At 56.5% G+C, this 120531-nt stretch overlaps 2 protein-coding genes across 7 annotated transcripts in view; one reads left to right on the top strand and one right to left on the bottom strand.

Annotated features, from left to right (window-relative positions):
- Positions 1 to 2110: 2110 nt before the first annotated feature.
- PTPRE (protein tyrosine phosphatase receptor type E) lies at positions 2111 to 106098 on the bottom strand. 6 transcript variants are annotated; one of them, XR_004972077.1, is made up of 21 exons: positions 65778 to 66193; positions 33747 to 33865; positions 30222 to 30318; positions 29694 to 29767; positions 27307 to 27443; positions 23555 to 23645; positions 21542 to 21618; positions 20673 to 20709; positions 19278 to 19375; positions 15371 to 15490; positions 13733 to 13896; positions 12897 to 13032; positions 12419 to 12568; positions 12020 to 12113; positions 11014 to 11090; positions 10028 to 10162; positions 7739 to 7864; positions 6737 to 6903; positions 5218 to 5353; positions 4537 to 4996; positions 2111 to 4391 (listed from the first exon to the last, which is right to left on the bottom strand). XR_004972077.1 is itself a non-coding variant. In XM_036335676.1 (21 exons), the coding sequence occupies exons 3-21, from the start codon at positions 33856 to 33858 to the stop codon at positions 4922 to 4924; spliced, it is 2103 nt and encodes a 700-aa protein (XP_036191569.1). In that variant the 5' UTR covers positions 33859 to 33865; positions 69534 to 69556; positions 105887 to 106098; the 3' UTR covers positions 2111 to 4921. The 6 variants fall into 6 exon arrangements, 5 of the variants coding, with proteins under 5 accessions (XP_036191569.1, XP_036191568.1, XP_036191567.1 ...); XM_036335676.1 differs by lacking the exon at positions 65778 to 66193 and adding exons at positions 69534 to 69556; positions 105887 to 106098 and having other exon boundaries at positions 2111 to 4996; XM_036335675.1 differs by having other exon boundaries at positions 2111 to 4996; positions 13733 to 13893; positions 65778 to 66196.
- An 8132-nt stretch (positions 106099 to 114230) lies between these two features.
- CLRN3 (clarin 3) overlaps positions 114231 to 120531 on the top strand; it is a 9799-nt gene continuing 3498 nt past the window's right edge. The window contains exons 1-2 of the mRNA XM_036335671.1: positions 114231 to 114459; positions 120066 to 120245. Coding sequence (XP_036191564.1) covers positions 114231 to 114459; positions 120066 to 120245 — 409 coding nt within the window. The remainder of the gene's footprint in view (positions 114460 to 120065; positions 120246 to 120531) is intronic.

Raw genomic sequence — 120531 nt, 5'->3', positions numbered from 1 at the left:
AATAAAGAAAAAGAAAAAAGGACAGTCTTGGGCCTCAGAAAGGTGCTTGACTGGAAAGTGAGTCATAAATGTGAATTCAGGGAGGGCAAATTCAAGAAAATGAACAATAACGACTTCTTTGATTAGGTTGTTCATGAAGTTCACATATAGAAAAATTTCAATTAGCTGTGTGCCGTGGGAATGGAATATGCTGATTAAGGAAAAAAACAGTAATTAACAAAACTCAAAAAATTAAACATGGAACTGCTACTTGACCCAGTGATCCCACTTGTAGGAATCTATCCTAAGAAACCCGAAACACCACTCAGAAAGAATATATGCACCCGTATGTTCACAGCAGTGTTATTTACAATAGCTAAGATCTGGAAACAGCCCAGGTGCCCATCAGCAGATGAGTGGGTAATAAAGCTGGTACATTTACGCCCTGGAATACTGCGCAGCTGTAAAAAGGATCTCTTACCCTACCCTTTGAGACACAATGGAGGGACCTGGAGAGTATGATGCCAAGTGAAATAAGCCAGTCAGAGAAAGACAAGTGTCACGTGATCTCACTCATGTGGAATCTGAAGAACAAAATAAACCAATGAGCACAACAGATCCAGAGGCGTAGCAGCAGGGAACAGAGTGCGAATCTCAGGGAAGGTGGGGGTGGGTGGGAAGAGGTTAACCAAAGCACTAGGATGCATAAACGCATGGCCCATGGACGCAGTAGTGTGGTGACAGCCTGGGGCAAGGCGCGGGGGTGGAATGGGGGATGACAATGCGGAAGAAGGACATCTGTAATACTTTCAACAATAAAGACAAATTAAAAAACAACCCTTTCGGGTTTAATTCTGACCACAAATCCCACGGAAATAAATGAGCCCACTTTCCCCCCTTCGTAAGCACAGTGTTTCCGGAGCGCAGCCAGCGTTGTGGGTCTGGATGGGAAGCACCCACTGTGCATCCTTCACGTCACACTGGGGTGGGGGGGGCGGGTAACCATCAACCAGGCTGAGGCTGGGAGCAGGCTGCCGGCAGTGCGCCCCGCTTGCTGTGGGTCTGGACCGTCGGCCTCCGGTTCCAGGTGAGGAGCCCCCTGCCCCGAACTTCTCAGGAAATGGAACGTCTCCCCGCTTCCCCTCAAGACTCTGGCACCGTCTTTGCTCAAAGGACCAGCCCGCTCTTGCCTTTAGGCCAGACCCCCCAGCACACACACACTCGCACACATACACATGCACATGGACACGCGTGTGCACACACACCCTCCCGAGGTGGTGGCTCACTGCTTGTAATCGGCTGGTCCCTGAATGACTGATGTGGCCTGAGGCCCCACACCTCAGGGCGTGTCTGTGCCTCTTCCTCCAGGTGGACAGAGCCCAGGGAAGGCTGCCCCCCCCCCCAGAGCAGGAGCGGGGGCCACTGCCCTAGGGGACCCTGTCACAGACAGGTGCAGGCAGACCCCGAGGAAGACCCAGGCACACCAGGGCCCAGGAGAGCCAACAGCACTTCGCTGCAGGTGAGTTTCACTGCAGGTGGCTTTGGAGAGGGGACTAACAGGTTTCAAATCATCTTAGCAAACATAAGGCTCATGAAATTTATTAAATACAGAGAATAAAAGCATATGCTTGGATCCCAAGTGGGTCTAGAATGCAGAAAGGAAGCTTAGGGAGGGAGGGAGGGAGGGAGGGAGCCGGGCACAGCCAGAGCCATGGGAACGGCAGAGGGCGGCTGGTGGGGTTTTAGATTTTAGGAGGAAAAGCAACATCCAGGACTTTTGAGTCCACCTGGCTGTGGACTTGACGCATCTGTCGTCACCCTTGTCGACCGAGACATCACTGCTCAGAGCTCAGATTCCTGCCTGGACGCCAGCAAAAGTGCTGGCTCCCTGATGGCGAGTTATGACGTGTTTCCTGCCTGCACCTCAGGCCTGAGGACCAGCTGAACGCTGGGGCCAAGCCCTGGCCACCGTCCCCCCACACCCACCGTGCCCCCACACTCCCCACGCCCACTGTGCCCCCACACCCCCCACACCCACCACGCCCGCCCCGCCCCCCATGCCGGAGGGGTTACTCCTAGCTAAGTCACAGAAGCCCCAACATCAGTGGTCTAGAAAGAACGAGACGCAGGCTGGAAGTCAAAGCAAAGGTTTATCCTTGCGTCGGAATGTTTCCCACCTTGCAATCTGCAGGTACAAAGACGTCAGCAACATTCAGTGGCATCAAAATCAGAACAAGAGCAAATGATAAATGTAATAAAAGGAGGCAAGATGGGTGAAACCGGGGTACATACATAGAAAGGTCGCACATGAATGAAACACGACGTAGTTACACACAAGTATCAGTAACCAGACATTAAAAACAACAACACGCGGGCATGTCTCCGGGTGCTGAAACGGATGCCAGGCTCATTGTGAAAGTTTTTAAAAACACATAAAAAATACCCTTTAGAGCCCGGCCTGCATTCCTCATGAGCGCACGGAGAGTGAGTGAGTCACACGGTGACCAAGCACACAGGTCAGAACCGGAGCCTTCCGATCGGATTTGGCATTGAATTCAACTGCGTGCAACATAGGGAAACGCTAGGGGAACCAGGTCGGGTGGCGCCCCTGTGCACAGGGGCCTTCTGTGGCTGAGGGGGAAGAGCTCCCACGTGGCTGCAGATAGGCGATGAGTCCCGAGGGCTCCCCCAGACCCCTGCCCGGGGCCAGCTGGCTGCATTACAGGCCCCCAGGGAAGGCAAGCACGGGCTGCCCCCACCTGGGGAGGGTCTGTGCCCAAGGGACAGTGGCTTCTGCTTTGTTTCTGGGACTGGAAGGACCAAAGGGGCACCCGGACACCTTCGGTGCACACCCGGAGGGCGCAAGGGGCCAGAGGGCACACCCCTGGGGCACTTTCCTGAGGGCGCCCTGAGGGGGTCTCCGTCTCCTCCAGGAGGTGCCAGGGAGCCCATTGGAGGGCGTGGAGGATGCTGAGGAAGGCTCCTCGATTTGGACCCAAATCCGCACCCTTCCACGTGGGCCCCTCAAATAAGTGACAAGCAGCCGGCATCACAGGCAGCCGGCATCACAGGCAGCCGGCATCACAGGCAGCCGGCATCACAGGCAGCCGGCATCACAGGCAGCCGGCTCTAGTTCTAGGATGGGTGGCGAGCGAAGCCCCTGCCTCTTCCCCTTCGGTCAAAGGCAGGCTCTGGGCTCGGGATTTAACAATGAGAACCAATGGAGCCAACCAGCCTGCCTGGCAGCGCTCCCTGCGTCTCCCTCCGGGGCCCAAGTGCGGGGTCCGGGTGCCCAGAGGGCGAGGACGGCAGGCGGCATCAGTGCCGTGGGCACAGCCCAGGGCTGCGGCCTGCTGGCGGACGGCAGCCCTCCCAGGGTTGTGCTTCCGTCTTCCCAGCGGGGCACCTGTGCTGGCCCTTGGGCGGGGCTCCGGGGAGAGGCAGGACCCTGGTGACCTGTGAGTCTGTGCTTAGAGCCCGGCCCCGCCTGTGTACAGCCTGCGCACTGCCCCGGACACAGCTGTGGGCCTGGCTCAGGCAATGAACTCAGGAGAAACAGTGCCATCCGCTCGCAGAGGAAACGTCAAACGAGGCGTGGATATGTCTTTTAAAAAGCAACGGACGTACCAAAAATGCACAGGTGAGCCGCTTTCCGTCAGTGAGACCAGGTGTTTGAGGTTGTGCTCATCTGCTAGGCACGAACGGCCATTGAAAGACCACTGCTACCAAATCAAACCTGCCTACCTTCATACCTCCCCCCCCCCCTTCTATTTTACCCCATGAGCCGGTCCTGTCCGGCAGGGGGTCATGATCATCCATGTCCAAGGTCTCCGTAGTATTTCCATCCAAAAATAAGCTAGCCTTTCTCTTCTCCAATTAAACACTGCGGAGCGGGACTTTTAAAAAACGGTATAAATCTAGATTTTAGGGTTTCTTTTCTTACAAACAGTCTTAGTTTTTACAAGGGGTTTTTAAGTACCAAAACGCTTCTCAGAAAGTTTAAAGCATCGTTACCTGTGGTCGTGCTGCTCTTTCTACCAAGCGCGCGCTCCTGCATCCCCTGGGTGCGGGGCTTGGGGCTTGACCTGAACTTTTTTGGGGGGGAAGTGGTTTGAGGTGGGGCCCCTGGGAGGCCCGCCGCCCACGCTGGCAGCTGCGGCCAATGGGACCAGAGCGAGAAAGGCATTCATCTGCGTCAAACACGCAGAGGGACGGACAGCAGGGGGCGCTGTGGGGGTGCAGCTCCGAAGGCTGCATTGGCTGCATCCAAAGCCAGGGGCGAACCGGACCACCTGGGTCTTCTGTCATCGGGCCCCGGTGGCACGGGCACGGCCCTGGACACGGCTTGTGTTCCTCTCACTGTACAGTCGCTAACTGCAGACCTGGATTCAGGCTGCGCGGCCTTCTTGGATCTTTAAATTGTAAAAGGGAAACCACGTGGGTGGGACCGAGGACTTTACAAAGCACACTCTTTATCGCGTAGCTTCAGAACAGTTTGTCCTCAAAAAAATGCTGCGGCTCAGGCCGACAAATCAGCCTTCAGAAAGCGATTCCCACCTGATTTCTGAGTCCCCGACTGTTCTCTCGTGAACGCTGTGCTTAGCATCTTGTACACTTGGCACATTACAATTTATAACATTTAGAGGTGCTGAGTGTGAGGAATTAAATGATATGAATCTAATGAGAAATTAAAACATTTACTGGTATTAGCGAAATATATACTTTATGGGACAGTATCTGACCTGAATACATTATTCCAGTTTTTAAAAGGGGGCCTTCACGACATAGTAACTTCATAGCCGGCGGCCTTGAAAGCATCACAAGATATATACAAAGACATTAGAAAGGGTAATTAATGTCAACTATGAAATAAATTAACATGATTTTTTTTTTACAAAATATACTGACCATTAAATTAAAAAATATCTTAAGGCAGGAGTTTTCATTTGAAATTAGCATAATCAGAAAATATATCAATAAAATCTTGTACCACTTTGTAGCAGAATTCATACTGTTCCTGAAAGAGAAAACCAAGAAGACATTAACACGATATTTTTTAAAATACTGGAATAATCAGGAGAAGCATTCAGGAAGACACAGGGGAGCCCAGGCATGAAAACCCTGCAGACCCTCATGCCCACCGGCTCCCGTTACAGGTCAGCTTCCCCGGAACCCGCTTCCCCGCCTAGAACAGGCCAGCGAGTCCCGGCCGCCCCGCGGCCCCCGGCCGCTCCTCACCTGCGTTTGCACCATGTGCGGCCTCTGGAGGCGGAGGCTCTTCACCGCCTGGAACACGTCCAGCAGCCCCTCCGCCTTCACGCGCTCCAGGATGTTGCTGAGGGCGATGAACGTACCGGTGCGCCCCGCGCCCGCGCTGCGGGGAGAGAGGGTTCAGGCAGGGGCCCCGCCGCTTGGGGGGGGGGAGGGAGGAATGGGACAGCGCCCACCCCACGCATCGCTGCTGCAGCCAGTGGGGAGAATGTGAGTGTGGCCTTTTTTTAAAAAAAAAATACACCGAGTGGCCAGATTATGATGACCGCCCCATCAGTACAATGAAGTGAATTAGTTATGCAAATCATAATAATAAAACCTTGGGAGTATTTGCTTAGGAAGTTTTCAATATTCAGTATTTTGGGAAGTGTCAATGAAGTACCGATGGGGTGGGCATCATAATCTGGCCACTCAGTGTATTTGTACTGATTTCAGAGAGGAAGGGAGAGACGGAGACGGAAACATCAGCGATGAGAGAGAATCATGGATGGGCTGCCTCCTGCACGCCCCCTACTGGGGATCGAGCCCACAACCTGGGCCTGTGCTCTTGATGGCACTCGAACCTGGGACCCTTCAGTCCGCAGGCCGGCGGTCCATCCGAACCGGCCAGGGCAGGGAGGCCTTCTAATGGCCACTGAGATGTGGCTCGGCTTTCCGCCAGGAGGAGCAGCTGGGAGCTGGCACAGCGCCCGCCTCATGAAGGCAGGCGGACCGACATTTCCCAGCGACGGCAGACGGACACCTCCTGGGCGGGTCAGGACTGTCCCGTGTTTCAGCTGCGGTCACCACTGCCCGTCTTCCTGGGGGAGACCGTGGCTCTCAGAGCGGGGCCGGGAACAGCAGCAGCGCCCTCCCGGGAACTTGTTAGAAATGCGAGCCCTCCCTGTTCAGGCCCGAGGAGGGGTGAGGTGGGCTGACCCGGCCCCTACCCCCCCGCAGGCACCTGTCCGCGTCTGCCCCGTGGGCCGCGTCACCTGCGTATCTCTGGTGCCCGATTTGTTCTGAACTCAGTCCGGGCTTCGGAGGCAACACACGCAGGAACACATTTCTAGTTTGACCTCTACGGGCACCTGGGACCCCCAGACAGGGGCGTGTGCTCCCCCTGCGGCCAGGCCAGGAGCGGCCCAGGTGCAGAGCCCTCGGTGGTGCTGGCATCTGGGCACGGGCTCCCCTTCCAGCACCCAGATGGCAGGGTGTGGAGGCGGGCCAGCACCGGACGCAGAGCGCCTTGAAGTTCCGGAGCGGCTCTCTCTGGGCTGTGCTTGGGGGTCTCTTTGATGGCTTAGGAGGCACGAGAAATGTGTGTTTGAATCGGTTCCTAACCCCTCCCACCAAATGCATCCCGCACGTCTGATGAGGTGGCATTTATGTAAAGCGATGTGTGCGCACGCGCGAGAGAAGGTGAGGCTGCAGCCTGGAGACATTCCGCGCTGGGAGCCGCGGCGGGGCGGGGCGGGGCGGGGCGCGGCCAGCAGGGGGCGCTCACCTGCAGTGCACGGTGATGGGGTGGTTGCCTGTCTGCTGCTGCTGCTTCTGCACGGCCGCGATGAGGTCGATCATGCCCTTGCCCTCGGCGGGGATGCCCACCTCCGGCCAGCCGTGGAAGTGGAACTGGCGGACCGAGCGCGTCTGCTCCTCCTGGCGGGCCAGGGGCTGTGGGGAGGGCATCTCAGTGGTGCTGGCCAGCGCCCCTCGCTGCCCAGGGGGAGGCCCCAGGCCACCTGCCCTCGGGGACTCAGGCACCACTGGCCGCCCTGAGGGTTCGGTGGGGCTGTGTCCACTGTGGTCACCCGAGGGCAGGCTGGCCGTGGGAAGCAGGACGTGCATGGGGTGTCGCTGGAGCCCCCTGGCAGCTGTGCCTGAGAGGCCAGGCCATCTCTCTCTCCAGAAGCCAGGGCCGGAGTGACCGTCAGGGCAGGGGTGAGCATTTTGTGGTCTAGTTTCTGGGTCGTGCCTGGGTGGAGGGAGCCAGTCTCCCCGGGAGCCTCTCTGCGGTCCTGGCCGCTTTGTGCTCAGAACCAGGTCCCACAGATGAGCCGCTCACTACGGCCGCCCCCAGAACTCGCCCTTGGCCAGGACCAGAGCCCAGGACCCTGTGGGACCAGGTCGGTCAGGGGCTCTGAAAAGGCACCTGCACGGAGCCTCGCGAGGCCTCTGGGGGTCACCCGTCCCCTTTATTTCTCCTGCCCCCAGTCACCATCCTTTCTCCTGAGTGGGGGTGGGCGCCCCGTCCCCCTTGTCCCTCAGCAAGGAGGCAGGTGACCTTGGAAGTCTGAATGTTATAGAGCTGCCCTGGATAACCTGGCCCCGTTCATCACTTGGGGCTCTGACCTCCATGTACCTCCACGTGGGGCTCTGACCTCCACATGGGGCTCTGACCTCCATGTGCCTCCACGTGGGGCTCCGGAAAGGGTGGGAGGAGCCAAGACAGGTGGACCCCGAGGGCTGGTGGTGCTGGGCCACCGTGCACAGGGCCAGGGCGCAGTACCTGATTGCAGGTGACCAGGAAGTCACGGACACTGATGGCTTCGGAAAGGGCATCGCTCTTTATTTCGATGGTTATGTCACCGTGAGTCACGGAGCCCTCTGTCGGCCAATACTGGTAGCATTTGTCCTTGGGGGAGAAAATAGGATTTAAGTCTCCTAATGAATGGTGTGCTGCCAGGCATTTTAACTACATGATGCAGGATTGCTCTCAAATGGTTTAAAATATTCTTTCAAATTTTTATAATAATTTGAGAAAGCAGAGGATATGCCTGGAAACAAGATCACAACAAAAAGAGAAAAGTGTTTCTGTTGAACATGTTTTGTCTGGACAAGAAAATGGCATGAATCTGAACTTGAATGCCCACCAATGCCCGCTGGGCAAGGGAACAGAACAGACGTGAACCTTGGACACAGGACAGAAGGGACCTGCCGGGAAGGAGAGATTATTCGATACATGACGCTTGAAAAACGGGTTTTCCGTGAAGCTGGATTCCTGCTCACAGCCAAGAAGGGCTGCTAGGAATGCAGCCCCATCCGCGGGAGTGGGCGGTGAGCATATAACCCGCACGGCCCATGTGGCTGCCTTCATATAAACAAACCCACCAAAATGCGCCACCCCCAGTGCTCACGGCCGGGGAAGGGGCACACGGCATGCGGATGGCTGGCTGGTGAAGAGGAACACAATGAAAGGAGGATGAATGAAGCACAGCTTCAGCCGCCAGCACAGAAAAATATCAAAGCAGAATTCAGAGCAGAAACAGCAAGTCCCTGATGAACACGTGCTGAAATGATACCCTTGACAGACAGCAAGAAGCCAGCAAAGCTGACCGGCCTTGTCTTTAGACGCACACACACGTATGACAGGAAAGTGTTTTTAGAGCAAAGATGCTTCCACTGGATGGCTTTAATAAAAAGACAGACAATAGTAAGTGTTGGCAAGGATGGGGAGCACCAGGAAGCCTCACACACGGCTGGAGGGAAGTAAAATGAGGCGGATGCTCCCCAAAAGGGCGGACGCTCTCCCTCCTCCTCAGAGGGCGGTGCAATACAGAGTTAGGACACGGCCCGGCTGTTCCCCCCGGGAATCTGCCCGAGAGAAATGAACACGGGCGCCCAGGTGAAAACCTGGACGTGAATGCTCGTAACGTGACTCCTAAGAGCCCAAGAGCGGAAACAGCTCAAGCGTCCATCGACGGAGGAACGGACAAAGCAGGCGGTCCACCGCACAATCAACAGCACCTGCCAGTCAAAGGGGCGGAGAGCTTCTCCGGCCACCGCAGGCCGAACCTCGAAAGCATGATGCGACGGGAGGGGACTCAAGCACGAAAGGGGCGCGGTGAGGTTCCATTTACGTGAGACGTCCAGGGCGGGCCAAGCCAGAGAGTCAGGGAGCAGATCTGCGGTGGCAGGGGCTACGGAGAGGGCGGGGTGGGGGTGATGGTTCGTGGGCTCGGGGTTGCCCTCTGGGGTGATGAAAATGATCTGCATTAGTGGCGAGGTTGCACAGGTCTGTGCGTAGACTAAAGCCCGCTGAACGGAAGCCTTTCACAAGATGAATTGTACGGTATGTGAACTGTGTCTCAATAAAGCCGGTTTTTAAACAGCAAAGACATCGAAACACAAATTCGGGGTAGTGGCTACACCTTGGGGGGATGCCTGGGTAGATGCACGTTATTGGCAAAAGTTTGGGTTTTCAGCTGGGTGGTGGGTTCAGGAGGCCTTATTATGTTATTAAATAAACACTAATCCAAGAAGGCCATGGATGCGACTCTGGGAAAACGAAAATACACCTCGTTCAGCTTGAGCAGGACAATGCCAAGTGGCACAGGCGTCAGCACCTACAGCGCTATGACTTGCTAAAAGTGAATACGTGTCTTTTTCTCCAATAAGTTGGGATCAAATTTGTATTTGTGGCAAACGCCAAATGGTGCAACTTCAAGGCAGGTTAAATAAAATCTAAGAACGAAAGCTGATGGGTGATTATAGTTACCCACCCCCCCAAAGGAAGGAAGGACGGAAGGAAGGAAGGGAGGAAGGGAGGAAGGGAGGAAAGGAGGAAGGGAGGGAGGGAGGGAGGGAGGGAGGGAGGGAGGGAGGGAGGGAGGGAGGAAGGGTGAAATGAGACCTTTTGCAGCGCCAACCTCTCTCAGTAGCTATGGCTGGACCTCCCCACCTGAGAGCAGGTGGGACGTTTGCAATGAAGCACCTGCCACATGGGGTGGGCAGGACCCCTGTGTGCAAGCCGCCTGGGACCCGGGGGGGGGGGGGGGGGGGCGGGGCCGCGCCTGACCTGCTCTCGCTCCTGCACCTCCGTCAGCATCACGATGGTGTGGCACCGCCACTCCCACACCATCCTCCAGAAGTCCTCCACCGTGTGCGCCAGGGGCCCCTGCGTGGCGATGAAGTAGTCCTTCTGTCGGTAGCCCTGGCGATGGGAGCAGAGGGGACAGTGGCAGGCGGACTTCCTCCCTGGGCTCCACCGCAGGACCAGCCGGGAGTCCGCACAGCAGGGGCCAGAGGAGGGGGAGCACACCCGGGCTCCCAGGCCCAGGCCCCTGGCCAGCCCCAGGGCAGGACGCCCGCTCCCTCTGCAGAATGGTCCTCTGAATGGCGACCACGCCCCGCCACCCACGGCTTTAATGGAAAGGACAGAAGGTAGGAAGAGCTGGGAAGGATGGGGAGCCCTGGAGCCCTGGCACCTGCTGGCGGGAATGGAGGATGAGGCGGCGGAAAGGCGACCGAGCCCTGCCACGCGCTGGGGCCCCCTGGGAGGCACCTGGGGGCTTTGACCCGACACGCTGCCAGGTGCTACGGTTAAGTCAGCATCGCGGTTGTGCAAAGAACCGGGCGTAGCGTTAGAGGAAGTGGCTCACATCCCAGTTCCTCCACGCGGCCCGAGGGGCCTTCGGCACAGTTTTCCCTTCTGCAAGCAGACATCCCGGCCAGACTGGGCGCGAGCTGCCCGCCCACCGCGCTGTCCTGCACGAATGAGTCTGAGAAACCGCAGGAGTGGGTCCGGAGGCACCAGGACAACCGGTGGTACCACAGGCGGGAAAGAGAAATGGCTCCTCATTTACAGCAGAACGAGAAAACGCTGGGCTGTGGGGCAGGGAGCCTATCTCCTCTCCCCCAGCTCGTTATTCACTCTTTCTAACGAGGAATTCCCCTGAAGGGTGTGGGTTTGGGGAGGCAGGCCCAGCCTCTCTGATGGTGACGGCGGGTTCCTCTTGGGTCTGAGGAGGGGTCTCCCCCCGCAGCGCAGAGGGCGGCACTTACGTCGATGAAGGATGCGTTGATGTAGTCCGTGTACTCCTGGCCCCTTTTCATGGACAGGATCACGCGGTTGAAGTCATCTGCAGGGCGGCAAGTCCGTGGTGAGGGAGACGCCGTCCCGCCCGCCCACCCGCTCCCCACGGAAAACTCACTAACAAAGTGGCTGCAAGCCGACCCCTCGGAGGGTTGACTATAGAGCAGGTGGGTGAACGAGGCCCCGGGAGGGGGTGTCATCAGGAAAACAACCCAGCGATGGGTTTCACGTGTCATGAACGGAGAGAATTCATATCAAACTATGAGCATGACAGACACTGCGTTTCAGGGGTGAAAGGCAGGTGGGCAGGTGGGCAGCCCAGAGAAGCCGGCGGGGACGTCCCGGCCACAAGGACTGGAGTCCGAGGCCGGGCAATCTGAGCCCGGACAGTCGCCAGGCACTTTCTGCGCAGGGTGGCCTCTAGCAAGTCTGTCTGCACCTGCTGGTGTCCGGGCCGGGTCCCCGGGGAGGTGTCTGAAGGACGGACACTCCCTCTGCTCAAGGCAGCCCGGCCTCTAGGTCCCTCTGATCACCGAGGTCCATTCCTCGGCCCGCCCTCACCCAAGACTGGGCAGACCAGCGTCTGGCCCTTCCCCTGGAAGGTCTCCGCTGAGCTCCTCAGGTCTGCGGCCTGGCCTGGGGGCCAGCACTCCTGCTCTGGGTAACGGGGTGCCAGGCCTCGCCCAGGCTGGGGGAAGACTCATGGAATGCAGAGCCTGGAGGCCTGAGTCATGCCCCTCCGCTGCTGGGAAGTCCTCCCCCGCCCCACCCCCAGCTCTGCACCCACATCTGTCCCAGGCACACAGGCCTGTCAGTGGGCGTTCTCTTCCTGGTGGGGGTGGGGAGCCCTAGGCCCAGAGAGGGCCTCGCCCTGGACCCTGGGTAACAGAGGTGGGTGGTCGTGAACCCTCAGGGCCTGAAGCCTCAGGGACCGCCCGCCCCGCCCCGCCCCGCCCAGGGGGCCCGGTTGCGTACACGGGATGATCTGGATGACTCGGGCCTTCTTCATGTTCGCCGGCAGGTTGCCTGTCCGCATGTTCTCCTTCATGATCCGGACGTTCGTCAATTTCTGCAGCCGCAAAGGACCCAGACGCGGTTACACGCCGGTGCTCCCGGCCCACCCTCCGTTTCCTGCCACAGGGCACCAGGGCCGCCTCCATCTCCAGACCCCCCGGGCCTCGGGCAGTGAATGTAGGCGGGACACTCTCCCCCCCCCCCCCCCCCCCCGGCCGCTGCCCTGCTCTGAGAGCCCCACAGTAGTCCTCCCGCAAGTCACGGAGGGCCAGCCCTCCCTCCCTACCCCTCGCCTTCTCTGGGGTCATCGGGGAGGCAGCTTCCTGGACGCCGCCCCCTCCTTGGAGCCGGGGCGCTCACCCTGAACTCCTCCTCCAGCCCGATCTTGTCGAAGTGGGTGGCGGTGCCCTGCAGCGTCTGCAGGTGCTTCTCCAGGGAGGCCACGTCCAGCTCCGTGTCGCCGTAGAGGTAGTACTCCAGCAGGGCCTGGTAGATGAACGTGTACTGCACCTGCGGACCAACGGGCGGCCTGGAGTCCCCCGCAGCCCCCGCCCGAGCGAGGGGCTCGGCCGCTCCGGCCACAGGAGGAGGTTGGGACAAAAGTGAGGTTAATGGCTGTTGACAGTGACCACTTAGAGCCTTGAGTAAAGATCACGTTACTGAGCACGGTGCCCCCAGGCGCTGTCCCCCACTGGGGGGGCAGGGAGAGTGTCCCGCATACATTACAAGCCAGGGCCGCAGAGGCGGCTGGGCGGCTTTGTAAAGCTCAGACCAGGACCTGGGGTGGGGTGGGGAGGGCTGGGGAGGGGAGGGCAGGGCCAGGACAGGCGGGACTCACGTCCGTCTGCACCATCTGAGGGCGCTGATTGCGGATTCTCGCCACGAACTCGAAGACGTCCACCTTCTGCTCCGCGTACATCATGTCCATCATGGCATCGATGACGATGAAGGTGCCCGTCCGGCCCACGCCCGCGCTGCGGGGACAAAGGAAGAGGCCGCACCGTGAGCCACGATCCCCCCGAAGCAAATGACAGGGCCTCAGAACACGCCTGCCCACCAGGACAGAGGGACACGCCCGCCTGCCTTGGGAGGCTGGCACCTCATCACTTCACCCAACCTCCTCTGGGTTACAGAAGAGCACGTCTACGGCGAGGCCGCCAGAGGGCGCCGTAATCCTAGTAAAATTTATCTAGAAACTGTCCAGGGCTTATCAGAGAGAGCTGCTGGGACAGCCTTGCCCGAGGTTGTTCAGATAAATTTTCCTGTTACCAAGTGTTGTCTTCTCGTCACAACTGGTGTAACTGGCTTTTAAAAAACTGTCACGCTGTGCCCGGCCGGCGCGGCTCAGGGGTTGAGCGCCGACCTATGAACCAGGAGGTCACGGTTCGATTCCCGGTCAGGGCACAGGTCTGGGTTGCAGGCTCCATCCCCACTCCCACTATCAGGCCTGGCCTCTCGGCTTGTCGGTGGTAGATACTGGGGTCCCCCTCACGTGCCATGGGGGACAGGGCTGTGCTACCACGGAATGCACGAGGTGGGGGCCCTGGGCTGCTGCCCTGTGCCTGCGCTGGTATTCACATCGCCCGCCTGCCCCTGTGCGCCCCCCCCCCGCCCCCCCGTAACCGGTGCTCGCTGGCTGAGTCCCCCCACGAGCTGCCCCGGGTCCTGACGCACCTGCAGTGTACCACGATGGGCCCAGCGTGTGCGGGGTTGAGCGTCTTCACCTTCTTCAGGAACTTGAGCATCCCAATGGGGGTGAAGGGCACCCCGAAGTCGGGCCAGCTGGTGAAGTGCAGTTGGCACAGGAGCCGCGGGGCCCTGCAGCCATCGGAGAGCTGCTGTGGGGACAGGGGGACGTGCGTGGGACAGCCACCCCCCATCCCTGGAGTTGGTCCAGGACTCAGGGCCCCGAGGCCAGCAGGGGGCTGCCTCTGCCTGGGGCCTGGGGAAGTGCCCCCAGCGCAGCCCTCCGCTCCCCAGGGCCTCAGGGGAGGAAACAGTGATGCTGTGGGCCTGGGAGGAGGCTCCTGTGCTGCTCAGGCTCCCCCATGGATGCTGTGACCCAGGGCCTAGGGGCTTGCCCGGACCACAGTGTATCTGTGTGTGTGCACGTGCATGTGCGCATGAATGTGTGTGCACGTGTATCTGTATGTGCGTGTGTGTGTGTATCTGTGTCTATGTAGCGAGTGTGTGTCTGGGGGGATGTGTATCTGTGTGTGTGTCTGGGGGGGTGTGTATCTGTGTGTGTGTCTGGGGGTGTGTGTATTTGTGTGTGTGTCAGGTGTGTGTGTGTGAGTGTGTATTTGTGTGTATCTGTGTGTGTGTCTGGGGGTGTATGTATCTGTGTGTGTGTGTGTCAGGTGTGTGTGTGAGTGTGTGTATTTGTGTGTATGTGTCTGGGGTATGTGTATTTGTATGTGTGTGTCAGGTGTGTGTATGTGAGTGTGTATTTGTGGGTATATGTCTCGGGGATGTGTATTTGTATGTGTGTGTCAGGTGTGTGTATGTGAGTCTGTGTATGTGTATCTGTGTGTGTGTCTGGGAGGGGGGCATAGGGGGCAGCAAGAATGACAAAGCTCACCTTCCCTTTCTGTGCTGTGGCTTCTAGAAGCTCAGACTCCTATGTTGTGACCTAAGTGTGTGCACCACCCGCCCACCTTCATTCCCGCTATCACGGCTGTGCCTACATCTCTAGCTACTTCCTCTGCCCTGCACACATGCAGGAGTCTTTGCTGAGACGCCTTAGGACCTGTCCGGGCACAACTAGCAGGAGTCAGTGTGAAAACGAATGAGGAAGTTTCAGCTTCATTTTGAAACCGTTAAACTCCCGCTGCGGGACCCCAGTGAGTGAAAGGGCACCGTGACTAAGGCCCCCCACCCTCCGCCAGACCCACTTCCTCCCACCAGAATGGCCCTGGGAGCCAGGAGCGCCCAGCACTGGCTGGTCCTGGTCCTTGGTCCACTCCCATGCTCAGCCCACTGACCCCCATCTGTCCCTGTCCTGTCCCCACTGGGCAAGTCCTCCGGCCTCAGACACACTCAGCAGGAGCCACTGCAATGCTAGTGAATGGGAGGCAGAGCTGGGAGGGAGCAGAGCTGGGGGCGGGGACAGAGCTGGGGGTGTGGCAGAGCAGAGCTGGGGGCGGGAGCAGAGCTGGGGGTGGGGGCAGAGCTGGGGGCAGGGACAGAACTGGGGTGGGGGCAGCGCTGGGGGCGGGGGCAGGGGGGGTGGGTGAAGCTCTGTCTGTTATGAGTCGCAGGCCCCATGTGCTCTGGACACCCCCGGGGAGAGCCGCCTGCCCTCCCGCTTACCGACTGGATGCAGAACTTGCGGACGGTGTAGTCCACCAGCACCACGCAGTCCTCCACGCACACGCGGATGTGTCCGTAGGTCCAGCAGCCCTGGTCCGGCCAGTACTGAAAGCACTTCTCCTGCAGGGATTGAAAGCCACAGGCCGGTGGGCACCTTCACCGGCTCCCAGAGTCTAAACACCTCAAACCCCTGCGCTGGCAGTGGCCCCGCCCACTCTGGCCTCTGACCTGCTCCCAGGTGTGGCTGCCCGGCCAGCACCTTCCATGTCACCACTTTCCTGGGCATGCGTCTCTCCTCCCCGCCAGCCCTGCCCCCGGGACCTAGGAGAACAGACTGGCAGCTTCCTGCAGCGGGAAGGAGCAGGGCAGGCCCTGGCTGGGCGGCTCAGTGGGTTGGAGCACCGTCCTGACAAACCAAGGTTGTGAGTTTGATCCAGGGTCAGGGCGCACACAGGCAATCAATGAATAAACAAGTGGAACAACAAATGATCTCTCTCTCTCTCTTTCTCTGCTTTCCTCTCTCTCTCTCTCTCTCTCTCTCTCTCTCTCTCAAATCAATAAGTAAAATTTTTAAAAAGAACACGGGAAAGTGTCTGCTTATAGACGGGGAAACTGAGGCCAGGCAGCTGCTCAGAGCAGCCCTGAGCCTGTAACTGGGCTTTGCTGACGCCCATGCCTGGACGCATTCATCCATTCACCAGGCCACCGTCTACTGAACCCTCTCGCTGAGCCCGCGCCCTGCAGGGCCCAGACCTGCCACAGGGGCCCCCAGGCCTCGGGCCCGCACCCAACCCCTGGGACTGTGCCCCCAAACTGTTCCCACGTGCAGCACGGGGCCCTGCCCAGCTCCGCTGGCTGAGGAATGCGGCCTGCAGCGGAGGGGAGGGGCTGGTCACTTCATGCCCGTTCCCTGAGGACAGGGCTGATGGCCACCCAGGGCCTGGCCACGTGGCTAGAGGCCCAGGCCCTCCCTCCCTCCCTCCCAGCTACAAAGGCCCCGCACAGCTCCCAGAGGAGGCAGCCTGGACACCAGCACCCCCCCAGCGGTCAGGCCTGAGCAGGACCCACGAGGGGCGCAGGTCCGGCAGCACCACCTCCGGAGTCACCGCCTCCTGAGCAGGGACAGCCAGTCCCGGAAACGGCCCGGGGGTGGCCAGCGGGGGCCTCATGAGGATTCATCACCTCTCAGGCCCCTGGTGTTTACCAGAGCCCGTGTCTGTGTTATGACACCCACGGGACAACGTCCCTCCCACATCCGGCCCAGGGTGTCCCCGAAGCAGCCGGGAGAAGCCAGCCCCCAAGGCCCTGGATTGGGCCCGGCTCAGCCTCCTGGGCCCCTGGGACCCGCTGAGCTTCTTGCCGGGAGAGGCCGTCCCTGGGCCCTTGGACAGCGCCTGCCCCCAGGCTCCTGTGAGGTCCGCACCCAGGGCCTCCTAAGCCCCCCCACGCCAGCCCTCCCTCCGGGCGGCTCAGAAGGTGGCAGCAGCTGTTTCGCAGCCCTGGGCCGGGGCGTGGACGCGGGGCCACCGCAGAAGTGGAAGCCGAGAGAAAAAGGGAACTCGGTTGAGAAATGAGTTGATGTGCAGCGGGGACGTGGGCACCCAGAGACACGGAGACACCCAGCAGGAGGCTCAGGGTGACGCAGAGAGGAAACGACCGCCTGCGGGCGGTGGGGGCTGCTCTCAGGACCCCCCACCCCCACCCCAGCTCCTAAACTAGCCCCACACCCAGCAAGCTGGTCCAGGGGGACGCCAGGCTCCTGCCACAGCATCTGCTCAGAGCAGGGGGGGGCGTGGGGGGGCACCTAAGTGTCCCTGGGAGTCCCAGCCTCCTGCAGTCACTCCAGGACTCACACAGAGAAAGGTGGCCGTGCCCAGCCCGGTCCCCACTCCTAAAAAACACCCCCCACCACCACCCCAACCGGAACCGTGGCCGGAAGCTATCTCCTGTGGATCAGAGACAGGGCCCCTGGCTGCAGTGACTCTGGGCCAGCCCTGCCTGTCCCTGGCCCCCCGCCCCCAGTGCCAGCTGAGTGCCATCTCAAAGGGCAGCCCTCCCCCCTAACCCCACCCCCCCCCCGCCCCCCCGGGGCCTTAGCCAAGCTGCCTGGGCTCCTAGCCCCCTGCAGTGAGTGAGGTGATGGAGGAAAGGCAGGGCAGAGGTCAGCTCCTCAGGCCCCAGACCTGGATCTGCGCCTTCCTTTCCACTGCTTCCGCCACTTTTGCCGCGGCCCTCAGGCTAGAATATGCTAGAAGGTTTCCCCACCTCCACCAAGTCTCCCTCCAGCTCCCAATGCCGCCTCCAATCTGGAAGTGAGTTCACTTCCTACAAGACAAGCCCCTGTCGGCCGCCGGCCCTTGTGCCCCAAGCCGGGCTCCTGGACGCGCTTCTAGCCGCCCTGCCCGGCCCGGCGTGGCCACTGGGGGGGGGGCGGGGGCGGGGGGGGGCTCCTGGTTTCCCAAGCATGCTGCCCGCTATGGCTGCTTCTCTGGCTGGAGTGGTAAAATTCCCTCCAGCACCAGCACCATCCCCCAGGTGAGCTGTGCTGGTGTCCTGGCCTCGCCCCCAGGGCTGTTCCACTTCACACCCCCCCCCACTTTCTGCCAGGAACTAATCAGCTGGCTCCCCCACAGGGTCTGCAACCACCCACCCGCTGGCTACAGAGAAGGCTGGGAGCCATGACGCTGGCCTGCATTTCTGCGCCCTGGTATGTGGGATGTACAGGCCCAGCCTGGCCAGGCCCTCGGGCACCACTGTCCCCTTCACGCCCCATTATGCTTTATGCCACCTCCTGACTGGCTCCATTTGTTGCTGTTTGGTGCCAGCCCTCCCGGTGGAATAGGCTGCAGGAGGCCGACTTGCAGCCGGGTCACTGCACACGGCCCTGCGCCTGGCGGCGTGTCCGGGAGGCATGAGCTGGCATTTGCCACATGTAAGGAAGGAATCTGTTTAAATTAATTGTCATCGTTATTATCATTTTTTTGGTTAGTCCTCACCTGAGGATATCTTTCCATTGCTAGTTAGAGAGAGTGGGAGGGAGAGGGAGAGACACAGAGAGAGAAACAGCCATGTGAGGGAGACACACCGATCGGCTGCTTCCCACACACACCCAAGCAGGGCAGGGGCTGAGCCTCCAAGCGAGGTCCGTGCCCTTGACTAGACTGAACCCGGGGCTCTTCCGTCTGCAGACCGGTGCTCTCGCCACTGAGCCACACTGGCTAGGGCTCATTTCACTTAAGTCTTTAAAGAGGCGTTGAGTTCTTACAACGCACATTACTTTTTGAATTAGAAACAGCTAATGACGTGTGTCAGAATAATAACTCGGCATTCATTCACTATGTCTTGCCCTCGCCAGTTTGGCTCACATCGATGTTTCTCTCTGTCTCTCCCTCTCCCTTCCAATCTCTCTCTAAAAATCAATGGGAAAATATCCCTGGGTGAGGATTAACAACAACAACAAATACATATCTTGATCTTCAAATGCGTTTTTCTAGTCTGGCTAATAAGCAGGAAGTTGCTTTTGCTTTAGTGTGAGGCCCACACATGACATAATAAAAATCAAAATGCTACAACCCACGGCCCCCATCAGGGAGTCAGAGCTGCCCTGCCAGCGGGGAGGACCCTGGCGGAAAAAAGAAAACCCTCCCCTCTAGCATCGTCGTCTGGGACAGCGAGGAACGGGCCACGGACTGACCCCGCCGGCTCGGCTCGGGGAGGCCAGCCTGCAGGACCCCCCAAACTCGGAAAATAATAAAGATGCTGTGAGCCAGGGGGCGCTTTTTAAATTTCCTTCTGCAGTGAGAAGGGAGAGAAACAGGAAGAGGAAGTGGTACCCCCCCCACGCCCCCCTCCCACCCCCGCCAACAGCAGCAAAAAGAACGTATTCCTCATCAGAGGCCAGGCTCACCTCTTTCCTTTCTTTCAGGTTCGTCAACATGACGATGGTCGCAGACTTCTGCTCCCAGATCATCCTCCAGAAGTCATTCACTGTTTCCTGCTTAGGGCCTGCGTGTGGAGGAGGATCCCGAAGTCAGGCAACACAGAGGTCCGGTGGGCCCCAGCCCCAGGCACTGCCTGGGCCCTGGACGGCTGCTCCCCCGATTCTCTGAGGCACAAAAGGGCTGGTGGGTCCAGTTCACACCCGACAGAATTCCAGACCCCGTGGGGCTGGGGGGGCCAGCAGGTCCCCGCCTGCCCATTCCATCCGGCCACACTCCCGCTCCCCTCTGCAGCTGGGAACTCCTCAGGGGCGGAATCCCTGGACCCGGGCAGGTGACAGTCACAGGCAGTCGCCTATCAAAGTGAGAGCTGGTCTGCAGCTACGGGTCCAAGGGGTTTGCGGCCACTCAGTGTTTTAGTTTCAGTATCGCACCCGGACGTGGTGTGTGAGTGTGAGTGAGAGTGTGAGTGTGTGTGTGAGTGTGAGTGTGAGTGTGTGAGTGTGAGTGTGAGTGTGTGAGTGTGTGTGTGAGTGTGAGTGTGAGTGTGAGTGTGAGAGTGTGAGTGTGTGAGTGTGTGTATGTGTGAGTGTGAGTGTGAGTGTGAGTGTGTGAGTGTGTGTAGTGTTGAGTGTGTGTTGTGAGTGTGTGTGTGAGTGTTAGGTGTGAGTGTGTGAGTGTGAGTGTGTGAGTGTGTGTGTGTGTGAGTGTGAGTGTGTGTGATGTGTGTGGGTGTGAGTGTGTGTGAGTGTGAGTGTGTGTGAGTGTGTGTGTGAGTGTGTGTGAGTGTGTGTGTGAGTGTGTGTGAGTGTGTGTGTGTGAGTGTGAGTGTGGGTGCAGGTGAGTGTGAGTGTGTGTGAGTGTGAGTGTGAGTGTGTGTGAGTGTGAGTGTGTGTGAGTGTGTGTGAGTGTGAGTGTGTGAGTGTGAGTGTGTGTGAGTGTGTGTGAGTGTGAGTGTGTGAGTGTGTGTGTGAGTGTGTGTGAGTGTGTGTGTGTGAGTGTGAGTGTGTGTGAGTGTGAGTGTGAGTGTGTGTGAGTGTGAGTGTGAGTGTGTGTGTGAGTGTGAGTGTGTGTGAGTGTGTGTGAGTGTGTGAGTGTGAGTGTGTGTGAGTGTGAGTGTGTGAGTGTGTTTGAGTGTGAGTGTGTGTGTGAGTGTGTGAGTGTGAGTGTGTGAGTGTGTTTGAGTGTGAGTGTGTGTGTGAGTGTGTGAGTGTGAGTGTGTGTGAGTGTGTGTGTGTTTGAGTGTGAGTGTGAGTGTGTGTGTGAGTGTGTGTGAGTGTGAGTGTGTGTGTGTGTGAGTGTGTGTGAGTGTGAGTGTGAGTGTGAGTGTGTGTGTGATGAGAGAGTAACAATAACATGCTTACCTTGAGCTGCTATGAATTTATTCTTCTCCTTGTAACCCTAGAAACATAAAATCAGATTTATAATGTCTCCAAATTACCTTTGCATGTCCCTCTCTAGTCTTTATTTTCTGGGAATACCTTTCAAGACACACACATGGGTAGACACAGATATATATATTTAATTGGTTTATGCATATAAATTCTCTTATATTGTATTCTTATGACAATTTTATAACTTATATTAAATGATCTTTTAAGGTTCAATTAAAATAGATTCATAGGGGTGTCAGGATGGCCGAGTGGTCTAAGGCGCCAGACTCAAGGGACTCCCTTACCTAAAATAGATTCATAATAATCCATTGTGTGTGGCTTTACCATCATTTATTTAACCAGTCCCATAAACAAAGCCTTAATGAACACCCTTGGTATCTATGTTTTTTTCTGATTCTTTTGTTCTTTTTTTTTTTTGTTTTGTTAATTCTCACCCAAGGATATTTTTCCATTGATTTTTAGAGAGAGTGGAAGAGTGGGAAAGACAGAGAGAAACGTTGATGTGAGAGAAACACATCAATTGGTTGCCTCCTGCACGAACCCTGACCAGGCCCCAGGCCAGAGAGAAGCCTGCAACCAAGGTACATGCCCTTGACCGGAATCAAACCTGGGACCCTTTGGTCTGCAGGCCGACACTCTATCCACTGAGCCACACCGGCCGGGCCGGGACCTGTTTCTGAAAAATGAAGCACAGATGCTAATTCAAAAGGTGTGGATGCTCCCACGCTCTGTGCTGAGGCCACACTGCCTGGAGGTTGTGACAGTTTATGCTCCCAGACCGGTGACTCAGAGCCCCAGGTGGTCATGCTGGGCTGGGGACAGCGACATGGAGGACTCACGTCTATGTATGAAGCATTAATGTAGTCCGAACAGGGCGCTCCATCCACCTGGCTCAAAATCACCCGGGAATGATCATCTGTTTTAAAAAAACACATGCTATCAGGAGAAGGAAATCACATCTGCCATCTACCATATCAGACCCAGCAGAGTCCTCCCAGCTACAGTCTCAGGCCCTACAGAGTCCTCCCAGCTACCGTATCAGACCCTGCAGAGTCCTCCCAGCTACAGTATCAGACCCTGCAGAGTCCTCCCAGCTACTGTATCAGACCCCGCAGAGTCCTCCCAGCTACAGTATCAGACCCCGCAGAGTCCTCCCAGCTACAGTATCAGGCCCTACAGAGTCCTCCCAGCTACCGTATCAGACACTGCAGAGTTCTCCCAGCTACAGTATCAGACCCCGCAGAGTCCTCCCAGCTATAGTATTAGACTGCAGAGTCCTCCCAGCTACAGTATCAGACTGCAGAGTCCTCCCAGCTACAGTATCAGACTGCAGAGTCCTCCCAGCTACCGTATCAGACTCTGAGAGTCCTCCCAGCTACAGTATCAGACTGCAGAGTCCTCCCAGCTACAGTATCAGACCCCGCAGAGTCCTCCCAGCTACAGTATCAGACCCTGCAGAGTCCTCCCAGCTACAGTATCAGACTGCAGAGTCCTCCCAGCTACAGTATCAGACCCTGCAGAGTCCTCCCAGCTACGGTATCAGACTATGAGAGTCCTCCCTGCTACAGTATCAGACTCTGAGAGTCCTCCCAGCTACAGTATCAGACTCTGAGAGTCCTCCCAGCTACAGTATCAGACTACAGAGTCCTCCCAGCTCCAGTATCAGACTATGAGAGTCCTCCCTGCTACAGTGTCAGACTCTGCAAAGGACAGACCCGGGCCCCCCTGGTGACCACAGAGGGACAGATGTGGGAAAGAACCTCAGTGGCCAGCGTGGGCCTGTCCACCACACAGAAACAGGACGGCAGAATGTGCAGATCCGACCATGTGACAGCCGTGTTCTCTGGGCCCCAGTATTGGCACATGCAGGTGTACTTAGGAGAACTTCTGGGGTGACCCTACCAGGCTTTCCGAGGAGAGGACGACTGCATCTCTGGACAAGTGGGTATTTGGATCTGGGGTTTGGAACCACAGACCCCAATCTCGTCCTTCAGGTCTGCCCCAGAGAGGAAGGTAAGCAAGACCCGCACAGACCTGGGCTGGACGGGCCACCTGCCTGGGGGGTTCCGGCCACGGTGCAAGCAGTGTCCAGAGGGGCTGACCAGGAGTGTTCTGCGTGAGTGGAGTGTGTATGTGGGGTATGTGTGCGGGGGGGGGGGGGGGGTGGGGGTGGCTGTGGGAGCTTGTCTTGGCAGCGAGGCTGGTTGTGAAGGTCACCCAGGGGCATGGCCCAGCCACTGATGCCTCTGGACAGATGTGTTACCCCCCTGCCCTGCACCTCCTGGAGCCCACACTCTGTAGCCGGTGGCGGTCCCTAGCTGTCGGGTTAAAACCGGGTTTACCGGGAGCCTTCCCACCACACTGCCAGAGCCCAGTGTGTTTCTCGTTGGTCCTTTCGGCCCTTGGTCCAGGGGACTTGCTGCTGGTGGCCAAGAGCTGAGTGCAACAGCGGAAGGTGCACAGGGCCTCCCGCCGCCGTGGCTGGGGCTCCGGATCTGATCCAGCAGGAGGGGCCCTGCCCACCAGTGCAGGCGGCCCCCTCCAGGCCCCTGGGCAGCCCAGGTCTCACTCAGCGCAGGCTCCGCGGCCAGACCCTCGCCCGCGCAGGCTGCCTTGCCGGGCGGCACACGCACAGGTGCCCGGAGGCCCGGTGCCCGGAGGCCAGGTGCCCGGAGGCCAGGTGCCCGGAGGCCAGGTGCGAGCTCCCAGCAGCTGCGCTGTCACGGGCTCTGATCTCCCAGCACCGGGATCGTCACCGTCACTCAGAGTGACACGCACCGTCACCGCGAGCTGCAGGGGATTTGGAGTTTAGTCAGAACGCCGCCGACCATGCAAAAACAGGAAAATCTTACTGGGAAGGATGTTGGGGTATCTGTTCTTGTCTCTGTTTTCTTCTTTATTGGCCTGTTCAAACGTTCCTTGCATGTGTCCGGACGGCAGCGACTGGAAGGAAACACAGCGGTGACACTCAATGTGACGAATCCTAGCACTGAGTTCTGTCAGCTTCCCTGGGAGACAGGTCTCTGATCCCACCACTGCCTGTCACCTCATCAATTGCAGCAGATCACCATCGGCTCATCAACTGTAACAAGTCACTGCTGGTTCATCGATTGTGACAGATCACTATCGGCTCCACGTAGCGCTAAAGCGATGGCTTAGTCGTTGGGAACTGGGGGCCAGCACCTGCCACTTCCTGACCAATATTCTGTAAACCTAAAACTGCTCTACATAAGTCTATTCAACTAAATTAAAAAGAAGGGAAAAAAGCCTGAGAAGCCTCCGCCTTCCTCGGAAGGTGAGGCGGCTGCAGGGGCGGGTGGGGAAGGCAGGAGGGGCCTGGGCGGCCAGGATGCTCCTGGCTGACACCCAGCACGTGGCCTGGCATCTGCCCAGATGGAGACAGAGTGACGCTGCAGCTCCATGGGCGGCACCGAGCGTCTCTGGGGCGAGAGAAACGACCTGCTCCGGCACCTACCACCAAGCCAGGTTCCCGCTGGGGAAAGGCCCGCCGCCGCCCGCCTGCACTGAGCTGCCCCGCACCCTGCCTGCCCTCAACCCGCCCGGGCCTCCCCTCGCCAGCGGCTCGGGTGGCACAGGGGAGCCGGGAGAGCAGTGGAGGCTGTGCCGGAGCCGGTCAGCCCGCAGCGCCAGGCGTGAGCCGTGCACATAGCGCTTGCTCCATAGCACCTTGTGAGTCATTGTCCGATTGTGTCATTGGCAGAAGAGGGTTTGTTTGTTTGTCTGAGGGGAGATTTCGTTTCTATGAATGAGCGCCTGAGCCAGTGTGCGCGCACAGTGCTGGGCAGGTGCCAGCAAGTTGAGGAAACAGACAAGGAGCCAGGGGTGGGCTCCCAGCGAGCCCAGGCGATGGGGCGGGCTGGTGTCCCGTGCGGGGACCTTTCCAGGGGCACCTCCTGTGCCTCTACAACAGGACGGCCGGGTCAGGCCCAGCCCCCGCCGGGACAGAGGCGCTGGGAAGAGCGTCTGGAGGGGGCTTCCTGGCCCGGAGGGCACTCACCTGCAGGGGCAGGGGCTGCAGGCCCAGAAGGCCCCCCAGACACCTCGTGTGCACACTGGGCCCTGCTGGGCACGCCTCGCTCTTTCACAGGTGATGTACAAACACCCCATGGGGGCCGGTGGTGCCCGCATTTCCCAGATGAGGAAACCGAGGCAGAGATGACCTCCAGGCTGGTCAGAGGCAGACCTGGGCAGGTCTCAGGTGGGCTGCCGGCTTCCTCCATGCCCCCCTCAGCCCACTGGACCGGTCCCAGCACCCACCCCTCTTTATCCACAGCTCAGGTCAGCTCCGCAATACACACGCGCCCAAACTCACTGGGATCCCCTCCTCTGAGACCAACTGTCTCCCTTTCAGTTTTTGGGAGAGAAGCTCAGGGCAGTGGAGGAGAACAGAGCAAGAAGAGGGGCAGAGCCAAGAGTGTGGCCCCGCGGCTCTGAGCGGAGGGATGAGGCACGGACGGGCTGAGGGCCGTCCCTCACTCGAGAGGAGAGCACCCTGGGTCAAGCAGCCTGGCCAGGGTCCCTGAGCCAGGACCAGGATCCACGCCACTGGACTCAAGCCCAGCGCTCTCCCCTCTGCCCTCTGCCTACCTGCCCTTCGCTGGGCAGAGGGACCCCCCTGGGAAGGCTGCCGATGGCAGGGCGGGGCGGGGTCCAGGAGAGTGAGGCAAAATTGAAAGGTGCAAAATTGAAAGGGGCTCCCCCAAGCCTCAAGATTCAAAATAATATGCAAATGCAATATCTAAAAAACAAACAAAAAAAAACCCCAAAATAAATGCAAAGAATCCATAATGATAAAATGAAAATTTTAAGTAAGGACACGATCAGTGGATCAGTCACAGCCCCGTGGGAGCCTGGAGCAACAGGGAACATTGTTGCTTACAAGTGTCTGTTCCGTTCTGCCTCCATCATGGCCTTCACTTTGTTATTTGTAAAGCTGCATTAAAATGTTACTTTTGCTGAGTGTTTTTGTTTTGGTGGCTCCTTCACTTCTGCCCCTGGGGCAGGGGCCTCACCTGCCTGACCTGATTCCTGTCCCTGCTCCTCCGCAGTGGCACGTACCTGAGGTGGGGGCAGGGCCTGTGGGGCGTGACTCAGAGCCCCACACCAGTCACGACAGGGAGAAACAGAGCCAGGGGGACGGACAGGGAGGGAGGGATCGGCTTGGTCACTAGGAACTCGGAGAGTTATTTTGAGAATGCAGAACTAACTTCTCTAATCGGTCTGAGAGTTTGCAACACAATACTCCTTGGAGCTATTTTCCAATATGACCCAATTTCTCCAAAAAGGGGACACACGAGGAAACAATGAAAAGGAAGCAAGATAAGTGCAGATGAGACTTGGGCTAAAAAATAGGGAAAGTACATCGAAATGTGTCATCACCTTCCCACACCCTCATGTGGCTTCTGTGTGGACAGTCGCGAGTCGGCAGTGGGAGTCGCGTCATCTTTCGATGAAACAATTGCACAACGTTCCACTGTGCACGCAGTCCCTGTCTCAGCCTCACGTGGGAGCTGGAGGTCACCCAGGCCCCCTGCGCACCCCTCCACGCGGATGGAGCTGGCGTCGCGGACACTGACTGATGCGCCAGGGCCAGGGCCCGGCAGCCAGGGCCCAGGCAAGGCAGCCGCCCTGCGAGGAACCCATCCCATTTCACACTCTACACGCCGCCTGTGGCCACGTGCACGTGGAAGATGCAGAACGTAAAACTCAAGGGATAAACACTGAAGAGCAAAATCCAACACCCGCGAGTGTCTCTCTTTTTGCCCATCCTACATTCATCTACCAACCTACCTACCTACCTACCTACCTATCATCTACCTACCTACCTATCTAGCCAGCTGTCTATTTGGTTCTCATTCATAGGACACTAAATACAAATTTAACACCCAGCCAGCGTAGCTCAGTGGTTGAGCATCAACCTATGAACCAGGAAGTCACAGCGCATGCCCAGGTTGCGGGCTCCACCCCAGTGTGGGGCGTGCAGGAGGCAGCCGATCCATGATTCTCTCTCATCATGGATGCTTCTCTCTCTCTCTCTCCCTCTCCCTTCCTCTCTGAAATCAATAAAAAATATTTTTTAAAAAAAGCTGTTGGGGCAGAGCTGTCCTCGAGGTGGTCCCACAGGTTTCACTGGCTTGTGACGCTGGCTCAAGCCACAGTTCCCACCGCTATTAGATGCCCGGGCACCCCGAGTCCATGGCTTTCTTTTTTAAAACAATTGCATTTATTGGGGTGACACTGGTTAATACCCCTGGCTTTCATTGGGAAACGATTACAGTGTGGCCTCTCGGGCCTGGTCCTCCACAGCATCGCGACCACAGCGTCCCTGTCTCTTGGTTTTGGAGCGTGGCACCCGAGCATTTGGGCCAGAAGACTTCACGCACCCCTCCCTATACGTCTCGTGTCATCAATGAGGAACGGGCGTCGGGAGGGGGGGGGCACGGAAAAGGAGAGGGGTGCCCCGCCAGTCTTGGGGGACGGTGTCCTGATGGAGGCAGGAGATCTGGGCCTGCGGGATGTTAACGGTAAGCCTGACGGTTTCCCAGTCCTGACCGCGGGGCCAGGCGGAGGGCCCTCCACTCACGTGGAACTCCTCGCGGAACATCTTGCAGTCGTCGGCCGAGCGGGCCCGGATCTCCTCCTCCAGCCGCCCCACCGGGATGGGGAAGTACTTCTTGGGCCCCGATGGGGACCTGCTGAGAAGCATCACTCTTTGCTGCTCTGTGGGATCAAAAGAAACACGGGCCGTTCAGCGGGACTCGGGGTGGGGGGTGGGGGGGTGATTCATCAACCAGACTGACCGACAGCATTCCTGAGCAGCCCCAGCTGGAGGGACCATATTCCTCTCAGACCTCGTGGCCCGGGCCCAGCGGGCCTGAGCAGCTGAAGGCAGAGGTCCGAGTCCTATAGGACACCTGCACCCCTTATGAGGGACAGGGTCCCCTTGACCTGCTCTCAGAAACCATAGATGCCTTCTCTTCCCAGCGCGCCCCCTCCCACTCCTCACCCCCCCCCCCCCCCCATCCATCTCGCCTTCCCTCCAGCCCCTGCCCCTTCCACGAAAGATACGGGCAGCCTCCCCCTGCAGCCTCCAGGCCAGGGAAGAGAGGAGAGTGGAAGCAAGCTCAGCACAGGCTGGGAATCAGCAGGCTATGCCCATCCTCAGTCCTGTTGGTAACACACAGTCCTGCTGGGTCAAACCCCCAGAGCTCCAAGTTTTTTGTTTGTTTGTTTTAATATATGTTTATTGATCTCAGAGAGGAAGGGAAAGGGAGAGAGAGAAACGTCAATGATGAAAGAGACTCATTGATCGGCTACCTCCTACACACCCCCTACTGGGGATCGAGCCCACAACACAGGCATGGGCCCATGACCAGAATTCGAACCTGGAACACTTCAGTCTGCCGATGCTCTATCCACTGAGCCAAACTGGCCGGGGCAGGTTTTGTGTTTTTTGGAGGGAGGTGGGGGCTAGGCAAGGGGCATTGAAAAGGAGACGGGCGCCGGCCGGCATGGCTCAGTGGTTGAGCATCAACCTAGGAACCAGGAGGTCACGGTTTGATTCCCCGTCAGGACACAGGCCTGGGTTTTGGCTGGATCCCCAGTGTGGGGCGTGCGGGAGGCAGCCGATCAGTGATTCTCTCATCACTGATGTTTCTCTCTCCCTCTCCCTTCCTCTCTGAGATCGATAAAATTGTATTTTAAAATAAGAAAGAGGAGAGGGGTGATGAACGAAGGGCACCCACAATTCGGAGTGAGACAGCAAGAACTCATTAGAGGCCACCTTTTTCTGGGGGGGCCGTCTGGACAGGGTCACCCTGGCTACCTCGCTGTCTCCCTGGCTCAGGGCCTGTCCCTACCTGCCTGCCTGCAGGGCAGCTGCTCTGAGCCCAGCCAAAGCCTGCCCCAGGCTGTTCCCAACACCCAGGCTGCGGAAGGAGCCTGCCCCCCACACCCTCCTCCCTCCCACACCGTCCTCCCTCCCACACCCTCCTCCCACCCACACCCTCCTCCCTCCCACACCCTCCTCCCTCCCACACCCTCCTCCTTCCCACACTGTCCTCCCTGGGGGGGGGGGGGGGGAAGGTGGCGCGGAGGCCAGGTTATCACCCCCCAGGGTCACTCCCCGGGCACTAGCCCTGCTCCCTGGCCAGGTCCTGGCTGCGGACGCTCCTGTTGTTACCTGGGGGCTGGGGGGAGGAGGGGGCACTTTCGCAATCCCCTGTGAAGCCTGACAGGCAGCGCGTTGGCTCCCCAAACCACGGAACTTCCGCAGCCGCTGAGCGAAGGCGCCCAGGTCACCCACGTGAGGCCTCACGCCTTTCTCGGCACCTCGAGGTGTGGCCAGACTAGCGACGTGCCTCTGGGCAGCATTTACCGTGAGGAACCCAACTGAGGCCGAGGGAGGTGGGACACGCCCCCGAACCCCATCCTTCCTGTTAGACACCCCCTGCTGTCCCCCCAGCGTGCTGCCAGGAGCCCTCGGAGCGGAGCGCTCAGCTCGGAGCCGGAGCCGCCCCTGGGCAGGGCTGGGGGACGCCCTGAAACAGGAGTGCAGACCGGGAGGGCGGCGTGGGGACAGTGTCTCCGGAGCCGCAGCCCACACCTTCCGAAGGTTTGCTTCCCACCGGAGGAGAGGCGAGATGTGCCATCCGCGCCCCAGAGGAGAGGAGAGCAGAGATGTGCCATCCGCGGTGGGCAGGGGCGGCCAGGTGCCCTGGAGCGAGCGCGCTGCGGGGAGGGAGCCCCGGGCTCGGCGTGTTGGGGCATCGGACCCCGAACCCCGGCTTCTCCGCGTATCGCAACCACAGCCCCCGGCGTGTGGGCGCATCAGACCCCCCTGGGCGTGTCGGGGCATCGGATCCTGGTGGAAGGGACGCCCGCATGTGGGCGCAGGGGACCCCGCACATCAGACCCACGGGGCGCGCAGGGGACCCCGCACATCAGACCCCGCGGGGCGCGGCGGCGTACCTTGCTCCTCCAGGATCCCGTTGGGCATCTTCCTGTCGCCGGCGCTGACGGTGGCCTTCCGGTGCTTCCTGAACCTGGGAGACAGACGGTTAGGTTTCCGCCGGGGCCGGGGCAGCGCCCAGCCCGCAGCCCGAGGCGCACCCACCAGGTGAGCCGGGAGAAGCTGCTCCGGGAGCTCATGGCCCCGCTGTCCCTCTGCCCGCCGCCCTCTGCCTCCGGGCCCCACGCCCCGTCTCTGCGCAGCCCCGGGCGCTCATTTCCTCCTGCGCGCCGAGGGGGCGGCCCCGCGGGGGAGGGACACGGGGAGGGACATGGGGAGGGACACGGGGGGAAGGACAGAGGAGGGCGGGACACGGGGGAGGAGGGACTCGGGAGGGCGGGACATGGGGGAGGAGGAGGGAGGAGGGACGGGGTGGGGTTGGGGGAGGGACACGGGGGCGGGGGAGGGACATGGGAGGGAGGGGGGGAGGAGGAGGGACGGGGGAGGAGGGAGAAGGGACGGGGTGGGGCGGGGAGGGACACTCCTACCGGAGGAAGTAGACGGCCAGGAGCAGCAGGGGCAGCAGGAGCAGCAGGGGCAGCAGCAGCCAGGCCAGCAGCGGCTGGGCGCCTGGGGCCTGAGGCTCTGTGAGGGGGGGGGGGGCGCCCGTCAGGACCCGGACTCGGATGAGGACTCCCCCGAGGGGGGCGGGGGAGTCCCAACCCCAGACCGCGCCCACAGGTTACAGCCTCCCACCAGCCTTCTTCCCAGACACACGGCCTCGCTTTACAGTTTGCAAAGTTGCCTCCCATCAGCCAGACCCCGAACGACCATTTACAAATAGGCTCCTAGGCTCCCCCTGCCTCCCATCAGCCCTTCCTCCCAGACACCCCAGCCCCACCTACGGTTGGCCAGTAGCACCCCCCCTCCCCGCCCCCCAGTGCCAGAACCACACTCTACAGTCTGTAATGCGGTCCATCCCCATCCCATGGACGGTCTTCCCGGCCGAAACCGCGCGCTTTACAGCTTATAAACCCTCCTCCGTGAGCCCTTCTTCCTGCGCACAGCCCCCCACTCCACACATGCGGCAGCCCACTCCCTGTCCGCGAAGGCCCCCCTTCACATGTGCAGCAGCCACTCCCTGTCCACGCAGCACGAAGGCCCTCCCTCCCTTCACACGTGGCAGTGTTGACACTAAGGAGAAGTGACTCATTCGAGGTCCCCTGGTGAGGGCGGTGAAGGCACCACGCCCCACAGACCCACATGTGGCCGTTTTTGGGGGATCCAGGGCGCCTGCCTGTCCCCCTAATGGGGAGGTAGAGAAGGGTGATGGTGCCACCACCCGCTGCTCTGGCCCAGGTCGCACTGAGGGGCTCCAGGGCGTCCGATGGGACTTCAGGGCCCGGGGTCAGAGCCTGCAGCCACCCCGTGACCCCACCCCCCAGAGCCCCGAGCTCCAGGTCCCCTGCCCTGGGGAAAGCTGGCCTCCAGGCATGACCCTCCTCTTCCTTGTCTGTCCTTCCATCCACCAGCTTCACCTTCCCCAACTAGAAGGTCCCGCCTCTGGACCCAGCACAGCCGGGACCTACCTCATAAGCCCCAATTCCAAGAGAGTCTCAGAACTGGCTGCCAGCTTCAGTCCCCACCTGCTCCCCAATGTTCTGACGTAGCTCCTGCCTTCCCAGCCGGCCATGTGGTTGGTCCCTCCTCACCGAAATGTCCCTGCTCTCCAAGAACACATCAAAGGCCCCCTCCCCCAGGAAGCCCACCGGGCTTCCCTCGTGTAGGTCCCGAGGGGCTCTGATGCCTCCAGGCACAGACCCCCTTCTCCCGCAGCGGACAGACCTGGGGGGGATGGCGTTCCCCTCCAAGGCAACCTGGGCTGCTACCACTCTGAGTTCACAGAAGCACCAAGCACGACCCTGAGCCCAGGAGGGCTCCCCAGCCCTGCAGCCGCCCCTCACCCTGCACCCCTCCCTGTGCAGGCTGAAGGTCCTGACCTGCGTCTCAGCCCCTGGGTTGTAAGCTCCTGGGCGCAGGCCATCCAACCCGCTCCTGCCCCGGCCCCGGGGTGGCCAAGGCCTCTATTTCTCATGACAAAACCGTGCCGCCGGAGTGACTGTTAGATGCGGCCCCTCTCAGAGGACAGCTGGTCTGTGAGGACGCGGCCCAGCCACCATCCACCTGGCCCTCCTAGGACACGTCCTCGTTCCAGGCTGTGCCAATGCCGCCCCCTTCTGGCCATGCCATGCTGCAGCCTCAGGCTCAGGCCGAGGGGCGGAGCTGGCCCAGCCCTGGCGAGGAGCTGAGGAGGCGGCCGCTCGCTGGGGACTGGGCTCCATCTCCGCCCAGCGCCGCACCCCCAGGGCTCTGGCAGGGCCCCTCCCCTCGCTGCCGCACAAGTGCCCACCTCTCACCGCCCAGGGCCAGGCTGCCCGGCTCAGCTTCTTCCTGGGCAGTGACCCAGGGGCGGGTTCAGGATCCAAGGGCGGTGGCCCTGGCTGAGGATGAGCCTGCCCCGACGCTTCAGGGGGCACCTGGACCCCAGACAGCCCACCCCGGGCTCGGGCAGGGGCTCCGGGTCCAGCCTGCACCCTCACGCTGCCGAGTGAAGGCTGGTTTACAGACGCGGCTACCCACAGCTCGTCCTCCACGACGACGGGGCTGACCAGGGCCCGGGAGGGGGCTGCGTCCCCCTCGGGGTGTCTGCTGTGTGCCAGGCAGCCTCTTTGGGGCAGAGGTAGCAGGGGCACCGGTGGGCGGGCCCGGCCGCTTCTCAGCCCCGCCCCCAGGGGCCCAGCGGAGAGTGGCCAAGGGTCCACTTCTTCCAATTTTGCAAAAGAAGAAAAATCTACATTTTCCTGTAAAGTTATCTGATTCTTAAACATTGGAAATGATTCAACCCAAATACAACTTGGAAAAACAAACGGGCCAGGAAAAACCTCGGAGGCCAGGCTGTCCCTGCAGGACTTGCTCCCGAGAGGGAGGCTGAGAGGAAATGCCGAAGCCAGTGTCTGCTTCATTTCCTACGGGTGTGGCTCAGACGGGGTGGGGGGCGGGCTGGATGGTCACCTCGGAGCAGCCGTCTCCCCAAACTCAGGTGTGTGTGGTGCTCATGCACATTTTGTGCACATGCGCATCTGCAACGTGTAGGTCTTACACAGAATCTGGTCCTGGGAATGGAAAGTTAGGGTCCTGAGCCCGGCTGGTGTGGCTCAGTGGTTGAGCATCGACCCATGAACCAGGCGGTCACTGTTGCATTCTCGGTCAGGGCACGTGCTGGGGCTGCTGGCCCGATCCCCAGTAGGGGGCGTGCAGGAGGCAGCTGATGGATGATTCTCATCACTGATGTTTGTCTCTCTCCCTCTCTCTCTCTGAAAGCAATAAAAATATATTTTTTAAAAATAGGCGAGAGAACAGAATAATGAACCCGTGGGCCGCCCAGCCTTCTCTTCAGGACAAGGCTGAGCATGCTCATCTGTAGCCCCGCCCACCTCCTCTCCGCCCCGCCCACCTCCTCTCCGCCCCGCCCCCCCCCAGCGCCTCCTCCCGACTTACTCTTTTTCAAGTCACTCCTAGACATCCTATCATGTGTAAATACTTTAACATGAGTCTCTAAAAGGTAAGGGTTCTTATTTTTAAAAACAATCCTAACCGGTATACCCATATCTCATCTAAAACTATTAACAAGTCTTTCTTCATCCCACTGTTGTGTCCCTGTTTAAGGACGGGGTGTTTGCTCTGGCTGGGGCTGGTCTGAATGGGCCCCCACAGGGGGTCCCTGCCTCCCTTTGCTGAGCCCTCGCGCCCTCAGCAGGGGCTTCTATTTGCTGCCTCCTGAGCCCTGGGCTGGGCTCCAGGCAATGAATGAACCACCGGCTGTCCCAGGCAGCCTGCCTTTCTAGGCGTCCTGGCCCAAAGCACCTCACCCCTCACCCCTCACACAAGCCAGCCCGCCTCCCTCCTCCCCTCTCAGCCAGGCTGGCCCCTGGAGGGCCCTGTGAGCTCCTGGCTGGCGGGCGGCTGTGGGGTGGGGATGGGGGGGCGGCCGGGAAGGGGCGGAGGGCGCTTACCTGAGGTTGTGGAGGTCCAGTTGCTGTCGGCTGGGGTGCTCTCGTTGACCGTGAAAGCCTTGGCGAGCCGCAGGCTAAAACCCGCCAGCAGGAGCGGGCAGAAGGGCTCCATGGTGAACCTGGAAGAGGCAGGGACCGGCTCAGGCGACGCCCCTCCCCCAGGTGGACACGGGTGGGCTGGGAGGGGTGGCAGTGGGTGCTTCGGCAGCACTGATGCCTCAGTCTGAGCTGGGGGGAGGGGGCCCTGAACCACAGGGGCGCAGTCTGTTCTGCACGTGGGCAGGAATTTCTCCCTCGGACGAGCCAGGTTGGCAACCCCGGGAACCCTCCCAGGCCCTCAGGGTCCTGCTGTCCGGATTAATTTCCTTTTGTGTCTGTGTGTCTGTGTGTCTGCTCAGGGGGAGAGGGAGGCAACGAGGACGTGGAGGGGCCCAGGAAGAAGAAACTCCCCAAACACCACAAGATCCAGGGCTCTGAGAGGCCGCTTCCCAGACCCCAAAGAGGCCTGTCCCCATTCCTTCTCGTGTCCTCATGACAATCGTCTGCTGACAGCTAGGCACACGGCGCTGTGCCCGCCGTGACATGGTCTAGTAGTTCTAGTTTGCATAGGTCGGCCCAGGGAAGACCGGCCCCTTAGGAAGAATCACCGGCGCAGAAAGGAGTGGGGGAGACAGCCCGTGTCTCAGCTGGGGGCCAGGCCACCTGCACCGGGTCCTCTCTGCTGTCCCCCGGCCACACCACAGCCTGCACCCCAGCTCTTAGTCTGAGAGCAGGCCTTGCTGTCTCCCTCCAGAGCTGTGCAAACAGGCCCCCAGGCCCCCACCTTCCCCCCACTTCAGAGCCCGAGTAATCATTTGAAAGCCCAGCCCAGTCCTCTCACTGCATTAAAAAAATCTGCTAAGCCCTAACCGGTTTGGCTCAGTGGATAGAGCGTCGGCCTGTGGACTAAAAGGTCCCAGGTTCGATTCCGGTCAAGGGCATGTACCTTGGTTGCGGGCACCTCCCCAGTAGGAGGTGTGCAGGAGGCAGCTGATCGATGTTTCTCTCTCATCGATGTTTCTGACTCTCTATCCCTCTCCCTTCCTCTCTGTAAAAAATCAATAAAATATATTTTAAAAAATATGCTATTGAATATGGCTAATATATATATATTATTGATTTCAGAGAGGAAGGGAGAAGTAGAGGGATAGAAACATCCATGATGAGAGAGAATCATGGATCGGCTGTCTCCTACACGCCCTCTACTGGGGATCAAGCCCGCAACCCAGGCATGTGTCCTGACAGGGAATCAAACCGTGACCTCCTGGTTCATAGGTCGACGCTCAACCACTGAGCCACGCCGGCCGGCCGGGCTACAATACTTTTAATATGTTTGAGTAAATTACAGAGGAATTGAGTAGGTAGGGAGTATTCATTGGCTTAACACAACTCATAGATGCAGAATTCCTAGTTACGTGCATTCATTTGAAAAGACCCCTCCCCTAATGTTGACCCATCGAAGAGGAGGCCAACACTCTTGACACAAAGGTCATCATCTTATCAGGCACCTAACACCGAGTGATTTTCCTGGGACGGCCAGCAGAGGGCACTACACCTCGCAGAATTCAAGCCCGGCCTACCATCCAAGTCCCTTTCCTGGAGCATTGCCAGACCAACCAACCTGTCAGGCCCTGGACGTTCACCCACAAAGGGCGCTCACCAGCCACCTGATAAGCACAGATAGGAATCAGGACAAAAATAGCGCGTGGGGTAGCAGTGAGCTCTACCGTGAATGCTCACCATTTTATTGAATCAGTTTACCGGACCCTTACAACCCCTACGTGCGGCTGGGGCATAAAATACATCGGCTCTCCGGAACCCAGAAGACCAAAACAGTTTATTTGCAGCAAATCGGACGTTCCTTTTGCTCCCAGCAAAAGCCAGGCAGCTCCCGTTCTGATTAGAATTGCCTTTTTATTCCATTCGGCAAATTTTAAAATAAACTTATTCTTACTGATTTCAGAGAGGAAGGGAGAAGGAGAGAGAGATAGAAACCTCAATGATGAGAGAGAATCATGGATCGGCTGCCTCCTGCACGCCCCACACTGAGGATGGAGCCCTCAACCCGAGCCTGTGCCCTGACCGGGACTCGAACCCTGACCTCCTGGTTCATAGGTTGATGCTCAACCACTGAACCACACCAGCCAGGCCCATCTGATGCCTTTTTAATACTCGTTGGTGGGCAGCTACCCTGGGGCTGGTCGTGGCCTGGTTCCAGGTGTCCTGGGGGCCCAGTGACTCCCCATCTCTGGCGTGGACGCCCACCCGGGCGGGCTCACTGCAGGCGCCCTGTCTGCTGGACAGTGACGGCCCGAGTGCCGCAGAGAAGCCTGCAGCCCGACAAGCGCCCGGCCCTCCCACTCTGTCCCCAGCGGCGAGCAGCCGAGGTTGGACCCGAGGACACGGCATCGGCTGCTCTCCCTCCCGCCCAGACATGTAAGTGACACACGTCACACCAGGTGGCTTTGAGACAACGCAAACTGAGGCCCACACAGCCCCCCGGCCAGGCCAGTGAGGGGCCCAGGGACAAGGACAGACAGGACCGGTCTTATTTCTGCTTCTGTGGAGTTTGCCATCAGGAGCCGGAGAGCCCTGTAGGTCACTAACCACAGGACGGTCTCATAGGGCGGACAGGGGGACGCACATCCCAGGGGGCCACTGTGACCCGAGGGGACATGGAGCAGGAAGGGCGCCCGGGAGGGGCAGAGGCAGGAGGGGGAAAAGCCCAGGTGAGGTGACCGGGCCTGGGTGTGGCAGGAGGGCATGAGGGCTTGCAGGACGACAGGCCGATCACAGGGTCTCCAGGTCTCCCAGGGTGGGGGCTCCTGCTTGGGAATGAAGGGACCAGAAGCTGACGGCGGGAACCCTTGCTGGGGTCCGACCCAGCAGGTCCAGGGGTCCCCAAAGGTGTGGACGGAGTCAGTGAAGAAGGAATGACACGGAGACAGCGTTCAGTTGATCAGCAGCCTAGCCAGGATCCCTAGCCAGGATCTCCAGCCAAGTTCTGTTCAGGATCTCCAGCCAGGTTCTGTGTCCATGTTCTCTCGCTAGGTTCTCCAGCCAGGTTCGGTTGCCAGGTTCTGTCCAGGATCTTTTGCCATGTTCTCTCCAGCGAAGTTCTTCTGTTGCTAGGTTCTGTGTAGGTTCTGTGTCTAGGTTCTGTGTAGGTTCTGAAGAGCTGTTGTCTTGTTGCATCTGTATTTATACCAGTTGATTCCAATCCTATCAATCTCTATTCCAAAGGTTAGGGCGTTTCTTATCTCCATTCCAGGGAGTAAAGATTATGTAGCTTAAGCATGATTGTTCGTAGTTAAAGTGATTAACTACCCGCCTGGCACTTAGTTAAGGGGTTTTAGTCCCTCCCTAACTTCGGGGGAAAATTCTTACCTGGGGAAACAACCTTTCTCAGAGAGGTGACCTTGGTTAAAACACATAGTGCCAAGAAGGTGAGCAAACATATTAAGAACAGTATGCTATATATGCCAGGTCCCTTGAAACAGCAAGGATGGACCAGCTCCCGGCAAACCCTGCCTTCCTGGCCCCTAAGCTTAGCAGGTCACTTGGCCACGTGGGGAGCCAGGGGCCCGGAGCCCAGCACGCTGCCCTCCCGCTGGGCTCGGGGGTGGTGCAGCCGCGTGTGGGGCAGAGGCAGGGCCAGGCAGACATCGTGCTCCTGCTCCCAGGCCTCTCCTGGGGCTGCCGGCCACACTGACCTTCGGAGGTGGCGGAGAGGAAGGGCGGTGGCCACTGCAGGGGGCAGGTGCGGGTGAAGTTCCTCTGTGGCTGCTCCTGTGTCCAGAGAGGCCACCTGCCGTGCCGACACCCGCATCCCTACCTGCCCGCAGGTGAGCGCTGTGCCTGGCTTCCCTGCGTCTGGAAAGGTGGCTAAGAACGTCCCTGCTCCTTTCTGGAAGGGTCTGAGGATAATGTACGTGACGGGCTGGCTGTGAGCCTACAGTGTCCCTGGGAATTCAAGGCTTCCTGGCCTCGAAGCCACCTGTGACGTGTGTCACCTACACGTCTGAGCGGGAGGGAGAGCAGCCCGATGCCGGGTCCTCGGGACCGACCTCCCGGCGCCGAGGGCTGCCCTTTGCGTGGCCACCACTGCCCGTCCACTCTCTCCTCCGGGTACGCACTTGGGTTGCTGCTGTTTTTTCATTATGAGCAAAGCTTCTATGAACTTGGGTCACAGTCTTTCTGTGGACAAATGTTCCTCATTTTCCAGGGGCGAATGCCTACAAGTGGACGTGCTTGGGCTTGAGGAGGAGGCAGGTGTGTGATTTTTTTTTTTTTTTTTTTAAATCCTCACTCAAGGATATTTTTTCCAGTGATTTTTAGAGACACATTGATTGGTTGCCTCCCGCAAGCCCCCCTACAGGGCTGGAAGCCTGCAACCGAGGTCCATGCCCTTGACCGGAATCGAACCTGGGACCCTGCAGTCCACAGGCTGACGCTCTGTCCACTGAGCCAAACCGGCTAGGATGCTTATGATTTTTAAAAGGCTTTAAATTAGTTTGAAAGAGAAACCAAGATGGCGGCATAGGTTAATGCCGGAGATCGCTGCCTCAAACAACCACTTCAGAGATATAACTAAAGGACAGAACGGACATCACCCAGAACCACGGGAAGGCTGGCTGAGTGGAAATTCTACAACTAGGAGGACAGAGAATATCATACCCAGACTCAGAGGAGGCGCAGTGCTGAAGTGAAATACTCAGGTGCGGAGTGTGCGCGCGGAGCGGGCTGGCGGCGGAGGGCGCGGTTGTTGTTTTCAATCGGGAGGGAGTTTCAGACTCTGAGCTCCAGATCCGGGCGAGTCTCTGGGGACCGAGACTCAAACGGGAGAAACGGGACTGTCTGGCTTCGGTCGGAACTCGAAGGCAGCTTTCTCTCCGAGGTTTGCAGCCATTGCTGGGGCTCTGAGAGGCAGAGCCCCTGGGGAAGGAACTGAGATTCGCCATAACTGCTCGTTCCGCCCGCCCTGTAGATCCCCGGGGACCCGCCCCGCCCAAGCCCTGCACAGAACCATTTGCCGGATAGCCTCAGGCAAACGCTAGATTAGCACCGCCCTAGAGATCCAGCACAGAAGCCCTCCCACTACAGACACAGCAGACTCTCATAGCCAGTTAGCCTGGAGGTCAAATCACCCCGGTATTGCCGACATCAATCAAGGCTTAAAGGCAACAAGACTGCGGACAAAGACCACTAGGGGGTGCACCAAGGAAGCATAAAAAAATGCGGAGACAAAGAAACAGGACAAAACTGTCAATGGAGGATATTGAGTTCAGAACCACACTTTTAAGGTCTCTTAAGAACTGTCTAGAAGCTGCCGATAAACTTAGTAAGGCCCTCGAAAAGACTGGTGAGACCGCCGATAAATGTAGTGAGATCCTCAAGAAATCTAATGAGACCCTCGATGTTGTGATAAAGAACCAACTAGAAATTAAGCATACACTGACTGAAATAAACAATATTATACAGACACCCAACAGCAGACCAGAGGAGCGCAAGAATCAAGTCAAAGATTCGAAATGCGAAGAAGCAAAAAACACCCAACTGGAAAAGCAAAATGAAAAAAGAATCCGAAAATACGAAGATAGTGTAAGGAGCCTCTGGGACAGCTTCAAGCGCACCAACATCAGAATTATAGGGGTGCCAGAGGATGAGAGAGAGCAAGATATTGAAAACCTATTTAAAGAAATAATGACAGAAAACTTCCCCCACCTGGTGAAAGAAATAGACCTACAGGTCCAGGAAGCGCAAAGAACCCCAAACAAAAGGAATCCAAAGAGGACCACACCAAGACACATCATAATTAAAATGCCAAGAGCAAAAGACAAAGAGAGAATCTTAAAAGCAGCAAGAGAAAGAAACCCAGTTACCTACAAGGGAATACCCATACGACTGTCAGCTGATTTCTCAACAGAAACTTTGCAGGCCAGAAGGGAATGGCAAGAAATATTCAAAGTGATGAATACCAAGAACCTACAACCAAGATTACTTTATCCAGCAAAGCTATCATTCAGAACGGAAGGTCAGATAAAGAGCTTCACAGATAAGGAAAAGCTAAAGGAGTTCATCACCACCAAACCAGTATTATATGAAATGCTGAAAGGTATCCTTTAAGAAGAGGAAGAAGAAAAAAAAAGGTAAAGATACAAATTATGAACAACAAATATGCATCTATCAACAAGTGAATCTAAGAATCAAGTGAATAAATAATCTGGTGATCATAATAGAATCAGGGACATAGAAAGGGAATGGACTGACTATTCTTGGGGGGGGAAAGGGGTGTGGGAGATGCGGGAAGAGACTGGACAAAAATCGTGCACCTATGGAAGAGGACAGTGGGTGGGGAGTGAGGGCGGAGGGTGGGGCGGGAGCTGGGAGGAGGGGAGTTATGGGGGGGAAAAAAAGAGGAACAAATGTAATAATCTGAACAATAAAGATTTAATTAAAAAAAACAAAACAAAAAAAAAAATAAAATAAATAAATAAATAAATAAATTAGTTTGAAATAGTTACAAAAGGGGAGAGGCCACGTACAGACTGGAGACGAGGCTTCTCTTGGGACACCCGGGTGCAGCCTGCGTGCCTGCATGGCCGTGGATCGGCCCCTTGGCTGGAACCTGGGCTTGCCGAGTGCCAGGTGGCCCCATGCTGCCCGTTGCCGGCCGGGCCGCCCCTCCTGCCTCCTTTATCACACGGCCTGGCCCGTGGCTGCCCCTCCCCGGGTGGACAGGCCTCCGCCACCAGCACCCGCACGCACAACTCAACAAACGAATCTGAAACTGGGTGGGGCTGGTGGTGCTCCGGACTGAGAGCGAAGTTTCAGTGATTCCCAGGGAAACAATTCCTTGTCAGCCCCCCGCTACCCACGGTTGGGGAGGCTTTTAATTTGGTTCCCTCTCCCCGAATATGCTTCGGATGCACCGCTTTTAATCTTCTTTTATTAAAAATAAATCCACCTTCCCGCCCAGGCCTCTGGGGTAAACAGCTAATTAGGGCAGAAGCCGGGCCAGCCCAGCCGGGAGGGGCAGGGGGTGTCACTGTCCCTCAAGAAGGAACGAGCTGCCCCCCCCCCCCCCGGAAAACATTAACTGGGCCAAACAATGAGCATGAATTATTTATAACCAACCTCTGGTTATTTGGAAGAAATTTACCTCCAAACTGCAACGGAGAAAAGAACTCTCCGGTTTCAGGCCCTCCCTCCCCAGACACCCCAGCCACGGTGGGTACACACCCCACTCCTGCCGGGAGGGGTCGCGGGGGCCAGGGTCCCTTCTGAAGACCTGGCCCCCTTGGTGCCTGAAGCAGGGTCACATGTGGATTTAATCTAAGTAAGTCCATGGTAGCTTCATTCATTCATTCATTCATTCACGGGCACTTCCTGCATAACGTGAACAAAACAACAGGACCCTGGTCCTCCCTTCACGCACTTCCTCTGACCACGGGGGACCCTGCTTATAGGACTGCTCGTCTCAACAGGCTCCACCCTGTAATGTTCACTTCTGTCTAAGCCCTTCCTCCCACCAGCCCCCCGTGGCACTCAGAAATAGGATCCCCCCATTTCTAAATGACCCCACAGGTTTCCTAGGAGAGATCCTACCCATTATTTGGCCACAAAAAGTCAGCTCTACAGGCAACTCCGTGATTCCTCTACGCACAGTTTTGCGGGGAGAACATTCTCTTTGCCCCGTTTGACCCGCTAACCCAGTGGTTGGCAAACTGCAGCTCGCGAGCCACATGCGGCTCTTTGGCCCCTTGGTGTGGCTCTCCCACGAAATACCGACTTCTGCGCATGGGCCACGAAGTTTCAATAGCACTGTATGTGCGCGCCCGCACGTGGTATTTTGTGGAAGAGCCATACTCAAGGGGCCAAAGAGCCGCATGTGGCTCGTGAGCCGTAGTTTGCCAACCACTGCGCTAAACAATCAGCTTCCGCCTGGTGCCACTAAACCCCTGCAGTGGCAGTTCCGGGGCCGCGGTGCTCCTGGCTGATGCCGTCGGTAAACGACAATCCGCACCACCCAATTACAGGAAGTGATGGCAGCGGCGCACCAGAGAGTCCCCTTTGGGAATATTAACAGACAGACACCCTTTACTAGGAGACGCAGGCCTCGTTCATCAGATGGTTTGGTCTCACACTGGGAAACATCCCGGCACTCATGAATGTTTAAAGAAACACTGATTTGATACGGCCAGGAGCCGGTAACAGAGATTTGTTTTGTTCATTCATTCAGCAAATATTTACGGAGTGACTTCTGGACACAGAGCACGAAGGAGGGCTCGCTTAGTCAAGCGTGGACAGGGGATGCGGCTGCCGTGAAGGGATGTCTGCTCCGACAGGGAGACCAGCCCTCCCTGGTGAGAACGTCTGTGGGTCACAGTGGGGGTGGGGAGCGGCTGGCGTCAAACCACTTGAAAGTTTGTTCCATTCCTTGCTTTCAACACAGATTCTGGGTGCTGGGGATTCCACAGGCAGGAAGTGATGCCTCTTCGTGTCCAGCACATCGTAGGTGCGCAGGACGACCCCTGAGTTGAGCAGAAACCCAGATCACTAGCCTGGCTGTGGGAAGACAGCTGGCTGGGCCTCCTTCCTGAGTGTCCAGGTCTCTGCGTTCCTGCCTGGGGGGAGCTTTTCAGCAAAGCAAGCAGGGAGGGCAGCGTTTGGGCGCCTGGGCTCCCGAGTGATGGTGACCTCAGAGCTGTCCCCAGGGTGCTTACTTACTGTCCTAGAACAGCCCTGGCGACTCCCTGGGAGACTCAGGAGGCAGCCAGCCCGGTGCACGAGACACACGTGTTCACACCTGGACCCCTGCACCTTCGGGGCAAGTGTCTTGCCTCTCAGACGCTTTCCTCCTCTGTGATCTGCGGGCTGTGCCTGCGGGGGGGACACAGGTGGCTCCTATGGCCCAGGCTCTGCTCTGAGCTGGTGGGAGGAGCCGCGACAGCCACATTCCTGATGCTCAGGGCGAGGCCTGTTCCTGGCACGTTGGATGCATCTAGACTTGCTGAGCTCCTCCTTGGGCTGGGAACCAACTGCGGTCCCCTTGGGGGTACAGGGTGTCCCCCGGATGCTCAGAGCCCAACGGGGCAGACAGACACGTGACAACGTGCTGTTAGAAAGAGGACGCCCCGAGTGACAGGAATATCCAAGAAGGGGGTTTCGCGTGATGAAAGTATTGTCATTGCACGGTTTGTTTTATGGGCTCAACTTGGACCCGAATTTGGAAGGCGACGCGGGGCGGGGCGGACTCTTGTCTCACGCATGCGCTGTCGCGGGAAACCCGGGAGCAATGCCAGAGAAGACCAGCAGGTGGCGCAGTCGGGAAGCCATAGGATCGTCCACTCACACCTGCTGGGACTGGGCTCCCAGGCCCTAAACCAGCGTGTTCCTAACTCCCACCTCCTCCAGAGGCGGCCCTCCCACCAGCATCTTCCCAGGGTCCCTGCAGAAACGCGGCTGCTGGCGCCTGCACCCCTCCCTCCCCCGCCAAGTACCGACCCCACCCACCAGGACCAATACTAACCATTTCCTTCTCCCTTGGTAGGTGGAAGCACGAGCTAGGAGCTAGCGTGGAAAGGTGCACCAATCCTCCTGACAGGCACCGTCACGCCCGTGTCCCGGCCTGGAGTTGTATTTTCTAACCTGTGGGTCCATGGTCTCCACCCACGTCAAGAAATTCTGCACCCGATGGACTTTGCTGAAGCGAGAGAGAAACTGGAAAGCAAAGAGCATCTCCCATTCAGCATCGGGCGCGGTGCCCAGGGCAGCCTTCTTCCACACACGTGAAAATGAACCGCTGGGGACTCTAACTCCGAGTGTGCAACGCAACGAGGTGCCAGGGCAGCGGGCGCAGGGGGGGCAGCTAATGGCGCGGCAGACGTCCCGACCATGCCTGCTACCACCTGCCTCCCGCGTAACGGATCAGTTATCAGCTGTTTAATAAACCGACTGCTGACAACCGCTACGCTTTGACATTTGCGTTTCGGGAGCCTAAGCTGGGGAGAAAGAAAAGGAGACTGCAGGGCAGGGAGGAGCGGAGGCCAGGAAGTGGGGGGAAGGGGCCATGCACAGCCCTTCCCTGGCGTGGGGACAACACCCGCTGCCCAGGGAGGGAGCAGGTTTTTAAAAAATATATTTTTATTGATGTCAGAGAGGAAGGGAGAGGGAGAGAGAGATAGAAACATCCCTGGTCTCGAGAATCATTGGGGATTTCAATCCTAGTGGGGATTGAGCCAGCAACCTGCCATGTGCCCTTGACCGGAATCGAACCCAGGACCTCCTGGTTCATAGGTCGACACTCAACCACTGGCCCGCCCACTTCACACATCACACCCTGTGGCCCTCACCCCCCAGGAACCTCTGAGAGCTTTGAAGATCAGAGAGGTTATGTCACCTGCCCAAGGCCACACAGCAGGTAAAATGGCAAAGCCTGGACTCAGACCCGGGGATTATTCTGAAACACGGTCAGACTTTTATCAGGACAAACGGGGCAAACATGGGAGTCGGTCTAAACTGGAAAACATTTCGTTTCAGGACGGAGGGACACAATGTTTGTAAATTCCAAAAAGGTACTGAAAATATTTACTTTGGCCCTTCCTCCTCCCCAGAAGACCTGTGCCGCCTGCGTGGGCACAAACGGTGTCAGCATCTGGCGGCCTGGGAGTCCTCATCGTAATTGGGTTTCCCTGGAAACACCCCGCGTCACAAAGCGAGGGCTTAGTGAGTATCTGTTTGACGCATGAGCGAAACGGCCAGGAGCTCTGCCAGGAAGAGCCTGCCTTCAGCTTTCCCCCCACCGACCAACGCCTCTACACACACCTGCTGCATCTCCTTAAATACCTATCAACACAGTCACAGAACCCGTGGCCTTCGAGAATTCCTAGTTCTAAGAAAAGAAAAGGGAGAAAGGAAGATAAGAAACCTCAAAGGAAATGACCGTCATGACCTGCTAGGAAGTCAGGTGAGAAGAACTCAGGGACTAGACCGTGCGCTTCTGAGATTTTCAGTTCTGTTTAGAAATGTTCGGGGCAGGGAAGGGCTGTGAGGCCGGGAAGCTGCATCCCCTCTGAAGTCCCTGTGGGCCAAGAGCCCCCTGTAGCTGAAACCCGAGGACAGGGAGGGGGAGGGAGCGGCAGGAGAGCCCGTTCCTGGTGAAAGAGCGCTTTGTGGCCTGGGCTCAGCTCCCGGTGTCGGCTTTCTCCATCCCTTCATCTGCCGTGACTGCTGACCTCCCCGCTGGATGGCGGGGCCGTTGAACGCGAAGGAAGGGCAGGTGTCTACCCACTCCGCGCAGGGAAGTTTCAAGTGCAAGCTTCAAAGACGAGCAACCTCCTGTTTCTGCTCGGCTCAGACAGCAGGACACGGAGAGTCTTCCAGTCAAAGGCAGGGAAGTCCCTGCGAGGTGCCGAGCCGCAGTCACGCACATAATCCTTGTGCTCTGGTTAGTTCATTTCATTCTGTTTTTAATGCCCTGATTTTCCCAGGGTTCTCCTAGGTCTGTGACATCGCGACCTGGGAACCTGGGGACGCAGGCTCCAGCTGAGGTCAGAACTCCAGAGAGAAGGTGGGTGGACGAGGTGTGGTCTTGGGAGACCCAACGGTGTAATTGCTGCCCCTAAGGCCTTCGGTGGAAAGCGACGGCCAGCCAACTGCAACAGATGCTGCAGGGGGCTGAGCGGCGCCGCCCCCAGTTCATGTTCACCCGGACCCTCACGAGGTGACCTTCTGCCCACGGGTTGTCGCAGGGGTGGCTGTCAACACGAGGTCCTCGTGGACCAGGCAGGACCCTAAATGCAATGCCTGGTGCCCTTATGAGAAGAGAGGCCACGGGTGATACTGTGACTTAGAATCCCCTAGCCGGTGTGGCTCAGTGGATAGAGTCGGCCCACGGACTGAAGGTCACGGGTTCAATTCCAGTCAAGGGCACGTACCTGGGTTGCAGGCTAGATCCCTGGCCCTGGTCGGGGCGTGTGTGGGAGGCAACCAATTGCTGTGTCTCCCTCATGCTTCTCTCTCTCTAAAAATCAATGGAAAAATACCCTCAGGCGGGGATTAACCAAAACCCATGAAGTATCTATTTGATCTTCTTCCCGTTTCTGGCGCAGAGCACCTACATCCCTTGGCGTTTCCTAAGTGATAAGCGCACTGAAAGCATCCTTTGTTTTACTGTCTGGCCTTTGCCCCCGTTCCTGAAACCCTTGTAACGAGCGGGTGACGGAGTGTTTGTTCCAATGAGGAGACTCCGGGTGGCTCCCGGGTGAGGGCGGGTCACCGTCCCCGGGAAGACCCAGCCCTGATGAGGATCGTGGGACTCTCAGCACCACCCGCTATGGCCTCGAGGAGGGAGGAGGCTGCAAATGGAGTCACTGATCCAACATGACTACGCGGCGAATCCTCCATAAACCCCCAGAGTACAGGGTCCGGAGAGCTCCCAGATCACGTGAGCACTTCCATGAGCCGGCGGGTGGCCCCCCCCAACTCCCCCTGGCGCATGCAGCTCCTCTCCGGGCCGCCCATCTGAGTCCTTCATCGCAGCCTTTTATAAACAGAGGGTTTCTGCGAGTTCTGGGAGCCACGCGAGCAAATTAATGGAACCCGAGGAAGGGTTGTGGGAACCTCAGGTCGACAGCCCATCAGTCAAAGCACAGGTGACCAGCTGCCAGGGAGTGGCATCTGAAGTGGGCGGGCCGTCTTGTGGGGCTGAGACCTGACCTGTGGGGTGTGATGCTCTCGCCAGTGGACAGGGTCAGAGTGGAGTTAACTTGTGGGACACCCAGCCGGGGCCGCGGGGGATGGCTCGCTGGGGAAAATGCCCAGACATACGGCGGCCCGCGTGTTGGAGGTGAAGCGCTCTGTGTAAGTAAAGGAGACCTAAGGAGGAAGACAGACTGACCTTTTCCAAGACCCCATGCAAAGACGCCGATGCCCTGACCTCCCACCTCCAGCCTCCCACATGTGGGAGAATAAACGCCTGTGGTTTGAAGTCACCCAGGCTGTGCGTGTGGTTGGCAGCAGCCACAGGAAACCGATGCAGACGCTGAGCTAAGAGAGCTGTGGCGAAATTTCTAGGAGGCCTCTCGTTCCCTGCCCGCCCGTCTTCCCCTTTGTTGACTACGGGATCCTTCCAGAAGCTTGTAGGACCTCCTCCTCCTCATGTCCCACACCCATCGGTCACCACATCATGCCACAGTCTTCGCTCAGACAACCTTCACTCGCTCTGTCTCTTCACCCAAAGTTCAAGGTCTGCTTCGCCTCATGTTGCTGTGCCCAGTACAGCTCCTGGGACACACCCAGGACTGACTAGTGGCAGCCCCATTGCTCCATCATGCTGGCCTGCCCAGCACCTCCCATCGCCCTGCCTCCCATCACACCCCTCCGAGACCCCTGCTCAGGGTGCCCAGGGGCCCCCAGCAAGTCCTCACAGTCTGGTATTTTCTTACCACCTTCGCAAGCTCTGGAACGTCATTCACTCATTTCTCTAAGAAAATCAAATACATGTATCGTATTTAAAAGGAAACTCTCTCAGTAGTGTAAGGAGAGTTTACCAGCATCACTAGCCACCAAGAGAGATGACCCGGACAAGCAACTCAGTGAAGATGGGGAAAGATGAGTTTTGAAATTCTTGCTAACCACTGGCCCTGTGCAAGGCCCCTGGGCGAAAGCCTGCTTGTTTCCTGTTAAAAAGCGACATGAGCAGGTGTTGAGACAGTAAAGACGCGCTAGGGCCAAGCCGAGGGCCTCGCCGAGGGTGAGGATGCCTGGACGAGGATGAAGAAGGGAGGACTTTCTCTGCGTGATGCACGTTTCTTCACCGCTTCGCTCCGGTGCCGCCAAAACCTGAAGGACTTTTGTGCATCAGAGGACACCACCAAAAAAGCAAAAAGATGTACCGTTGGCGAATATTTTCTCCCACTCAGTGGGCCGTCTTTTCATTTTGTTGATGGTTTCCTTCGCTGTGCAAAAGCTTTTTTGTTGGGTGTCGTCCCATTGGTTTATTTTTCCCTTTTGTTTCCCTTGTCCAAGGAAAAACAGCAGAAAAGATATTGCTGTGAGAAACGGAGACTGGACTGCCTATGTTTTCTTCCAGGATTTTTACGGTTCCGTGATTGAAGTCTTTAGTCCATTTTGAGTTTATTCTGGTGTATGGTGCAAGTAGGCGGTCTACTTTCATTATTTTGCAAGTATCTGCCTAATGTTTCCAATACCATTTACTGAATAGACTGTCTTTACCCCACTGTATGTTCTTGCCTCCTTTGACCATGAAGGTATGTTTTTATTTCTGGGCTCTCCATTCTGTCCCATTGATCTATATGCTTGCTTTTATGCCAGGACCATGCTGTTTTGATGACTACGGCCTTATGGTATAGTTTGATATCAAGTAGCATGATTTCTCCAACGTTGTTCTCCTTACTCAAGATCGCTGAGACTGTTTGGGGTCTTTTGTGGTTCAATATAAATGTTCGGAATAGGTATTTGTTCTAGTTCTATGACATATTCCATTGCCATTTTAATAGGAATCTCACTGAATCTATAGATTGCTGTAGGCAGTGTGGACATTTTAATGGTGTTAATTCTTTCTATCCATGAACATGGTATATGCTTCCACTTACTTGTATTGCCTCAGTTTCTTTCTTCACTATCCTATAATTTTCCAAGCACAGGTCTTTTACATCCTTAAATTTATTCCTAGATACCTTTTTTTGTTGTTGTTGCAATTGTAAGTGGGATTATTTTCTTAGTTTCCTTTTCGGATAGCTCATTATTGGTGTATAAAAATGCCACCGATTTCTGAATATTAATTTTGTATCCTGCTACTTTACTGAATTCACTTATCAGTTCCAGTAGTTTTTGGTGGGGTCTTTAGTGTTCTCTAGATAGAGTATCATGTCATCTGCAAATAATGACAGCTTTACTTCCTCCTTTCCAATGTGGATGCCTTTTATTTCTTCTTCTTGTCTGACTGCTGTGGCTAGAACTTCCAGAACTATGTTGAATAAAGGCAGTGAAAGCAGACATCCCTGTCTTGTTCTTAATTTTAAGGAAAGCACTTTTAGTTTTTGCCCATTGAGTAGGATGTTGGCTGTGGGTTTGTCACATGTGGTTTTTACGATATTGAGGTATGTTCCCTCTATTCTCACTTTGCTGAGAGTTTTTATCATAAATGGGTGTTGAATTTTACCAAAAGCACTTTCTGCATCTACTGATATGATCAAGTGATTTTTATCTTTTGTTTTGTGTATGCGATGTGTCACATTTATTGATTTGTGGAACATTGTACCCCAAATTTATATAGAACTTACACAACTCGGCACCAAAAAAACAAATTGACTCAATTTAAAAAATGGGCAAAAAACCTGAATAGACACTTCTCCAAAGAGGACATACAGATGGCCAACAGATGTTTAAAAACATCACTAATCACCAGAGAAATGCAAATTAAAACCACAATGAGCTATCCCCTCACTCTTAAGTACATACCCAAAAGAAGTGAAATCAGGTATTGAAACAAAAACCTGTGCACGGATGTCCGTAGCAGCATTACTCACCGGAGCCCAAAGGCCGGAAACCACCAAAATGTCTAGCAGCTGATGAATGGCCAGCCCACGAACAAGTGGTCTATACACACAACAGGTCTTGTTCAGCTTCGCAAAGAAGGAAGGATCGACACGTGCTGCAGCACGGACACCTCAAACACATGGCTCAGGGGAAGAGACCAGACCAAGTGCCCATGTGCCGTCTGATTCATTGATGGAGAATATCCAGAGTATGTATGTCAACAGAGACAGTGGCAGCCAGGAGCTCGGGGCGGGGGGCAGGGGTGGACCACTTACTGGGTACAGGGTGTTCCTCTGGGTGATGAAAACGTGAAGACAATAGTTGCACAACACTGTGCCTGTGCGAAGCGCCCCTGAACTGTACTCTGGAGCATGGCTCCTACGATGGGATGTGAATTTCACCGCAACAGCGAGAAAGCATCTCAGGACCACAGACTGTGCTTTAGGACAAAAGGCCCCGCCCCCGCCTGGCAGCCAAGACCCTCGCGACGTAATGTCACGGGAAGCGCTGGCTGGGGGCTGCGTGTCAGCGCTGTGCACTCGGTGCTCAATCAATCCCCACGACAACAAGGGATTGGGACCGCTATCACCCTCACCGCACAGATGAGGAAACTGAGTCACACACCTGGGCAGAGGACACAGCCTCCTCCCATGGACCGGGCAGACGCTCTGGCATGGGGGCCGGTGGGGTGTTGGAAATGGTGCTATAGAAGAATAGTCTAGCAGACACGAGGGGCCCCTACACAGGCTTCCCGTGTCTGCACCTCACCCCTTCTGCAGTAATCACTTCTCTGAGGAAGTCCTTGCCTTAGGTTCTGTGGGCCCCGTTGTGCCGAATTACACGGCGGGTGTACGCTGCAGATCCCGCTATTAGCAGTTACGTGGCACGGTGCAGACCGACCAAGTTGGGTCTCATCCCTTTCGCTCTGAGTTGAAGGCACTGGTGGCCCTCCAGCCCTTAGGCCCCAAGTGGACGGAGTAAAAGGTACTTGACTTTCTAGCAAAGTCATTTTACGCCTAAAAGCTGCTTCCCGGCATTCGTGTGCCGCCTTCTACTCCCCTCCCCCCCTTTTTTACACTATTATTAGGTTGAATGTAACAGGGGGTAGTTTTAAAATACCAACCACAGAGCACACCTTTAACATCGACAGCACCGATATATATTTTTAAATATGTTTGCATTGATGTCAGAGAGGAAGGGAGAGGGAGAGGGAGATAGAAACATCAATGATGAGAGGGACTCATGGATCGGCTGCCTCCTGCACGCCCCCTACTGGGGATCGAGCCTGCAACACAGGCCTGTGCCCTGACAAGTGTCTCATCAAACCGTGACCTCCTGGCTCATGTGTGAACGGGCGGTGCCAATATTTTTTAATGCATCAGAAAACACCTGGGAAAGTTTGTTTTCCCAGAGCATGGCTGACGTTTTAAATTGGTTTCCCAAATGACTGCTCTCCTGCGGAATCAGGAGACCAGAGGGAAGAAGTAATGAGGCCGGGGCCTGGGCACGGGCAGGCACACGCCGAGCGCTTTACAAGAGTCACCTCCTCTCGGCCGCTCCGCCCCAGGAGGACAGTCCACCTCACACAGACGGTCACCGTCCCAGGCCTCAGAGGGAAAGGGATGGGCCAGGACTTGAACCTGGTGTCTGAGCCAAAGCCACGCCACTTTTCAGGAGTGTCTGTAGAGAGACAAACATCACACATGAGGTATACTGTCCACTGCCCTCACTGGTGTGGCTCAGTGGATAGGTCGGCCTGTGGAGTTAAGGGTCCCGGTTTGATTCCTGGTCAGGGCACAGGCCTGGGTTGTGGGCTCTCTCCCCGGTGTGGGGCGTGCAGGAGGCAGCCGATGGATGATTCTCTCTCATCACTGATGTTTCTCTCTCTCTCTCCCTCTCCCTTCCTCTCTGAAATCAGTACAAATACACTGAGTGGCCAGATTATGATGCCCACCCCATCAGTACTTCATTGATACTTCCCAAAATGCTGAATATTGAAAACTTCCTAAGCCAATACTCTCAAGGTTTTATTATTATTATTATTTGCATAACTAAGTCACTTCATTGTACTGATGGGGCGGTCATCATAATCTGGTCACTCAGTGTATATTTTTAAAAAGACATATTGTCCACAAATATTACAAAACGAATTGATGTTATGTCTCCCATTGGTTCAGATCACTTATTCAGAAGCAACAGCCTGACCACCTGCCATGTGTCAGGCAGGGTGCCAAGTGGGGCGCCAAGTGGGGCGCCAGGAGCTGGGAAGACAGCGATGAACAGGCGAGGGCACCACCTCCTGCATCCAGGTTCCTGTATCACTGGCTTCTGCCAACCCGCCCACTGTCACGTCTCCCTCCTCGGCACAGTTTCCCATCCCGGGGGGCCCCTGGAATTCAGGGCGGGCCCGACCCCCACTTCTCCTGAAGCATCCTCTTACCCAGGCGCCCTCTTACCTACGCGGTTCCCTTGGGAGCTCTCAGGTGGCCACCTGTATCCAAGCTTCCTGGAAACACTGTCCCCGCCCAGCTCCTGGGACGGCCGCTCCCCCTGCTCCCCAGCACCGCGAGGTCGCACCACAAACAAACAAGGGGGGACAGTCCGGGAACCGAACATCCAGTCTCGATCCCGCTCAGCTCGCGCTCGGCGGACACACCCGCTCCGGTTTTGGAAGCGTAGCCACTGGGGGCACGGCCTGGACGCCCTCTGGGCAGCGCCGGCTGGCAGCCTGCAGACACCGGGCAGGAGGGACCAGCTTCCTCTGCAAAGGGTGCTGATTCACCGGCAGGAACGGGGATGGACCGCGGGACGCCTCTCCAGCCCCGGGTCCTCGGTCATGTTCTCCAATGGGACTCCTTCCCTCAGAGGCCATCAGGCTGCCTCCTGCTGCTCCGCCAACAGGGGGCTGACTTTCCCAGCTTCTCACAGGCCCTCGTTCTGAGGGCGTTCCCACGCTGTCTCCCCAGGGCCCCGCACCCCACCCCCAGCCCCTGCCCAGGGGGCGCCAGGGCCAGGACACAGAAGGCACGTCCTCAGTTTGCCTCCATCACTAGGTGGCTCCTCAGCGGAGGGGGACCGGGATTCGGGGCCTGATGTACAGACGCGGTGCCGGGGTCCAGCCCCAGCGGGTCCAGGGGTCCCCAAAGGTGTAGATGGAGTCGGCGAAGAAGGAATGACATGGGGACAGCGTTCAGTTGATCAGCAGGCTAGCCAGGATCTCCATCCAGGATCTCCAGCCAAGTTCTGGTCTGGATCTCCAGCGAAGTTCTGGTTAGGATCTCCTGCCAGGGTCTGTGTCCATGTTCTCTTGCTAGGTTCTCCAGCCAGGTTCTGTAGCCATGTTCCCTTGCTAGATTCTCCAGCCAGGTTCTGTCCAGGTTCTCCAGCCAGGTTCAGTTACCAGGTTCTAGTCAGGTTCTCTTGCCAATTTCTGTAGTCAGGTTCAGTGCAGGATCTTTTGCCATGTTCTCTCCAGCGAAGTTCTTCTGTCTGTGTAGGTTCCTTCTTCTGAGTTCTGTCTTCTTCGTTCTGTGTTCTGAGTTCTGACTCTTGCTGTCTTGTTGCATCTGTATTTATACCAGTTGATTCAATCCTATCAATCTCTATTACAAAGGTTAGGGCGTTTCTTATCTTCATTCCAGGGAGTAAAGATTATGTAGCTTAAGCATGATTGTTCGTAGTTAAAGTGATTAATTACCCGCCTGGCACTTAGTTAAGAGGTTTTATTCCCTCCCTAACTTCAGGGGAAAATCCCTACCTGGGGAAACAACCTTTCTCAGAGAGGAGACCTTGGTTAAAACACATAGTGCCAAGAAGGTGAGCAAACATATTAAGAACAGTATGCCATATGTGCCAGGTCCCTTGAAACAGCAAGCATGGACTGGCTCCCGGCAAATTCCCCCTTTTTTATTTTTTAAAAGCAGGCATTAAAAAGAAAAACCCCAAATGCTCTCTTGTATCCATTTTAAGAGTAGGATTGGCGCTTTCCGCTATTACCTGAGTCCTGATCTATCACCCCAGGGAGAGCTTGCCAATCCTGCACTTTCCCTGGGTGGAAAGGCGGCAGTGGGGTTAAGGATAAGGCTCCTTGGGCCTACCTCCTCCCATGCCTTTACATTTACCTTTCCGGCACCTTTCCTTCCTCAGAAAAGCATGGACATACTTCTTGTATAAAACATTCTGTCTGACTGGGCATAACCTTAATTCCTCTGCTAGCAAGTATATGAGTTAAGAGATCAATACAGAGTCTTATTTCTTTAGACTCAGATTGGAACATCTTCTTAATCTAAAGATCAATACAGAGTCTTCTTTCCTTGGACTCAATATGGCACATCTTCTCAATCTAAGTTCTGTACTATCCACCTTCTTACCCTACTTATCCTCTATAGGGGGGTCTTCAGTACCCTGGTGGAGTCCTATCCGTCCCGAGTGTGGGGGTTTTCAATGGGGAGGGGGCTTACCTAGGGGAATCCTGTTCCAGGAGTTCCCAAAGGTGTGGACGGAGTCGGCGAAGACTATCCACCCTCTTCCTACGGTGGAGTCCTATCCGTCCCGAGAGTGGGGCTTACCTAGGGGTCCCTGTTCGGGCGCCAGATGCCGGGGTCCAACCCCAGCGGGTCCAGGGGTCCCCAAAGGTGTGGATGGAGTCGGCGAAGAAGGAATGACACGAAGACAGTGTTCAGTTGATCAGCAGCCTAGCCAGGATCTCTAGCCAGGATCTTCAGCCAAGTTCTGGTCTGGATCTCCAGCGAAGTTCTGGTTTGGATCTCCAGCCAGGTTCTGTGTCCATGTTCTCTTGCTAGGTTCTCCAGGTTCTCCAGCCAGGTTCTGTAGCCATGTTCCCTCGCTAGGATCTCCAGCCAGGTTCTGTCCAGGTTCTCCAGCCAGGTTCAGTCACCAGGTTCTAGTCAGGTTCTCTTGCCAATTTCTGTAGTCAGGTTCAGTCCAGGATCTTTTGCCATGTTCTCTCGCTAGGTTCTGTCTCTAGGTTCTGAGGCCACTTTCTGTCCAGGATCTTTTGCCATGTTCTCTCCAGCGAAGTTCTTCTGTCTAGAGAACGTTCTGTGTAGGTTCTGTGCCTAAGTTCCTTCTCTCTTGGTTCCGTATTCTAAGTTCTGTGTCTTGCTGTCTTATTACATCTGTATTTATACCAGTTGATTCAATCCTATCAATCTCTATTACAAAGGTTAGGGCGTTTCTTATCTCCATTCCAGGGAGTAAAGATTATGTAGCTTAAGCATGATTGTTCGTAGTTAAAGTGATTAATTACCCGCCTGGCACTTAGTTAAGAGGTTTTATTCCCTCCCTAACTTCAGGGGAAAATCCCTACCTGGGGAAACAACCTTTCTCAGAGACCTTGGTTAAAACACATAGTGCCAAGAAGGTGAGCAAACATATTAAGAACAGTATGCCATATATGCCAGGTCCCTTGAAACAGCAAGCATGGACCGGCTCCCGGCAAATTCCCCCTTTTTTATTTTTTAAAAGCAGGCATTAAAAAGAAAAACCCCAAATGCTCTCTTGTATCCATTTTAAGAGTAGGATTGGCGCTTTCCGCTATTACCTGAGTCCTGATCTATCACCCCAGGGAGAGCTTGCCAATCCTGCACTTTCCCGGGGTGGAAAGGCTGCAGTGGGGTTAAGGATATGGCTCCTTGGGCCTCCTCCCATGCCTTTACATTTACCTTTCCTTCCTCAGAAAAGCATGGACATACTTCTTGTATAAAACGTTCTGTCTGACTGGGAGCAACCTTAATTCCTCTTCTAGCAAGCATATGTTAAAAGATTAATACAGAGTCTTATTTCTTTAGACTCAGTATGGCACATCTTCTTAATCTAAAGATCAATACAGAGTCTTCTTTCTTTGGACTCAGTATGGCACATCTTCTCAATCTAAGAATCAATACAGAGTCTTCTTTCTTTGGACTCAGTATGGCACATCTTCTCAATCTAAGTTCTGTACTATCCACCTTCTTACCCTACTTATCCTCTATAGAGGGGTCTGTAGCACCCTGGTGGAGTCCTATCCGTCCCGAGTGTGGGGGTTCTCAATGGGGGGGGAGCTTACCTAGGGGAATCCTGTTCCAGGGGTTCCCAAAGGTGTGGACGGAGTCGGCGAAGACTATCCACCCTCTTCCTGCGGTGGAGTCCTATCCGTCCCGAGTGCGGGGGGGCTTACCTAAGGGGTCCCTGTTCGGGCGCCATATGCCGGGGTCCAACCCCAGCGGGTCCAGGGGTCCCCAAAGGTGTGGACGGAGTCGGCGAAGAAGAGATGACATGGAGACAGCGTTCAGTTGATCAGCAGCCTAGCCAGGATCTCTAGCCAGGATCTCCAGCCAAGTTCTGGTCTGGATCTCCAGCGAAGTTCTGGTTAGGATCTCCAGCCAGATTCTGTGTCCATGTTCTCTTGCTAGGTTCTCCAGCCAGGTTCTGTCCAGGTTCTCCAGCCAGGTTCAGTCACCAGGTTCTAGTCAGGTTCTCTTGCCAATTTCTGTAGTCAGGTTCAGTCCAGGATCTTTTGCCATGTTCTCTCGCTAGGTTCTGTCTCTAGGTTCTGATGCCAGTTTCTGTCCAGGAACTTTTGCCATGTTCTCTCCAGCGAAGTTCTTCTGTCTCTAGAGAATGTTCTGTGTAGGTTCTGTGCCTAGGTTCCATCTCTCTTGGTTCCGTATTCTAAGTTCTGTGTCTTGCTGTCTTGTTGCATCTGTATTTATACCAGTTGACTCAATCCTATCAATCTCTATTACAAAGGTTAGGGCGTTTCTTATCTCCATTCCAGGGAGTAAAGATTATGTAGCTTAAGCATGATTGTTCGTAGTTAAAGTGATTAATTACCCGCCTGGCACTTAGTTAAGAGGTTTTATTCCCTCCCTAACTTCAGGGGAAAATCCCTACCTGGGGAAACAACCTTTCTCAGAGACCTTGGTTAAAACACATAGTGCCAAGAAGGTGAGCAAACATTTTAAGAACAGTATGCCATATATGCCAGGTCCCTTGAAACAGCAAGCATGGACCGGCTCCCGGCAACGCGGGAGCCCCCAGAGGAGAAACGGCAAGAAGACGCCGCGGGACCGGGAGCGGGAGGACTTAAATCCCAGGAAATCCAGGGACAACTTCCGAGCTGCACAGGCGGCGCTCTGCAGGGCGGGGGTGAGATACACACGAAGAGGCTCCACGCTGCCTTCCCAGGACCCTCTCCCCAGCGCAGCCGCCCAGGCAGGAGAACACAGCGCCAGACCAGCCTCCTGGGGCCTTCCGACGCCCACACGGAGCCCTCGCATGTTACAGGCGAATGCGATGACGTGTTCCCTGAACATGCAGGGAACATGCATGTTCCTAACAGCAAAGAGTTAACTTTTAGCGGAAACACAACAAAGCAAACATGTGAACTCCAGATCTATCCGGGGTGTTCTATGGGCCCGAACGCATAGGCCCCTTCCAGCTGGGCTCGGAGTGACGAGGGTGCCAGCTTCTTGCCCCGGGCACCGTCACCGCCCAGACACAGGGTCTCAACGCTGCTGAGCCCGTGGGGCAGTGAGCCAAGGGGCTGGGGGCATCCTTCCGGGAACTCGAGCTGCCCGGCCGTCGTTGAGTGAAGGGCCGGAGCGTGTGGGGCCCCCTCCGGGGGAAAGCCTGACATGTGGGGATACACTGGCTAAAAGAGCCCCTTTTCTCACGCAGGCTCCCGGTTTTCTCAGCAGGAAGCCTGCTGCACCGTCGGTTCCAGAAATAACGGGTAGGGGAGCGGTGTCTGAGTTTACCGCGTAGCAGCATTAGCCACGGACAAGTAATCTGAACATCTGCAAACACACGTTCTCCGGCGGACATGGCCGTGGGGTGTGACGCAGCCTCTGGCCACAGCAGCAGCTCGAGAGAGAATGGAGAAAGGGCCGCAGCGGGAGTCCCCCGTCCGGGTGCCGTGTCGGACGCTCGCCAAGCCAGCCTTGCTGGCAAACGCTTCCCAAAACGCCCGGATAATTTGCAGATGAGGTGAGAGATGCACGTCCAAGATTTTGAGCGTGATCTCTTCGATTCAAGAACATTTAGTTTGCTCAGTGGTTAGAGCGCCGGCCCATGGGCCGAAGGGTCTCGGGTTGGATTCCCAGTCAAGGGCACATACCTCGGTTGCTGGCTCGATCCCTGGCCCCCGTCAGGGTGCGTGTGCGGGAGGCAACCAATTGATCTGTCTCTCTCACATCCATGTTTCTCTCTTTCTCTCCCACCACTCTCTCTCTAAAAAATTAAAGTAAAATAAAAAACAAAAATCAATGGGAAAAAATATCCTCGAGTGAGGATAAAAACACACACAAAACATTTAGTTATTGTATTTTAAGCGAAAGAGAAAGTGCTTACCCATTAAATAGCAACTTAAGAAGAGGAAGACATAAAAGCAGCCTGAGTCACTTGCACAAAACCGCTAACCCACCTCCTGCCTGGATGTTCCCAGCTGGCAGTGTAAGCTCACACGCAAACTCGACAAAGAGCGGACCTGCCGTGCCTCGCCCGCACGTTCGGGGAGGAGCAGCATGAGATATGAGCATTTAAAAGCCCTTGGAAAATGCACTTTTCTCACAACCTAAACCAGCGACGGAAGCAACGTTCCTGAAGTGCCCCTTTGCGTCTGTATTCTGCATCCATGCACACCCCCAGAGCCCCAGAGCACGGCTTTTGGGGGGCCCCTAGGTGACCGACTCGTTCAAACCCCTGTGCACAGCACGGAGTCTCGCGGGCGGGTAAGACGGACATTTCCACGCAGGCTGCCGCGGGAAGGCAACGCATTATTTACGTGGCGTTTCCATCGTCACCACCTTCCCAGGCCCGCAGCTGCCGGCCCTCAGGCGATGCCCTTACACGCCAGAGCCCAGCATCCGGGGCAAAGCGATTGGACAGATCGCTCATTTCTAGCTGAAATGCAGACTCGAACGTAAATTTATGATTCGCAGAGGTGGAGTGACTTTTAAAAAATATATTTTTATTGATTTCAGAGAGGAAGCGAGAGGGAGAGAGAGAGAGAAACATCAATGATGAGAGAGAATCACGGATTGGCTGCCTCCTGCACGCCCCCTACTGGGGATCGAGCCTGCAACCCGGGCCTGTGCCCTTGACCGGAATCGAACCCAGAACCCTTCAGTCCATAGGTTGACGTTCTAGCTACTGAACCAAACCAGCACGGCTGTGACTTTTTTATTTTTAATTTCAAATAAATCTGTGAGAAAGGAGGCATACGATCCAGACCGGCTACTGGGAGCCACGCAAGCGGGTCCCTGGCTATTGCTGCCAGCATCCCCGCGGGGCAATCAGAACCCGGGTGCTCTGGGCCCGCGGGGAGGAGGACGGGGGGAGCCACCCAGCACCCGCAAGGGCAAGGGCAACCCCAACCCTGACTCCCCTGGCTCCGTGTTTCGTCTTCAAATATAAGTGACGGCTAATGTTGCACTTTCTAAAGATGCTTTCAAGGCAAAGCTAAGTTGAAATGTAACCTGAATTGAAGAAAATGTAAGGACACCTATTATTAGTGCTTGTCCCCACTGGGGTTTAAAGATAAAATTCTTTTGGCCGGCCCGAGTGGCTCAGTGGTTGAGTGTCAACCTATGAACCAGGAGGCCAGGGTTCAATTCCCAGTCAGGGCACAGGCCCGGGTTGTGGGTTTGATCCCCAGTAGGGGGTGTGCAGGAGGCAGCTGATCCATGATTCTCTCTCATCGTTGATGTTTCTCTCTCCCTCTCCCTCTCCCTTCCTCTCTGACATCAATAACACACACACACACACACACACACACACACACAGATAAAAGTCTTTTATTCTTGTTTTTCCTACTCCGCAGAAGAGCCATTCTATTTCTGGCAAGGCTGCTGCTTGGGAGTGTGGAAGTCTCATATCAAAAACACCTGTTTCCTTTTTTCCCACGGCGCTTCCTAAAACATAAAGGGAAACGTACCCCAAGTTCTACGCTCAGGCCTGCTCTCCCCGCCCTGCAGCCCGCAGCTGCCTCTCTACCAGTTCTCCGTCTCTCGGGGCAAAGCGGGAGGTCCTCGACAGCGCCTTTAGTTCGCGTTCAGTGGGTCGAACATCGCGGCAGCGTGGACGCGGCTAGCGGTGCAGGCACCACACAGGGGCCCCGGGCAGACAGACTCGGCGTCAAGTGTGTCCGAGGCAGGCGGGCCTGGAGCGCAGCTGGCGGCAACGCCTGCCTTCGTGTGTGTTTAACGCCATCCGTCCCGCACCAGCCCCAGGCTCTGGCGCCCTCGCTGTCCTAGACTCTGAAGTGCGGTGTCCCGGGCACTTGCCTTGTGCTGAGGACGGTGCTGGGAGAGAGGCACTTCCTGTCGTTTCTGCCTCCAGGGAAGAGGCACCAGCAACGTCCCAGAGACGGTCCTGTGTGGCGGGACCTCTGCGCGGCTCCCAGCGGCTCCTGGGCCCGACGATGCCGGTGAGGCATCACCCTCCGGTGAGGATTGAAAAACAAAACTAGACAGTGGGTCACAGCAGCTCCTCCAGGCGCCGCCTCCCTGCTCGGTGACGTCGATGGTCACGTCAGTTGTCTGCAAATCCCTTACTTTTCTCAAGACGTTGCTTCTCATTCATTTCCTGGTGAAGAGGAATTTCTGAAACAATCACCGAAAACCATCTCTGCTGCAGACGGCCGACAAGCTCGCCTGCAACGGGCTCTGAGATCTCTTCGTCCCCCTCCCTGCCTCCCGCCACCCCCCCCTCCCCGCCGGGGCCATTATTCCCCCGTTGCCATGGTGATGCTGCAGCATTGCTGCCCTGTTCCACTGGGTCCCACAGCAGCACCTCCATCGAACCATTTGCCCCCGAACACAAACACCTGGCCATGCTAAACTTCGTCAGTGAACTCTTAGCTTCCTTCCCCAGTGGTGATGTACAGAGCGATTTTTCTGTTATTGATTTCAGGGAGGAAGAGATAGAAACATCAGCGATGAGAGAGACTCATCCATCAGCTGGCTGCCTTCATCGGCTGCCTCCTGCACGCCCCACACTGGGGATCAAGCCCGCAACCCGGGCATGTGCCCTGATGGGCAATCGAACCGTGACTTTCTGGTTCATGGGTCACTAGCAACACCAGCCAGCTGTACAGTGATTTAGAACAAGAAGAGACATCTTAAAAAACCTTCATTTATTCCCTTTCCTTAACTTTAGGGGAGTTTCTTACTATGTCCAATGGCTTGAGAAACAATTTTTTACAAAACGTAAAAGTAAGAGGCCTGGAAGTGAGGAACTGAACGCATTCACCGTTGAGAGTTCACTTGAACTGACCATTTTCAAAGCAACAGCATAGTTCTATTTTGCTTTTAATTTGTGAGTAGTGTACACACACACACACACACACACACATAAATGCACTTATACTAATTCCTGAGGTCTCCAACTTGTGAAGTCTGGATTAAAAATAAAAGACAGATGCCCTCGCTGGTTTGGCTCAGTGGTTAGTGTCGGCCCTAGGACTGAAGGGTCACAAGTTCGACTCCTGGTCAAGGGCACGCACCTCGGTTGCAGGCTGGATCCCCGGCTCAGGTCTGGCACGTGCAGGAGGCAACCAATTGATGTGTCTCTCTCACATCCATGTTTCTCTCTCTCTCTCCCCCCAACTCCCTTCATTCTCTCTGATCAACGGGAAAATATCCTCAGGTGAGGATTAAACATGAAACCAGACAGACACTGTCCATTGGCGTCCTCAGGCTCCAGGCCTGGTTTCCTAAGGGCTGGACCAGTCGGGTGCTGACCTCGCCCTGAACTCCAGGAGGCCGGTCCCCTGAGGTTCGAGCCTTTGCGTCCGGGTGGTGAGATGGTGTCCAGCCCTTAACAGCCAGCACTGGAGGAGGGACGTGGAGGATCACCTCACGGCAGGTGGCAGCCCGTGGAGCGCGTGGCTTCATGGCCTCACCTTCCGAGCACACGCAAGCTGACGTGGACACTGGGGCCAGCGGCCGGCTGTCCCCAGCGCCTGCCGCACACGGTCCCGAGGGCTGGCCTGGCTCCCGGGGAGCCGGCGCCCACAAAAGGGGACTAGCCACCTGGACTGGACTGCAGAGGCCGCTCCTTGGAAAAGGAGGGTCATTTACGAACACCCAAGGTCAAGGAAATGACCGATCCACGTGTGGCCCAATTAATGGCGTGAACCTGAGCTGGGGGCTCGCGGCCCGCGCCCTCCGGTCTTTGCTCTGTCCCCGTATTTGCTTGGCTTTTGCTTTGTTTTCTTGTTTCTCTTTCTTCTTTGCTCCCCACGATGAAGACTGCCAGGCTGGGCGAGGAGGAGTGTTGTTGTCTCAGGGACTGAAAGGGAGATTTCTATGCGGAGGAAGGAATGCCGTGCCCGTGGGAGCCTCGGCCACCGGCCGCCAGCACCAATAGGCACCCGCTCACAGCACCCACTCCCAGAGAGGGGGGTGCCGGGCAGTTAGGGCCTCCTGACCCCGGGGTCACCCTTCACTCTCACCCCGCTCCTCTGCAGACCCTATTGTTTCTACCAGGCTGACTCCATGGAGCAGGCCGCCTCCCTGCCGCCCCCCCGACACCATTCCTGTTGTGCTCTGACTTGCACCATCTCCTGCCCCACGGGACCGCTCCGGCCTCTGCATGCACGCCCATCGTCCGGGTGGTCTGAGCCAGGCTGGGCGGGACGGGTCACTGGCCTGATGGATGGCCGCTCCCCTCCCTCCTCTGAGGGACGGGCTGAGGTGAGGGGACGCAGAAGTGGGCCTGAGATGAGCTACGGCTCCGGGAGCAAAGGCGACCCCTGGGGGCAACTGTCAAACGAGACTGTGCCTCAGACCCCAGCTGGGCGGACAGCGCCACTCAGAGTAAACAGAGCGGCCGGGAGGAAGCGTGACACACACGGTGTGGACACTGGTTATGTTCCCGGGCTTCCGCTGGGGAAACGACCCACGGCTTGCCGTGACAGGAAAAAACTTTACAAAAATTACACAACTTTCAAAGCCATCTCGGTAGAAAGCAACATTGGGGGGGTTGATGGGGCACAGGCTCCTCCAGGGAGAACACGGGGGTCGCGGGATGAGACCATCACTGCCATTTCCTAAGAGCCTGGGAACGTCCCCACAGCCCCGCCCCACACGCTAGGAGGACTGCAGTGCTCCGGTTATGATCAAAAATAATTCTTTAAAGGAAACAGGACTTGCCCGGCTGCTGTGGCTCGTGAACCAGCTCACGTTCGATTCCCGGTCGGGGCACAGGCCCGGGGTGTAGGCTCCGTCCCCCGTGTGGGGCGTGCAGGAGGCAGCAATGGATGATCCTCTCACATCACGGATGTTCCCATCTCTCTCTCCCTCTCCCTTCCTCTCTGAAATCAATAAAAATGTATCTTAAAAAAATAAAGGAAACATGACTCAATCCTCAGCTCAGAAACATACAGCCCTGGATAGTGACTCACTCATCAAAAATTAAATAAATCCGCCCACGACGGGAAACTGCATCCCAGAACGTCAGGTGGCATCGCCCTGGAAGGAAGCAACCGCGGGCCCTGGAAACGGCGAGGATTCTGAATGGATCCCGCTCCCACCGCGAGCCCCCGGGCCGACTCCCTCCCAGCCACGCTCGAGCCGGCCTGTCTTTCACGGAGAGCTCCCAGGAAGAGGGGGGCGGACACTGGGGGTTTCCATGGTTTCTGACCAGATGAAGAGATCTGCCTTCCCGGGAGCCACTTCTTCATGTCAAGGACACCCTCCCAGTCCCCCAGACCCCCCCCCCCCCGCCCCTGCCCGCAGGGACCTCAGAACAGTGGGCAAAGCGCCTTCGCTCCATTTACTGATGCGCCTGCTCACATGTTAACATCAAAGCCCGTGGCCCCCCGCCATCCCTGCCTGCCACATCCCGGAAAGGGTACCACGGCCTTTCAAAACCCTTTCCCTTAGCCAAACCCTCCTCCATCGCTTCCTGCCTCTTGTGGAAGGTGTGCGCAAGCACCGGCATCTAAGAAACAGCAGCGAGAAAACGCCCCAGGCGGCTTTCCAAGTGGAGAGTTCAAAAGAGGGACGGTCCACGGACACACGGCACCCCACGAGGGAAGGCGGCGGCACACGGCCCCGGGCACGCCACACACACAGCCGTGGCCGCGCCGGGGGCATTTCTGCTGTGACCTCAACACCAAGAGACGCATCGCCCGGGGCCACAGAGCTCGGTGCCGTGAAGAGACCTTTACATACTCGCACCGCCTTTTACTTTAGAGCCAGAAGGTGTGACTCGGGACGGTCTACGTCGTTCAGCGCTGGAGAGCGGAGCCCTGTTTCTGTCCACGGCTTTTTCCAGGCTCCTCTCGGAAACACGCAATCAGAACTGGGATCGCGACCTCATTTCTCAAGAGCTTGCACAGCCCCGAGCCTGCGGGGTCAGCGCCGGGCGGGCGGGCGGGCGCACGGACCGGCCGCGGGCCAGGCGGCGGGAAGGAAGCCTGCGAGTGTGTGGAGAGAGATAGAGGCTGGACTGGTCAGCAGATCGCACGCGGAAATAGTAGGGAAGCCTGGCCAAGATCAACGCGGGGAATCGGGAAATTGTTCCAAAATACAGCTGTCTGCCAGCGAACCGCGAGCAGAAGAGTCCACGGGACATGCTCTTTTTTGTGAGCGAGCTCTCGGCCTTGAAAAGCTGCAAAGTCATACTTTTCATAAAGGAAGTTTTATTTTCTTCTGGCTGGCGGGCACCTCCCCTTCGGTGGAGGGAGGAGAGGCCCCGGCGCAGCGCAGGGACCCCCAGCCCACAGCCCCCCTGCCTGTGTTCCCGCCGTTCGGGCGGAGGTGAGACGTGCAAGCACACAGCCCCCGGGCGCCGCTGCGGCCCAAACCAGACCGTGAGCTTCCGCGGCTCTGTACTGTCATGTGCTCTACCTGCCGCGTGGGGCCACGAACTCGTCTATCTTTCAGGCATAAGGCCTTCCATGGAAGTTATCTGGGAAAACAGGAAAGAGATCAAGTCCTGTTTTTGGTGACTAAATATTTCCACCAACATGGCGTCTTTAAAACATTAATTTCTCTGCAGCAGCACGGGAACACGGGAGCTTTAAAGAAGTGCCATTTCTGATAGCAGATCAATCTTCATAGGGTTGTCTGAACTCATTTGAATACGTCAACATGTGGCTTTTACGTTGTTAGAATTCAGTAAGCCCCATCATAAAATAACACAAATGCAAGTTTTGTTTGTTTTTTTGTTGTTTTGTTTTTTCTTATTCTCACTTCTATTCAAAACAAAGAGAAGAAAAGCAACTCAGGGAATCCATCATGCAACTGGCTTTTGTTCAGTAATTCCACAGGGGTCTTCCCTTTCCCCACGTTTAAATACTTTACCCTAAACTCTGCATCATAATAAGCAAGTTTAAAAAATACATATACATATGTATATTTGTATTAATTTCACACAGGAAAGGAGAGGGAGAGACAGAAACATCAATGATGAGAGAATCATGGATCGGCTGCCTCCTGCACACCCCCCACTGGGGATCGAGCCCACAACCTGGGCCTGTGCCCTGACTAGGAATCGAACCGTGACTTCTTGATTCATAGGTCAACTCTCAACCACTGAGCCACACTGGCTGGGCCTAATAAGCAGTTTTAAAAAGTCATTTCCAATCAGCAGTTTGAAGCCGAACGCATCTCATATCCTTGGCTCAGTGTCCCGATGCACACAGGGACGCCCCCAGCGGATGGGGCAGGAGCTGGGGCGAGCCCCCGTAGCCATGGGGATCGGCTCACTCACCTTCCCTTTGCCACTGATTCCCGAGCCCGTGGCTCGGTGGGTCTGAGAAGCCTTTCTGTGACTCACACTGAAAAGGTTCTATCAATCCCTGCCCTCATGCTGGGTGGATGATGCCGCCTCCTGGGGGTCCGCCGGGCCTGCAGCTGACAGACACCATCTGCTCCTACAAGGTGAGGACAGCCTTGCACCCAGCACGCGGGCCCCACCTCGTGGCCCTGAACACAGGCTCCCGGGCGACCAGCTCCCTGCCCTCTGCCCTGGCACCTCCCCCTTTCTCACCAGGTCCCAGGAACCACATGCCTCTTCCCAAGTCCTGTTGTTGGGACAATGGGAGGGCGGTCTGGGTGATAAAATAGGAAATGTCCGCTTCGCAGGGGTGGGGGCTGATGTGCGCGGCCGGCCCAGGGCCCCACAATGGTCGGGGACTGTTTTCCTCTGAGGCGGGCCTGCCCTCGGGTTCCTGGCGGCCTGACAGCCAGCAGCCCAGGCACTGCCTGGTGGAGCTGGGACCACAGGGTTTCCTGCGGCCAAGCCCAGATTTCCTGCCAGGGCTGGGCGAGGTTCACCCGCTGCCGCCTGCCAATTTCTCCCTTCCCCAGAGCTTCCCCCGCATCCTGGAGCCCAGGTCTAAATGCCTTAGGGGTGTTACCACTGCAACCCCAACGTAAACCCTCACAAGACAGCTCTCCTCGAGCTTCCCTTTACCTCTCGTGCTCCTGGGGCGGCCCCGGGGAGCCATCCTGGCCGGCGACCATCCATGTTTTCCTGCCTGTGGCTGCCAGGGGGTCTCTGGAAGGAGGATTCCTCCAGCTCTGGGCTGGGCCTGCTGGGAGCTGGGGCCGGGCGTGGGTTTATATCGGGAAGCTGTGTCCTGTGCCTCCGGAGGGGAAACTGTGACGCCCCAGCCCAGGCCCTTGGTGCCTGACCAACCATTACGCAGCAGACTCCTTTCGGGAAACTTCTGGAAGAATGCGGGACTTTCCTGGGGGCGGGATGGAAGTGGAAGTAAAAGGCTGAGTCTGTCTGTCACCGGCAGCTCCAGAAACATCCTTCTAGGTGGCTGGCGGCTTCCTTCTCACCCAGTCTCCAGGCGGCTCCCTGCTCTGGTGGGAGAAAGGCTTTTTGCTCAGAAAGGAAACCGTGGGATCCAAGGATGCTAATAAAAGCCCAGGCACCGGCAAAGGAAGGAAGCGGGAGCCGGATGTCGTGCGAGTCGTCAGATCTTCGGGGCTGCGCGCATCCCGCGGGTTTCTGCAGACTCAGCGCAGACGTGGAGCGCGGTCGGTGGGTCAGCAGGAACGAGCCGGCCGGGGCGGGCGGGGACCGAGTGGGCCCCCGGCTGCTGCAGAACACGCTTCGTTGAAAAACTTCCAGATTCTTTTTTATTTATTTTTTTTGGTCCGGCCATGGTGGGCACTCAGACCAACTCCACGGAAGAAAAATGACTCAGGACAAAAGCCACACGCGTTGAAACGGGTGGGGGAGTAAGCGTGGAGCGGCCGGAGGACAAGGCTGGCGAATGAACATTCCTGGTTGAGTCTAAAATCGAATTCAGTGTTATTTAACAGTCGCCCTTAATTTAGTTTTCTCTTATTCCCTCCGTACTTCCATGAACCAAAGGGAAATAGTCAAGATACCCTTTGGAATGACAATGTAGCGCCTCGGACAGCCCAGAGCACATATTCAAACCTTAATTCTGTGCCTTCCCTACGGTCTTGATTCTGAAGTTCCATCGCATTATTTAAATACCATGCAACCGAGAGCCTCCGACTAGCAAGCAGTCTCCCCGTGAGGGAACTGTAGTCAGATCAGATGATGGGTAAGAAATATAGCACTACTTCTGAAGTTTATATTTAAATACAGATTTTTTTTTTTTTAAAAAAAGAAAATGATGAGGATGAGTGGCTGTGCTAAAAAGACGCCTCTGAATCCAGCTTAACTGGGAAAATGTTTGACTCTTTAAAAAAATTCAATTATTAGCATAGTACTGGTTTATTGAATGAAAGAGGAGGAATAATGGCTAGGAAGGGAAAGCCCTATTGCTACCCATGGAGTCCCGGCATGCACACCGCTACCCAGGTAAACGCCGTCTTTTAAAAGTTGAAAGCAACTGCCACACTTTCGCGGTGATGTTAATAATAGCAATGCTGCGTGCTTACTTTGAGTCACCGCACTTCAATGTCACAATAATCCTAGGAAGTGATGATTGACAGGTGGGAGGGACGGAGGAGGGCACAGTTTGTGGGCTCCCTCTGCAGCCAGCCCCCCACGTGGGGACAATATCCATCCTCAGGACACTTACCTTCTCCCGTCCTGCTCAGGGTGAGCTATTTCTTATTTTATTAATTTCAGAGAGAGAGGAGGGGAGAGAAAGAGAGAGAGAGAAACATCAACGATGAGAGAGCATCATGGACTGGCTGCCTCCTTCACATCCCCTACTGGGGACTGAGCCCTCGACCCAGGCATGTGTCCTGACCGGGAATCGAACCTGGTTTGTGGGTCGATGCTCAACCACCGAGCCACCAGCCAGGCCAGGGTGAGCTATCTGACTCAGAAGCAAGTTTCTAATTCCACAAATTAGAAATAAATTCTTTTCTGTGAGTTGAAATCCGGAAGCTCTGGACCAAATGTTTAGCCATGGAAATGCCATGGGCTAAAACCCAGTCTGGTGTTCTGTCCCAACGCCCAGCGGGCAGATTCCAGAGGCGGCGGATCAGGATTCCAGAGAGATTCCTGGATCAGGAGCACCTTCGCGCCAGGACCCCGGCTTCCCGAAGCAGCACTTCCCTCTCGGAAATGGAGGCAAAGGACGGCCCGAGGAGAGGGGGTGCAGCCCAAAGCCGCTCTGGCTCCCAAGGGCCTGTGGTGGGAACGGAGGGAAGATGCGGACTCCTAGATGACGCTCAGTGATCTTCGCCCCGTGGACGAACTTGTGAGTCTGTCGCTGGCTTTGAGGCGACGCAGGGAGGTGGCGAGTCCCGGACGCACGGGTCCCAGGCTCACAGCCGAGAGAACTGCTGCCCACGCATGGCCACAGGTCAAGGAGCCGAGAGGCCAGGCGGTCCCAGAGGGGGCGGGTGGCAGGGCTGGGTGCGGAGGGGCCGGTGCTGAGCCGAGCGCCAAGGGAGTCAGGTCAGCCCCGGTGAACCATCAGGATCTGCGCCTGCGTTTCGGAAGGAGACGCGTCTGTGGGGCCTGACCCTCAGGAGTTTCACCCCAGCAGGTGGGGACCCCTGCTTTTGATGAGCGTGTTAATATCCCTTTGAACCCGCGTGAATGACCCGGTACCTCTGGCTTGAGACGCGGAGGCGACAGGGACGGCCGACTCCTTGTAACTGAGTCTCTATCCCACGGATCTCATCCCAGCAATGACCCTTCTCTCTGGTCCCATGGCTGACACTTGCCCAAGGAGAGGGTGTCATTCAGAACGGTCAGCAGCCAGCGATGATGCGACAGACGGTGGACAACACGACCGGCTCAGAGGCAGCACCGGCAGACTTCCCTGTTCTCTCTCCTGAAATTGCTGACGACCGTTGCCATTCCTTCATGAGAGCAATAGCCCACTGACGAAGAGGCATTTCATCACCCCAGGAATAGCCATAAGCGTTTCTGCCGACGGAAGAGCACCACAGAGGGCTTGCCCACAAGAGAGAGCCAACCAGGGCCAAATAAGGGACCCACTGACCGCAGGGTAATTCAGAGCGGAGTTCAGGTATGTCACGCCAGGTGAGGCATCTCAGAAATAAAGATCCCTGGTTGCCCACGTCTGGCTCCCTCACCAAAGGTCTCGCTAAAAGCGAGCGCCCCCTCCACGCAGACCTGGTGCCGCCTGCCCGCGCGCTGCGGCCGCTGCCACAGCTCTCAGATGCTCTTCCTTCGGTCTCTTAAGGGAACGGAACCCCATTCTGTCGGTTGAGTAGAACAAAAAAAGGATCTGGTGTTTCTTTGTCTAAATACTAAGACATCAAGACCACGCACTGTGGCCTGGACGTCAAAAGGCACACAATTATGTGACAACACCTTTAAAAAACAAACAAACAGAAGTGCAATCCAGAACAGCTCCTTGTCAGCAGTTCTGCCCCCCGCAGAGCATGTGAGGAGCCGTTACCACCGATGCAATTGCGTGCCTGGGCTCCCTAACCGTCATCGAAGGTGCGCCCCCGAGATAAGACAAGGCCCCTTTAAGAGTTGGGACAAGGCAGCGAAAGGAAAGCTTGTGGAGACAGTGTTCTCAACAATACATTTCAGGACACCGAACAGCCGAGCCAGATTTTAAACGCAAAAAAAAAGTGTTAAACGAGCCAGTTCGAGCAAGTTAAGGCATAAAATTCAATTATAACACGCTGCCCATATGGCCTTCTTTCTCTAGAAGGGAATGTTTCTCTCACAATGAAACCTCACACATTTTTTTTTAGGCAGCCGACGCCACATCAGAAATAGTTTTGCACATGTGGTACTCACCCAGGCACAACGCTGGCTATAGTCTGAAAAAGAAAGAGAAAGAAAGAGTCAGTTTCCTGGTTAAAACGCTCAGCTGCCCCTTCTAGCCACTTCTTTCTCTACATCAGGGGTTGAACGTGCCCATTTTTGCTTCATTGCTCGGGGCTCCCTGAGGCTTTGCATCTTCACCATACATGCTTTTTGCTGAAATCGTCAGCTTTCAAAAGGGTCCTTCCCCAAACTCTCCTGGACTCCCTGGTGGTCGGTTGATGGGGGAGGTGGTGCTGACCGAGGTCTGAAATGCTTGGCCGCTAGCCCCCACGACGCCCCATCCGTCTGCTGCTCCTTCTGCAGCTTACAACACCTCCCCCTCCCCAGAGGCATCCCCTCAGCCCACCTTCCCCAGAGACACCCACTTAAAACCTGTTTGGGGTATCCCCTCGCCCGAGTTAATCACCGTTCGGCTTCCTCATTCCCCACTAATTTAACTCTAATGTTCTTTTAAAGACAGTTTTATTGAGATATAATTTACACACCATAAAGTCCCCCGTTCAAAGTCTACAATTCAATGGGTTTTAGCATATTCTTGAGTTTCATAACCATCACCATTGTTTCATTCTACATTTTCATCATCCCCCCAAAACCCCCATGCCTTTTCATTCATAAACTCCCCAGCCCCACTCCCCACCCCAGCTCCTTTTCTCCCTACCCCATGAGCCCTGGCAACCACAGATCTACTTGCTGGCTATGGATGCGCCTATTCTGGACATCTATAATAATCAAAGCGTAATATGCTAATTAGACTGGACGTCCTTCCGGCCAGCCTTCCGGACGAAGCAGGGGCTGCGAGGGGAGTCCAGGTCCTGGAGGGAAGCCCGGGTCCTGGGTGCCAGAGGGAAGCCAGTGCTGGTAGCCAGGGGAAGGAAGGCCTACTCATGCACGAATTTCGTGCACCAGGCCTCTCGTTTCATATAAATGGGATCCTGCAATATGACACGTTCGGCTGGCTGCTTTCACTTAGTACACTGCAGGCTGTCCCAGCACTGCCTTCCTTCTCGTGGGTGAGTATGAGTCCCTTGCATGAGGAGACCACATTTGGTTTATCCATTCCTCAGGCGACAGACACAACTCCCTTGTTCTTGTGTGAGTGGCCAGGGTGGCACTGCGCCTGCCCTGAGCCTATGGCTGGAGACGTGCTCGGCTGTCATCGTACACGTGCACTGGGAGACAATGAAATCGATCGTCACTGTTTTTAAATGTCTAGTGCAGTACATGGATTTTCCCACCAAAACAGACTACTTCTTATTTAAGTCATGGCCAGGCCACCTTATTTCAAAGCAAAGACAATAAAGACTCTACACAATCGGAACAGGTTGTATTAACTGAAAAGCTGACCCGTGAAATAGGTTTAGAGTGAAAGAAGCAAAAGTAACAGTTCTGGTTACTAAGGAATCTTAAATCTACTTGGGCAAATGCACAGCTAACATTATCCTTTTTTAAAAATATATATATATTTTATTGATTTTTTACAGAGAGGAAGGGAGAGAGATAGAGAGTTAGAAACATCGATGAGAGAGAAACATCGATCAGCTGCCTCCTGCACATCTCCCACTGGGGATGTGCCTGCAACCCAGGTACATGCCCTTGACCGGAATCGAACCTGGGACCCTTCAGTCCGCAGGCCGACGCTCTATCCACTGAGCCAAACCGGTTCCGGCAGCTAACATTATTCTTAATGGGGAAGACTAAATGTCCCCCACCCCCACCTCCACTACTGGGAATAAGGCAAAGATGTCCACTTTCTCCACTCATATTTAACATTGTATTGGAAGTCCTAGTCAATGCAATAAGGCAGGAAAAAGAAATAAAAGACATAGACATTGGAAAGAAAAAAACAATACTACTTTAATTCTCAAATGGCATGAATGCCTACCTAGAAAATTCCACCAAAGCTACAAAAGAGCAACTGGACATCTATCTGTGGAGTAACATGAAGTCACAGGTTTCCCAGCGTGCAATGGAGCCCAGTATAACACAGCAAGTGGCCGGAAGGTGAGGGGCACTGTGGTGACCACTGGAGAAGGGAGAGCTGCTTTTTTGTAAGAATAACTTATTATAGAGCCTACCCCTACCGACTCCCCAGAAAGAATCCGGGAAGATGCTGGAGAGAGTGGCTTGTGGTGTCTGCCTGGGACCAAGCATGGGACAAGGCAGGAGCGGAAGGAGCCCTTCCTGTTTCCGGATCCCTGGAAATGCTAAAAACGACCTTCCACACAATACAACGCCGAGTCACATCAGCATGGAATGCTGAGTCATGTTAGCATGCAAGAAGACCAGTGACAAGCGAAGCCTGTCACATGCAGAAGTAGGGCTGCAGGCTTGAGTCAAGCCAGACTGCAAACCCCAAGGATCACCCCAGTCGCGCGAGACCCAGATGGGCACCCTGTCCACGGCCGGCTAAATGGAGGAACAAGCACCATCGAGCACATCGCCATCAAACACAACCCATACTTTTCAATTAAACCTCGAACTCATGCTGTGCTGTTTCCATTTTCTCTCTTTTTATTGAATGTAGTGGGGTGACATTGGTGAATAAAATTACATAGGTTTCAGGGGTACAGTTCCATAACACGTCATCTGCACACAGTGTTGTGTGTCTACCACCCCACGCCACGTCTCCTTCCATCCCCACGCAGCCTCCCTTTGCCCTCTTCTACCTCCCCACGCCTCGGTTTATTTTGTTAAACAACGCGAGAATACACGGAACCGCCGGCTCTACAAATAGATCACACATGGTATGGGCTTGGGGCTCACACATGTCAGCGTGAAACCACAAGCGGCAGCTTCTCTCAGTGGAGAAGTCGAGAAAAACCACCAGGCAGAGGACCCTCTCACGCCAGCCGGGCCCTGGTGCAGATGGCTGCACACAACGGAGCGAGACGTTGAAAAAGGAGAAATGAGCCCATTCCGAAATGGGGGAGGGGAGGATGGGCGCCGGGGACACACGGCTCCTGGAGGGGGCGGGGTGGCACTGAGGAGCTTGCACAGTGTCCTTCCGCAACGGAGAGGTCCCTGGTCTTACTGGGGCAGCACCGTCCTCCAAAAATGGGAAGCAAAGAAGCTATTAGACTGATGGTCGGTCAAGTGCCTCGGCGGCCGCTGATGTCTCACCCACAGCGCACAGCCCACAGCCCACGCTGGTTGAGTCCCATTTTTTAAAATTTTATTTTTATGTTTTAAATATATTTTTTATTGATCTCAGAGAGAAAGGGAGAGGGAGAGAGAGCCAGAAACATCAATGATGAGAGAGAATCATGGATCAGCTGCTTCCTGCACATCCCACACTGGGCATCGAGCCCACAACCTGGGCATGTGCCCTGACTGGGAATCGAACCGTGACCTCCTGGTTCATAGGTCAACACTCAACCACTGAGCCACACCGGCTGGAAAAGTTTGAGTCCCATTTTGAAGATAAGACTGAGACTTGATCAGTGTCGCACAGAGCAAGGCAATGGGCAGCGGGGACCCTAGGGCAGGGTTGCTGAGACCCCACGGGCTGAACAGGGAACCCATGAGGGAATCCAGCCCACACGGCCATGACATTTGTCCGTCTCCTTTCCCCCTAAGAGAAGTCCCCTGTCATTCTCCACCTTCGTGGTGGGGCACAGCCTGTTCAGGGCGACATTGCCCCTGGAGAACGCCTAACTCTAGAAAGGGCTCCCCTGTGGTCTGTGCGCCAGAAAGACCTGGAAAGGCCCAGGCGGGCCACACACTTCCTGTGGAGGTGGTGAGTGGGCGGGAGTGGCCTGGCTCACAGAGGCCTGGGCCAGCTGGCTGCGGAGGTCTGGCCGGCACACAGGCACCATCACTGGCTACCAGAGACCAGACTCGGGAGGATGCCCAGCTGCACCATAGAGAGGTGGTGTGAGGGCACAGAGCAGGGGAAATCCACCCTGGGGGCAGGGAGGCCAGGCCAGGGGGTGGCTGGGGGTGGCTGGGGCAGGGAGGCCAGGCCAGGTGGTGGCGGGGGTGGCTGGGGGCAGGGAAGCCAGGCCAGGCGGTGGCTGGGGGTGGCCGGGGGCAGGGAGGCCAGGCCAGGGGGTGGCTGGGGGTGGCCGGGGGCAGGGAGGCCAGGCCAGGGGGTGGCTGGGGGTGGCCGGGGACGGTGAAGCCAGGTCAGGGGGTGGCTGGGGTGGCTGGGGGCGGGGAGGCCAGGCCAGGCAGTGGCTGGGGGTGGCCGGGGGCCGGGAGGCCAGGCCAGGGAGTGGCTGGGGGTGGCCGGGGGCCGGGAGGCCCGGCGGTGGCTGGGGGTGGCTGGGGGCAGGGAGGCCAGGCCAGGCAGTGGCTAGGGGTGGCCGGGGGCCGGGAGGCCAGGCCAGGCAGTGGCTAGGGGTGGCCGGGGGCCGGGAGGCCAGGCCAGGCAGTGGCTGGGGGTGGCTGGGGGCGGGGAGGCCAGGCCAGGCAGTGGCTAGGGGTGGCCGGGGGCCGGGAGGCCAGGCCAGGCAGTGGCTGGGGGTGGCCGGGGGCAGGGAGGCCAGGCCAGGGGGTGGCTGGGGGTTGCTGGGGGCGGGGAGGCCAGGCCAGGGGGTGGCTGGGGATGGCTGGGGGCGGGGAAGCCAGGCCAGGGGGTGGCTGGGGGTGGCAGGGAGGCCAGGCCAGGGGGTGGCTGGGGGTGGCCGGGGGCAGGGAGGACAGGCCAGGGGGTAGCTGGGGTGGTGCTCCTACAGGAAGTGGCCTCGCTGCAGGGTCTGGTCCGGATCCCTCACCAGATAAGGAGAGAGCACGTTACTGTGCAGCCCAGCCTTGCAAAGAACAAAACCCGACTCCAGCACCTAGACTCACCCACCGGAACTGCTCCACCGCGCCGAGCTGTCATTTTATAGCATACACACAGGGCCATCAACACCAGAGAGAAATGGCCATGAGCATGGAGCAGGGCCTGGCCCGGGAGGCGTCCGGAGCCCTGGGCTGACGGGTGAATGACGTCATGGTGCCGTCAACTGGGAGCAAATATGCTGTGACTCCAAACCTGCTGCTGCCCAAACACGCCCGAGGACCATTCTCTCCTTCCGGCCGATTCTCTGCATCTCAGTCACCCTCAAGGTCGGCACCCGTATGGAGGGCCCTGGTGACCCAGCCTGAACACACCTGAGTGTCTCCACCGCCTGGGCCGGGCAGGAGAGAGGTGGGCTAGAGGAGCAACTCAGGTGGCAGCGACCTCACCCAGGTACTGCTCTGTCTGCAGGCCCTGTGCCTGCTTGCTGACCTGGGCCAGCACCTTGATCACACTCTACCTGACACTGTCTCTCCTCGCCCCACCTGGGTGAATGGGGCCGAGTGGAAGCGTTTTTGGAGAGCAAGGCCTGCTTCACTCCTCCCACTGGGGTCGCGCTGTGAAAGGTCCCCAGGACGGGCTTTTAGGGCGCATGATGCTCAAGTAATTATTCAGGAGGCCCAGTATTCCCCTGCACCCAGAATGAGAGGAAACTCACATCGTGCTTCTTAATTTAGAAATAACAACCGATGCTGTTAATTAAAATGCCAGTTACCACCAACCCTGGACAAATGGCGAAGGGGCGAGTCCGACCTGCCTCAATGTTTTGGCTTAACGATTCCCTCCACCTAACGGCTGGTCGGACCGATCAGTCCTCTGCTAAGTATCTGTGTTAGATGCAGGAAGAGGAGGCTGGTTCTAAAACGGGGGGTGGTGGGGGGCGGCAGGGGGACCGGCCTGAGCATCACCTGAAGTCACCTGTGCCTGAAAGAGAAAAGCCAAGTGTCTCCACTGAGCAGGGAGCTCACGGGGAAAGGTGAGCCTGGGGGCACGCATCACTGAGCTGTGCACAGACGTGGCCCCAGGCTTCGTGGCGGGTTCAGCCCCTGGTAGGGGCGTGTGAGGAAGGCAACTGAGTAACAGATGGATGTTTCTGTCTTCCTCTCTCTAAGAAAAACAAACAAAACACACATCCTCAGATGAGGATTAAAATAATAATAATAATAATAATAATAATAATAATAATAATAAAGAAGTGTCCACAGGCGGACAAGTGCCTATCCTCCCGCCCCTGGCCTTGTCCTGCTCTCTCCTCCACCAGGGGGAACGCTGGAAGGCACTGGGAACAAAACCGCGTTGCAGCACAAACATGCGGCCCCATCTGGGCAGGCCCCGTCTGGGCAGGCCCCGGCCACAGGCACGCGATGTCTGCTGGCCGTCTGGCCGTCCACCTGCAAAGGTCAGCCGTCCTCTTCCCGCGGGGCGGGGGAGGGGAGGGGCGGTGCGCTCCGCATTCTCAAGGAAAATGGTTTTCTTTCTTTTTTTTCTAATCCTCCCCTGGGACTATTTTCCATTGATTTTTAGAGAGAGTGGAAGGGAAGGGGAGAGGCACAGAGAGAGAAACATCGATGTGAGAGGGAGGCATCGATTGGCTGCCTCCCGCACCCACCCCGAAAACCCGGGGCCCTTCAGTCGAAAAGCTAACGCTCTAACCACTGAGAAAACTGACCAGGGCTGTTTTCTTTCTTCACAACTCAAGGCATCATCTTAGAATGTGTGGATTTGAGCAGCTTCCACAGCCTGCATCATCCCAGGCGTTTGGGTCAACCAACATGCAGATGTCAGAGGGGGCAGGTGTGGGTCTCAGATTTGGGCGGGGGGCACCCCAGGTCCTCACCTGCCTGAGGTTGACCAGGAGTCTGCCCAGTAATCCAAGTCCGAGGGAGCGAGGAAGGCAAGGAGTGGGTGCTCCCCAAGCCGGAGCCCTGCCCGCTGCCCCCCCGGCAGGCTGTGACCTTGCTAGCCGGTGACCTTGGGCAGGCCCGGCATCCTCCCTGGACTCCAGTGGCCTCTGCACATGAGGTCATGGGCAGCTTCAGAGGTTGATCCGAGGACACAGTGTGTGTGAAGGAGCCTGTGAACTCGGAAGGTGAGTCCATGAGCCCAGGCGAGGGGCGGGCGTGGCGGGAGGCGGGGGGGGGGGGGGGGGGGGAGCCACGTGCCCAGGAGTCAGAGCGGCACTGACGGTCTGCCGGGCGCCACGCTGGCCACACTGCAGCCAGGGGCCCATCTACCCATGATGACCTTTCCTTTCCTTGATGGGAATGCATGATACCTGAGGGTCTGAGCCTGTCACGCATCCTCCCTGAGGTCGAGTCCGGGAGGACATGCAGTTACAGCGAAGCAGAAAGAATGCTGGGAAACTGTGATGCCGAGGAGATCAATCCACGGACGTGGGTGCCAGGACCTGAAGCCAGCTGCCGGAGTCATGTGGTCAGTAAGGGGCAGAGCTGGAAACCACAGCAGCCGACCCCACGCTCTCAGGAGATGACACCCAGACATTAGTGGGCCCTATGCTCTGGTCAAGAATCACTTCCTGGGAGACAGGCTGCGTGGGGAGCAGCGCCGGGCCATGGAAAAGGGGGTGTCGTGGCCCAGCGCCCAGCGGAAGGACACTGGCCGGGATGCTCCCTCACCCACGTGCTCCCCTGGTCACCACGCACCTCCTCCTAAAAAGCCAACCATTTATCTAACATCACAGCCGAGGACACGGTATCCCATCTTCCTGCCTCACTCCCAGCTGGGATCTAAGATTCACCAGCAAATTCCAAGACTAGAAAGACTCCTTGAACACAGGCCGGGTCTCCCAAAGGTGAGAGCTCCGGAAGTGGAATCCGGGAACCGGCCTGGAGCTGAAGGTCGCGCCTGTACTTGACAGGAGGCCCCAGGGTCGCTGGTGCACCCTCCTGGGGTCCCCGGCCATCCCGTGGGGTCCCCGACCAGCCGGCACCAGCCACGCCCTCCTGGCCTGCACTGTGGAGAGCGGGGAGTCTCATCCAAGAGCAGCCACGTGTCTGCCAGACCCCTTCCATTTAAACTAAACCGGCCTGTCCAGTGGCTCAGGGGTTGAGCACCGACCCCTGAACCAGGAGGTCACTGGTTCCATTCCCGGTCAGGGCACGTGTGCAGGTTGCAGGCTCCATCCCCAGTGTGGGGCGTGCAGGAGGCAGCCGATCCATGTTGCTCTCTCATCCCTGTTTCTAAATCTCCCTTTCCCTTCCTCTCTCTCTGAAATGAATAAAAACGTATTTTAAACTAAACCAGGAACTGTGTTTCTGGACAGTTTCCCAGGAACCACCCTGAGAGTAGAAGCAAGGGCCCGTGGCGAACCCCAGGCGCAGCACCTCGCCGAACTCTCAGAGTGAGAGCTCAGCACCACCCTCCTCACCGGGAGGGGCAGACGGAGCTCTGAGCACGGGGCGACGTCCCCACGTCTCATGTCCAGCCTCGTCCTCAACTGCAGGCTGTGACCGTGAGGCTGGAGCTCCTGACAGCCCCTCGTCCTGGGCTGGACAGTCTGTGCCCGAGACCCGCTGCGCAGAGCACACCCGTGGGGGGGAGTGGCGTGCCCACGCGCCAGCCTCGCAATGATCTCAACACCCGGCTTCAGTTGGAAACGCGTCCAGATTCTGGAGTTTCGGGCCGAGGGAGAGGGACAGCCACACCTGCCTGACCCAGGCGCGGGGCGGGCTCCTGGCTCTGGACCCCGCGGCCGTGAGCCCTCGGGCAAAGGTCGTGCACAGGACCCAGAGCACCGGTGACGTGTGGCACCAGCTCCCGACCAAACGACCAACCAGTTTACACCCACGGATTCTCCAGACGGCAGAGAGGACCGCCCGCCTCACCTCGCCTTTCTAGATGCCGGCGCCAAGAATGCACGCGACGCCAGCTCATCTGTTATCTCCTCCATCCACGCAGAGGCCCTGGGGAGGCCAGAGTGTGTTTCTCTCTCTCTCTCTCTCTCTCTCTCTCTCTCTCTCTCTCTCTCTCTCTCTCACACACACACACACACACACACACACACACACACACACGGCAGCCAGGAGCGCTGAGCGGCGAGCGAGGGACCCGTCATCACTGCAGACGTCCCGCCGTCTGCTTCGTGCTCTTCCGGTGAGAGGTCCCCTGGCAAAGGTGGCGAAGGACACGCAGAAGAGGCTCCACCCCGGGCATGGCTGCCCACCTTCAACCCGACTGCCTCCTGCGGGGGCACTTCTCAGTCCGGGGATGAGAACTGCTGTGCAGCCCGCTCGGTAGCTCAGCTGCTCAGAGCAGTCCTGACGCACCACGGTTGCAGGTTCGATCCCCGGCCAGGGCGCATACAGGAACCAATCGATGAATGGTAACTAGGTGGAACAACCCATCGATGCTTCTCTCTCTCTCTTTCTCTCAAATCAATCAATAAATAATAATGTGGGGAAAAAACCCACTGTGGAGACGGAAAGGCGGCTCTCCGTCTTTCAGGGGAAACGCATCCTTGCAAACCTGCCGGCTGAGCCCCTCGGGCCTTCACAATAGAGCACCGTCTGCGCCAGCGAAGCTTCCGGTTCCTGGAGGCTGGGCCGCCCTCTCCATCACAATGCAGCCCTGTGTGTGCATCCCGCCCGCCAGCCAGGAAGCCCGGGCCCAACCTCAGGCACAGTGGCCCTCGCAGCTTATCTGGGGGAAACGGAGCGGAGCGGGCAGCATCGAATGGCCACTGTGCGAGGTGCTTCCCCCAAAACCTGCCCTGGCGGCTGCAGCCCCCCAGCCCTTGTATTTCAAGCCCACAGAGTGGAAGCCATGACAGAGGGGGGTCAGGCCTGGGGGGCCCCGCACCTGTATGAAAGCAGCATCCAGACCAAACCTGCCTGGATGACCAACCGCCCGGATACAAAGCAGCCTCCCTCCCCGCCCCCAGCGTGTGGTGCAGAGCACGGTTATCCAGGTGGCACCATGGCCCGTCCGCCTGCAGGACACACAGGGTGGACGCCCCCTGCCCTGGGCACGGGGTCAGAGGCGGGGCTCTGGGTGCCAGGGTAAGAAGCCTGTTGTTTAGGCTCTGGGGCTGGAGGGTCTCCTCTGGGGGCCACCACAGAAGAGGACGTCGGAATGCCCCCTTCCCCGCGGCCCCCAAACGGACAGCGGCTTCCTCTCCTCATGGCGCCCACTTGTTTGCTCAGGTCCAGCGTGCATTCGGCACACCCCAGCCACACAGAACCGAACTGCCCCGTGGCAGTCACGGTTACGAGGGATTTTAAACGACTGATTTACACGGAGATGCTTCCTGAACACGCAGCATGTGGGCCGGTCCTGGTCTGAGTGTGGCCGCTGAGGACTGGCCGCTGAGATAACCCTGACCCGCACAGGGACACACACGCATCCCTAGCGCATCCCGGCCCGGGCAGCGAGGCCGCTGGGCGTGCACACAGCGCCCTGGACCTGGGGGTGCACACAGCACCCTGTACTTAGAGCGGGGGGGGGGGGTGCGGAAAACATCAAACAGACGTCACTCTCTCCGTGATTCCGTTGTCGTCACTTTCAAAGCAGGCGAAGGGAACGTGTGGTGCCAGAAGTTGGGGGGGGTCCCCTGGAGGGTCAGGGCGGGGGCTTGGGGAGAGGCCACCGGGGGCTGGAGCTGGGGTCCCTGCACTCCTAGGCTCCTCCGCACTCAGGAGCTGCATGCGCTTTACGGCGCGTCTGCTTCAACTTGATCTACTCGTTTGGATCATTGCTGGTACCGCTTTTTATTTTTTATGTTTCTATTGATTTTAGAGAGAGAGGAAGAGAGAAGGAGAGAGAGAGAGACCCCTGCTCAGCGGGTCGTCTGCAGACCACCTGGGGACCAGTGACCAGGCAGGGACGCCCGGGGGGCTGGGAGGAGGGCAGTGCAGACCAAGGGGCCAGTGCAGAGAAAAGGGAGAGCCCCGTGTCCAGGGCTGTGCCCACCATCAGTGAGGACGGTGTTCCCTGTCCCGGGGTCCCCTGGGTGAGGTGAGAGATGGCCAGGCCCCAAGCCAGCCAAGGTCTGCATGCCCTGCAGTGGGTGTCGGCTCAGCCTCTGCCCCCCGAGGGGGTCGTGTCCCCCCATTCCCCGCTTAGCCCACATCGGGGCAGTTTTGCCATTTAATTTCTGGCCACTGCAGTACATGCGCATTTGTGCTTTAGGGAACTGTAGAGGAATCCAGAACGCAGCCACGTGCGTGTTTGTTGTGGTGGAAAGTGTAACAGGAAGGCAGCGGGGAGCCGAGACTGCGCCCTAAGTTAAGGTCTGTGAGCACTCCCGGTGCGGCGCTGGCTCCCTCCCTCTGCAAACGCCCGCCCGGCAAGGAGTCGGAGAACATGCTCATCGCAGACAAGCCTGCATCCCAGCGGAGAGCACACGCTGCTGCTTTTTTTATTTATTTATTTTTTTAGAGAGAGAGTGGAAGGGAGGGGGAGAGACCGAGAGAGACACAGCGATGTGAGAAAGACACTTGGATCGGCTGCCTTCTGCATGCCTCGCCCAGGACCAGGGATCGAGCCTGCAACCAACGTACGTGCCCTTGACTGGAATCGAACCCGGGACCCTTCAGTCCGCGGCCGAAGCTCTAGCCACTGAGCCAAATGGGCCAGGGCCATCCACACTTCTCGCACATTTCCACAGGGTGCAAATCCACTTAAGGGCTTAAAATAGCCACAGAAAGGAAGGGGGGGGGGCGTGCTCTGTTAGTCACCAGGGGGATTACTGATTGAAGCGCTTCCCGTGTGTGTGTGTGTGTGTGTGTGTGTGTGTGTGTGAAGGGTCCCCTCCCTGCTCTGACATTTAGGGTAAAACCTCAGGGAGGCAGCATCCACTTCCTGCCACTGGATGATGATAAAAATGTCAGAACGGAAGTTCCAATTTCAGAAGCTCCGTAGGAGTGACACCCACATCGTGTGGAGGTGACACACCCACCATGGAATCCACTCTGAACCAAAACCCAGAATCAGGCACACGGCCTCCCAAGGGTCCCAAGAAACGGGGAGGGGTGAGGGGGTGGGGGTGTTGAGGCCACAGGCTCCCTAGGTGTCTGGGGGGGAGGGCGCCCCGAGATGGCTGAACGGACCCTGGTCACACCTCCCCCGGCCTCGCTGTCTGGGGAGGCCGCTGGGGAAGGAAGCATTTTCATTCTCCACGGGCGCCTGCCAGCAGCTCCGCACAGGCCCGCACTGTTCCCTCAGCTCCCGCCAAAGGGGAGGCTGTCACCGCCGACGGGGAGAACGAGGCTGCAGCTGGGGTCGCCCCTGAATGCCTAAGCGTCCCCGCCTGTGCGCGCTGAAGAAAGCACTTCTATGCCCCGAAGAAGGCCACACACAGGCCGGGCACATGGGGGGGGGGCTCCCCACACCCACAGCCCCGCTTCAGAGGCCAGCACGTTGGCACCGGCTGAATGCACGCTCGCAGCAGAGGGGGGCGAGAGGGGACCCCTTGTTTCTCTGTCAGAGAAAGTCGCCCATTTGGGGGCTAATGGAGCTACATGGTTCTGAATTCCGGTGACGCTGGACGATGGCAAACTCACAAGTGCACGCACTGACAGGACCTACTGCAGGGCTGGGGACGCCAAGCGAAGCTGTGAATAGACGAGTGTGTGTGTGTCTCCAGGAGCTCAGGGTCAGAGGGGACCAGGTGAAGTTGGGGGTGAGTCCCCACGGAGCCACAGCAGCTCTGACAGGTGCAGAAGCACAAGGTGAGAAGCGGGGCCAAGGCGTGGAGGCAGGCCCGGGCCAGGAGAAGCTGATGAAGGACCTTTTGAAAGAGCAGATAAGAAGCCTGTATCCTTGGGTCACATGGATGCAGGGTCTTGAGTGCTCTGTAAAGAAATCCGGCCATAACTGGGACAGAGTTGGGGGGGGGGGGGGGTTAACCTAACAGGTTGGAAAAATGGAACCTAGAAAGTATGAAAAGAGCATCCAGCTAATAAGACTCCCTCCTGGCCACTGCAGCGCTGGTTACGTTCAAGATTCAGCGTCCGTTATCAGCAGGGAAATAAGAATGAAAACAAGCCTGACTGGTGTGGCTCAGTGGTTGAGCATCGACCTATGAACCAGGGGGTCACGGTTCGATTCCCGGTCAGGGCACGTGCAACCCCCAGTCGGGGGCCTGCAGGAGGCCGCCAATCAATGATTCTCTCTCATCACTGATGTTTCTAACTCTCTCTCCCTCTCACTTCCTCTCTGAAAACAAAAAATATATTAAAAAAAAAAATAACAAGAGTGAAAGAAAAAGAAATCTTGGCTACGAGCTCACAGAGGAGGCACACCTTAACCCACAATAAAGACAGAGCTTCAGGCCATTTGAAAAGTGTGGCCTTTAATACAGACATCGTCCCAGTAATAAACTTAATGCTTCTAATCTGTGCGGCAATCACTTTCCGTGTAAATTCAGGAATGAATGAATGAGTGAATGAGTGAGTGAATGCATGGACTGGGTACCTTTTAGGACACCCTGTGCTGTCTTTTCCTGTTTCACTCAGGCCCCAAACTGTAGTTAACTTGGATTTCTCTTTTCTTAAAAATAGAGGACTAGACAAGTTGAATAGGACTGTATCTATTAAAGAAGTTGAATCAAAAATTAATAACCTTCTAAAACAGAAAGTAACAGGCAAAGACAAGTCACTGGTGAATTCTACCCAACTTTAAGAAAAAAATTATTCCAACTCTCTACAATTTCTCTGGGAAGACAGAGACAGAGGGAATATTTCCTAATTTATTCCGTGAGGGCAGCATTACCCTAATACCAAAATCAGACAAAGACATCACAAAAAATCTACAGGCCAATTTCCCTCACGAACACAGATGTAAACATCCTCAACCAAATATCAGTGAATCAAACACAGCAATGTATGAAAAGAATTATACACCACAACTAAGTGGCATTTATTCCAGGTATGCAAAGCTGGCTCAACATATGAAAATCAATTACTGTAACTCATCACATCAACATGCCAAAAAGAAACATCCCATGAGCACATCAATAAAAACAGGAAAGACCATCTGACAACATCCAACACCTATCCTATCTAATAAAAGAGAAACATGGTAATTAGCGTATGACTGCTACCCTTCCCATTGGCTAATCAGTGAGATATGCAAATTAACTGCCAGCCAAGATGGCGGCCAGCAGCCAGGCAGCTTGAAACTAACATGAGGCTTGCTTGCTTCAGTGACGGAGGACTCCAACATTCCCCACCTGCCTTGCCGGCCTCTGAGCTTGCAGTTTAAGAAACATTGTAACAAATATAGAAGCTAAACAAAACCCCAGAAACCTGCTTTCAGCGAGCGGGGATCTCAGAGCTGGAGTTATACATTGTTTCGATTATAGAACTTCAGCAGCAGAGGCCTCAGAGCTGGAGCCAGAGCTAAAGCTGGCCCAGAATAAAAAAAAAGAAAGAAAAAAAGGAGCAGTTGGGAGCTTCAGTCAGCCTGAAAACACCCCTCAGCCCCTCACCCAGACTGGCCAGGCACCCCAGTGGGGACCCCCACCCTGAAGGGTGTGTGACCAGCTGCAAACAGCCATCATCCCCTCATCCAGGCTGGCCAGGCACCACAGTGGGGACCCCCATCCTGATCCAGGACACCCTTCAGGGCAAACCAGCCAGCCCCACCCATGCACCAGGCCTCTATCCTATATAGTAAAAGGGTAATATGCCTCCCAGCACCGGGATCAGCGGAGCCGCGAGGCCTCCCGGCACCGGGATCAGCGTGACAGGGGGCGGTGCCCCAACCCCCTGATTGGCCCTGCTCTGCGTGTGACAGGGGGCGGTGCCCCAACCCCCTGATGGGCCCTGCTGTGTGCATGACAGAGGGCAGTGCCCCAACCCCCTGATCGGCCCTGCTCTGTGCGTGACAGGGGGTGGCGCCACAACCTCCCCATCGACCCTGCCTTGAGTGTGGCAGGGGGCGGTGCCCCAACCCCCCAATCGGCCCTACCCTGAGCGTGACTGAGGGTGGCATCGCAACCTCCCGATCTGCCCTGCTCTGTGCATGAGAGGGGAAGGCGCCCCAACTCCCCAATCGGCCCTGCTCTGAACCCGACCAGGGGCTGCACCTAGGGATTGGGCCTGCCCTCTGCCACCCGGGAGAAGGCCTAAGCCAGCAGGTCATTATCTCCCGAGGGGTCCCAGACTGCGAGAGGGCACAGGCCGGGCTGAGGGACCCCCCCTCCCCACCCCAAGTGTACAAATTTTTGTGCACCGGGCCTCTAGTTTATGATAAAAATCTCAGCAAACTAAGAATAGAGTGGAACTCCCTTAACATTATAAAGAACATCTTCCAGCCCTAACTGGTTGGGCTCAGTGGATAGAGCGTCGGCCTGCGGATTGAAGGGTCCCAGGTTCAATTCCGGTCAAGGGCATGTACCTTGGTTGCGGGCACATCCCCAGTAGGGGGTGTGCAGGAGGCAGCTGATGGATGTTTCTCTCTTGTCGACGTTTCTAACTCTCTATCCCTCTCCCTTCCTCTCTGTAAAAAATCAATAAAATATATTTTTAAAAAAATAAAGAACATCTTCCAAAAAGCTATCGCTAGCACAATCCTTCGTAGTGCGAAACCAGATGCTTCCCGACTAAGATCAGCACTAAAGAGAAATGCGTTATCGAGCCATGACGATGCGTGGAGCAACCATAAATGGATATGACTAAGTGAGAGAATCCAATCCAAAAAGCCACACATGTGTATGTGACATTCTGGAAAAGGCAAAGGAGACCGTAGAAATGATCAGTGGTTACCAGGGGTCAGGAGGGAGGGGGAATGAATTGATAGAGATAGAAAACTTTTAGGGCATTTTCTAAGGATACGCTATATCACATATACATTTGCCAAATATGGTATCGAGAGAATTGCGGCGTGAACCCTGATGTAGACTATGGACTCTGAGTGAGAAGGCCTCCCCTGCACACACAGGAGCCCGCCCCCTCCCTGACTATGGAGGGACACCCAGAAGAAGGACGGCCTTGCTTTACGGCCCTGCCCAGCCTCTGTCGGATTCACCAGGTGTTGCTCTGTCGGGTGCCAACTGGCCCACACCTCCAGCCACCTCCCAGGTCGCTGCCGTCTGTGTGGGGCCACCTGCCCCTCGAGGCGAAGCCTCACGCACACCTGGCCTCTCAGGAACCTGCGGAGCCTCCAGGGTGGACATCGCAGTCACACCGGGCCCAGCAGGTGCTCTGACCGGCCATTTCCTTCCTCTCATCTTCAACTACAGTGTAGGGTCAGGGGGGAACCCACTAGTGGCGACCACCTCCCAGGGTCAGCAAGGCCGGAACCCACCAATGGCAACTGCCCGCAGGGGTCAGCAGGGGTTACAAATAGAACAGAGAATGCATTTCCGTCGGTCAGGTGAGGAGGGAGGGGTGACGAATCTTGCGGAAGGAAATGCCTCAGTGACAGGAAAACACGCCCTTTGAAGCTTTGAGAAAAAGCAACCCATTCTCAGGCCAAACGCCTCACTCTCGTGGCCCCGGTGCCGTCCCGGGGACACAGGGCCCCTTCCCCGAGGCTGTGTCATAACAGTGAGTCTGCTTTATTGACAAACGCAGTTCCGGCGGAGGGAGGCCACACACACGGCGTCTGCACCGGCTTCCTCTGCAGCCGGAGGCCACTCAGTGTTGCTGACGTTTGTCAGGAGCAAGGCCCCCCCACCCCACCCCAAGTAGGAGCCAGAGCAGAGCGGGGAGCACAAAGGCCCAGGGACGCGGAGCCGAAAGCCGGGGAGCACGTGCACGGGGCTGGACAGGGACACGGTCCCCACTGCCGTCCACGCTGGGAGCTTCTCCGTGGCCACCGGCCAGCTCCTCGTCACCCTGCTCTGCCCCGTCTACGTGTCTCAGGAGAAGCACAGACGACGTTGTCTAATCCCAGCTCCATGTCCAACAACATCGCACGGCAGCACGGACCCCGCACGCGCTGAGCGGGGGTGCCTCCCAGCCCACACTGCCCGCCCTGGCAGGCAGGCCCAGCTCTGGGCACGGCCACTCCCAGCCGCCTGTCGACTGGCCGATGTGAGGCTGGGGAAGCCTGGAAGTAAAAGTCAGGGGAGGACAAACAAAATCCCTGCGTGAAGTGCTGACACCTCCCCACACACACCCTCCCTCCTCCCCGAATAGCATGGTACCGAGGCCTCCAATCCAGGGCCTGAGAAAATGAAATCCGGGCGCCTGTCCAGGAGCTTCCAACCATTCAAGGCAGCAAGTGTTTGGGGCCGGGCCGGGGAGGATGGGTCCTCGGGTTGCAGCCCCCAAACTGGGGCTCTGAGGCCACAGGAGGCCGAAGACTGTCCCCCACCCGCCACCCCACCCCAGTGGGATGCGTTGTGACAAGAAGCTTCAAGAATCAACAGAGTTCTGGAAGCCCTTCAGGCCAGAGGGAGAGAGGCCAAGAGAGAACTAGGGAGGTGTTACTCCTCAACAGTTTCGAGGGGACAGAGACCGGCCAGACCTGGGTCGGGCTTCCCCACAGATAGTTGAGGGGAAAGAATGAACTCATCTCGACAGAGGCCATTCTTAGAGAGGAACGCACCCACCTCGGAACTCAGGAAAGCAGACGTACCCACAGTGACACAGACAGGAGCCACGGAGCTCTGACCGACAGTGTGAGCCCTCCCCCTCCAGTTCACGGGCAAGTTCACGGGATCTTCCCGACAGAGAGCCAGGCGAACGGTAAAGCTATGACAGCGTCCTTGGCTTTGTTAGACGGACGAGGTAAGAAGCTCCCTAGCGTCTCTCGGCCTCCTGGTCAGAGATGCAGCCTCAGGTTCCTGCTCTAGCGACATTTTCTTGTAATCAGGGGAAAACACATAAATGAAACCTACCGCTCAGGCCATTGATTAGTGGAAAAGTTCTGTGGCATGAAGCACATTCGCGTCGCTGTGCCACCATCGCCACCATCATCGCCGAACTCGCTCATCTTCCCAAACGGAATCTCTGTCCCCATTGAACGCCAACTCCTCCTGCCCCTGCCCTCCCCCCCCCCCCCCACGGCCGCTGGCGGGGACAGTTGTGATGTCTGTCCCTGTGGCTTTGACTGCTCCAGGGACCCGTCTAAGTGGGTCATACAGCACCTGACTTACACCTGGTGTCCTGCGGGTTCACCCACGTTCCCGCGAGCGTCAGACGTCATTCCTGTCCCCTTGGAACCACGACCCTTGGACGGAGGGCTCACACTTGGCTGCCCACCCCTGATGGATGCTGCATGACTTTGGTTTGAGCTCTAAAGCTAAAGAATCAAGTTGAGACCCCACAAAGGCATAGGTTCCTAATTGATTGGTTTGTGGGGTTTTTTTTGTTTGTTTATTTGTTTTTTACATCAAGAATTTCAGACAATTTAAAGAAAAATGTTATTTTATGAAACTGTTTTAGACAGGTGAGTGAACAGCACCCAATCCCTGATATCCTCGTTGCTTCTGACTGATCTCAAGCCTCCTGACTGGCTGCAGGAGAGCGGGCCTGCGTTGGGGCCATGCTGACCTCATTCATTTCTGCGAGATATAACAAGTCGCTCACCTTTGCCTGTTTTCTTTGCCTTTTTCTCCACTGGTGACACAGCCTGGGCTGCGATGGTGAGGTCAGAGCGTGACATTCTCACGGTGACCCTGCACTGGGCCCTGAGGGAGCCCTGGGCTGCCCTGCCGCCTGGCCTGTTCCCCATGCTGCAAATCACCCGGCTGTAGCTGAGGGCTCTGGGACCTGCGTCCATGAGCGAAGGGAGCCTGGATGTAGACACAGAGCCTTCGGCAGTGCCATGGGGACTGGCGTGTGTCGTTCTAGTGAGATAGAGGAGTGGAGTTAGGGTGTAGAAAGGGCAGGGGATGGGAGTAAAGAAATGAACCAGAAATGCATTAATCCGGGGGGAAGCTGACTGCCCAGAGAGCAAATGCAGCCAGGAAACCAGGAAACGTATCCCAACTCGCCAGGTGTAAAAAAAGACATTAAAACAAAAGAAGTGCATATGCACACACACACGTGCATGTGTGTGTATATGTGTGTGCAGTTGTTCACATTTTAAAATTGTATATCTCACAGAAATAGCTTGATGCCCAGCCTCTCCTGGAAAAAATCAGAAGATATGTCCCCTGGGCTGCATTCTCTGCATTGGCCTGGGCGCACCCTGAGCAGGGCACCCCCTGTGGCCAGGGCAGGTCCTTCTCCTCCCGGCTCAGGCCCACCCAGCTCTTCTGGTCAAAGGACCCCACCTGCCTGGCACGCGTGTTTGTGACTCCACCCAGGGCTGCTGTGCCAGCGCCCAGCACAGAACGGGTGGTACGTGTTCCCCCCACGACTGCTGAACGGCAGCAGCCCAGGAACCCGGGGAAGGGAGGGAGGCGGCGGAGGGTTCAGGTTGGAAGGGATGTTTCATCTGACGTTAATCAGAGCACCCTCTGCAGCTTTCAGCAGCTGACCTTGACCTCTCACCCCCTCACTCCGCTCTTTCCCACCCGCCCCACCTCTGCTTCCATAGCACACGGTTCTCCTGTTCCTCCAGACGGAGCTGTGCCTTTGCCAGCGCAGTGCTCCACAGTTCCATGTGCTGCTCAGCTCGGGCTCACGGGGGACGCCCTTCGTTTCTCCATTCCCCGGGCACGTGCTGGGCCCTTTCTGAGGGCAGCGGCTGCCTGGCACCCAGAGCATTTTCAGGAATGAAAGTCCAGAGCCGAGTCTGCAGAAGAATGTGCCCGGGGAGGATGTGCAGGGCGGGGGGTGGGGGGATGTCTCAGATCCATCCCTCGGCTGCGGCCCAGGCAGGCCGCGTCCCTGGCCGGGGGTCAGCATTCATGGCCTCGAAAGGCTGCCAGCGACCAACGCTTGGTCATTTAAAAATTTTTAAGCTTTTTAAAAATGTCTTTAAATTAAATCTTGATTGTTGAAAGCATTACATGTGTCCTCTTTTTCCCGCATCAACCCCTTCTGCCTGCCCCCCTCCCGCCCCCGCCCCAGGCCTTCACCCTATTGCCTGCGACTTGGTCATTTTAAACAGAAGCGGAATTAGAAACGAGCAGCCCGTTGACTGCAGCACAGGCGCCGTGGGAACCGCGCTGAGCTGAGCCTCCAGGAGCCGGAGAGGGGCTCCTGGGGGTCAGGACACCAGCCTCAGGTTTGCTCAGGAGGCGTGGGACCCTGCGCCCGTCCACTCCCACCCGCGGGGAGCGCGCAGCATCTGGGAAACGGAGCCATCGCCCAGCTGCCCACCACGGAGATGAGGGCTGCCCGTTCGGGGAGACAGCCGAGCTCAGTTGCAGACAGCATCTCCTTTCTTGAAGGGTGGATTTCAAAGCCGTGTCCAAAGGCAAGTGCGTGTGGCTCTCGCCCTAAAGCCAATTCACACCCTCACACCGTGAAGGACAAGAACATCGTCTCAGCCGCGGTCACACTCAGCTCTCCACGGCCAGTCACCGGCACCAGCGAGCCCAGAGTGGGTCTGCGGGCATGGCCGGCTCTCAATGAACCGCGGTGGCGCTGAGGGTAAGGGGGAGTCGAACCTAAATCTTCCATGCTGTGATTCCAAGATTGTCCCCTGCAAAGCGCTTTCATCTATGATGGTCCCAGAATTCACTGGAATCAATCTCTCTCTCTCTCTCTCTCTCTCTCTCTCTCTCTCTCTCTCTCTCTGTTGTTTAACTAGCAGGTGTCCAGTTCAGCCTGGAGGAGTGGGGGGCTGGGGAGAGAAGAGGGAACCCCAACCCTCCCACCCCACAGGGAAGATCTGTCTTCCCAGGAGGGGGAGGCAGCCCTGGGCAGCCCCGGGAGGATCGCTTTCTCTGGGAAATGCCGGGGCACCTTGGGCCCCGTCTTCGTAGCACAATTAAATGGCTTTTCAGCATCAATTTGTGATGACGCTCGCAAGGGGATTCCTAGGAAACGAAAACGATGCCATACGGTGGAGCATGCTTTTGTCTGTTGTGCCTGAGAACGCTCCCAGAACGTAATTTGGCCCACGGTATAAACAGGTCCTCATTTCCATCCACAATGTGTGGCAGGTGGCCATGCTTTCAGGAAAGAGAAAAATCATCTTCATTTACGTAAAGAGTTTCCCTAAAGTCATGCATTATGCAGTCCGCCAGGTGTAAACGCCAAACGGGGAATCTCCCAGAACTTCCCAGCAGGTACCGTCTCGGACCCGGAACATCCCCCCGCCGCAGACGGGAGGCAGGAGACCCTGGGTTTGGTCACCCTGCAGTTAATGTGTGTGCAGAGGGGGGCAGGCGGAATTCTAAAGCTGTCCCCCAAGAACCCCACCTCTCAGCTTTCTCCACCACATACGACCCCACGTGCTGCTGGGAAGGGACTCTGCAGACGGAATTAAGGTTGCTAATCAGCTGACTTTAGAACAGGGAGATGGTCCTGGATTGTTGGGTGGCCCTGCACAGTCACAGAGGCACAGAGGAGTGGAAGGGTGGCAGGAGGGAGGGCGGAGCTATTCAAAGCAAGAGGTGGACTCCACCCACGGCTGCTGGCTGTGCAGGGGGAGGTGGGGGCCAGGAGCCAAGGAACAGGGGTGTCTAGAACCTGAGAACCACCCTTAGCCTACAGCCAGCATGGAAACAGGGACCTCACCTGTATGACCTTGGAATTGGATTCGTCCCAGAGCCTCCAGCAAGGAGCACAGACACACCGATTTCACCCTGCGAGACTCTGAGCAGAGACCCAGCGAGGAGACACGGAGAGCGCTGTGACCGTCTGACGCAGGGAAACTGGGGTTAGAAACGGGTGAGGCTTTAAGCTGCTAAGTGTTTGGGGAGTTTGTCCCAGGAGCAATAGGGGACTGATGCAGGTGAGCAGCAGGGGGCCCCGAGCACTCACGTGTGCAGGTGAGCAAAAGCACCTCTTCCCACCCTCTCGCTCTGTGGCCTCGGGGACGGGCCCACATGACCTTCGCAGACCGACGGGACCCCACAGCACACCTTCCCAACGTTCTTCTGTCCTTTTCCCTGCGTAGATCTACGTGTTTTTCGGAGACGATACACAGCTAGAAGCTAAGAATCTTTCTCAACATCTCCAATTCCCCACACCATCAGCACTTAACATGCATTTTGCATATGCTTGGCCCTAGGGTGCTAAACATACAATCCAGGGCACCTAGTTATCACCAAGGCACATTCTCGAAAGCAATGATTAACACAGGGCAGAGCTCCGCACTGTGGCCCTACTTTAGAGGGCAAATTCATTTTCAATATAAATAGTACATTTACTTTTCTTTTTCATTGTTTTCCCTTTCTGGTGGAAAGACAAGAGTCCCCAGGAAGGGCTTTCATTGAGTTAAAATAAAAACGTTAAAGCAAGACATTTCCATACCTTATAGTCTTCCTTATGCTCCTAAACAGGAGAAGCACAAAACAAAACTAATATATTGATCAGAAATAAGCATTATCGTTCCTAAAAATGGTGACCATTGAAGAGTGTACTGAAACCTGGCTCACAGCTTCGGTTATGACTAAGTCAAAATTTAGCTGCCCCTTCACAAAGGTTGACAAGAGACTTAAAATATATATCTCAGCCCAGGTGGCCTGGCTCAGTCAGTGGCTGAGCATCGATCTAGGAGCCAGGAGGTCACGTTCCATTCCCTGTCGGGGCACATGCCCAGGTTGCTCAATCCCCAGTGTGGGGCGTGCAGGAGGCAGCCAATCGATGATTCTCTCTCATCACTGATGGTTTTCTCTTTCCCTTCTTCTCTGAAATAAAAAAATATTTTAAATATATATATATATATATATATATCTCAAATAGATAAAAAGCATTTTTGTTGGAAATGAGTTCCGATGAAGAACTGTGATAAAAAGTCAGAAACCAGGACAAAGGAGTATGTCAACCCACAGTGTTGCTAACCCCAGACGACGATCAAACAGGCAGTCCTGTTTTCATCCTGCGTTAAGAAAGCTCCTACCACTAAAGGGGAATAGGCCCGTCCGCCTAGATAGGCTGGCTCACATGTTTTCCTGCAATGAAGGAGCCCTCCCACTTGGGTAAAGAATCAAAGACTGCCAAAGAATTTCCTAAATAAAAATAGAAGAGAGAGAAGGGGAGGGAGGCATACGGAATCCCACCCACACTGCAGGCCGAGGCTCTGAAATCCCGGTCCATGCACACAGAACAGGAAGAAGGAATGATGGGGTGGCGGCACGCTCTCTCTCGGGGAAGCTGCTGCCCTGGCAAGGGTGCGCGGCAGTCTCTGAGCAGGGCGGACCTGACACGAGAAAGGCAAGCATCTCAAGAATAAAGATGTCCTACGGCTAGTGTGTCTCCCGAGGGCTCTTAACCGTGTTGGCGGCGTGGATCCCGTTGGCCATCCAGTGACGCTTATCCTCAAAATCAGGCTGTTAATTCTGCGCAATAAAATATAACAGAACCAACAACCCGGTGTTTTAAACGGACAAAGAGACTGGAGCAGACACTACCAAAGAAGATAGACAGCTGGCCAATTAGCACACAAGAATTTTTATAATAATACTAAAATCTATTTGCCTTACAACTCATAGTTCCAAGTAACTTACTTGAAATACTTTATCGCATTAATATTAAGGATTTCTATAGTAAATTAAACATTTGAAAGGATTTATAACTGTACTATTTGCACAGCACACAGCCTGGAAGACATTAACCTGAGAAATCATAGTTGACAGGGACTAATTACGGAAGCCACCGTGAACGCGAAGTCGCCCCTAATTCTATTTTGTGAACATGAAACGTCTTGCCCCCAAATACAATGGCCTAATGTTGTAACCTGACATGTATACAATCCAAGGTGTAAGTCTGCTTTTCAGATTAAGTGGGACATACGTCATTTCCAAGTGATTTGCAATAGCAATCGGGTCTGTGGGCCTCCAATTAATGAGGAGTTGACAACTGCAGACAGATCGAATGCACACATCCACTCCCAGCCATCTCCGCCGTCCACAGACGTGCCACTGCCCATGGCTGTACAACGATCTTCCTTTTCCAGTGGGAAAGCAGATTCATGGTGACCTTGACTTCTGACCCAGCCCTCAGTGCCCTGTTCCTCTATAAAAGTTGGGCTGGAAGAAGGACCCATGAAACCAAATGCTGTGATTGTTTTTCTGATGTGACATCACCAGCAGCCGTCATCTATCAAATACTGTGCTTTACAAAACGCCATGGTGGGTAGACACGCATCCCCAGGCCGCATGCGCACTCAGGCCCAGGAGAGCGTGTGCGCTGTTTACTGAGCCGGCCTTGCAGGCGGAGGCAGGAGGAGTCAGGGTCAGACAAGCCTGCGGATGTCACACACCAATGGATATGGCCGCGGGCAGGCGCTCGGAGGAAAGCCATTAAGGATGTGAGCAGGAAATGGCTCGGCACTGGAGTGTCAGAAGGTCAGATCCCATCAACACAAACCAACGGTCACATGTGCATTGAACGCCAGTCAAGATAGTGCCTCGTCGGCGTGACGTGTTCCACTAGTTCCTTCCTGCTCAGGAATCCCAGCTCTGAGCAAGCAAACAGGCCTGTCGCTAGCAAACACGATTCCCCGAAGGAGGGGGCAGGCCGGGAAGCAACAGATAAACAAAACAGGAGCCACCCGGAGGACGGCTTCCTCGGAATAAGAGGGACTGTCGGTGCCTTCGGACGCTGCCCGAGACACGCTGGACAGACACACGCACACGGCACATGGCACGCGTGGGTGTCGGGTGAACCTTGCAAATACAGCGTCTTGAAGCTTTGCTTTAACTGTCAGCCCAGAGGGCACCGCCAGTGCAGTGCCCGAGCCTGGAGTGAGAAAGCCGCTCCGATGGCTGCACCTGGGAAATGAACATTCCCTCTCATGGCTTTTGCAGAGCGCATCGATTTTCCGAGCCAAACGACGATGATGCTTTTAGTGCTTTCTAGCTTCATACGATATAAACATTGGGAAAGCCATTTAAAGGGGATAAGGCTGCAGCTCTTTAAACGATAACGGCAATATAATAATAGTAAGCACGCTGAAATGCCGCAGGTAAGCAGGAATTATTATTCTCTCTTCAAAGTAAAATCAAGTCAGAGGCGCGATCATGACTCCCTGGACGCCCCCTCCATGGAGTCAGCGTCACTGTGCTCTGACGCTGTCAACGACTAAAATAACCTGCCCAGAAATGTTACTTCCTGGGTTTTCTTTAAAAAAAACAACCAAAAAACATTTTTTAATTGATTTCAGAGAGGAGAGGAGAGGGAGAGAGATATAAAAACATCAATGATGAGAGAGACTCGTGGATCGGCTGCCTCCTGCACGCCCCCTGCCTGGGGTGGAGCCCGCAACCCGGGCATGAGCCCTGACCCCGAGTCGAACCGTGACCTCCTGATTCACAGGTCAGCGCTCCACCACTGAGGCACGCCGGCCGGGCTCGCTGTGTTTTCTTTGGCCACATATTTTATTCAAAGGTGCGGCCATCTCAGGCTCATGATCTGGAACGCACGAGGCACAAAACGAGCTGCCCAGATCCGCGGTGGGTCCCCCAGCTCCACCTTCCTCCCCGTGCAGCCTGTCTTCCAGGCCTGCGAGACGCTCGGCTTTGGGGCTGCCGGACACTAACACCCTCCAGCTCTCCCGTGCCCCCCTCCCCGGAGGGTGTGAGAGCCTCGGCCACGGAGGCCTGCTACGGTCACAGACCTGCCTGTCGTGTTGACTCTGCGGGTATAAAGAGACCAGAGCTTTGTGCACGCCTGGCACACGGAGGCGCACGCCTGGCACACGGAGGCACACGCCTGGCACACGGAGGCACCTGAATGGCAGCTGCTGTCCCTCTGTCTCTTTGCTTTGCAGATCTCTCTCTCTTCCCTCTTCCCCTCCCCCCGTCTCCCCCCTCCCGCACCCCCGCTCCCCTTCTCCCGTCTCTACTGGATTAGGACAGCGGCCTCCGACGGGTCTCCCTGCCTGCTTCGGGAGCCTCACCTCCTGCCTGTCCTCCCGCCGCGGCCCCCAGGCTGTCACGGACACTCAGCAGCTGCCCGGACCATGTGGCGGGCAGACAGGCGAGGCCCCCTGCCCTGCCCTCCTCGCGCTCCCGCCCGCGCTCCCGCCTGGACCCGCCGGTGGCCTCGGCCCTCTGCACTCGCTTATCCGGGGACATCACAGCCACTCTAGGAAACGGAACCAAACATCTCTGCTGTCGCTGAGAGCCACTTAGAGAAGAAGAAAAACACAAAACGACTGCCAACTGCGACGTTTCCCAGCGCGACTTGCCGGGCGTAACAACTCAAAGTGTTTATTCGCCACGCAGTCCGCCGCCCATCACGCCCCGACTGGACCAGCCCTGCAGCGAGCACCAGCTCGTCCACACTTCCCGTCGCTGCGCTTCCTCCCGGAGACGGGCACTGACGGGGAGGAAGGACGAAACGGCATCGGACGCTGCCGCGCGTCACAAAGCTGTGACGTTTCCACGCAGAGCAGCAGAGGAGGCCTGCCTCGCGGAAACAGAATAGAGTCCTGACCTTTAAAAAAATAAAAGGCTAAGAAGTGATGTTTGTAGGCACTGGCCGGGCAGCTCAGTTGGTTGGAGCGTCATCCCGATACGCCAAGGTTGTGGGTTAGATCCCAGTCAGGGCACAGATGAGAGTCAACCAACGAATGCCTACCCAAGTGGAACACAAATCCACGTCCTCTCTCCCTCCCTCTCTCTCAGATCAATACAAAGCTGATGACTTGTTCTCTAAAAGAATTAGCTGCTTCCCAAAGGGGGATCTGCGGGTTTCTGAAGGTATTAGCTGAACCAGTGTAGACAACCATGAGTCAAATGAGCAGTCTTCAGGAACATGTGAGATGGCGGTGCTGGGTCTGTGTGGGGACAAAAATGACCTTCGCTCAGGACAGACCAGGGAGGCTGAATGTCTGCAGTTTGGGGGTTCCCTCCGGGCACCCCCGACATGTCCCATGTGTGGCACCTCCCCGTGGGGGACCCACCTCCGTGCCACCTCCATCTGGGGTTCGGACTCTGCATCAGAGGCAGGGCGTGACTCCAACACCGGAACCTGGACAGAACTTTTCTCAGAGCAGAAGCCCTCGGGGAGCCCTTACAACAGTTTGAAGTGGTTTTCAACCAGAGCAGCAGGCCCCAGTCCATCGCTCGGACCCTCCCAGGTGGCCACACTCAGCCCTGGGTGCTAGGGTCCCTGGGGCCTAAGTTGGGGTGTCCCTGAGTGGCCCCTGTGGTAGCGCCAGTTCCAGGAAGGCTGTCCTCCGGCCCCTCTCGTGATGGAACAATCAACCCCCTCCCCCTTGAGACGAGGCCAACACAGGGAGAGAACACTGGGCAGTTCTTGAACCAGCTTTGCCGTGACTCATCCCAGAAGAATGGCCTGGGGCGCTCTGGCCAGGCAGCCACACAGGGTGGGAAAGCTACCAGGGGCACTTGGGGCCACGGGCTGGTGCCTGGGGTCAGAACCAGTGTAGCCCCGCTGCTAACAAGGTGATGGTGCGATGGTGGTGCGGAGAGTATGTGTGTAGGGGTGGGGGGTGCGAGGAAGACAGGCTCATGGCTCTGGGCTTTCCCAGAGAGGGGGCACCTCTGTGGGGACCCGCGACACTTAGCCAGAAGCCAGCATGGCACCAGGAGCGGGTCCTGGGTCTTTCCTCTGAATGCTCTGAGCAGCTGTTCCCACCCCTCCTGCTGGGAGGCTAAGACGCAGGTTCCCAGCTAAGACCCGGGTTCCAGGCTAAGACCCGGGTTCCAGGCTAAGACCCGGGTTCCCAGCTAAGACACGGGTTCCCGGCTAAGACACGGGTTCCAGGCTAAGACCCGGGTTCCCAGCTAAGACACGAGTTTCCATCTAAGACACGGGTTTCTGGCTCACCTGCACCGAGGAGACTCGCTGCATGGCCCCTGGCTGCACCCGCTGGGAAAGCGCTCTTCCTAAGCGGGGCACGTGGGGGCCTGGATGAGCGGCTGCTGGGGGCGTGCAGGGAAGAGACTGCTGCGGGAGGGGAAAGGAGGAGGCCTTGATGGCAACGCTGGGCATCTGGACCCCGCATTCCTGACCTGCGTCGCATAAACCCACAGAGTCCTCATGGCCTCGAAAGAACTGACTCCTGTTTCCGTCTTTTATGTCCCTGAGACCCCTGACACGGAGCGAACCCCTCCCAGTGTCTGCGGTGACCTCACGACCTTCCTGTGCACCGAGGTCCCCCCGTCACCCCGGGTGACCAGGGAGGCTGGTGGAAGCAGAGCTCAGCTCTAGACCAGGGAGACTCTTTCGAGGACCTTCCCACGATGGCACCTGGGGGGTGACAGCTAAGGCAGTGGTGGTCTGCTCCCTCTGCCGGGACCCGGGGCACCCTAGCCGCGTGCTCTGTGGTGTGGCCACATGGGGAGCTGCACACCCACCAGCTCCCCTGAGGCACGCACCTGGCTGGGGGTGGGAAGCCAAGGGGACCCCAAACCAGACTCAGAGTAGAGGCAGCAAGGGCTCAGCCCCCATGGCAGGCCCCGAAGGCTCTGCCCCTTCCCAGCAGGGCCCGAGGGCCTCCTCTGTCTCAAGGCGGCTTCACCGACATCTCACATCGTTTGGGGTCGAGGCTCCGGGCCCTGCTCAGCTGGGGTACTCCCCGTCTAACACCGGGAAAGCCTGGCTCTTTGTAGGGAAGCAGACGAGGGTCTCCCACAAAACGCGAGCAGCATGTGGGACATGGGTGAGGGGTCAGTCCGTCGGGGCAACGAGAACAAGAAGAGGTTCAGTCCAGGGGAGGACAGCGGGCCGGGAGCAGGCAGTGTGGCCCTGGGCGAGTCTCGGGCCCCTGGGTCCCAGCAGGCGGTGCACTTGGTTTTAAAGAGAGAGATGGAATCATCCGCCAGAGAGGGGACATCCAGAGCGAGAAGGTAGCGCTCGGCTCTGGCTTCTGGCAGACGGACAGACGCACACAGAAGACACACGTCTCGTCACGGTCAAACATGTGAGGGGGCTCCTGAGCAACTGGACATGAGGAAAGCGCTTTCCTTTCCATCGGACGATAAGAAACGTCAGGGCGGCGCTTCAGTGTGCCGTGAACTCAGCTCCTGAGCACAAAAATCCAGTCGAATTGAGCCAAACCTTGTGTCAGCCCCGGGCTGTGTCCTGCCCAGAGAGGTGCCTGGGGCAGGCTGGGCTTGTACAGTAAAGGAGAAAGGAATTTTATATATGTCTGCTTTTATTGATTTTAGAGAGGAAGGGAGAGGGAGAGAGAGAAACATCGATGATGAGAATCACCTATTGGCTGCCTCCTGCATGCCCCACACTGGGGATGGAGCCCACAACCTGGGCATGTGCCAAGACTAGGAATGTAACCGTGACCTCCTGGTTCACAGATCGATGCTCAACCACTGAGGTGTGCCACTGGGCCAGCCTTACATTTAACCCCCCTGGAAGAGACCAGTTCCACCCTCCAGGGGCGTGGGGCAGCCCTAGGACAGCATGGTGACTTTTGGGGGGTAACTTTAGTTCTAAACACGGGGCGTGTAGACCGCAGGCACTCAGCAAATGTCTAGCATCTCCGTGTCCTTGCACATGATCTTACAGACTCTTAAATACGACCCACGTTGGATGAAACCACACTCCCGTGAAAGGACCCGCTGGGAGCTGCAGAGGCCGGCCGGGCTCGCCGATGCCAAATGTGTAGTCTCAGGCGCTTGCATCTCGATGCTACTCTGGGCCAACATCGGGGACTTCGCTCACAGGATGTGAGTGGGCACAGGGACACCGTCTCCCACAGCGGATGGGACTTGGGCTGATGTTCGCAACCCTGATGCACTGAATCACCGAGGCGCCTAACGCAGTGCCGTCGGGAGCTGAGGAAGACGGAGCGCGCAGCCCACCTCTCAGAATGAGGACGGTGGCGGCTGCAGTGTCTGCACGTCTAGCACCTCACGCTCAGCTGCGGATGGACCAAGGCCACGCGGATAGCCCGAAAGGCCAATGGCAGGCACAGGTCTCGCCAGGCACCACGCAGGCTGAGGGCCTGAAAGAACGGGGCTCCCAGGGCACCCCTCTTTTTGACCAGCAAACCGCAGACCGCGGCATGGACTGCAAGGCCCATCTGCAAAGGCAAGACGCTCAAGCAGTTTGACTCTGGGAGAGCAGGCTCCTGTTTCCTAGTCATTCAAGCACCGCCCTCAGGCGACCTTTTGTGACCCCAAAACTGGGTTTCTGTAAATCCCTGGCGTAGCAAAAGGGCACACATATTCCGGCGCTTTGCTCATTCCCACTGCTCTTCCCCCGCCCGCACCCCCTCACTGGCACAGCTCCTGCCCCAGAGACACGGGGAGTCTGGTCTGAGCACCCGCCACGCGCCCATGTGAGGGGGCAGGTGTCACCCCTCTGCTCCCCCACATCGTCCCAGGCCACGCCCTGGTCCCTCTGTACCTCTCGCCCCCAGGGGCCCGGGGCCAGAAACCCCACTCGGGGCTAAAGGGAGCGTGGAGGCATGAGGGTGGCCCGGCATTTAAGCAAACTCATCCCTCACTGGTTGGGAGGGCCTGTGAGAGGGGCGAGGGCTTACGGGAGTTCTCACCCTCTACCTCATTCCGGGGGGCCCACAGGAAGAACCCCGCGTTCCTAGTAAAGCCCTATCGCTCTGCCCTGCCCCTCAGCTCCGTTTCCTCCTGTCGACACCCCACGTTGCGCAACCCTCTCTTTTCCCCAAATAAACCCTTTCGGTGATGAAACGGCCAGCCCATCCTGCTCCCAGTCGACAGAGGCCTCCTCAGATGGCAAACACGGGGAGATAAACCCTCAGCAGCCAAGCGTCCCAGCCAGTCTCTCTCTCTCTCTCTGTGCGGCTCTCTCCTCTCCCTCTCTCTGCCATCTGTCTCTCTCTGTGTCTCCCTGTCTCCACCGCCCCCACCCATTCTCTGACTTTCCCTCGGGATGCAGAGCGGAGGGAAACTGGGCTGAAGGCAGGAGAGACCTGGAGAGGCGCATGAGCACCTGCCGGTGGAATCCTGGGCCCAAACCCACCTCTCAGCTTCCTTCACTGGCAGATCTTCCTGGAATCTAGGACATGGGCGGGGCATTCTCTAGGGAGGGCTTACTGGGTCTCCTGTAGGCCCGCCCCCTCTAGAGGCCCACTCTGCCCAACCACCAAAACCCACAGCCTTTCTGTGCTGTGACACGGGGCTCGGTCTCGAATGGCTGAGAGCAGGCCAGTCCTGGGGACAATGATGAGGAAGCTGACCTTGGGCGTCCCCAAGCCCTCTGAGCCCTGCTCCTCCTCTGCCCCCCCCCCCCCCCGCTCCGTACCCTTCACCCACACACCCCCAACAGGAAGCGAGGCAACAGCAGACTCGGATGTGAGCGCCTCCTGACCCCAGCCCTCATAGAGGGCTTTGCACCTGTGCTGTAGTTCAAAGAACGAAATAAAAGCTGTATCCCACGCCTGACGCCAGACAGACAAGCTGGTGGGGGAGGTGGGGCAGCCCCAGGCTGTGACCTCAAATCGTGCAAGTGCACGTCCTCCTTTGAGGCTGGCCTTTTGAACAGGGGAAGAAAGAGAGGCCAGAGCTCCCGGGGTTTAACGAGGAACCCGCCGGGGAAGCGCTGCCACTTGCCCAGGCTCCGCTCCCGCGGGGCGCCCTGCCCGCCACGGGACCTGTGCGTGGGGGCAGAGGAGCCAGCCAAGCCTCGGAGAGACGATCGGACTCCGCCGAGCCGGCCCGCGGAAGTCCTGCTCCAGGGACAGCGGGAACGCCAGGTTCTCTGCAGTGAGAGGCCAGCGAAAAGGCCAGTACAAGGCCACTGGGAGTAACACACTATGGTCAAGCCAAGAAGGAAAACAGCTAACCTGCTCCCTCGTCCAACAACTGGTGACCGAAGTCCAGCCGCAAACATCCGAGCAGATTGAAGGACATGAATAACCAAGACCGGCCCGGCCACGGTGGCTCAGTGGTTGAGGCCTGACCTATGAACCAGGAGGTCAGGGTTCGATTCCTGGTCAGGGCACAGGCCTGGGTTTTCGTCTCCATCCCCAGTGGGGGGCGTGCAGGAGGCAGCTGATCAATGATTCTCTCTCATCATGGATACTTCTCCCTCTCTCTTTCCCCGTCTCCCTTCCTCTCTGAAATCAATAAAAATATTTTTAATAAAATAAACAAGACTGGGAATTCGGTGACTTGCCCTGAGGGCAGGGGACCAATTGGCGCCCAGAGCACTCAGGCCTGGGTGGGACTCTTCCCTGCCCCCTGAGCCCCTGACATGCACCAGGCTTGGGTCTCTAGGCCCCCCTACAGCCCACCCACCTGACACCCTGATGGGAAGGGTCATTGTCGCCATTAGGATGACAAGGGATCACCCTCGATTGTCTGACACTGTACATCAATGGATTATACTAACTGGACAACTATTGATTGTATTTGAAACGTTTAAAACAGGCATCCTTTAGGTAAAATACTTATCTGGTCCCTATTTCACCGGGAATCAGTATGAAAGGATACGCATATTGTTTCCATGAAACATCCTGGGGACACTTTTTATTTCATAAGCGTAGTCAACCCCTTTGAAGTACTTGTGCAGTTGAAAGAAAGACAGGAGGCCCCCGTGTCTGCCTCTGATCTGGCTGCTGTGGAGTTCAAAGGGCTGAGAACCACATCAAAACTCCCCACACGGCACCTGGACGGGCGGGCCTGGGTGGAGATTTGGGGAACAGCAGCCAGACCCCGGGAAGAAAAGGAAGCTGGCCTGGCAATCCCCAAGGCCGGGATCTCCCAGCCCACATCCGCCAGGAGCCCCTCCCCCGCGTGCACCTGCCCCGCCGGAGGTCAGCTCAGCTCAGCAAAGGCCCTGTCCCTGCAGGTGGCGGGTATGAAACCCCAGCCCCTAGAAGACCAGCCACACTCTGGGTCTGGAGAGAAACGCAAGTGACAAATCAAGAAGTTAACCTGCAAAGCGAACTCCTGGTATGTCTGGGACCCACTCCTAAAGTTACCGGCTGAAGCACCCACAGCCTAGTCTTACCTGGGTGACTCGGTTGGTGCCCAGCGCAGAGAGAGACAGATGTGCCCACGGGGTGAACCCAGGACGAGAGCCCTGGATTGGGCCGTGCCCAGACTTCCTGGACAAGCTGGGGAGAGGGCGGCATCAGTGGGCACCCCGGAGCTGGCACGATGCCATACCTCTTTAGCGCTCAGCGGAGTGAAGCTCTGAGGATTTGGGGGGCAGTCCGTAGCTTCCCAGCTGTTGTGCTGGAGTCTAGAAGCCATTCCACTGACCGGGGTCCACACAGCAGTGGGAGCCACGCCGCCTCCCGGCGCTGTGTCTGGCTCACTTTGGTGTTTTCGGGCGCGCAGCCTGTTTAATTCAGTCTATGAGCCCACGTTAACGTGCACAAAATCGTGCATTTCTGTCTTAGAAGCCACTCTAACTCTGAAGGGTCAACCGTGTCAAAGAGTGGGCACAGGTAAGCGGTAACTTATGAGATTAAAATACTTAGTCATACAAACTCTGCAGTCATTCAAATTGCGCTGCAAAAAAGGAAGTTCCCCACCATGTAACACAGTATCGATCTGACCCAGCACTTTCGATGGCCAGGCCTGCAAAAGGGATCTACCTATTAATACAGATTTTGACTTTACTTATCTATTCGTTCGAACCTCCTGGTTCTTAATGCGATTCACAGCCTTAGGTGATGCGGGGTGCGGTGGCCACGGTGCATGGCGCGTCGGGCACGGGCCTCGTACGTGGCATGTGTCTCTGCCACCCTCACGCAGCCGTGCGCTGTCCAGCTCTCACTCCCATTGTAGAGAAGAAAACACTGAGCCAGCCCAGGTCACTCAGAGCTGGGGCTTATGGGAATCCACACCTGAACCCCAAGTCCGAACCCTCAGACACACCTTCCATCCTAAAGCGCGAACCACCGGGCAGAGGAGAAACTACGTCAACAAGTCAACTGGAAACCAGAACAGAGTCTGGCCCGCGCTCTGGGACAGGCGCAAAAGGAATGAAAGCAAGAGCGATGCTCTTAGGCAGAGGGAGGCATTGGAAGTGGGCACTGAGGTATGAGTAGGAGTCCCTAAACTGGAGATAAAGAGGAAGGCGATTCTGAGCAGGGAGCTGAGCGGGCTCCACCTCCGAGGACCTACGGGGTGTCCTCAGGGTGTAGCGAGCCGCTGGCTCGCCAGGAGATAGCACGCTAACGGCTGGGGGTGACCTTGGGACACAGTGTTTTCCCGGCGATAATCGCACTAGAAGGCCAGGCTTTATCCTAATGGATACAATCGGTCCTGCTGTAACAGCAAAACCTCTGGGAGCGTAACTCCGATGTTATCAATGAAAATGACGCATCAGGAAAGGAATGGAGGGCAGCCCAAGTGGGGTCCCCTCGCGGCTCCCAAACCTGCCTCCTTGGGCGGTCCCTGGGGTCCCCCTGGTCCGGCTCAGTCATTTTAGCAAGTCTGTTCAGCACCCCCCGAAGATTGGGCAATGTAACCCCCACACAGACCCATGTCACATCTCCACGATCCAGTACAATCCACATCAACGCAAATGTATGGCTGCCTCCCAGCCACGCTCCCCTCCACTAAAAATACACCCGCCTGTCCACTCCAGCAGATGCGCCCCCAAACGCTTCGCTCCCTCCCGCCTTCATCTGTCCAACGGCATCGTCGCCGGCATCCTGGCAGGTCCGTGGCACAGCAGGCTGGAAGCCGGTGCCCTGAGGCAGATAAAGGAAACATCGGGAAAGTGTTGGGCTGAGTGTGGGGAGATCACAGTGGATTTGGGGCATGCTGAATCGGGCGCATCTGATTTGCCAGGAGGAATGTTGGCGTGGGGGAGGGGGGGGCTGAGCATGTGAGATGACAGGTGCAGAGGAGTGGTCTGGGCTAGCAATATGCCTCTGACTTGGAAGGAGGGACTTTGGTTAAGGGGGTGCCTTGGACTGCGAGGAGGCAGTAGAAACAGCCAAGTGGACCAATGGGGGCCTGGTGCGGAGGAGACCCGCTGACCAATTGAAATGGGCATTTCAGCTCCATGACCCACCGACTGTCAACTACTGTTGATTCCTCACACATCCACCTTCAACGTGCCCCCCATGGTCGCCCCCATGCCCCCTGCAGCCCCTGTCAGGGGCTGACGGACGTACACAGGGATCCCTGGAGGGAAGGGATCGCTCGCTGGAGCGCAGAGCCCGGGACCTCCCTCAGCGGCCATGGCGGCACTGACCCGGGAGCTTTCTCGGCCAGCGGTCCCTCTGCAGGAGCGAGAGTGGCCTCCATGGGTTTGTTTTTAAACCTAAACCCATCCAGGTTCATCCAACAACCTGCACTTCTCAGAGGCAATCCAGCTCCTGGCTCACGTGGCCACGCGGACAGTCTGGGTCCGGAGGAGTGAGGGTGCTGATTCACAGGCGTCACTAACACGAAGCCCTCTGGCCCGGAGGCCAAGCTCAGAGGTGGTGCCTCACCTGGGGGAGCTGGGGACCCCTGCAGGCCCTGCTCACTGGGAGCCAGCAGACCCCTCCTCCTGGGCCTGCCTGTCCCCGCAGGGCTGTCTGCTCCCTGAAAGCTTAGAGCCTGTGCTCAGGGAGCCCCGAGCCCACCCCTGCTCTCCCACAGAGCTCTGCCCACACCTGGCCACGCACACGCCCGCCCCGCAATGCACTGGTTTTACACACACACACACACACACACACACACACACACACAGGAGTCTCTGTTTTGCAGAGGTAGAAGCTCACCCACCTTCAGGCACCCGGGGTCAAGGGGCACCTGAGGTCAAGGGCAGACTGGACATGGACACAGCGACTCTAAAACCCGGGACCATCTTTGCTGGTTTTCAACCATCTTCCCTCCAAGGTATTAGCACAGAGCACGCTCCCCTTTCCCGGCCCGGGATTGGGGCTCTGATGGAGCCAGGTCCTGTCCCAGCGAGTCAGCGCCACAGCCAGGCGGTGTAAATGCCCAGCCTTTCTAGAAAGGCTCGCGGTGCCAGGAGGGAATTAGGTCAGCCCGGGGGTCACGCAGGGCTTGGCTCTGCCTCTCCATCCTGTGGGCTGTCCTCGGGCTTCCCCGGATGGCCCCCAGGAGCCCGCAGGCTTGGCACCGCGCGGACTTTCACCCACCCACCCTGCAGAGGGCGGCGGCCTGGCCCTCCCGGGTCCCCAGCTGCACCCCACTCGGCTCCCCTCGCCTGGAAGGCGCGGGGCGCGGGGCCACCGGGCGGCATCCCACGGCAGCCCCCGCCCCTCCGGAGTTGGCGCAACTCCGAGCCACTTTCTCAAAAGGCTCCTGTCTCGTCCCGGCGAGCGCGGAGCCCCCAACACCCCCGCGGGCACCCCCTCCCGGTCTCGCCCGCCTCCACGCGCGTCCCTGTCGCCAGCCCCCGGCAGACACACGCTGGCCCGTGCGCCGAGCGCGAGCGCTGCCGATGCCAAGTTGGGCTGGGGGTCCGGGGCCGAGGCCCGGGTCGCGCGGTCCCCAGCTGCTGGCACCCGGCGCGCCGCGGGCGGACAGGGACCGGACCCGGCACCCGGCACCCGCACCCGGCGCCCGGCGCGGCCCCTCCCTCCCGCGGCGGCGGCCTCCGCGCGTCCCCGGCCCGCACCGGCCGCCCTGGGCGCACGGCCCGAAGCGCCCCGCCCGCCGCACCCGCGCGCTCACCTCGGGAGGGCCGGGCCGGTGCGGATCCCGGCGCCGCGGCGACTCCGCATCTCGGGGCGCTGGCCCGCCGCCCTCCGGGCGCCCCTCTGGCCCCGCCGGGCGCGAAGGCGGGTCGCGAGGACGCGCGGAGGCCGGGGCTGCGGGGCGCTCCCCGCGCCGCCTCCCGCCGCCTCCCGCCGCCCGCACCCGCGCGCCCGCCGCCCGCAGCCGAGCAGGAAATTTGTCCGGCCGGTCGGTCCCGCCGCCTCCTCAGCTGCGGCTCGGGCTCGGCTCGGGCTCGGGCTCGGCGGCGGGGGCGGGGGCCGGCGCTGCGAGGAGCGGGGGCGACGCCTGGTGTCTGGCGCAGGGAGCGCACCCCGCCGCCCGCCCCACCTGGGCCGCGGCCCCGCCCCGCGCGGATGGCCTGAGCCCGAAGCGCCCAGGCCCCCTGGGGGGTCCTTTACCGACGCTAATGCGTCCTCATTGAGACCCTGGCCCGGCCCCCACCGCCCTGACCCAGGCGCGCAAGTAGGGTGCCAAGACGTGCCAGGCGCTCTCACAGTGGCATGGCCCTTCCCACCCAGCCTGGCCCTGGACACCAGGAAGTGGCCAGGCCGGAGGCCATGCGGTCAGTACAGGGCACCGGGACCACTACTGCTGCTCTCTCAGGTGTGGGCACCTGCCTGGTGTCGGTGAACTACCCCGGGCTGTGAGCTCCCAGGCCCTGCTCCTCTCCATCACAGCCCCCAGGTGCTCGGGAGGAGCTGAGCTGAGGCCTGTCTCCCGGAGCCAGCAGGGCAGGCACCTCCCCCTGAGCGCGCCCCCAGGATCGCCCGGGGAGGTCACCAGCTCTGGATTTTCCTGCGCGGCCGCCGCAGAGCCAGGCCTCTGCGGGGAAGGCCCATGGCAGAGCTCTGATGAGCACAGTGAGCTTCTTGGCCCCGCAGGTGCGGAGGCTGAGCCTGGGACACAAGCGGGAGAGACAAGTCAGACATCTGCTCTGGGAAGGCAACCGCGCTGGTGACATGATGCGGGGCAGATGGCCCTTCCCTCCAGTCATGTCCTCTCTGTGGGACCCGCAGAATCTTCCAGGAATTGAGCAATATCCCTCCACCTTTTCCAAAGTCTAAAGAGATTCATCCTTGTCCCACAAAAGCGGGGGCGTGTTGACCCATATGGAGGCCTTGATCCTCCTTAACCACCTGCCTTCAGCCTCTCTTAGGCTCAAGGCCCCTGAGACATCCGGTCCATTTCCCTCTTCTGGTTCTAGGCCTCGGGGACCTGCCCCCGCCTCTTACCATCCTGCTCCTTTAGGACCTGGGACCAGCCCTAGTCCCACCCCCAGCTTCCTCGTAAGCCCCTTGCACACCTGAGAACCCTCCAGCCTCGCTCTGCCACACCCCCTCCCACTTTCTCTCCACCAGCCCCCCCCCCTCCCCCATGCCGGAAAGCGTGGCTGGTGGCCGTTTCCTGTGACCGGGAATGTGTCTTGGTTTTCATGGCACTCGAGGCCTGGCCATTTGGATTTCCTCAAGGGAACCCCGAAAATGTTCATCACCCTTGAAGGGCTCAATAGACATCAATGAAAATCAAAACGCTCAGACCAGACATGCTGTCTAGGAGGCCAAGCAAAACGGCAAAATTGGTTTATAAGAAAGCCAATCGGAGTTGCTTTTAAACCGTGTACAGGCGCACGGACATCAAATTCCTCTGGGGGATAAATCAGAGGGCTCATGGTGGGTGGGCTGGGGGGCGCGGCAAGCAGGGGAGAACCGACGTCTGACCGGTCCCCACAAAGGAAACTCGCAATGGCTCTTCTGGTCTCAGGATGGACCAGAACGGATGCGTCTACTGGGCCCAGAACGTTCTGTGTTTACCTTACTCCATTGTCCTTCCCCTCCCCCGTTTCCAAGCCATGCCCAGGTATGAACACTTACTAATCAATGAAGCCAAGGGGACGGGCCCTTTGCATAGCTTCCTGCATATCCCGGGAAGACAGAGAGCTGCTTGCCCCTCCTCATCCTCACAGCACCCTAACTCCTAGTTTCCCTTCTGGGATCACTTTTCTTTTTTCTTTTTTCTTTTTTTTAATATATTTTATTGATTTTTTACAGAGAGGAAGGGAGAGAGACAGAGAGTCAGAAACGTCGATGAGCGAGAAACATCGATCAGCCGCCCCCCCCCCCCCACCGCACACCTCCCACTGGGGATGTGCCCGAAACCCAGGCACATGCCCCTGACCGGAACCGAACCTGGGACCCTTCAGTCCGCAGGCTGATGCTCTGTCCACTGAGCCAAACCGGTTTCGGTGGGATCACTTTTCATTGTGGATAATATGCGTGCGTTGTCCAGTGCTGAGGGCACAGTTTAATGAATAAAGGCAAGTGCAGACCCTATCAGGAGACTAAACATATCCCTCTCCCCAGAGAGTTCCCCCATGTCCCTTCCCGGAGAGCCCCAGTGAATGGAGCCATACAGTGTGAGCGCTTTCACTTCTACTTTCCTTCCCACGTCAACATCTTCTTGACATTCGTGTTTTACTGCCTACATCGAGAGCTTAGGCAATGTGTCTTTTTTCTCTAGTTGTTTTTAAGGATTTTCTCCTTATTGTTGCTTTTTTATATACATGTGATTAACATGTGGATTTGTGTGGTTTTCCTTGTGTCTGTCATACTTGGGATTAGTTGTGCTTTTTGCTTTATAAGTTTATACTTTTCATCAAATTTGGAAAATTTTTCAGATACCATTTCTTCAGAAATGTTTTCCACCTTCCTCCAATTATATGTACACTAGTAGCCCTGAGTACAAATCCATGCGCCAGTAGCTCGCTGCCGCCCTCCTGTAGCTCTCCGCCCCCCCTTGTCCCCTCGCCCCCCATCATAGCTCGCTGCCCCACCCCCCTGCTGATCCGTGATCTGGTCATTACCCAGTCTGTCACTACGCTTCACAGCGTAACGACCATTTGCATATTATATCTTTATTACATAGGATGATATCACCAGCCATTGACCTGCAGGCCACTGAAGCTTTTTATTTTTTATTATTATTTTTTAATCCTCCCCTGAGGATATTTTTTCCATTGACTTTTAGAGAGAGTGGGAGAGTGAACGGGAGGGAGAGAGAGACATTGATGTAAGAGAGACACATTGACTGATTGCCTCCCACACACATCCTGACCTGGGCAGGGGATTGAACCTGCAACCCAGGTATGTGCCCTTGACTGGGAATCGAACCTACGACCTTTCAGTACGCAGGCTGACGCTCTACCCACTGAGCCCACCAGCCAGGGTGGCAACTGAAGTTTTTCAAATGTTTAAACCTTTTTTTTTCTGCTTCAGTTTTGATCGTTGCTATTGCTATCCCTTTCCATTTACTGATGATTCCTTTTGCTAAGTTCACCTGGTGGAAATTCTCATCACAGAGAAGGAATTGTAACTGTGGTGATGCATGGCAACCGGGCTTCTTGCCGCAATTGCCTCCCAGGATGTACACGTGTCAAATCATTCCGCTGGACACCCGAAACTGACCGTCTCCGTCTCTTACGCCTGAAGTGTTAAAAACCACGCGTCGCTCAGAGAGGTGGACACTCCGGCAAAAGTATACCCCCCCCCCCCCCGCCTTCTTTGAGAAGCTGCAAGACCTTCGAGAGATTGAGGACGGAATGAACTGCCTGCGTGTCTTTCATTCTCACCAGGAGGTGCGGCCTGTAACCCCGAACGCTGTCACGTGTGGAATGACTTGCCCTTCACCCCACTTTGCCTCGGGCCTAGTTCCGCTGTGCTCTAGGAATTGGTGGGAAAGGGGTAACAGGATGTGATTGCAGCGCGAGATCCTGAAGAAACTTGGTAAACAGGATAAAGGCAGCTATTTTTTTTATCAGTGATTAAAACAAGATAAAATCTAGTTTTTAAAGGTTTGGTTTCCTAAAGCAATGGGAGGTTGAGACAGGATTTGTGTATTAAAAATTGCCTCTTTCCTGGAAAATGTTGTCCTTCTTGAGGTAGTTTTCTATTAAAATGATCCCAATGTATATATAAACCACGTACGTTTTATAGCAAGAGCACACATACGCGTGAGTTAATGAAAAAGAGTAAAACAAACTCTAGCATATCTCTAGAGCTCTCTGTCTGATGCGATAAATACTTGTGGTTTTTAAAAACAGCCCTCTGGTGTTTCACAGCCCACATGATAAACAGGAGACATCAGCAGCTGCCAACTGCGGTAAAAAGAAAAAGGGAGACAGCTTGTCCCCGTGCATTTTGGCGACACGGGGACATTGTCTCTCTTCGTATCAGCATCTTCCAAGGGAAGAGTCCCGAGAGGCAAGTCCGTGGAGCAGGCGGGACAGGACGGTGGACAGTGGGTAGCACAAGGACGGCCATTTTTAATTTCATGTAGAAATTGCATCTTTATGATCATGTATTACACAAACACTAGGTACCTCATCTGAGGTTTTCATTACAACTAAGCTCCTGGAGACAGTGTCACGGCCAGTTAATGCAGAACACATAATGAAGGACACAGAGGTGGCAATCACATAGGGAAACATTGCAACGATGGCACCGAATGACTGGGTCTCAGGACGTCCCAGGCAGAGCCACCTCCCAGCTCTGGCGTCCCCTGCACCCACGGGGAGGTCGTGCGGTCCCCTGCCTGTGAAGGTTCGCGCTCCCAGCTGCGTTCTGTCTGCAGCGGCCTCCTCACCACAGGCTCTGAAGTCCCTTCCCGATGCCGCCCACACCCAGCCGTGGTGTGTGCCCCAGCCCGTCCTGCCTGCTGGCCGCTCCCGGAGGGGGGCCTGGCCTCCTTTGACTCCTAACCAAGCGGGGAGACCGTCCCCTGTGCCAGGCCCTGGAATAGTCCCACACCTGGATGGAGAGGGTTCTGGACTTGATGCATAATCACAGACCTGCCTCCCCAACCTAAAAATGAATAAAAAAATAAATTTCAATGGCCAGCAATCCTCCCCCCAACTCAAGATCTAGGGATGTGTTACTGTATTAGTTCCAGGCATGGAGGGCCTTCTATGAGCTCAGGACAGAACCATGAGGAGCATGACAGATGGAAAGAGCAAGAGGAGGCGACCTTGTTTCGGGGCCTGCACCAGGGAATGGGGCTTCTGTGATCCCAGACCTGTGTGAGCGGGACTTGGGTGTTTTCGATGTGGGTGTCTTGTCAAAGCTCTGTGCATCCTTCCCGCCTGGACGAATGATGGCAAGGCAGCCAGCCCCAAACTGAAGTTTGGGGAGGATAAGGCACACGGGGCCTAGATACGGTAAGAAAGATGTCAGGGGAGTCACTCGCAATGTATGAGAGCAGAGCAGTGGCTGGACAGAACTGCCCACATGAAGCATAAGCAGGAAATGCCCAGGGAACTGTGTGCACATCGGGCAGGAGGGAAGAAGGACAGCAGTCCCTCTTGACGAGGGGAAACACTCCGTCAGCACAGAGGCCGTTTCCTCTGGTGTATGATGCTGTGTAAGAACTGGGAAGTATCGGCGAGGGCAGAGATAGAGGGACCACAGCAGTGAGAGAGAGAATGGTGGATAGAGAGGCTAACAATGACCCAACACAAGGACAGCTGGTGCGCCTGGCGGTAAGATGTCAACACATGGAGCCCACGACTCAGTAGTACGATACAGAAACAATTATTTGCAATGAGCTACCAAATGTGCAGATTGAAAAATAACCTACGAATGAGAGAGAAAAAAGGTACAGAACAATCGATATGATTTGTCTCCAGATTAAATGACTACATTCCACAAATAAAGATTTAAAAAGACACTTCACCAAAGAAAGTATATGGATGGCAAAAGGCACTTAAAAAGATGTTCAACATCATTAATGTAGTGAAATACAAACGGAAACCTTAGGGAGATACGACTAAGCACTCATAAGGCCAAGTTTTAAGGGCCTGGCCACAGCGCGTGTAGGAGAGGATTCGGAGCAGCTGGACCCGCCACCCATTGTCCAGGGAGATGCACCTTGGCACGGCCACGTTGGAAAACACGTTCTCATTTTCTTCTGAATTGAAATACATTTTCCATATATCCTGGCAATTTCTTAAAAATAATAATAATAATAATCAATATTTTATTGATTTCAGAGAGGAAGGGAGAGGGATAGAGAGATACAAACATCAAGGAGGAGAGAGAATCACGGATTGGCTGCCTTCTGCACACCCCCTACTGGGGATTGAGGCTGCAACCTGGGCATCTGGCCTTGACTGAAGTCGAACCCAGGACCCTTCAGTCCACAGGCTGATGCTCTATCCACTGAGCCAAACTGGCCAGGGATGTCACAGCACTTTCTCTCCTACATCTTTACCCAGGAGCAAAGAAAGCATAAATCCAGCCCTGACCGGTTTGGCTCAGCGGATAGAGCATCGGCCTGCGGACTGAAGGTTCCTGGGTTCGATTCCAGTCAAGGGCATGTGCCTTGGTTGCGGGCACATCCCCAGGAGGGGGTGTGCAGGAGGCAGCTGGCCGATGTTTCTCTCTCATCGATGTTTCTAACTCTCTTTCCCTCTCCCTTCCTCTCTGTAAAAAATCAATAAAATATATAAAAAAAGAAAGCATAAATCCACACAAAGACTTGGCCTCAGATGTTCATAACAACTCCATTCATGGTAGTCAATAACTTGAATCTACTCAAATATCCATCGGCTGCTGAGTGGATAAACAAATCTGGTGTATCCAGATGAATCTGAAAATAAGCCAGACACAGAAGATATGCCATTGCTATGAAGTTTGAGAAAAAGCAAAACTATAGTGACAGAGAAGCAGATCATAGAATTATAACATCATGCAATATGACCTAGAAAACTGGCCACAATTTAAAATCATAATAGCCAGAATTTTCCAGCACTATAAAGAAGAGAACATTCTTTAACATTGCTTGTGGGATTATGTCTTGGGAGCCAATTTACATTTGGTATCAAAAATACAAAACTGGACCATCAGTAGATGAATGGAGAAAAAAAAAACTGGTAGATTTACACCATGGAATACTATGCAACTATAAAAAAGGAGGATCTCTTACCCTGTGAGACAGCATGGAGGGACCTGGAGAGTATCATGCTGAGTGAAATAAGCCAGTCAGAGAAAGACAAGTGTCCCAGGATCTCACTCATATATGGAACCTAATGAACAAAATAAACGGACAAACAAAACAGATCCGGAGGCATTGAAGCGTGGAACAGACTGACATATTTCAGAGGGAAGGGGGCTGGGGGAGGAAGAGATTAACCAAAGAACTGATATGCATATATATCACCTATGGATAGTGCAGTGAAGGCCTGGGGGTGTGTGGGAGCAGGGTAGAGGGGGGTCAATGGGGGAAAAGGGGACATCTGTAATACTTTCAACAACGAAGATAAATTTTAAAAAATGTTAAATCCAAAACTGTCTGCCTGAATCAGCCATTCTTTTCTAGGAATTCATCTCAAGGCTAGAATTAACAATCTCTATCTAAGCAAGTTTATGTGAGCAAAAAATTTAATAATAGCAAAAATGTCCAAAACAGAACATTGTTAAGTGAATGATAGTGAATCCAAAAAATTGAATAGTATTGAGTGATATAAAATGTTGCAAACATTTATAAAAGTGGCTTAACAATTGATTGCCCCCCCCCAAAAAAAAAACCACACAATAAAATTCAAGGAGTAAATATTTAATCAAAATCGACAAGAAGTAGAAATAACTAATAAAAATAGAAACAATGCTATCACATACTTATTTTTAAAACTTACTCCCAGGCAAGGAAGAAATAAAAAAAAAATTGTCATCTCAAGATGTTAAAAGACAATTTACAAAAGACCACTCCGTGGTGCCTTCGGCAAAGGCTTACCCTCCTTGGAGTTCCCTTTTGGAACAACTAGTATTGCTCCAAAGTTAGCAACCAGCCAAGCAATTGGTGAGTGAGTTCAGACTCTATGTGGTTGGCTGCTAGAGTCAGCAAGCTTTGAGGGGCACTGATCCCCCACTCCCTCATTCTTTAGGAATCCCAGTCCTGTCCTGTCCTGGAAGCTGAGCTTCCTCCCATGGCACCTGACCAGGAGTTACAGATTAATTGTGTGATGAGGAACCCCTGGGAAGATCATGCCCCCCCCCCCCTTCCTGCTGGCTGGCTGTAACCATAGCAACTTCCCACTCCAGACCAAAGTTCAGCTCCTGCAGATCTTTATGACCACGTTCATAGTCCAATGCTCATTGGTATAACCCTTCCTATGAAGAGTGAGTGCTTATATTTTACAACTAAGTGTTCGACTCCATTTCTCAGTTCCGGACTCCAAATGATAAGGCCCACGCACATTCCGCAGAGATACAGCTGCCTTTTCCCCTAGGACCCCCGCTTCCCTGGGACGATGCCTACCGCCACGAAAACATTGACGTTCTTGTCGAGCTTCCTCACAAGCTTCGGGGCGTTCGTGGTCATCTGCGCTGTTCTGGGGACCCCTCAATGGGTCAGCAGCACCATTGCCGTCAGTGATGACTTCTCCAACGGCAGCATTGTCATCACCTACGGACTCTTTCGCGGGCAGAGCGCTCAAAAGCTGACTCATGGACTTGGGGACGCAGACAAGGATTTTGAAGGTAAATGAGGAACGAATTTGAATGGGGGGAGCACGGTTGAATTACCTGGGTAGGACTCGTGTCATCTAATATTTTAATATCTGTTCATAGTTAATGTGTTTTTTTCTATTTATTCGACATTTATTGAACATCTGGCCCACAGGTAACTTAATGGAATACAAAGACACATACGGCCGAGGTTTTGCTCTTCAGAAGGCCAGGGTTGGGAAGGGAAGACAGACAGCCGACAAGCCACTGAGCTCTAACAATTCTTCCCCCTTAACATTTCTTGACTCTTTCCACTTCCTGCCATCCTCAGAGCTGCCGGGTTCACCACCAGCTCTTCCCTGGTTTCCTCCAACATATCTCCCTGCCGCCAGTCCTGCTGGCTTCCAATCCGTTCTTCATGGTGTGCTTTCCAACAGGCTAATCTAATCACTCCCTTTCCTAACCCCTGAATGATTCACTATTGTCCTCGGGATAAAGTCTACATTGTCACGGTGGCTGGGTCTGGCCTCGCCTCTCTCCTTTAACTTTGATATTTTTCATATCTGTTCATCCCCACGGCCACTGTATCATTATTTCCGCTTCCTCTGTTCTGGCTGTGCCTATCCGCACCACGGTCTGAATCATGGCAACAGAGGCGGTGGATAGGCGAGCTCCTGAGTTTATTGACAAGTAAATAATTAAGGAAAGCTGTGTCGCGGCAAGACGGCCCCCATCAGCCAGCAGGGGCATAATTTTTAACCGCGTTGGCTGAGGGTTGTCAGCTGGAGCCACAGCCTCTATCCAGAGCTTCATGAGCGGCTGTCCAAGCAAAAGAGGAAGTGGAAAACGAAACGGGGCGCATTCCTTATCCCTGTACCTCAAGTTCATTTCTTGAACCACTTCGAGCTTGCATTTTTACCTCCAAAATACCCACTGTTGTTGGCCCTGATATTACATTTCCATTAATTCTATTAACTCTGTATTTTATGAGAACGCCTCATCTGCTCTCTGCTCTCTTAGGCCCGCCCTGCTCCCTCTCGATGGGTGGGAAGTAAACACTGAGAATGACAAGCCAGCTCCTGCTTTGACTCTGGGCGTGCGGATGCCCACCGTTCTGTTTTCTAAATGTGAGAGCAACACGTGTAACGTGCTTAGCGCCTTGTGTGGGTTTTGCTTTGCACCGCGGCGCAGGCCAGTCCCCTGCAGGGGCCCTCGGGTGCTGTGGCCTCACTCCCTCTGATGCATTAACTGGGCGTCCTTTTCTACCATCTAGTCCAGTGGTTCTCAACATTCTGGCCCTTTAAATACAGTTCCTCATGTGGTGACCCAACCATAAAATTATTTTCGTTGCTACTTCATAACTGTCATGTTGCTATGTTATGAACCATAATGTAAATATCTGACATGCAGGATGGTCTTAGGCGACCCCTGTGAAAGGGTCGTTCGACCACCAAAGGGGTCGCGACCCACAGGTTGAGAACCGCTGGAAGTCCCTTCTACACGCATCCCGGCCGGAGTTCGGGCCTGGGCACTCGCGCCCGCTCCCAGCTCCAGTTTGTGAGTTTGTTAATGAAATGCTTGTCTTAAACCGGAGCATCACGGTGACAGTTCCAAGTTATCAATGTCTTTGGGTGTTCGCGGCGCCTCGCCTCGCCTCCCCCGCGGTTTCCGCAGGCCACGCCCCTCCTCCGCCCCCGCCTCGCTGCTCAGGGAAAAGGAGGAATCGCGTGCAGCGGCTAGAAACCCAGCCTTTCAAAGACTCCGTCACACGTTCGGGGACGGGAACAGCATTTCCAAAACCAGAGGGTGTGTAGGTTCCGAGTCTCCAGACTCGCTGAGAAAGTTTAAAATAGGAAATAGCACCCTGTGGCGTTTAACACTCCCACGGCGTCTGTGTGGAGCCGGTGGCTCCCATCTGCAACAAATGGCTTCCTGAGAGCCCGGCCCACTCACACGCTGGGCGGCTGGGAGGAGGGACAGGACAGGGCCAGAGCCCGGCTCTGCAGCCCTGTGTGCGATGGAGGCTCTGCGGTGTCCAGTGGCAGGACAGCGGGGTCAAGGTCAGCCATGAAGGCGGCAGGACCACGTGGGCACCCCTGCAACGTGGGAGCTCTAAGGAGCTGGGACGATGGAACTCGCCTTGCCTGGCTCTCTCCTGTGATGCTTTATTCCGCTGTATTCCCCGGAGAGCCACATTCCAACCTCCTGCAGTCACCGTGGGCCCCTGGGTGCTGGAGGAAGTCAGCCACGCCCCCAGGTGCTGGAGGAAGTCAGCCACGCCCCCAGGTGCTGGAGGAGATAAGCCACGCCCCCAGGTGCTGGAGGAGATAGGCCACGCCCCCAGGTGCTGGAGGAGGAAAACCACGCCCCCAGGTGCTGGAGGAGGAAAACCACGCCCCCAGGTGCTGGAGGAGGAAAACCACGCCCCCAGGTGCTGGAGGAGGAAAACCACGCCCCCCCCAGCGAAGGGGCAGTCTTCCCAGCTGGTGATTTTAGCCCCCGTGAGACTCGTGCTCAGTTCTCCGGAGAAGGTGGGAGAGGGGCTGTAAGTGGCCGGTATGTCGCGGTGTCCCGCTCTGCACCTGTGGGTGTGCCCTGGACGGCAGAACTCCCACGTCACAGCGACACATGCCGCTCTCCTGCCGGTGTGTGACCGCACGGGGCTTATTTCCATCGCTGGCCGCACAGGAAAACCTGCCTGCGGGACGGATTGCCTTTCCATCGGAGACGTGCACCGTGTCTGCGTGGCTGGGAGGTCACACTGAGCACCTCCAAGGAGGGTGAATATTGCAGAGCTCAGTTCCACGTCCCTAGGATGCAGCCCACTGTGCCATGTGCGCTGTGGATTTTGACATGAAAGAGCCAAATGAAGTGACCATGGCTGATGTCAAAGCAAAGAAGGAACTCGGTCAGCAATAGGTCAGCTGGGGAAGGTGGGGGCGAGGCCTGTGTAAGCAAATGGCCGGAGCAGCTCTCACTGACCCAGAGCTCCACCAGCATCACCTGGAAGCATCGGGCTGTCCAGCCCCCAGATGGACAGGGACAGGCCCTCCGTGCCCACGCGAGCACCTGCCCTGCCGCCTCCGGAGGCCTGGATACTTAACTTCAGCTCAAAGTACCCCCCAAGCAGCTGTGACGCGAGTGAGGAGCGTGGGCACCGAGAAGGGCTCACCGTCTATTCTTTCTAGAGAAAGACTCGCATGAGTGAGGTCCAACCTGCCAGGAACTGCAGGCACAGGTGTGTGGGTGACAGACGCAAGGGAGTCTCACCCCGACCTGGCAACCTGGCTCCCCTGCCCTCTGCCTCTTCTCCACCCACCCCCCGTTTGTCCTCAGGGAGCTCAAATTTGTGCTGTCAGCTCACGCCAAAAATAATCTGGGGAGAGGATCTGCTGCAAAATCAACTAATTGCAGGGAGAACACGTGAGGCTTTCTCCACAATTTATAAAAAGCCCATCTCACCCATCTGCCACCTGACCACACAGGGAAGTGGAGCGTAAGGGGGCAGAAAAGACACCACCCTACCCTTCTCCCCAAGAGAACCCTGGTACCTTTCCAAGACGCTGTGGACACCAGCTGCGACAGCCCACGCCCTGGGAGCTGTGGACTTGCTGCATCCACCCCTCCAGGGTGCACGGTGGCCCACGGGTTGAGAAGCCGCCAGGTCCTGCTCCCGGTGACCAGGTGCGGGAGGAGGGGCAGAGGCGGTCCCCACCACCCACAAAGCCATGCCCCTCCTCGATTTCCCAGGACTTACAGGGCCAGGGGTAGAAGGGCCAGATGGCAAGTGGGTCCTGAGGGTTAAGTCCCTGTGCGCACGGGGAGCCCGGATGTCCAGGCGACACATTTCTGCCCACGGCCCACCCCCCAGCTGCAGCGTGCTGGCCTCTCTCCCGGGGCTGCCCATATCCGGGCAATTAGTTCCAATCAGGAGGCGGTTCTCCTGATTTCAAAGCTTGGCCCCTAAAAGGAAGAGAGGGAACGCGATGTATGTGCTGATTCTGCAGGCAGAGAGCAGCTGTCAGGCTCTGCGGGGCATCATTTCATCTCGCGGACTTTCTCTGGGTCCCCAGCTCACATTGTCTGTGTCCGAGTCAGGCCTGGAGGGGAGCGGGAGCTGCCACACCGGTGAGGCAGGGAATTCAGTGGTTCTCAACCTTCTGGCCCTTTAAATACAGTTCCTCATGCTGTGACCCAACCATAAAATTATTTTCGTTGCTACTTCATCACTGTCATGTTGCTACTGTTATGAATCGTCATGTAAATATCTGATCTGCAGGATGGTCTTAGGCGACCCCTGTGAAAGGGTCGTTCGACCGCCAAAGGGGTCTCGACCCACAGGTTGAGAACCGCTGGGCTAAAGTGTAATTGTAAAATGTGGCCGTTAAATGAAGACGAGTTGTCACGTTAACACATGGGAGAGTGAGTCATCAGGCGCCAAGACGACTCCCTTTGGAAAAGTCAGTGTTTGGGTCTCACGGACAGTCAGACACAGAGCTCGCCTGATGGTCGCTTTCTAATTTACTCGGAAAAAGTGGGCCGCTGGCCGCTCGCGAAGGACCGCCCACCTGCAGCTTTAATAGGGCAGAGAGCAGACGCTCCAGGCGCCTGGGACTCAGGGCATTGCCATCCGGAAGCCCCTGTTTTCCAGTTCAGTGTCCAGTGGCCTCCTCCTGGCTGGGGAGCCTTCATGTGGCCCCGCACACTCTGGTGCCGAGGGAAGCTGGGCGAGCGTGGACCAGAAGCAGCCCGAGGCCCCTTGGCATCAGCCTGCCCCTCTGAACACAGGTGTCGGCGGCCACCGGTTTCCCACGGTCTGGCATCCCTGCCACTAAGTTTCCAAACAGGTGTGTGCCCATGGAGAGCAGTAGGGGTCCCCCCACGGCTGCAGGTCCTGGGTGAGCGGAGATGCCAGAGGCTCAGCCTGAGGTCCCACCCAGTCCCAGCCAGGCGCCCCCCCCCCAGAAGGCAGGCGGCCCCCCAGAGGGCAGGCAGCTCCCCCCCAGAGGGCGGGCGGCCCCCCAGAGGGCAGGCAGCTCCCCCCAGAGGGCAAGTGGCCCCCCCAGAGGGCAGGTGGCCCCCCCAGAGGGCAGGTGGCCCCTTCAGGGCAGGCAGCCCCCCTCCCAGAGGGCAGGCAGCCCCCCTCCCAGAGGGCAGGCGGCCCCTGGCACCCCACCCATCCCCACCTGGGCACCAGGTGGTGACAGGCAGGCTACGTTTGTAGTTTAACCAATGATACCTAACGAGGCTGTGCAGAGAGTTTACTGGCTGTGGCTCGGGTTTCGGGGTGACCCGCCCTGTACGCGCCTCCACGTGGAAGCCGTGGTGATGACGCCGAGTGGCGAGGGCCGGAGGCTGGAGCTACCAGGGAAGGTTGGCCCCCTGCAGCAGCCTACTAAGGGGGCCCTGCTCTCCTGGGGGCTTTAAAGTTGGGGTGGATCCCTATCCTGAAGCACTGTGGCTCCGCCCTGCACCCTGAGGTTCAAAGATCGGCCTGGAGGGGAATCGTGGGGATCCCCGGGTCCCATTCGTCCTGTCAGGCAGGTCCCCGAGACGCGCCCGACCAGCTCTAATCCCGTTCCTGCCCGCAGAGCTCGCAGGAATGCCTTCTGGCCTCGTACTTACCAACGTTATCTTAGTTTTATCGGAACTGGGCAATTCGGCCCCGAAGACGCTGCATTCGGTGGTGATCCTGTCCCTGGTCATCAGCTTGTCCACGTCGCTGCTGAGCGCCGGGTTCACCTTCTACAACAGCGTCAGCAACCCCTACCAGACGTTCCTGGGGCCCCTGGGGGTGTACATCTGGAGCGGGCTCAGCGGTGAGTACGCCCGGGCAGGTGATCTACTCCCAGGCGCCCCCTCCCCAGCCTCTGCTCCTCCCAGTCAGCCATGCCAATGAGGGGGCTGCTGGGGAGGAGGGGCGAGGGGCAGGGGGCGGGGGGTTATTTTGGCATATTTATAGCATTTATCCAGCATCCCTGGAAACAAGAGTGTGTATTAAATGCTTTGGTGAGAGGCAATGAGAGGGGTGAGGAGGGCGTGTTAGGTGTGAAAACGCATGGCATGCACCAGGCTTTGCTTTTGAGCACCTGATGGGAGGTGTTA

The sequence above is a fragment of the Myotis myotis genome, unplaced genomic scaffold (genome assembly GCF_014108235.1).
Source record: "Myotis myotis isolate mMyoMyo1 unplaced genomic scaffold, mMyoMyo1.p scaffold_m19_p_15, whole genome shotgun sequence".
NCBI lineage: Eukaryota > Metazoa > Chordata > Mammalia > Chiroptera > Vespertilionidae > Myotis > Myotis myotis.
The sequence above is the reverse complement of the archived record's forward strand: the minus strand, read 5'-3'. Positions and strand labels throughout refer to the sequence as shown.

What these genes read in the sequence shown, in the direction of transcription:
- PTPRE (XM_036335674.1), bottom strand. Translation starts at nt 65,827, where the DNA reads ATGGTCGCCGGCCAGGATGGCTCCCCGGGGCCGCCCCAGGAGCACGAG. An exon ending in TAAATTCATAGCAGCTCAAG is followed by an intron (nt 19,376 to 20,672) that starts GTAAGCATGTTA and finishes CTCCACACGCAG; the next exon opens with GCCCTAAGCAGGAAACAGTG. An exon ending in GCAAGTTCTGCATCCAGTCG is followed by an intron (nt 13,897 to 15,370) that starts GTAAGCGGGAGG and finishes CTGTCCCCACAG; the next exon opens with CAGCTCTCCGATGGCTGCAG.